Consider the following 101,650-nt stretch of genomic DNA (forward strand, 5'->3'; position numbering starts at 1 on the left):
CAAGGGAAATATAGCCAGGCCTCTGCCCTAATGACCAGACAGAGACTTCAGGCCCGTCTGTACCGCAGCATCTCCCCTGGGAATGGTTTTTCTTGCTGAAAACTCCACTGCTATCCAAAAAGGACCTCAGGGAGTCTGAGAGCAGAGGAGGGAGGTTCCACACCTTGTCCACTCCTATTGCTTCCTCAAATCTTTTGTTTTTTTTTTTTTTTTTTTGATGGTTAAAAAAATTTGGAAGACCGGGCACGGTGGCTCAAGCTTGTAATCCCAGCACTCTGGGAGGCCAAGGCGGGTGGATCACGAGGTCAAGAGATCGAGACCATCCTGGTCAACATGGTGAAACCCCGTCTCTACTAAAAATACGAAAAATTAGCTGGGCATGGTGGTGCGTGCCTGTAATCCCAGCTACTCAGGAGGCTGAGGCAGGAGAATTGCCTGAACCCAGGAGGCAGAGGTTGCGGTGAGCCGAGATCGCGCCATTGCACTCCAGCCTGGGTAACATGAGTGAAACTCCGTCTCAAAAAAAAAAAAAAAAAAAAATTTGGGTTTTATTGTTTTTGCTAAATAATACTTAAAAAAAAATTCATTTTGAAGGCAGGGTTTGAATTATTTAATTTTGATCCATTTATTTAATTTTAAAAAAAGGAAGGGAAAACAGATCATGGCCAAAAAAATAGTAGTTAACCCCCACCCCATCCCCAAAGCTCTAGCCAGTCATGTGAGCATCACCCATATCCCACTCAGTGCCTGATATCTGGATGGTAGCATACTCGGCCCCATGAGACTGCCTGAAGACACAGGGCAATGGATGCCAATTTTAGCTCTCAGCAGGTTAGTCAACAAATCTTTTGATTCTTTAACACTCCCTGCCCACACCAACAGCATCAGACCTGGATCCCCTCCTCACCTACCGCCTTGGCCTCCAGCGCTCTTTCTGTCAGGTCCTCCACCATGGCAGCCAAAGCCTTGCCACTCTCTGGGCCATGCTCCCGGATCCAAGCGTAGAACTCTCGGGGCAGGATGGTGAGGAACTGTTCCAGAACCAGCAGTTCCAGGATCTGCTCCTTGGTGTGCAGCTCGGGCCTCAGCCACCGACGACAGAGTTCTTGGAGCTCCCTAAGAGCTTCCTGGGGTCCAGCCGCCTCCTGGTAGCGGAACTGCCGAAACCTCAGCCGAAAAGTCTCTGGACTAGGGTCTTCCCTTCCTCTGCCCCATGGCAACTCTTTCTCCAGTTTCACCACAGGAACACCCAATTGCTGCTGAGGAGCTTCCGCCATCTCTGGATGCTCTTTAAGCATCTTCACACTCCCTCGCAGGAGACTGAGAATGACCACATCAATGACCCTTTTGATAACATGAGACACGTGAAAGGTCAGTCCACCCCAGTTCTGTCTCTACATCAATGAATATTCCACTGGAAAACATAGTAATTACCTTTTACAAGGCATTTTCAAAAGACTGAACACAGATCCCAAAAGTCAGGTCAATTGAACATAGCAATCATTTGCTAAGCACCTATTAGGTACAAAGACTAAACAGAAACGTCTAAGATTTTGCTTATAGCATAGGATCTCACTGCACTACAATCAGAGAATAACATATAATGGGTTATAATTGCATTAGTCACCGGGGCCTACTCTTCCAAGACTAAAGGAAACATACATGCAACACACAAATACACACATATACACACACACCAGGCAGGCAGAAACAACAAATAAAATAGAGAACAAGACACACAGGGAGCTTGCCTTCTTGAAACTCATATACTGGTACAGTAGACAGAAAAAGTCAAATGTAAGCAACTTCTTTAAAAATTGCAAGTGGGGACAAGTTCTAGAAAGCAAATAAGTACGGCGTTCTATTAACGAGGGACAACTGACTTGAAGAAGACTTTTCTAAAGACATGATACTTGGCTGACTCAAGGATGAGAATAAGTCAGTCATTCCAAGAGCATTCCAGGCAAAAGCCCTGAGGCTAAGAAATTACTCTGGGTGTCCAAGAACTAGCCACATTCCAGTGTGACTTCAGCAAAGTGAGGGGCAGAGCTGTACCAGAAGAGGTGGCAGAGGCAGGCAGAAACCAGATCACCCAGAGCCTGCACCACAGAAAGAATTATGAGCTTTATTCTTTTTTTTTTTTTTTTTTTTGACGGAGTCTCGCTCTGTCACCAGGCAGGAGTGCAGTGGGGCAAGCTCAGCTCACTGCAACCTATGCCTCCCAAGTTTAAGCGATTCTCCTGCCACAGCCTCCTAAATAGCTGGGACTACAGGCACATACCACCATGCCCAGCTAATTTTTGTAGTTTTAGTAAAGATGGGGTTTCACCATGTTGGCCATGATGGTCTCGATCTCCTGACCTCATGATCCACCTGCCTTGGCCTCCCAAAGTGCTGGGATTACAGGTGTGAGCCACTGTACCCAGCCATGAGCTTTATTCTTATTTCTTACTTTAGCAGGGAACCACGTTTTATAAAAGTCATTCTGCCTGTGTGTCAACAGGGAATAGATAAGAGGTGGCAAGATCGAAATGGCACTTACAGGGATTCGAGGAGATGATAGGGGCTTAGATCAGGGTGGTGGCAAAGAGTCAGACAAAATCAAGACGTATTTTGGACATTAAAACCAACAAACTTGCTGATGGCTTAGATGTGATGGTGTGCTCAACCTAAAAAAGATAACGGAGCAACATATATACCATTATTATAAATGACCAAAAGATTTCTAATTTGTACAGGCTTTACTATCTAAAAAGCATGTGAACACATTTCATTTACTACTTAATTATGTAGGGTGAGCCCTATTCCTCCTACTTTTCAGAAGGAAAAAAAAAAAGAGACTAGCTGATAACTGCCTCCCAAAATACATGGTTCAGATTTAAAAAAACACGAGAAGTCAAAGAGAGAGAAAATAAATCTAAGTATTCAAGGAAAAGAAGAGGCTTGAAGTAGACTGGATGATGAGTCCTATTTACCTCCAAGAGGATTAGGGGGGAGACCTAGGCTGGGAAAACAGACTTGGAAGTCCAAAGCAGTTGGGGAAGGGAGATCCTGCTTGTCAAAAAACCGATCACCTGACTGGAGGAGAGAACAGGCAACCAGCAGGAGGCACGCCCCCAAGCTTCTGCTAAATATTCTATTGTGTGTCTGTATATAGATCTACCCCCACTTAAACCAATTATATGTCTTCAGTCTATTCATTGACTCTGCAACACTGAGATTTCCCTTTCATGACTTTCTAGCTATTGCATTAGTTCACTCCACTAGTGTATTTAATGCACTATGGTGCAAATATTTACCCATGTGTCTCCCTCTAACAGACTCCCTAGAGGCAAGAAAGATCCTCATTCAGCTTTTATCTCTGCCATTTGACAAACAGAAGGTGCCCCACTGCTATTCTTTATCTCCCCGACCCACTGGTATTCTTCTGTTTTGTTTATTTTTGAGACAGAGTCTCGTTCTATCATCCCAACTGGAGTGCAGCGATGAGATCACAGCTCACTGCAGCCTTTGCCTCCTGGGCTCAAGCAATTCTCCCACCTCAGCCTCCCGACTAGCTGCGACTACTGGCGAATGCCACCGTGACCAGCTAATTTTTTATTTTTGGAGAGACAGGGTCTCCCTATGTTGCCCAGGCTGGAGTGTAGTGGCATGAATGTAAGTCACTGCAGCCTTGAACTCCTGGGCTCAGGTGATCCTCCTGCCTCAGCCTCTCAAGTAGCTGGGACCACAGGTGCGTGCCACCATGCCCGGCTACTTTTCTATATTTGTAGAGACAGGGTCTCGCTATGTTGACCAGGCTGGCCCAAGGCTATCTAAATAAGTGTCCTCCGTGATTACTTTCACTTTTCAGAGCGTTCTGCTTTGGTTCAAGATCTCCTCGGGTTCGTGACTAGCCCTGCACTAAGCCAAGCCTGGCCAAGAGGGATCAGCCTCGCTCGTACTTGAGCCTACAGCGCGGTGGCCCCTCCGAGTCCAACCGCAGTGCCTCAGGGCCGCGGAAGGCAGCTCCCGAGAGACTTGCCGCCCGCAGGAGGGGCTGGGCGGAAAGAGACGCGCTCTAAAGCAGCCCCGCCGCGGCCGAGCCCCGCAGCAAAGCCCTGCAGCAGTAGTAAAGCCCAGCCCGCTCCCGTTTATCGCCTCGCCCGCCCGCCCGCCTCTGTGGCCCCGAGCCGGCTCTCACCCGCCAGAGACGCCAGTTCCCTCCGCGGACCGGAAGTGAGCTCCGAACGCTGTCAGACAGGTGCGTAAGAAAAGACCCGCTTCCGTGTCCTCTCTAGGACGCTCGGAGGTCTCGGAGGGTGAGCCTCGGTGGTCGCTAATCCCAGCCCGTTGTTCCAAGCCCGGCGAGGCGAGCCCAGCAGGGCCTCCTTCCTCAAGACTGACTGCCTAGCTCGAGGCGCTCCGTCGGATGGCCCTTTTGCACCCGCTTTCCCTTCCGTGGAAAGGACTCGGTGCATCGCCAGATACACAACTGGACACAGCACCTGCTCCAAGGGGCTTTAGAGTCCAGTCGGTCAATGCGTGGTTATTGCGGCCGCTAGGGCCTTCCTTGCGTGAGGCGTATGGGCCGAGGAGATGGAGGGCGCACTGGGTCTTGTGGGCTGACTTAAGAGGCGCCTGACTCCCCTGGGTAGTGCGCGCGCGCGTGTGTGTGTGTCGTCAGGGTAGGCTTCCTGGAGGAGCCAGCATCGGAGCTGTTTTTTTGTGGGGTTTTTTCTTTTTGTTTTTTGAGAGATAGGAGGTCTCGTTCTGCCTCCCAGGCTGTCGTGCAGTAGTGAGATCATAGCTCACTACAACCTCGAACCCCTGGGTTCAAGCGATCCTCCCACCTCAGTCTTCTGGGTAGCTGGGACTTTTTTTCCATTTTTTGCAGAGAGCGAGGGTCTCTTTATGTTGTCCAGGCTGGCCTCCAACTTCTGGGCTCAAGCGATCTTCCCGTCTTGGCCTCCCAAAGTGCTGGGATTTACAGGCGTGAGCTACTGCGCCCAGCCTGAAGGCAGTGGGTCCCAACTGGGTGGCCCAGTGTTGCTCCAGAATCCACCCAGGAAATAGGAAACCCTGTTATCTTACTTTTCTCCAGCAATTTGCAAAGTGTCTGGTACAGTATTTGCTAAAATATGTACATATATAGAATAAATGAATTCCTTCTGGAATATAACATGATAGGTGTTAGATCATCTCACTCTATCCTCCATGTCTTTGTCCCACTTTTGTATTTTTCTTGTCTGCCCATATTTGACTTGGGTTCATGTCTTCGGCGTTTTTTTTATAACCTACTTTTCAGTTGTTTCTAATATGCTACAAAATCCATACTTTTTTTAAGAGACAAGGTCTTGCTCTGTCACCCAGGCTGCAGTACAGCGGTACAATCATAGCTCACTACAGCCTCCAACTCCTGGGCTCAAGCAGTCCTCCCACCCCAGCTTCCCAAATAGCTGGGACTACAGGCAGGAGCCACCACACCCAGCTAATTTTTTAAAAATGTTTCCTAGGGGCAGGGTCTCACTACATTGCCCAGGCTGGTCTTAAACTCCTGGCCTCAGGCAATCCTCCCCACTGGGCTGCCCATATTTTTGTTTTAATTAATATACTTTTCATTTCTAGAGTTTCTTTTTTTTTTTTTTTTCCAACAAGAAGCCATAACTTTATGATAGAAACAGTACAAATTTCAAACCAAGCTGCAGTTAACTCCTTTGAGACACCAAAAAAAGTTGCTTTCACATGGTTACATTGTTAATTCCATAATAGCATTTACAATATCATTACTGTTGTTCTTCAGGGCTCGGACTGCCTTTGCTCTCGACACATTTGCTTGTGACATGACCAATTCTGTGTCTTTAACTTCTACACCTGTTTCATCGACCTCTTCCTCTTCACTCTCCTCTTGTACAGTTGGAGTCTATGTGTTTTCTTGAATGTTTGAAACAGCTTCACCTTGAACTTTGAATTTCTCAGCTGCTGCTAGTTGTGCTTGCTGAGATAAATCTTCGATCTTGGCTTCCCCAAACACTATGTAGGTATCCGAGGCAGGGCTCTTGTAGACATCTGGTTTTGTGATGACAAAGAGGATATTCTTAGATTTCCGGATAGTGACTCTAGTAACTCCTGTAACCTGTCGAAGACCCAGTTTGGACATAGCCTTCCGTGCGTTCTTTTCACTTCGACTCTGTTTTGCTTTACTGACGGGTTCTTCATCTATCTCAGCTGCTGCCGCCAGCTGGGCTTGTTGTGTGGTTGCCTGGGTGGAGTCCTGTTCTTCAAGCTCTGGTACTGATTCATCACTGTCAGATTCTGTTCCAGATCCTGTCTCAGCCTGGGGCTGCGGCAACTCCTGCTCTGTAGCAGGGACGGTTTCTGTGGCTTCGCCGGGCATTTTGTGCAGGGAACGTGGAATCCCATTTCTAGAGTTTCTATTTGATTTTTTTCCAAATATTCTAGATTGATCTTTAAAAAAAAAAAAATTTACGATATAGTTAAGCTTTCTTTATACATAGTAAATATAGTTGAGCCTGATAATTCTGAGATCTGAAGTCCCCTCAGATCTGTTTCTGTTATCTGGTATTTCCACTGTTTTTGATGGTGCCATTTCCACCAGCAGTGCCCGACAGCATCCATTTCCCGTATCTCATCAGCTCTGCAGTTATCCAGCTTTAATCTTTGCCAGTTGACAGGTGAAGTAAATGTTACCTCATTTTTTATTTTTATTTTTATTTTTTTTTTTTTTTTGAGACGGAGTTTCGCTCTTGTTACCCAGGCTGGAGTGCAATGGTGCGATCTCGGCTCACTGCAACCTCCACCTCCTGGGTTCAAGCAATTCTCCTGCCTCAGCCTCCCGAGTAGCTGGGACTACAGGCGTGCGCCACCATGCCCAGCTAATTTTTGTATTTTTAGTAGAGACGGGGTTTCACCATGTTGACCAGGATGGTCTCGATCTCTTGACCTCGTGATCCACCCGTCTCGGCCTCCCAAAGTGCTGGGATTACAGGCGTGAGCCACCGCGCCCGGCTTACCTCATTTTTTAATTTGCATGTTCTTCATGATGAGTGAGGTCAGGCATTAGTCCTACTTTCATTAACTTCTTGCCTTCTCTTTTCTGTAAACTGGCTTTTCTTTGTGTTTCTATTAAGCTGTTTATCTCTTTCTTGTTGATTTATGAGTTCTGGAGACATTGTATAATGTCCCTAAAGCATTAAATAATGTCCCCAGAACATTAAATAGTGTCTCCAGAACATTAACTGGGGGAATTCCTCAAACATATCTTCCTCGAGCATACCATGGTACCTTGTTTTCTTGTGTGTCTGTTTTTCTTTCACTGTAGACTCCTCATTTACCTTGGAAACATTTTTGTGAAACTTCTTTGAGTTCCAGGATAAAGCGAATTGATCTAGAGAGGGTTAATTTTTTTTCTTCCATGTAAATTTTTTTCTTGCCAGCATCACCAGTCCAAGGTCATAGTAAACTAAATTTATAATTTGAGGATTTTTGGACCATGATAAAATAGTCATATGAATATTGGCTGAAATTTTTTTTTCTTTTTTGAGAAGGAGTCTCGCTCTGTTGCCCAAGCTGGAGTGCAGTGGTGCGATCTCGGCTCACTGGAACCTCTGCCTCCTGGGTTCAAGCTATTCTCTTGCCTCAGCCTCCCGAGTAGCTGGGACTACAAGCAAATGCCACCATGACTGGCTAATTTTTTGTATTTTTTTAGTAGAGACTGTGTTTCACCATGTTGCCCAGGCTGGTGGCAAACTCCTGAGCTCAGGCAATCCGCCCGCCTCAGCCTCCCAAAGTGCTGGGATTACAGGGGTGAGCCACCGCGCCTGGCCTGGGCTGCAAATATTGAGGGGTGATTTGTGGTTGTGACTTCTCAACAATGGCTTTGTGGTTGTTCAGTTCTGCACTAAGACAGATTTCCTTGCTGATGCCTGGTGGTAAGGGCATGGGATGGGTGACTTATCTCTTACCTTTACATGATAGCCCAGCCCTTGTCTATGGCCAGACCACCCTGAACACACCCAATCTCTTCGGATAGTTTTTTGCAGTCCTTGGTTTATCGAGAAAAGCTCTTCTATCAGATGTCCTTCCTTGAGTAAAGTCTAGGCATAGTTTAAAAAAATCAAATCTCAGGCCTGGCACAGTGGCTCACACCTGTAATCCCAGCACTTTGGGAGGACGAGTTGGGCAGATCAAGAGGTTAAGAGATTGAAACCATTCTGGCCAACATGGTAAAATCCCGTCTCTACTAAAAATGCAAAAATTAGCCAGGCTTGGTGGCGCAAGCCTGTAATCCCAGCTACTCCGGAGGCTGAGGCAGGAGAATTGCTTGAACCCGGGAGGTGGAGGTTGCAATGAGCTAAGATCACACCACTGCACTCCAGCCTGGCAACAGAGCGAGACTCCATCTCAAAAAAAAAAAAAAAATCAAATATCTGCAAGATGATTTCTCTAGGGATTATTCTTTACTTTGATGTTATAATTCATTACTATTCTGTTATTGCTCTGATACTTTTAGATTTTATTATTTCTTTATCATTTCTCTTGGTTTTGGCAGAAGAATCAACCCAACTATTTAGTCTGCCATATTATCAGATACAGGATTTCTCCAGCCTTCTTTATTTATATATTTTTACTTCTTTCAAATAGGACACTTACATTACATTTTTAATGCCTACATAATATTCTGTCCTATGAGTATACTGTACTTTTAAAATTTATTTCAATGTGGGCAAAAGAATTAAAATATACTCTTTTATTTTTGCTATTATAAATAACCTGGAACAAGCATTCTTATATATAAATACTTGACCTCATCCCTAGTTATTTCCTTAGAATAAATTCCTAAAATTCAACTCCTGGGCCACCAGGTATAAATATTTTTAAACCTATTAATGCATACTATTGTAAAATGCTTTCCAGAAAGTTTATGCCAATTTGTATTCCTATCAAATGTATATGAGAGTGCTCAACTCATCAAAATTGGCTAAGACTGGTTTCCAATCTTTGCAGATTTGATTTTCACTTAATTTTTTTATTTGACCAGTTTTATAGACCTTTAGTAAAAATTCTTCCCAAATTCTGGCAATAAATCTATCATCAATCCTAGCTTTCACTGGTGGCATGAATTTCCATTCTTCTCTGGTTATTTATAGGAATTTGGGTGAGAAGATGTGGGAGGTGAGTCATGGACTACTGGCCTATTCTAATTCTAAGCCAAAATAACTAAAATGGTCATACTGATTCTTAAATCTTTCCCTCTACAGGCCCCAATGTACTTTCCATGTCTTCTATCCCTCCCCAACACACATCCCACCATGTTTGTTATCTGTCACATTCACAGCCATTCCCTCTCAGGGTGAGTCCTTCTCAGGTACCTAAAGGTTGATATTTGCTAATAATTTGAAGTTTGCTACCACTGGAACCCCTATATGTTCTCTAATCTGCCTTACTGTGCCCACCAAGCCAGTCCCCCAGCTGTGGCTTCCCAAACCGGTTCTGCTGGATTGGGGTAGTTTGGGCCACAGATACGCAAGTTGGAGTTTGTAGATGTTCTCTAGTCCTAGTTTCACTGACAATTACAGTTCATATGGTTTCTTTTTTAAGAGGGAAATGTGAGACAATTTGGAACTAGGCTGTAATCATATCCCTATAAGAAACTCCCAGCCAGGCACGGTGGCCCACGCCTGTAATCGCAGCACTTTAGGAGGCCAAGGCAGGTGGATCACCTGAGGTCAGGTGTTCCAGACCAGTCTGACCAACATGGAGAAACCCCGTCTCTACTACGCATGGCGTGGTAGCGCGTGCCTGTAATCCCAGCTACTCGGAGGCTGAGGCAGGAGAATTGCTTGAACCTGGGAGGTGGAGGTTGTGGTGAGCCAAGATCATGCCATTGCACTCCAGCCTGGGCAACAAGAGTGAAACTCTGTCTCAGAAAAAAAAAAAAAAGAAAAAAGAAACTCCCAAGATACCTTTTGGAGAGAAATGTAATAAGAAACTTCAAAAAAATTCACTAAAACACCCATTGACTATCAGTTGTTCAAGTGTGTATGTCTTAGTTCCTCTGCTTAGGTGTTTGCCTCTAGAAACAGGGACAAATTCTGAAATCTCTTTGTACCCCAAGGTGCATCCCACAAGTTCACCTTCAATGATGCTATTTAATCATGATGGAGTCCATTTGATTCTAGCCATGTCCATTGCCTCTCCTCTCCCAAAAGACATCCACAGCTCCCTGCACCTGCTTTAGGAGTTGCACTGCTTAAATGCTAAGAGGTTTTTCTGCACATTTGTTCTTTGGAGAGAGAAGTGGGAAGCCATTGGTAGGTGGTATCTTTGAGATGAAGGATGGAGATTCAAATGGTTTGGCTTTGTCCCCACCCAAATCTCATCTTGATTTGTAGCTCCCATAATTCCCATGTGTTGTGGGAGGGACCCAATGGGAGATAATTCAATCATGGGGGCAGTTTCCCCCATATCGTTCTCGTGATAGAAGTCTCACAAGATCTAATGGTTTTATAAGGGGTTTCCCTTTTTGCTTGATTCTCATTATCTCTTGCCTGCTGCCGTGTAAGATGTGCCTCTGCCATGATTGTGAGGCCTCCCTAGCCACATGGTACTGTGAGTCCATTAAACCTCATTTTCTTTATAAATTACCCAGTCTCAGATATGTCTTCATCAGCAGCATGAAAACAGACCAATACAGAGATGAAGCCAGCAGAGGGTTTGGATTGCTGTTCTAGCTGCCCCAGTGCCCCAAGCATATGTTCTTCCCAACTACACCCATTCTTGCTGGGAGGCTGAGTGCTCCCCATGATATAAGCACCATAGGGCTGTGAATGGGGCACACTAGAGCAGCACTCAGGAGGCCTCCGGCTATAGGGAAATGATGGAATGCCAGATATATTGATTGGCTAATGTACAGTCCTAATTACAGGAAAGAAGTCAGGCTGGTGGGAGGAGGAGAAAGCAAAAAAAAAGAAGCAGATAAGCCACAAGCCTGCCTTTCTTCATGGTCCAGGACACGTAGCCCTTCTGTGTAATTAACACAATCTTCCTGCTTCCCAGCTATCACCAGACACCTGCGAATTAGCTCACGGCAACCTCTGCAATCAGTACTACACAAAGCCCTCCGGCATACAGCATAAACAGTACACCATGAAATCTATAGCAAGGGGAGAATCCAAGATGGCCAAATAGGAACAGCACTGGAGTGCAGTTCCCAGCGAGAACAGCACAGAGGGTGAGTATTCACCACATTTCCAAACAAGTTTTCACTGCCCACAGACCAGGAGATTCCCAGGCCAAAAAGCACCACAAGTTTTCAGCATGGCAGTTTCAGCTGGTGCCGGGTTGGTGCACAGAAACTCACACAAGTCTGGGCAGCCGTTTTTACTGGTGCCTGGAACACCTAGGAGACAGAGCCACCCATTCAACTGAAAGGGAGGGGGCTGAGACAGGGAGCCAGGCAATCTGGATCAATGGGTACCACCCCCCCCAACAAAATGAGCAATCTGAATCACTCTGGATTGAGTGTTTCACAGCAAGCACAGCTGGACCCAGGATGGTCCAGCTCAGTTGGGGGAAGGGTGTCTCCCACTACCGAGGTAGCCCCCACTACCAAGGCAGTCCCCACTACCCAGGCAGTTCACACAGCAGCTGGGCAGAGCTTGCAGCAGCTCAGCAATGCCTCCGCTGGCAGACTGTGACTAGCAGGGCATCTATGAAAAAAGGCAGCAGTACAACAGGAACTTATAAATAAAGCTGACCATCTTAGGACAGAGCACCTGGGGAAAGAGGCAGATATGAGTTCAGCTGCAGCAGACTTAAAGGTACCTGCCCAGCATCTCTGCACAGAAGAACACAGCTCCCAGCATAGCACTTGAGCTCCTATAAGGGACAGACTGTCTCCTCAAGTAACTCCCTGACCCCCGTATACCCAAAGGGACACCTCATAAAGGAGAGTTCAGGCTGACATCTGGTGAGTACCCTTCTGGGATGAAGATAGCAGTGGAAGGAACGAGCAGCAACCCTTGCTGTTCTGCAGCCCCCGAAGGTGATCCCTAGGTGAGTGGGGTCTGGAGTGGACCTCCAGCAGTCCTGCAGCAGAGGGGCCTGACTGTTAGAAGGAAAACTAAGAAACAGAAGGAAAACTAAGAAACAGAAGGAAATAGCTTCAACATCAACAAAAAGGACGTCCACTCAGAGACCACATCCAAAAGTCACCAACTACAAAGACCACAGGTAGATAAAGCCACAAAGATGGGAAGAAACAAGCACAAAAGGGATGAAAACACCCAAAACCAGAATGCCTCTCCTCCTTCGAGGGATCACAACTAGTCACCAGCTAGGGATAAAAGATGGGTGGAGAATGAATCTGATGAATTCAGAAGGTGGATAATAACAAATTTCTCAGCGCTAAAAGAACATGTGCTATCCCAATGCAAAGAAACTAAGAACCTAGAAAAAAAGGTTAGATGAGATGCTAAGTAGAATAAACAGCTTAAAGAATAATATAAACAACTTGATGGAGCTGAAAAACACAGCACAAGAACTTCATAAAGCATACACAAGTTTCAATAGCCAAATTGACCATGCAGAAGAAAGGATATCAAGGACTGAAGATCAACTCAATGAAATAAAATGAGAAGGCAAAAATGGAGAAAAAAGAGTGAAAAGAAATGAACAAAGTCTCCAAGAAATATGGGATTATGTGAAAAGACCTAATCTACATTTGATAGGTGTACCTGAATGTGAGGGAGAGAATGAATCCAAGCTGGAAAACACTCTTCAGGATATTATCCAGGAGAACTTCCCCAACCTAGCAAGGCAGGCCAACACTCAAGTCCAGGAAACACAGGGAACACCACAAAGACATTCCTCAAGAAGAGCAACCCCAAAGCACATAATCATCATATTCACCATGGTTGAAATGAAAGAAAAAATGCTAAGGGCAGCCAGAGAGAAAGGTCAAGTTACCCACAAAGGGAAGCCCATCAGACTCACAGTGGATCTCTTGGCAGAAACCCTACAAGCCAGAAGAGAGTGGGGGCCAATATTCAACACCCTTAAAGAAACGAACTTTCAACCTAGAATTTCATATCTAGCCAAACTAATCTTCTGACGCAAAGGAGAAAGAAAATTCTTTATGGACAAGCAATTGCTGAGAGATTTCATCACCACCAGGCCTGCCTTACAAGAGCTCCTGAAAGAAGCACTAAACAAGGAAAGGAACAACCAGTACCAGCCACTACAAAAACGTACCAAATGGTAAAGACCATCGACAAAATGAAGAAAATGTGTCAACTAATGGGCAAAACATCCAGCTAGTATCAAAATGGCAGGATGAAATGCACACATAACAATATTAACCATAAAGGTAAATGGACTAAATGCCACAATCAAAAGACAGAGACTGGCAAATTGGATAAAAAGTCAAAACAAATCAGTGTGCTGTATTCAAGAGACACAGCTCATGTGCAAGGACACACACAGGCTCAAAATAAAGGGATGGAGGAAGATTTATCAAGCAAATGGAGAGCAAAAAAAGAAAAAAGCAGGAGTTGCAATCCTAGTCTCTGATAAAATAGACTTTAAACCAACAAAGATCAAAAGAGACAAAGAAGGGCATTACATAATGGTAAAAGGATCAATGCATCAAGATGAAATAACGATCGTAAATATATACGCACCCAATATGGGAGAACCCAAGTACAGAAAGCAAGATCTTAATGACCTACAAAGAGACTTAGACTCCCACACAATAATAGTGGGAGACTTTAACACTCCAATATCAATATTAGACAGATCCACAAGACAGAAAATTAACAAGGATATCCAGGACTTGAACTCAGATCTGGACCAAGCAGACCTAATAGACATCTACAGAAATCTCCACCCCAAATCCACAGAATATACATTCTTCTCAGCACTGCATGGCACCTACTCTAAAACTGACCACATAATTGGAAGTAAATCACTCCTCAGCAAATGCAAAAGAACAGAAATCATAACAAACAGTCTCTCAGACCACAGTGCACTCAAATTAGAACTCAGGATTAAGAAACTAACTCAGAACCGCACAACTTCATGGAAACAAAACAATTGGCTCCTGAATGTCAACTGGATAAACAATAAAATGAAGGCAGAAATAAAGATGTGCTTTGAAACCAACGAGAATGAAGACACAATGTACCAGAATTTCTGGGACACATTTAAAGCAGTGTCTAAAGGGAAATTTATAGCAATAAATGCCCACCAGAGAAGCAAGGAAAGATCTAAAATAACACCCTGTTATCAAAATTGAAAGAGCTAGAGAAGCAAGATCAAAAACACTCAAAAGCTAGCAGAAGACAAGAAACAACTAAGTTCACAGCAGAACTGAAGGAGATAGACACAAAATGTCCTTCAATAAATCAATAAATCCAGGAGCTGGTTTTTTGAAAATATCAACAAAGTAGACAGACTGCTAGCCAGATTTTTTTAAAAAGGGAGAAGAATCAAATAGATGCAATAAAAAACGATAAAGGGGATATCACGACTGACTCCACAGAAATACAAACTACAATCAGCAATTACTACAAACAACTCTATGCACATAAACCAGTAAACCAGGAAGAAATGGATACATTCCTGGACACTTGCACTCTCCTAAGCCTAAATCAGGAAGAAGTTGAAACCTTGAACAGACCAATAACAAGGGCTGAAGTTGAGGCAGCAATTAATAGTCTACCAACCAAAAAAAGTCCAGGTCCAGATGGGCTCACAGCTGAATTCTACCAGACGTAGAAAAAGGAGCTGGTACCATTGCTTCTGAAACTATTACAAACAATACAAAAGAAGGAATCCTTACCAAATCATTTTATGAGACAACATCATCCTGATAACAAAACCTGGCAGAGACTCAACAAAAAAAACTTCAGGCCAATATCCATGATGAACATAGATACAAAAATCTTCAATAAAATGCTGGCAAACCAATTGCAACAGCACATCAGAAAGCTTATCCATCATGATCAAGTAGGCTTCATTCTGGGGATGCAAAGCTGGCTCAACATACGCAAGTCTATAAACATAGTTCACCACATAAACAGAACCAAAGACAAAAATCACATGATCATCTCAATAGATGCAGAGAAGGCCTTTGACAAAATTGAATAGCCCTAGGCCGGGCGCGGTGGCTCACGCCTTTAATCCCAGCACTTTGGGAGGCCGAGGCGGGTGGATCACAAGGTCAAGAGATCGAGACCATCCTGGTCAACATGATGAAACCCCGTCTCTACTAAAAATACAAAAATTCAGCTGGGCATGGTGGCGTGTGCCTGTAATTCCAGCTACTCAGGAGGCTGAGGCAGGAGAATTGCCTGAACCCAGGAGGCGGAGGTTGCGGTGAGCCGAGATCACGCCATTGCACTCCAGCCTGGGTAACAAGAGTGAAACTCTGTCTCAAAAAAAAAAAAAAAAATTGAATAGCTCTTTATGCTAAAAACGCTCAATAAACTAGGTATGGACGGAACGTATCTCAAAATAATAAAAGCTATTTATGACAAACCCACAGTCAATATCATACTGAATAGGCAAAAACTGGAAGCATTCCCTTTGAAATCTAACACTAGATGAGGATGCCTTCTGTCACCACTCCTATTCAATATAGTATTGGAATTTCTAGCCAGAGCAATTAGGCAAGAAAAAAAATAAAGTGTATTCAGTTAGGAAAAGATGAAGTCAAATTGTCTCTATTTGCAGATGACATGATTGTATATTTAGAAGACCCTATCATCTCAGCCCAAAATCTCCTTAAACTGATAAGCAACTTCAGGAAAGTCTCAGGATATAAAATATATGTCCAGAAATCACAAGCATTTCTATATGCCAATAACAGACTAACAGAGAGCTAAATCATGAATGAACGCCCATTCACAATTGCTACAAAGAGAATAAAATACCTAGGAATACAACTAACAAAGGATGTAAAGGACCTCTTCAAGGAGAACTACAAACCACTGCTCAAGGAAATAAGAGAGAACACAAGCAAATGGAGAAACAGTCCATGCTTATGGTTAGGAAGAATCAATATTGTGAAAATGGCCATACTGCCCAAACTAATTTATAGATTCAACATTATCCCCATCAAGCTACCAATGACCTTCTTCACAGAACTGGAAAAAAACACCTTAAACTTCATATGGAACCAAAAGAGAGCCCACATAGCCAAGACAATCCTAAGCAAAAAGAACAAAGCTGGAAGCATCATGCTACCCGATGTCAAACCGTACTACAAAGCTACAGTAATCAAAACAGCATGGTACTGGTAACAAAACAGAGATATAGACCAATGGAACAGAACAGAGGCCTTGGAGGCAACGCCACACATCTACAACCTTCTGATCTTTAACAAACCTGACAAAAACAAGCAATGGGGAAAGGATTCCCTCTTTAATAAATGGTGTTGGGAAAACTGGCTAGCCATGTGCAGAAAGCAGAAACTGGATCCCTTCCTGACACCTTACACTAAAATTAACTCCAGATGGATTAAAGACTTAAACATAAGACCTAACACCATAAAAACCCTAGAAGAAAACCTAGGCAAAACCATTCAGGACATAGGCATAGACAAAGACTTCATGACTAAAACACCAAAAGCATTGGCAACAAAAGCCAAAATAGGCAAATGGGACCTAATTAACTCCAGAGCTTCTGTACAGCAAAAGAAACAATCATTAGAGTGAACCAGCAACCAACAGAATGGGAAAAATTTTTGCAATCTATCCATCCTACAGAGGGCTAATATCCAGAATCTACAAAGAACTAAAACAGATTTACAAGGAAAAAAACAAACAAACCCATCCAAAAGTGGGAGAAGGATGTGAACAGACACTTTTCAAAAGAAGACATATATGAGGCCAACAAACATATGAAAAAATGCTCATCATAACTGAGTATTAGAGAAATGCAAATCAAAACCACATTGAGATACCACCTCATGCCAGTTAGAATGGCAATCATTAAAAAATCTGGAAACAACAGATGCTGGAGAGGATGTGGAGAAATAGGAACACATTTATACTGCTGGTGGGAGTGTAAATTAGTTCAACCATTGTGGAAGACAGTGTGGCGCTTCCTCAAGGACCTAGAAATAGAAATTCCATTTGACCCAGCAATCCCATTACTGGGTATATACCCAAAGAATTACAAATCATTCTATTATAAAGACACATGCACACGTATATTCATAGCGGCACTGTTTACAATAGCAAAGACCCAGAACCAACCCAAATGCCCATTGATGATAGACTGGACAAGGAAAATGTGGTTCATATACACCATGGAATACTGTGCAGCCATAAAAAAAAATTGATGAGTCGTGTCCTTTGTAGGGACATGGATGAATCTGGAAACCATCATTCTCAGCAAACTGACACGCTAACAGAAAATCAAACACCGCATGTTCTCACTCATAGGTGGGTATTGAACAATGAAAACACATGGACACAGGGAGGGGAGCATCACACACAAGGGTTGTTGGGGGGGAAAAGAAGGGACAGCAGAGGGGTGGGGAGGTCGGGGAGGGTAACATGGGGAGATATTCCAGATATAGGTGACAGGGGGATGGAGGCAGCAAACCACCTTGCCATGTGTGTACATACGCAACAATCCTGCATGATCTGCACATGTACCCCAGAACCTAAAGTACAATCAATCAATCAGTCAATAAAAGAAGGGGGAAAAAAAGAAATCTCCAGCAAGCCTCTATTTCCTTTCAGTCAGCTCCTCTTCTGCTGGTTCTGCCCATTGCTCCCTGGCAATGTACTTTTATACTTCCTTTAGTAAATCTGCCTTTCTTTATCTACAAGTGTCTTGGTAAATTCTTTCACCCCTATGCCACCAGCCCAAATACCCGTCATTCCCCCAAGTGTATTCTGTATTCTATACGGTTTTTGCTTTGCAAAATCCCATTTCTCTTGGCTATCTTGTAATATTCCTCCCTCCTCTCCTGCCCCGCAGGCTTGGCTTTTGAGGTATGGATGAACAAAGCAGCCCTTCTTTTTCTTGAAGATACCTGCAAAAATGTCACTCAGGAAGCTCAGAAGAGTTGAAAGGACTTTTAGCAAATTTCAAATACAATCAAGATAGAATTGCTGTGAATATGGGGAAGTGGAGGGTTGATCTGACATGCAAGAAGCTCCGCAAAGGCACAGACACTGGCAGAGAAGGGGGACCTGCAATCAGCTACATGTGTGCATTCACACGGCTTAAAGAAGGGTAGGGAGGCCATGTTCTGGGCTAGATAACTGTTTCTTCTGTCACCAGTGTCTCCTTTTGTACTGAGCTCAGTTCTCCTCCCAAACTCTCCAGATTGTCCAGGTGCAGGCACCCATGGCCTTCCTCCATCCTCTGGGAAATGGACAACAAGTCACAGGAAGGGCAGGCTATTTCTTGAGCAAGGCAGATGGTACCTAGGGAACAGCCAAGGTTTGAGTCAGGTCAGAGAGAGTGCAGAGCTCCACGCCCTGGAGGTCACATCCCTCTGGCTCCAGACCTGCCCTCCCTCATTCTACCCCCCAATCTAGGGTATAACCAAGATAGGATAAATCAAAGGAGAAGAAATACAAATACATGAATAAAATCACAGACCCATAGTCAGCACCTAGAAGACACCTCAGCAATCATCTAGCCCATTAATGGGTGACAAAAACAAGGGTTTAGAGAAATGAAGTTCCAATACAAAACCCAGGCCCAACTCAAGACCTTCAGTGAAGTAAAAGAAAGACAACTGACATTAATAAGAACAAATGAAGGATGGGTATGGTGGTTCATGTCTGTAATTCCAGTGCTTTGAGAAGCCGAGGCAGGAAGGTCTTTTGAGCCCAGGAGTTCAAGACTTATCATGGGCGACATAGCAAGACCTCAAGGGTGCAATAAGCTATGATCACACCACTGCTCTCCAGCCTGGGCGACAGAGCAAGACCTTGTCTCTTTTAAAAAAGAACAGTGGCCGGGCGCGGTGGCTCAAGCCTGTAATCCCAGCACTTTGGGAGGCCGAGGCGGGTGGATCACGAGGTCAAGAGATCGAGACCATCCTGGTCAACATGGTGAAACCCCGTCTCTACTAAAAATACAAAACATTAGCTGGGCATGGTGGCGCATGCCTGTAGTCCCAGCTACTGAGGAGGTTGAGGCAGGAGAATTACCTGAACCCAGGAGGCGGAGGTTGTGGTGAGCCGAGATCGCACCATTGCACTCCAGCCTGGGTAACATGGGTGAAACTCAATCCCAAATACATTGTCTCCGACTTAGAAGAACAAATGGAGATATCTTGAGTGAATGATCAATGCTGTGTTAAGGTGAAGACTAAGATAAAAGACAACTTCTATTTTCAGCATTATAGCAGACTACTCTCCCACTCAAAGCCACAAACATTCTAAATAAAATGTGAGGGAACTTCAAAAAGTTCATGGAAATCATGGAAAAATGGAATTAAAAGGTTAAAACATAAAATATTGTAACTGTATTTGGAGATAGGGAAATTAAGAAATAAAAAATAAAAATATATTAAAAATATAATGTTTTTATTTTGGTTTTATTTTTGGGTTTGAGACAGAGTCCTGCTCTATTGCCTAGGCTGGAGTGCAGTGGTGCGATCTCGGCTCACTGCAACCTCCGCCTCCTGGGTTCAAGCAATTCTCCTGCTTCAGCCTCCCAAGTAGCTGGAACTACAGGCATGAACCGCCATGCCTGGCTAATTTTTGTATGTTTAGTAGAGACAAGGTTTCGCCAGGTTAATCAGGCTGGTCTTGAACTCCTGACCTCAGGTGATCCACCCACCTCAGCCTCCCAAAGTGCTGGGATGACAGGCATGAGCCAGCGGCGCTTGGCTGTGTGTGTGTGTGTGTGTGTGCGTGTGCACGTGTGTATGTGTGTGTATGTGTGTGTGTCTGTGTGTGTGTGTGTCTGTGTGTCTGCTAAATATATATATATATATATATATTTAACTAGCTGGCCATGGTGGCGCATGCCTGTAGTTCCAGTAATTCAAGAGGCTGAGGCAGGAGGATCTCTCGAGCCCAGGAAGTGGAGGCTACAGTTGTACCACTGCAATCCAACCTGGGCAACAGAGCAAGACTCTGTCTCTTAAAAAAAAACAAACAAACAAAAAAAAAAAAAAAAAAAACAGAGACAGGAATAGACAGCCTTAGGAGAAAGGTTAGTGGAAGGGAGACTATACAAATTTGAAAGAGTTTGATTCTAAGCCAAGAAGGATAAGAACAGGAAAGCAAAGGATCGGGTTGAAGCTCCAAAGCAGTGCTTTCCGGTAGAACATTCTGCAGAGAAGGAAATTTCTCTGTCTGCACTGTCCAATATGACAGTTGTCCAATAGCCACTGGAAACATGTGGTTATTGAACACTGGTAATGTGGCTACTATGATTGAAGAACTGAATTCATAAGTTTTTATTTTATTTTAGAGACTGAGTCTTGCTCTGTCACCCAGGCTGGAGTGCAGTGATGTGATCTCAGCTAACTGCAACCTCTGCATCCTGGGTTCAAGCAATTCTCCTGCCTCAGCCTCCCAAGTAGCTGAGATTACAGGCATGTGCCACCATGCCTGGCTAATTTTTTTTAGATGGAGTCTCACTCTGTTGCCCAGGCTGGAGTGCAGTGGCACAATCTCAGCTCACTGCAATCTCTGCTTCCTGGGTTCAGGCAGTTCTCTGCCTCAGCCTCCTGAGTAGCTGGGATTACAGGCACACATCACCACGCCCGGCTAATTTTTGTATTTTTAGTAGAAAAGCAGTTTCACTATTTTGACCAAACTGGTCTTCAACTCCTGACCCCGTGATCCACCCGCCTCGGCCTCCCAAAGTGCTGGGATTACAGGTGTAAGCCACCACCCCCAGCCCTAAATTTTGTATTTTTAGTAGAGGTGGGGTTGGCCATGTTGGCAAGGCTGGTCTCAAACTCCTGGCCTCAAGTGATCCGCCCACCTCAAACTCCTGAAGTACTTTAATTGCAGCTGTGAGCCACCACGCCCGGCCAATAACTATTTTAATTAACTCAAGTTAAATAGCCATGTGTAGCTGGCAGCTGCAGTTTAGAACAAGTGCGACTCTAGAGAATCCAAAGGGAGGGCCTCCACAAGACAGGCTCCTAAATCCAGACCGAGGACGAGAAGCAGGGCACTGTTCCCTGGACACTCACCAGCCACTATGAACAGAAAGATGTTGAAGCCCAGCACGTAGTAAGGCCATAGCACGGAGAACTGCAGGTGGCTGAGCTTCATCCGCAGAGCCTGGATCTCCAGGGCATGCAGCACCAAGGCCAGGAGGGCGCAGGCCGCTGCAGGGTTATAGGGAGGCACCCTGGCTCTTCTCCCATGCTGCCTGCCTTCCCTCCAAACTTCACCCCCTGTAGCTCCTGCCTGGAAGTTCCTTCATCCTTGGCCCCTCTCTGGAAAAAAAAAAAATCTCCCACCCTACAGGCCTGTCCCTCCTTCCTTTCCGACTCATCTTGAAAGCCCATGTGCCTCACCTCCCAGGGAACTATCATCAGAACTCCCTTTCCTAGCACCCTCTGCATCTGCCCCTAGCTCACTTCAGGTTGCACCCTCTGGGTTTGACACTTTGGATTAAATGCAACTCAGTTTTCCTACTGCATTGTGCTCTACCTCCACCATTTGCCTGGGAGCCTCTCAGGATGGAGCCTGGGTCACCCTTTATAAATGTCAAAAGGGGCCAGGTGCAGCGGCTCATGCCTGTAATCTCAACAATTAGGAGGCTGAGGCAGGAAGATCGCTTGATACCAGCAGTTTGAGGCCAGCCTGGGCAACATAGCGAGATCCCCATCTCTACAAAAACAAAAAAATCGTTTAAGGTGGTGCATGCCTGCAGTCCCAGCCACTTGGAAGGCTGAGGTGGGAGGATCACTTGAGCCCAGGAGGTCGAGGCTGCAGTGAGCTATGAATGCACTACTGCACTCCAGCCTGGGTGACAGAGTGAGACTCTGTCTCTATAAAGAAAAATTATGCCTCTCTTGACATCACAGAGACTGAGCACCCCGCTTTCTCTGGACTCCTCCTCCCCAGGCCCTGGCAAAGGTCAGGGATCACCTGGCTGTTCCACACCTGTGAGGAAGCTGATGAAGGCTAACACAAAGTTTTGCTTCCAGGTCCTCGGGAAGAACTTGGCTGCGAAGGGAACCATGAAGAAGGTGGTGAGGAAAGCCAGGATAATTGCAGAGAGCAGGAAAAACCGGCCGAGGAGGATGTAAACTGCAGGGGAGGGAGAAGCAGGGCTGAAGCTGAGAACCCTGACCCAAAAAGGACAGAGTCCCACAAAGCCTGGACAGAGCTGGCCCCCGGACCCGCCACCACCCTCGGGTCCCAAAGCATGGCCTTGGGACCAAGGTTGTGACCATGCCACTTTGGCCCCAGGAATGCTCTGGCCCCACAATTTGATTCCCAATGACATAGAAATATATGAAAAAAATTAAATTGACAATGTCAGACACTGAAATCATCAGTTCTTAATAAATATTTTTTCTTTTTTTGAAACAGGGTCTCGCCTTATCACCCCAGCTGGAGTATGGTGGTGTGATCTCAGCTCACTGTAACTTCGACTTCACAGGCTCCAGCAATCCACCTGCCTCAGCCTCCAGAGTAGCTGGTACTATAGGCATGCACCACCACACCTGCCTAATTTTTTTTATTTTTATGTTTTGTAGAAAAAGGGTCTTGCTCTGCGGCCCAAGCTAGAGTGCAGTGGCACCATCATAGCTCACAGCAGCCTCAACCTCCTGGGCTCCAGCAATCCTCCCATCTTGGCCTCCCAAAGTGCTGGGATGACAGGTGTGACCCACCATGCCTGGCCTTAACAAATATTATTATGTGAATTTGGAAAACCATGTATCATCCACTAGGGGAAAATGGTGGTTTTAAAAAGTAACACAAAATCAATCTCTCATGATAAAATTTGTTGCACGTGCAAATGTGGAGAATCACACCTGTATTGATTACCCTGAAATAACTCACCTGTGGAAAATTAGAACTTCGTGAGGTCAAAATGTTCTGAACTCTGAGAGAGTCTCCACACCCTTATTTAATTTTCCTAGTTAACAGGAGTGAGACTGGGTGTGATGGCTCATGCCTGTAATCTCAACACTTTGGGAGGCTGACGTGGGAGGACTGCCTGAGGTCAGGCGTTGGAGACCAGCCTGGGCCACATAGTAAGGCCCCATCTCTACAAGAAAATTTAAAAAGTTGGGCGTGGTAGGGCACACCTGTAGTCCCAGCTACTTGGGGGGCTGAGGCAGGAGGATCACTTGAGCCGAGGAGGTAGAGGCTGCAGTGAGCTATGATCATGCCAGCCTGGACAACAGAGCAAGATCCTGTTTTTACAAAACATAAAATTTAAAAATTATCTGGGAGCTGTGGTGTGCACCTGTAGTCCCAACTACTCAGGAGGCTGAAGTGGGAAGATCGCTTGAACCCAGGAGTTAGAGACTACAGTGAGCCATGATCATGCCACTGCACTTCAGCCTGGGCAACAGAGGGAGACCCCATCTTTAAAAACAACAACAACAACAGGAGTAGTGAAACAAACCAAAATTAGCAGAGCCAGAGTCTGGTAACAGGGTGATTTGTTCTCCAACTGCTGGCATGATGCAGAGCCGTGTGAAAATGAGTTTGCACACCCTCCCAAGCTGGCAGAGTGGGCAGCTGGCAGTGGAACCAGGAGTCAAAGTTACTGTTGAAGTCCCAGATATCCCAGGGTCTACCCTGTGTTAAACAAGCCTGGTTAATTTTTTGTGTTTTTTGGAGACAGGGCCTCACTCCGTCCCCCAGGCTGGAGTGCAGTGGCCTGATCACAGCTCACTGTAGCCTTGAACTCCTGGGCTTAAGCGGGAGCCCTCCAACCTTGGCTTCTTGAGTAGCTGGGACTACAGGTACATACCACCATGCTCAGCTGTTTGTTTTGTTTTGTTTTTCATTTTTGTAGCAACAGGGTTTGGCTATGTTGCCCAGGCTGGTCTCAAATTCCTGGCCTCAGCAATCCTCTCACTTTGGCCTCCCAAAGTGCAAGCCACTATGTCCAGCCCTGAGCTAATCAGATTTTGTCCTCTCTGCCCAGATTCTGTTCTTTCACCCCCCACCTCTGTCCCCATACTGGCCCCATCTCCCTCTTCCCCATCCCTGCCTCCATCCCTCCTTACTGGATAAGGGCCGAGGCTTCCAGCATTTGACATGGAAGCAGTTCTCAAACGGACCACTGAAAAAGACTTCGTGGGACTCCTGGTTCACGAGCCGCACCCAGAAGGGAAAGATGGAGACCACCACTATGAGCAGGTAGCCTAGGGAGGTCAAGGCCGGGACTATGACCCAGGAGAATCCCTTCATGTCCTAGTCCTCCAACGTCAGCAACACCTGCGTAAGAGAAAAGTGATAGCACAGGTGGGACTGTCAGGCCAGCCTCTCCAGCCACCAGTGGCCAGCAGTTCAATTCAGTGATTCTCCAGTCTGAAATTCTGTGGATCCAGAGAATGCTTTTTCATACGCATGTAGATGTGTGAGAAAAGGAGAGAGAATGGGGGAATATAGGACTGCCAACTTTTGATTTTGCCAAGGGCATTTAAAACAATACAACTTATCTACTATCACTGGTTTGGTTTTTATTCAATTTTTTTGTTTGTTTTTAGCCCAGGCTGGAGTGCAATGGCGTGATTTCGGCTCACTGCAACCTCCACCTCCAGGGTTCAAGCAATTCTCCTGCCTCAGCCTCCTGAGTAGCTGGGATTACAGGCGTGCACCACTATGCCCAGTTAATTTTTGTATTTTTAGTAAAGATGGGGTTTCGCTATGTTGGCCAGGTTGGTCTCAAACTCCTGATCTCGTGATCCATCCGCCTCAGCCTCCCAAAGTGCTGGGATTACAGGTGTAAACAACCACGCTCGGCAAATTTTTTTTTTTTTTTTTTTTTTTTTTTTTTTGATATAGGCTCTTGTGACACCCAGGCTGGAGTGCAGTGGTGCAATCATGCCTTCTGGGCACAAGCGATCCTCCCACCTCAGCCTCCCAAGTAGCTAGAACTACAGGTGTATGCCATTACACCTGGCTGATATTTTGTTTTTTGTTTTTTGTTTTTAGTCAGAACTCTTGAGCCATGGTTTTTTTTTTTTTTTTTTTTTTTTTTTTTAGAGACGGGGTCTTGCTATGTTGCCCAGGCAACTCCTGGGCTCAAGTGATCCGCCTGCCTTGGCCTCTCAAAAAGCTGAAATTAAGGCCGGGCGCGGTGGCTCAAGCCTGTAATCCCAGCACTTTGGGAGGCCGAGGCGGGTGGATCACGAGGTCAAGAGATCGAGACCATCCTGGTCAACATGGTGAAACCCCGTCTCTACTACAAATACAAAAATTCAGCTGGGCATGGTGGCGTGTGCCTGTAATCCCAGCAACTCAGGAGGCTGAGGCAGGAGAATTGCCTGAACCCAGGAGGCGGAGGTTGCGGTGAGCCGAGATCGCCCCATCCCACACCGCCCTGGTGAACAACAGCATGAGTACCACGAGCAAAACTCCGTCTAAAAAAAAAGCTGAAATTACAGGTGTGAGCCCCCACACCTGACCAAATTATTATTTTTTAAAGGACCCATAACACCAGGAGGTAAGAAGAGCTGTGTACTCCGTGGTGGTGCCTGGACCAGCATCTGAGGACCACTGGCTTGGCAGGAGGTTCCTGGACCCCGAGCCCCCTCCAGCGCCTGAGCTGCAGCCCCGCACCTTCCAGGCCCTGGCACCTCCCAGGAAAGCCGGTAGCTGCCCTGGGGATAAAGGAAGCAGGCGACCTAAAGTGCATCCTGGGTTGGAATGGGAAAGAGACCTTCCATTCCCACTGTTTCCTCCAGTAATTTGTGGCAACTTGGGCTGCACATTGACCCAGAGTGGGGTCAGAGGTTCCTTCCTGCTGACGATCCTCTTAGACCCTTTCTCCTGAATGCCCAGGACTCCGCCCTTCCGTGGCCCCAAAGCCATAGGGACATTTTCAAGACCCGAAGCTGAGCCCTAACCTGGCCATCCGTCCCCAGCCCCTGCCCCGCGGGGGCCCACAGCCAGTTAGGTGACGCTCAGCCTTGGGTGGATAGGGGGACTTCCCCACATCCTCTCCCCTCCCAACCTGTGGGGCCACCTTGCTCGCACCGCTACTGGTCTCCCCCCTACCCCCGCCGCCACCTGCGGCACTGTTGTAGGGGTCTCGCGTCCCGGGGCTGGGCTGCCTTCCAGGCAGGTCATGGTGGGACCCTCGCCCGCCCCTCCAAGCTCTACCGCGCTCCTGGAGCTTCCGTTGGCCCCAGAGTCCCCAGCGCAGAGCCCGCTGAGTCTGGGCCTCCGGGCCGAGCTCCAGCTCTGCGGAGACGCGTGCTCAGCCCTCTCTACCTGCTGCCCCCTGGCGGGTGGAGGGGGGGAAAACCTGGGCCTGGCGTCTGCCCACAGCACCCGCCTCGCCTATGGGCGGGTGGGGGCGGAGGAATAGAGGGCGGAGGGATCGGAATTCAAACTCTAGCTCTACCGTTACCAGCGTGGGGACTTTGGATAAATTTCCTGTGTCTCCTGGGTCCTGGGCTTCTCAACTGTAAAATGGGAACAATAATAATATTAATAATATAGTGCTAACAGAATTAACACAAGTATATTAATAATATACTATTAACATTATTATATTATTAATATAATGTTAATAGTATTAATACTTACATTCATAATATAGTGTTAATAGCATTACCACTATTATATTAATAATATAGTGTGTTAGTATTAACATTATTATATTAATAATACATGATTAATATGATTCTCTTAATAATATAGTGTTATGGCCTTGCACAGTGGCTCACGCCTGTAATCCCAGCACTTTGTGAGGCTGAGGCGGGCAGATCACGAGGTCAAGAGATCAAGACCTTCCTGCCAACACGATGAAACCCCGTCTCTACCAAAAATAGGAAAAAATTAACTGGGCATGGCGCATGCGCCTGTGGTCCCAGCTACTCGGGGGGCTGAGGCGGAAGAATTGCCTGAACCCAGGAGGCGGAGGTTGCAGTGAGCGAAGATTGCGCCACTGCACTCCAGCCTGGTGACAGAGCAAGACTCTGTCTCAAAAAATAATAATAATAATAATATAGTGTTACTAGGATTAACACAATCCTATTAATATAGTATTAACACTATTCTATTAAAAATGTAGTATTCACACTATTATGTTAATAGTGTTAACAGTATTAATACTATTATATTAATCATACGGTGTTAACACTATTAATGTAGTGTTGATAGTATCGATACTATAATAATCATATAGTGTTTCATAATAAAGTATTAACACCATTATATTAGTAATGCAGTGTTAACACTATCATATTAAAAATATAGTGTTAGTAGTATTAACACTTATATTCATAATCTAGTGTTAACACTATTATTTTAATAATATATATAATATATAACATATAACACTATATTATTAACCTAACACTCCCATTATAGTAATAATACAGTGTTAATAGTATTAACACTATTAATAGTAGCACACTGTGATATTACTAATAGCTATATCAATAATATCCAGTGTTAGCATATTGTGTTAACACTGTGATATTACTTATATCTGTGACAATAATATCCAGAGTTAACACACTGTGTTAACAACTGTGACATTACTAATATCTATATTAGTAATAAACAGTGTTAGCACACTGTGATATTACTATCTGTGACAATAATATCCAGTGTTAGTACACTGAGATATTAATATCTATGATACTAAAAATATCAGTGTTAGCAGCCTGTGATGTGTTAATAGTATCTATGATATTAATAAAATCCAGTGTTGGCCGGGAACGGTGGCTCAAGCCTGTAATCCCAGCACTGTGGGAGGCCGAGGCGGGTGGATCACGAGGTCAAGAGATCAAGACCATCCTGGTCAACATGGTGAAACCCCGTCTCTACTAAAAATACAAAAAATTAGCTGGGCATGGTGGCGCGTGCCTGTGATCCCAGCGACTCAGGAGGCTGGGGCAGGAGAATTGCCTGAACCCGGGAGGCAGAGGTTGCGGTGAGCCGAGATCGCGCCATTGCACTCCAGCCTGGGTAACAAGAGCGAAACTCCGTCTCAAAAAAAAATAATAATAAAATAAATAAATAAAATCCAGTGTTAGCACCCTGTGACTTGATAATATCTACAATACTAATAATGTCCAGTGTTTGCATACTGTGATAATATCTATAATATTCAGTTAGCACCATGATATTAATATCTATAATATTAATAATATTCAGTGTTAGCACACTGTGTTAGCACATTGTGATAGTAATAATTTATATAATATCCAGTGTTAGCACATTGTGTAATGCACTGTAATATTAATAATATCTATGATATAAGATCCAATGTTATCACACTATGATATTAATATATATGATATTCATAATGTCCAGTGTTAGCACACTGTGGCAATATCGATGATATTAATAATATCCAGTGTTAGAACACTGTTATATTCACATTATCTATGATATTCATAATATCCAGTGTCTGTTAGCACACTGTGTTAACACACCATGATATTATTCATAATATCCATGATATTACTACTAATGTCCAGTGAAAGCATACTGTGATATTATTCCTTATATCCATGATACCACTACTAATATCCAGTGTTAACATACTGTGTTAACACACTGTGATATTATTCCTAATATCCATGATATTACCACTGATATCCACTGTTGTTAAAACACTGTGATATTTTCATAATATCCAATGTATTACTACTGATATCCAGGGTGTTAGCACACTGGGTTAACACCCTCTGATATTATTCATAATATCCAATATATTACTATTGATATACAGGGTGTTAATACACTGTGTTAACATTGCATTAACCCACTGTATTAACTCCCTGTGATAGTATTTGTGATAGTATTCACAATATCATCAATATTAGTGCTGATATCCAGCATTAGCCCACTGTATTAACACCCTGTGATAGTATTCATAGTATCATCAATATTACTGCTGATATCCAGTGTTAATCCACTGTGTTAACACACTGGGGTAGTATTCATAATATCATCGATATTACTGCTGATATCCAGTGTTAACATACTGGGATCGTATTCATAATATCATCAATATTACTGCTGATATCCAGTGTTAATATGCTGGGACAGTATTCATAATATCATCAATATTACTGCTGAAAATCCAGTGTTAACATACTGGGATAGTATTCATAATATTATTGATATTACTGCTGATATCCAGTGTTAACACACTGTGATAGTATTTATAAGATCATCAATATAGTGTTTCATAATAAAGTATTAACACCATTATATTATATTATATTAACACCATTATATTAGTAATGCAGTGTTAACACTGTCATATTAAAAATATAGTTAGTAGTATTAACACTATTATATTCATAATCTAGTGTTAACACTATTATTTTTTTTTTTTTTTTTTTTTTTTGAGACGGAGTTTCGCTGTTGTTACCCAGGCTGGAGTGCAATGGCGCGATCTCGGCTCACCGCAACCTCCGCCTCCTGGGTTCAGGCAATTCTCCTGCCTCAGCCTCCTGAGTAGCTGGGATTACAGGCACGCACCACCATGCCCAGCTAATTTTTTGTATTTTTAGTAGAGACGGGGTTTCACCATGTTGACCAGGATGGTCTTGATCTCTTGACCTCGTGATCCACCCGCCTCGGCCTCCCAAAGTGCTGGGATTACAGGCTTGAGCCACCGCGCCCGGCCAACACTATTATTTTAATAATATATATACTATATATATATTTATAAGATCATCAATATTAGAACTGATATCCCACATTAATATTCTGTGATAGTATTTATTATATAATCGATATTTCTACTGATATCCAGTGTTAATTGTGTTAACACACTGTGACAGTATTCATATCATCAGTATTACTACTGATATCCAGTGTTAACACACTGAGATACTAATCACAATATCATCAATATTACTACTGATATCCAGTGCTAACACACTGATGGTATTCATAATATTATCGCTATTACTACTGATATCCAGTGATAACACTGTGTGACAGTATTCATAAGAACATCGATATTTTACTGATATCCAGTGTTAACACACTGTGATGGTATTAATATCATTGATATTACTACTGATATCCAGTGTTAACACACTGTTTTACTATTTGTAATATCATTGATATATCTACTGATATATCCAGTGTTAACACACTGTGACAGTATTCATAATACCATCATTACCACACTGTGATAGTATTCACAGTATCATCAATAATACTACTGATACTCACTGTTAACACTTTGTGACAGTATTCATAATAACATCGATATTTTACTGATATCCAGTGTTAACACCCTGTGATAGTATTCATATCATCGATATTACTGATATAGTGTTAACACAGTTTTAGTATTCATAATATTATCGATATAACTACTGATATACAGTGTTAACACACCGTGACAGTATTCATAATGTCATCATTACTAGTGATGTTCAATGTTAAAACAGTGTGCTAATACACTGCAATAATATTGATAATAGCAATATTACTACGGATATCCAGTGTTAACACAGTGTTGTCATATTGTCACATTGTTCATAACATCACCGATATAACTCCTAATATCCAGCATTAACACACAGTGTTAACACACTGTGATATATACTGCTAACAGCCAGTATTTCACACTGATATTAATGAAATATTGCTGTTATATTTATAATATCCAGCATTTACACACTGTGATATTATTCATAATATCATTGATATCACTAATATCCAATGTTTACACACTATGATATTTAATGAAATAGCGCTGTGATGTTTATAATAACTAGGATTTACATGCTGTGATGTTATTCACGATAACATTGATATCACTAGTAATATCCAGTGTAAATGGATCAAGCCAATGAACTTACACTCCCATCATCAGTGTTTCTGCGTTCCAAGTCAGATGGAGAAAACAGATTTGCTTCACAATCACTTGCTGACCACACATTGTCTGCAATCATGAATCTTGGAAATAAATCATTTCCAATCCTCTTTTTTTAAAAAAGTTTTAATTAAATATTAACACATTAAAAATTAGCTAATCATAGTGGTTCGTACCTGTCGTCCCAACTACATAGGAGGCTGAGGCAGGAGGATCACTTAAACCCAGGAGATCAAGGCTGCAGTGTGTTGTGATCAGGCCACTGTACTGCAGCTTGGGCAATAGAGTAAGACCCTCTCTCAAAAGGAAATAAAATTTAAAAAATAAAATAACACCCGATTCCCTTCTCCTTGTACATAATTTCAAGGCCTAACCCAGACCTTCTAAGGCATTCTGGGTCAATATCAAGTTCACAATGATCTCTTCTTATGAATTTCAACATTGCTACTGTCCCAACAGCCTTCATAGTTCACTATTCCAACACAACTCTAAACTCTAGGTTCATGGTGTGTAGGGCGTAGGTTTTCTTTCAACTTAGTCTCAGCATCTCCTAAATATTACTTAATAAGTATTTACATTAAAAATTAGCCTGATCACATAATTCAGAGACTAAATAAAAGAAAATCCCCTAAACATAAGCCATTTCAAAGTCCATGCTGTGGATTATCTAAATCTTTGCTCCCCAAATAAAGAATCCAACTTCATTTTCTTTCTTTTTTCTTTTTTTTTTTGAAGGGGGGTGCAGAGGATGAAGTCACACTGTGTCGCTCAGGCTGAAATTCTGTGACGCAATCTCAGCTCACCGCAATCTCCACCTAACGGGTTCAAGCAATTGTCCCACCTCAGCCTCTCCAAGTAGCTGGGACCACTGGTGTGCGCCATCAGACCCAGCTAATTTTTTTATTTGTAGTAGAGACAGGGTTTCACCATATTGGCCAAGCTGGTCTCGAGCTCCTGACCTCAAGTGATCCGAATGCCTCAACCTCCCAAAGTGCTGGGATCACAGGCATGAGCCACCATGCCTGGACCCAACTTCATTTTCTTTAAATGGCCATACACCTGATAATGGTGGGACAGCAGATTGAAATCCCAATGTTATGAATCATTTAACTTCCATTTCTCTTAACAGATGGGATGACCTGCTCATTGTACCCGCTCTTGGAGTTTATGACTTGGGTAGAAAAATGCACGTTTCCTAACAAGGAAGAGTGTGAGTAAGACAAGAGTCCACTTTTCTCCTTGTACTTGGTTCATGGAACATACTTGGCTGGGTTCATTCATTTATTCATTCATACAACATTTACCTAGCTTCTCCAAATGCCAGGCAAGTTAACAGGTGCTGGTAGAACAGATCCTCACAATAGAGCTATGACAGCACTCCTGCAGATTTGCTCCACACGGTGAGAGAGGAACATTAGCTGCAGGCTTTACTGACATGAGATAGAGCTTCAGGTTAAACAAGAAGAAAAAAAAAGTCATGGCCGGGCACAGTGACTCACACCTGTAATCCTAGCATTTTGGGAGGCCAAGGAGAGAGAATAGCTCAGTATCAGGAGTTTGAGACCAGCCTGGGCAACATAGTGAGACCCTGTCTCTTAAAAAAAAAAAAAAAAAAAAAAAAAAAAATTATTGGCTGGGGATGGTTTTGTAGGCCTGTAGTCCCAGCTACTTAGGAGGCTGAGGTCGAGGCTGCAGTGAGTTATGACCGTGCCATTGCACGCCAACCTGAGCAACAGAGTAAGCCACTGTCTAAAAAAAAAAGACAGAGAGAGAGAGAAAGGGAAGGAAGAAAAGGAGGGAGGGAAAAAAGTCACTAGTCTTGCACCAGAACGCTTTTAAGTGTGAGACTAATCTTGACCCTCTGATATGAGAGCATGGTTGGAAGGACGAATTAACTCTAAATTTTGTCTAAGCCACGAAGATCAGCCGGCTAGGTCAGCTCCTCCCCGACTGCTCTCCGAAGCCCCTGCCCTGGGAACAGACAAATGGACTCTGGGGACCTCTCCATGGGCTGGATCCAATCTCCGATGCTGCTGCAGCGCCAAAATCTCGACACACTCGCAGTACCACGCAAGAGACGGGCAGTCACTTCAGGAAAGGAAGAGAGGAGAGGGTAGGTACAAGGGTAATGGTAGGCAGAGCTTTCCAAGAAAGGTGCCCAGCCGAGGAGAAGGCGTTAGAAGCTGCGTTCTTTCTCCAGGAGGGGATGGACGAAAGCAAAGATCCCTGATTGTGACCTCAGGAACACAGCCAGGCCCTTAGAAATCGGCAGCGGGCCCCGCCCCTGAGACCTGGACGTGGGTCCAGGAGCCCCACAAGCTGGGCCCCGCCGCCAACCTCGTTTCCAACGGCTACCGCGCGGACCCCTCCTCCGTTCTCCGCACGGGGGCGCCCAGCTCCTCCACCCACCCTAGGGGATGCTTGGGAACCGCGGGGTCCGCTGCGCGCACTTCAGAGTCACTTCTGGGAGGCTCAGAGGCCTCATCTTGATCGCGGGCCCACCAGGAACCGCCCGGTACAGAGCAGGATAGGATGGGGGCGCCCCAAGGGAGAACTGCAGGAAGATGGAACGGGGGATTTCTTCACCTGCCCTTCATCGCCTAAGTGGGCCTAGACTTTAACTGGCTGTCCATTCTATGTCATCGCCACGGTCCCCATGTGCACCCCATTTGTCCTCCCCTCTTCCTGCCCTGTGTGGCCTCCCCCTACTCCAACTCCCTTCATGACCGTTGGCTGTGATGACCCTGCGGGGCCGGCGGCCAGCCTATCCTACTCTCCCTGTGTGCACCCCAACGCCTCCCAGCTCAGCCTGGAGCATATATTAGGGTTGGCGCAAAAGTAATTGCGGTTTTGCAATTTGTTTTAATGGCAAAAACCGAAATTACTTTTGCACCGCCCATAAATAAGCACATGGAACCTGCAAGAAAAGCCTTAGAGAAGGGGCCAAGATCCAACCGCCTAGCCCACCAGGAGTATGCGTTTGTCAGAAGCATATTGAAGCAGGAAAGGAAAAAAAAAAAGATTAAGGAGACAAATTGTTCGTGATAAGAGATTTCCTGATAAACTCAGAAACAGCAACGTCCAATTATGGAGCACTTAACCTGACACTATCTCATTAATCCTCACAACAGTCCTGTGCAAGTGGTGGTTTTTTGTTTCTTTTTACCATCTTACATGCCAGAGCTACAGTTGGTATGCAACAAAGGCAGCATCCGCACCCTGGCCTGCCCATACCAGAATGGGGACATCTAACTGCACCCCCAAAGGACAATGGAAGAAGACTGTGTCGTTTGTAATATGAGCAAATGATGAAAAGAAAACAAATGCTTGTATTATAGCCAAGCTGTAATTTTATAAACATGAATGAAATACACATACAAGAGGCTAGTCGCTTTTTTTTTTTTTTTTTGTGACAGTCTCACTCTGTACCCCAGACTGGAGTGCAATGGTGCAATCTCAACTCACTGCAACTTCCTGCAACCTCTGCCTCTCGGGTTCTAGGCAATTCTCTTGCCTCAGCCTCTGGAATAGCTGGGATTGCAGTTGCACACCAGCACACCCGGCTAATTTTGTATTTTTAGTAGAGACAGGGTTTCACCACATTGGCTAGGCTGGTCTTGAACTGACATCAGGTGATCCACCCGCCTTGGCCTCCCAAAGTGCTGGGATTACAGGCATGGGCCACCACGCCTGGCCATGACTAACCATTTTCTAAAATCAGAGAGTAAATGGGAAGTGTCCACAAAATAAATTTTTTAATTTATGTAGTTTCTTGTTGATTTGTAAAGGGTGTCATTTGTTTGAAATCATCCTTACACTCTTGGATTAAAACAATGGGTCCTTCACACACTTGTACTTTGAAGGGAGTATAAAATGTGATTCTCTCACACCTGTAATCCCAGCACTTTGGGAGGCCAAGATGGGTGGATCACCTGAGGTCAGGAGTTTGAGACCAGCCTGGCCAACATGGTAAAACTCTGTCTCTACAAAAAAATACACAAATTAGTCAGGTGTGATGGCAGAGGCCTGTAGTCCCAGCTACTCAAGAGGCTGAGGCAGGAGAATCACTTGAACCTGGGAGGCAGAGGTTGCACAGGGCCAAGATCGCATCACTGCACTCCACCCTGGGTGACAGGGCAAGAATCTGTCTTTAAAAAAACAAACAAAAAAGTGGTTGGGTGCGGTGGCTCAGGCCTATAATCCTAGCACTTTGGGAGGCCCAGGTGGGTGGATTACCTGAGGTCAGGAGTTCAAGACCAGCCTGGCCATCATGGTGAAACCCCATCTTCAAAAAAAAAAAAAAAAAAAAAAAAGTTATTCCATATGATATGAATGTTACAAAAAAAGATGTCAGTTTGCAGACTCTGGCAGGGAGTTACCTGTTGGGAGTAGTTCCCACCACACAACCCAGGATGCCAATGTTTTCTCTAGTTACATTTAGATCTCCAAATCCAGGCCATCCCTCTTCAAACAATGCTAGTCCTACACTGCTAAATGTTTACTGAAATGGATGAATGAAGGCAACATTTTGAGATGTGGGAATCCCATAGGGCTTTGTTCTCTAGATGAATCTCTGGGGGCCTCCTGTGGTGGCCCTTGGTTCTTAAACCTCCTCAGTTGCCCACATACTATGTCCTAAGGTAAGGCATTTCTCCAGAGCTCACTTATTACCTTAAAAGTGCCATACTCCCAAATGTAGACCTTGACATGCTAGCTCTTTTGCCTAAAACTCTCCCTGCTCCTCTCCCACCTGTCATCTACCTTTATCCACCCTTCTCCCCACCTGTCATCTGCCTTTACCCATCCTTTTGCTCAGGCCAAAAACCTAGGAATTTTCATATTACCACTTTGCTCCATTGCTAGAACCAGAGGTGACAGTGACTTGTAGCAAGGATACATGCCCACTAGCAAGTTCTGGTTAACAGAAAAAAAAAAGAGTAAACTTGGTCACCATGTAATAGAAATGCAAATCTAGTGATGGCAGCAGGGGTATCTTGACATGAGATATCAATTTGGGAGCTTTGACCTGTGATCTGCCATTGTCAAAACTATCCAACACTGTTTCAGAGCCAGAGTTTGACTAGCTCCCTTAAAAAAAAAAAAATCTTTTAAGAATAGGCCGGGCACAGTGGTTCACACTTGTAATTCCGGCACTTTGAATTAGCGAGGCGGGCAGATCACGAGGTCAGGAGTCCAAGACCAGCCAGTCCAATATGGTGAAACCCCGTTTCTATCAAAAAATACAAAAATTAGCTGGCCGTGGTGGTACAGGCCTGTAGTTCCAGCTACTTGAGAGGCTGAGACGAGAATCACTTGAACCCAGGAGGCAGAGGTTGCAGTGAGCCAATATCGTGGTGCCACTGCACTCCAGCCTGGGTGACAGAGCGAGACTCTGTCTTAAAAAAAAAAAAAAAAATGGCCGGGCGCAGTGGCTCAAGCCTGTAATCCCAGTACTTTGGGAGGCCGAGGCGGGTGGATCACGAGGTCAAGAGATCAAGACCATCCTGGTCAACATGGTGAAACCCCGTCTCTACTAAAAATACAAAAAATTAGCTGGGCATGGTGGCGCGTGCCTGTGATCCCAGTGACTCAGGAGGCTGGGGCAGGAGAATTGCCTGAACCCAGGAGGCGGAGGTTGCGGTGAGCCGAGATCGCGCCATTGAACTCCAGCCTGGGTAATGAGAGGGAAACTCCGTCTCCAAAAAAACAAAAACAAAAACAAAAACAAAAACAAACTTAGGATATTCTCTCCTAGTATCCCAGAGAGCTCTGTGAGCATTTGAGATCAGCTGCAAACTGGTAACAATGAGTCATCAGCGATGTACTAGGGAATGAAGAGCTATCAAACTTCTCTGGGTTTTGAGATCTGTGTAATACCAGCATTGCTTTGGGGTATGTTTCTGTTTTTGTTTTAGTCTCACTGTGTCACTCAGGCTGGAGTCCAGTGGCACAATCTCAGCTCACTGAAACCTCTGCCTCCTGGACCCAAGCCATTCTTATGCCTGTCTCCCAGGCTGCTGGAATTATAGGCGTGCACCACAACGCCCAGCTAATTTTGTATTTTTAGTAGAGACAGGGTTTCGTCATGTTGACCAGGCTGGTCTCAAACTCCTGACCTCAAGGGATCTGCCAACCTCACCCTCCCAAAGTGTTGGGATTACAGGCATGAGCCACTGCACCCGGCCTGGGGTATATTTATTAAAATATTCTTCTGTAAAATGGAGTTAGCTGCTTTGCAGAATAAAGTTTGGATACGTACAAACATACGTTGTGTATAAGTAAAAATAAGATAAAGGGGCCCGCTACTATTGTATTTCTCTTCTATCCCACTTCATGACCAAAATGACTCAGAACACAAACTTATGTATCAGGCCAATTAAATATCCGCTTTAAAATATTGCCCTGAAGGATGGTTTTGATTTCACTTTTTTTTTTTTTTTTTTTTTTTTGGAGACAGTTTCACTCATGTTACCCAGGCTGGAGTGCAATGGCGCGATCTCGGCTCACCGCAACCTCCGCCTCCTGGGTTCAGGCAATTCTCCTGCCTCAGCCTCCTGAGTAGCTGGGATTACAGGCACGCACCACCATGCCCAGCTAATGTTTTGTATTTTTAGTAGAGACGGGGTTTCACCATGTTGACCAGGATGGTCTCGATCTCTTGACCTCGTGATCCACCCGCCTTGGCCTCCCAAAGTGCTGGGATTACAGGCTTGAGCCACCGCGCCCGGCCTGATTTCACATTTTTTAAAGTGTGTTTTACTTATTTAAAAAATATGGCCAGGCCCAGCAGCTCACCCCATAATCCCAGCACTTTGGGAGGCCAAGGCAGGTGGATCGCCTGAGGTCAGGAGTTCGAGACCAGATTGGCCAACACACTAAAAACCTGTCTCTACTAACACAAAAATTAGCCAGGTGAGGTGGCGGGTGCCTGTAGTCTTAGCTACTTGGGAGGTTGGCGCAGGAAAATCGCTTGAACCCAGGAGGCGGAGGGTGCAGCAAGCCAAGGTTGTGCCACTGCACTCCAGCCTGGGTGACAAAGCAAAACTCCATCTCAAAAAAAAAAAAGTATTCCTAGTTCTACAGAAACCTCAAACTATTTACTTTTATTTTATATACAAACAACTTCCCAATCAAATAGCCCTTTAAGTCCCAAACATTCAGCTTTTCTTACAGAGGTCTATGGAAAAGTTAGCTTTTTATCAATGCAAAGGAAAGTGATCCACTCTTGCTGTGAAGCAAGTTTCAGGCAGGAAAGGAGGTGCATCCAGAAAGGTGATTCCAACATTCCCAAATGCTTCTGGCTGAGAACTTCAGATTTTGTTTGAAACAAATTCTCGGAATAACAAACACACCTTTATTCAAGTGGAAGTACAAAAGCACATTCCTAAACCAAATGCATACATGTGATTTTTTACATATTTTGCTTTTTAGAGATTACATAATCCTGTTTCAGTCACCACAGGTGACTACTGGTCTCTATACATAAGGGTATCCATGTTTGATGGGAAAAAACACATGCATTTTTCATTTGCTTTTACATTTAGATCAACTCATTTATATATCAATTTCATTTAGATTCCTACCTTGCCTTGATGATATCCTATTCTTGCTGATGGCAAAGAAGTAAAATATAGTGGCAGAACTATCCTAGAGGTTAGCCATAGGATTATAGAGCAATATATTTTTATACATTTGTTGAGGGTCCCTAGCGAATATTATAACATCTGAACTATGAAAGCCTCAATTGCAAGTTGACAACTAGAATTTTAAATAACACTTGTCTTATTCACAAAATGTTATAAAGCTTAAGATGGAAAAATATAAAATGCTCTGACATTACCTAAAGAATCATGAACTCTTATTAGGTATATGATGGTGGCCCTGAACTTGAGCCAACATCTGTAATCACTTTTATCAATCAAAAAAGCCATGTTCTTTTATATAGCCTATAGACTATTAAAATACAAAAATGTGATAATGAATAAACAACTATACACAAAGCCCCCAGACTTCAAATACTGTCCTGATGAGGAAAGACTACTGGGGCGGGGGCGGGGGGGTTGGGGCAGCACAAAATTCAAACATTTATCTGCAATCCTAACGGTTAAAATTTTACCAGGAACAGACCTGCCACTCTCTTAAAATATTGTCTCTGAGATTAACATAAGAACAGCATCATCTGTAGGAAGGCTACATCCCCTTATGATGCTTTGTGTGTGTGTGTGTTGTGGTTTTTTTTTTTTTTTTTTTTTTTGAGACAGTCTCGCTCTGTCACCCAGGCTGAAGTGCAGTTGCGCAATCTCGGCTCACTGCAACCTCCACCTCCTGGATTCAAGCGATTCTCCTGCCTCAGCCTCCTGAGGAGCTGGGACTACAGGCGCGTGCCACCACACCCGGCTAATTTTTGTATTTTTAGTAGAGACAGGGTTTCACCATGTTGGCCAGGACGGCCTTGATCTCCTGACCTCGTCATCCACCGGCCTCCGCCTCCCAAAGTGCTGGGATTACAGGCGTGAGCCACCACGCCCAGCCTGTGTATGTTCTTTATGTTTACTCTACCAAAAGCAGACCTGAGCATTTTGCTGGCCTTAGAGGTATATAAAAGAACTCTAGGCTTAGGCATGCAGAATAGGCACTGAATGAATGTAGTGAGGCTACCAGGAGTCTTGCTGACTCCCTGATGTCATCATCTCTCTTCGCAGGCTGTGGATGCACACAAGGCAGCTAAAACCTTGGGCATCATTTGAAAATGTCTGGCCGCCTGCTACAATTTCGGGAGAGAGAATCTTTCATATTTATATTGGACTGGATATATTTTAAATCTAATTCTTTTTTTGAAAAGATGCTTCACTTTAGGAAATAAGACACCAGACCAGCAACATCAAGCAGGTAAGGAATACTTGCTGGTGAAACACTTAAAACTAGGAAACTTCTAAATCTTCTAAAGGTGCTTAAGAAAATGTAGAAATCAATCAATAGGAATCCAAGTGTTGTGGCTGTAAAGCAATACGACATAGGGTCCCTAGTAAAGAGTGGGCATAAGAATCGGTTTTGGAGAGAACTTGGGCCAAGGACAACAGAAAAAGCTAAATGAGCTACTTACATGGATTTGTTTTAATACTGGTGCATTAGCAATATCTTACCGAAGTTGTGAACATTAAGAACCAATTTCAAGAAAAATAAAAATGTTTATAGGACATATTAAAATAAAAAGTTTAAATGAGTTCTATAAATAAAATAGGATGGGCACAGTGACTCATGCCTGTAACCCCAGCACTTTGGGAGGACAAGGTGGGAGGATCACTTGAGGCCAGGAGTTCGAGATAAGCCTGGGCAATAAAGCGAGACCCCATCTCTGTTCTTTTTAGTATCAAAATTATTATAATAAAAAAAGTAAAAATAAACGTACCTACTTAGAACACATTAAATAAAGGAATGCCATGAGAAAATGGCACTGCATTTACCAAGTCATCCCTAGATTCTTGTGCAAAGAAAAAGATTAAGACTATGTATTAACAATTTCACTCCATTATTTTGATGTTGGGTAAAGCCTGAAATGTGGTGTCAAGTTTTTCCATTTGCATTACATCAAATTGTCTACTATGGATATTCTGATATGACAAAGACTAAATTCCTATTGAAACATCTGCCATTTACTACACTCACATAACTTCTCTTAGGTATAGATTCTTTGATGTTGGGTGATGAATGAATCTCCTCACACACATACACATTTATTACATTTATAATATTTTTGCATGGCATAAATGATATAAAACAAGGTAGTTTCTTTGACTGATGGCTCTTTCACACTCATTGCAGTAATGGAATTTTATTCCTGTATGAATTTTCCAAATGTGACTAAGTTATGAAAATAGTAATAGCATGAAAAATTTACCACATTCAATATTTATAGATTTCTCACTGGTATGGATTTGCAGGAGTTGATTAAGAGTTTAATACCTTTTCTACATTCATCACATTTAGAGGGTTTCTCTCTGGTGTGAATTCTCTGATGCTGAGTAACGGCTGAACTACGACTGAAGGCTTTACCACATGCAGTACATACATGATTTCTCCCTGGTGTGTACTCTCAGATGTTGAATGAAGCCTGAATTTGACTACATGTCTTCCCACCTTCGTTACATTCATGAGTTCTCTTTGGTATGAATGCTCTGATGTTGAACCAGGTGTGCCCTCTGACTGGAGTTATTTTCCCATACATCACAATCAAAGGCTTTCTGTCTGGTGAGGACGTCTTGTTGCAGGATAAGATCTGAGCTATGACTGAAACCGCCCTCATACTCATTACATTCATATGATTTCTCTTTCCTATGCATTTTGTGATGCTGAATAAGGCATGAGGTTTGACTGAAAGCTTTTCCACATTCATTACATTCATGCGGTTTCTCTCCTGTGTGAATTCTTTGATGCTGAATAAGATGTGAATTCAGTCTGAAGTCTTTTCCACATTCATTACACGTATAGGGCTTTTCTCTGAAATGAATTCCTTGTTGTTTAATATAGGCCAACCCATATTCATCATACTCATAGGATTTCTCTTCATGGTGGACCCTCTGATGTTCAAGTAGGTATGAAGGATGGCAGAAGTCACTGCCACATATAGTACACTTACAGGACATCTCTTTGTGAATTTTCTGATGTTGAGTAAGGTGGACGCTACGACTGAAGACTCTTTCACAGCTGCTACATTTGTAAGATCTGGCTCTGGTGTGAATTTTCTTGTGCTGAATTATGCCGGAGCTTGGACTACAGGATTTATCAGATGCTTCACAGGATTTATCAGATGCTTCACATTTGTAAGGCTTTTCTCTAGTGTGTATTCTTTTATGTCGACTAAGACTTGAGCTCTGACTGAAAGACTTTTCACATTCTTTACATTTATAGGGCTTCTCTCTAGTATGGATTCTCTGATGTCTAGTAAGAGCTGAGCTCTGATGGAAAATTTTCCCACATACATCACATTTATAGGATTTCTCAGTGTTAGGAATGCTCTCCCATTTGTTAACGTGGGAAAGCTCCATTAAGCTTTCTTTACATTCACTGCTCTGAAAGTCCTGTGTTAGATGTATGTGTTCATGTTTACCAGAAGCTGAATTCTGGTTGAAGCTCATGTCATACTTATCATTATCATCAGTATTCTGTATTCTAAGAACTCTCTGATCTGCATCAATAGTAGAGTCCAGACTGAAGCTTTTTTCAGGTTCATTACATTCACTGTTCTTCTCATTGGTGAAGGTTTCCTTGCTGATTGTTATTTGCCTAAACTCTCTCTCCAGGTACAGAAATTTCCTTAGAATTTCCTGAAGCCTTTCTAATCTGTCCTCAGACTTATACACTTCTCTAGTCTCAGGAACTTGGGTAATATCGTGTTTGAGTCTTCCTACTCTCACTTTATATGAATGTACTTCTTCCGAAATTTTCTGCTTAGGAATCAACAGCTTGTTCTCTTCTCTGGTCTCTCCATCTGATACAATATATAAATAGAAAATGCAAATGTAATCTGTACCCTGTGCTTAGGAAAAGAAAACTCAGATGAGAAAACTAAATAATGTAGTATCTACAAGGACAAGACAAGATTATTTACTCTGAAAAACAGGCACAAAATCTCAACAGCAGAAGTAAGGGCATAAACAGGAGCAGTGAGGTAAAACAGCCAACATGTTCAGCAGAGTAAGAAGACAACACTTAAGGAGATAACAGGGAAACAGTCTGGAAGAATTTTAGATAAGCAACTTGATTAGGGGTCTAGTAAAACATGTGCACGGGTACTAAACAAATGGAAAGGGGAAAAGGAAGGAACTCTCCACGCTAGGACATACACCGAGCTCTTCATTCTGAGTGCCAGAGCAGCTACAACTTGACTCAACAATTGAACTTTACTCCCTACTAATTCCATCTGATTGATTCTGCCTTACTCACCTGAGCAGTCATCTCTTAAAACTTCTTTAGTCTTAGTTTCCAGATCAAAGACCTGTAGATCCTGTTCCAGCTGGGAGATCCCATCAGGCTTGGAAATTGGAAATCCTGCTCATAGAGAAGGAAATGGGATGTGGCAATGTATCCTCAGATGCTACACAAGCCACATTTTCTTTTAACTAATGATTAAGAGAGAGAGAAGGTAAATTCTGAGAAGACATTAATTAAGAAGGCCTGGAGAGTGAAGAGGGAAAAGATCTTCTACAAGGATTTGTGCTCTAGAAAGATATGAGTTAGGGGCAAGTTGATGACTTGGGAGCAGAGGATTCATTTAAACATTATTCAGACAACAGAATACGTGCATGGGTTTGTCTTCACAGAAGTGATCATTATCACACTCCACCTGTTACCTAAAGGTCAATCTTTGAATTAGATCTGGTCTACAATTATCAAAATGGAGGTCATCAAAATGTAATTCTGCTTCACTGGAGAAATGTGAAACTCAAGGACCTGCTGCATGGTTAGCTAATCTGTAGCAAGAGAATCAATGAAAACTGAATAAATATTCTAAGGACCAATATCAAGAAACAATTTGTTTCAGTGTACACAAGAAAACAAAGAACAATATGACACATTCTTACCCATTAGGAGTGCAGCATTTATTCAACAAATATTTATAGAGTGCCTCCCCTAAGCAAAGTACGCAGAGGATAAAGAGGCCAAGCAAGGTCCCTTCCTCAAGGACCTCAAGAACCTCACACTCTACACAGAGACAGATTTAAACAACTAACTACAATAAAATAGAGAGAGGAAAGTACAAAGTGCATCTTCACATAAAATGGTCTTTCTATGGCTTGCATAATGGAATGCTTGGATTTAAATCTCTCTTAAAGCTAAAGCAATAGACAGTCTGCTTCCAAGGAGATAGAATTTTAATACTATTAGTATCAAAGGACAATTTTTATGTGTCCAGCCCAGAAAGCTTCTAACAGCACACATACAAGGTCTAAGCTCAAGCCCCTCATCTCCAAAAGCCTTTCTCTCGATTTACTGAATGTCTAAAAAATTTATTAGTTGTTCCTCTTATTCTGACATGTCACATATAATGGTGTTTAAATAGATTTTGTTTAGGTAAGTAGTTTCAGGTATTATCATTCATACTTGATTTATTTATTTATTTATTTATTTTTGAGACGGAGTTTCACTCATGTTACCCAGGCTAGAGTGCAATGGCGCGATCTCGGCTCACCGCAACCTCCGCCTCCTGGGTTCAGGCAATTCTCCTGCCTCAGCCTCCTGAGTAGCTGGGATTACAGGCACGCACCACCAGCTAATTTTTTGTATTTTTAGTAGAGATGGGGTTTCACCATGTTGACCAGGATGGTCTCGATCTCTTGACCTCGTGATCCACCTGCCTCAGCCTCCCAAAGTGCTGGGATTACAGGCTTGAGCCACCGCGCCCGGCCCATACTTGATTTATAAACTCTTTGATAGAAGGGACCATGTATCTTGTATCTTGTATCTTGCACTGCTTTTGATTCATTTACTTAACAGCTACTTATTGAGCGCCAACTCTGTGCCCAAGTATCATTGTATTAACAGCTACACAATTTTATAAAAAGGGCATTGGGGCTGGAAAATATGAAGAACTGACAGCTGCCCCAAAGATTCCATGTGAGAGCCTATGAGCAAGGAGATCAGAACAGATAGAAGAAAGGTATGTACTATGTTTCAGAATTCCTGCTGAGCATTTGGAGTCAATTCTCCTTATGGACATTTATTTAATTAGGGTCTGCCATGTCAAACCATTAGAGTTAGTGCTCCACCCATCCCTTCCCCAATCCCCACAAAAAATAAATAAATAGCCGGGCGCGGTGGCTCAAGCCTGTAATCCCAGCACTTTGGGAGGCCGAGGCGGGTGGATCACGAGGTCAAGAGATCAAGACCATCCTGGTCAACATGGTGAAACCCCGTCTCTACTAAAAACACAAAAAATTAGCTGGGCATGGTGGCGCGTGCCTGTAGTCCCAGCTACTCAGGAGGCTGAGGCAGGAGAATTGCCTGAACCCAGGAGGCGGAGGTTGCAGTGAGCCGAGATCAGGCCATTGCACTCCAGCCTGGGTAACAAGAGCGAAAGTCCGTCTCAAAAAAATTAAATAAATAAATAAATAAATAAATAAATAAATAAATAAATATAAAGTTAGTGTAACATGAAGCAGCAATCAGTATTGTTCTCATAATTTCAATAGCATAATTTGCAACTTTTAACTTTGAGATATTTAAGATGTCTGTCGATATTTGATAACTGAAACAAAATTTTGGCAATTTACTCCATATCTAAGCACAAAAAAAAGGTGGTCTTCATGTGGGATGAGGGATTTGATTTTAGAGATGTGTTTAAGGTAACATAGGAAGGTAAAAGAAAAAATGCATACAGACTGATATAATAGACTTTAGAGACTAAGAAGGGAGAGGGCGGAAGAAGGGACGAGGGATTAAAAAAACAACATATTAGGTACAATGTACACTATTCCAGTGACAGGTGCACTAAAATCTCAGAATTCACCACTATGTATTATAATTCATCCATGTAACAAAAAAAAAAAAAAAAAAAAAAAAAAACTTTTACCCCAAAAACAAAAAAAAAAAAAAAAAAAAAAAAGAGAGAGAAAGGCCAGGTGCAGTGACTCACGCCTGTAATCCCACCACTTTGGGAGGCCAAGGCAAGTGGATCACAAGGTTTGGAGTTCAAGACCAGCCTGGCCAACATGGTGAAACTCCATCTCTACTAAAAACACAAAACTTAGCCAGGTGTGGTGGCACACACCTATAGTCCCAACTACTTGGGAGGCTGAGGAGGAAGAATCACTTGAACCCGGGAAGCGGAGGTTGCTGTGAACCAAGATCCAGCCACTGCAGCCTGGGTGACACAGAGAGGCTCCATCAAAAAAAAAAAAAGGCCAGGCGCGGTGGCTCAAGCCTGTAATCCCAGCACTTTGGGAGGCCGAGGCGGGTGGATCACGAGGTCAAGAGATCGAGACCATCTTGGTCAACATGGTGAAACCCCGTCTCTACTAAAACTACAAAAAAAATTAGCTGGGCATGGTGGCGCGTGCCTGTAGTCCCAGCTACTCAGGAGGCTGGGACAGGAGAATTGCTTGAACCCAGGGGGTGGAGGTTGCGGTGAGCCGAGATCGCGCCATTGCACTCCAGCCTGGGTAACAAGAGCGAAACTCCGTCTCAAAAAAAAAAAAAAAAAAAGAGAAAATGCCTAGCAGGTAGTTAAAGATACAATATCACAGTTTAGAAGAGAGAACAGGGTATCATCAGTATCATCAAAACATTAATAAGTTTTACTATGTACAGGTATTGATCGACTTACGACCTATGCAACTTACGACCATTCGACTTTACGACCACAATCGCTAGCCACGGCTGCTCCGCGTCTGGCAGCGCAAACGTTGCCCAGCTGGGCGTACGACAGTGCAGACCAGCTTCCAGCAGCACTACCATCTCCACATGCACCATTTCAACTGTTATCCCAGACTCAGTGCAGCAATTTGTGTTTTGTGTCTTGGATATTTTTCATCAAACCCGTCCCAAGATGTCTACCAAGAGGAAATTGTCTTTGTCTACGCCTCAGCCTGCCAAGAAGGAAAGAAAGGCCTCGATCTCGACACGAAAAGGTAATTAAGCAGTACGAAGGAGGAAAGAAAGTGAATGTGATCGCACATGATATGAAGTTATCACACTCGACTATGTCGACGATTTTGAAACATAAAGAAAGAATTTGTGAAGCTGTGAAAGGTTCTGCACCCATGCGATCAACAGTGATAACAAAGCAACGAAGCAGGCCCATCCATGAAATGGAGAAATTGCTATATATTTGGATGGAAGATCAAATTCAAAAACGGCCAATAAAATGTTTTGTACATGTTTATATATTTTGATATGTTTTGCAATTAGGAAAATGTTTCCTGTGGTATTTTTTACACCTGTATTTTGTATTTTTGTATGCACCTGTATTTTGTAATTTTGTATGTTTTGCAAATATTAAACCAGTTGTACTGGTAATGCAGTGTTTTACTTAAACCTGACGAATGTAAAAATAAACAAAATGGTGTAGAGATGATACAAATGGCATAAAATGAACAAAGAAAATTATGATATATAACAATAATGAAAGAAAATTATGATAAAATATGACTTAAAGATTTCTATAACATCATTTCACAGTACTGTACATATGGCCTACTCAACTTACGACCAAATCTTGTTACAACCGGTCTGTCGGAACCAATCATGGTCGTAAGTCAAGCACCAGCTGTATTTGGTAGGTGCAAAGTACCATGCACCAAGAGCTCTCCAGGTTTTCACTCATTTAACACCATAAATTTACAAGGTAGGAACTATTTTTGTAGTTATTTTATAAACGAGAATACTAAGATTCAGAGAGATTAAGTAGCTTGCCCAAGGTTACAATAACTGATCATGCCTAGTTTTCAAACCTTATTTCAGAACCTGGCCTTTAAACAATCTGCTAGTAAAAAAAATGATTTTGCTTCCTAACAATCCCTGAAAAAAAGATAATAAATGACTGTGAACAAAACCCATCCCTTCCTCCAAATTACACACAGAAAGAGAAGAACATGTAAGTTTTCTTGCCACTAGCCTAAATGCCATTTTCCTAAATTTAACTCAAAACCTTGCTTTCAAAATATGCACTTGCTTCACATTTTTCCTGTTTAAAATTAATGTATTAAAATCTTTTTATTTTATTTAAATCTTGAAAGTTTTCTAATATGATTTATAAAATATTGACAGTGGCCGGGCGCAGTGGCTCACACCTGTAATCCCAGCACTTTGGAAGGCCGAGGCGGGTGGATCACGAGGTCAAGAGATCGAGACCATCCTGGTCAACATGGTGAAACCCCGTCTCTACTAAAACTACAAAAAAAGTAGCTGGGCATGGTGGTGTGTGCCTGTAATCCCAGCTACTCAGGAGGCTGAGGCAGGAGAATTGCCTGAACCCAGGAGGCCGAGGTTGCGGTGAGCCGAGATCGTGCCATTGCACTCCAGCCTGGGCAACAAGAGTGAAACTCTGTCTCAAAAAAAAAAAAAAAAAAATACTGACAGTGAAGTAAAAGGTAAAAATACAAACAACAAATAAAAAGTAATTAGAATAATATACAGTGAGCCAGGATCCTAAGGATTTGGAGTTGCAGAAGTGTTAATTAAAAGGAATCTATAGCCAGGCACAGTGGCTCACGCCTGTAATCCCCACAATTTGGGAAGCCAAGGCAGGCGGATCACTTGAGGTTGGGAGTTCTAGACCAGCCTGACCAACATGGAGAAACCCCGTCTCTACTAAAAATACAAAATTAGGGGGGCGTGGTGCACATGCCGATAATCCCAGCTACTCAGGAGGCTTAGGCAGGAGAATCACCTGAACCCGGGAGGTGGAGGTTGCTGTGAGCTGGGATTGCACCGCTGCACTTCAGCTTGGGCAACAAGAGTGAAAAACCATCTCAAAAAAAAAAAAAAAAAAAAAAAAAAGGGGATCTATGGCAGGGCACAGCAGCTCACACCTGTAATCCCAGTACTTCGAGAGGCCAAGGTAGGCAGATTGCTTCAGCCCAAGAGCCTGAGACCAGTCTGGGCAACATAGTGAGACCCCATCTCTACAAAAAATACAAAAATTAGCCAGGCATGGTGGTATACACCTGTAGTCCCAGCTACTTGGGAGGCAGGGACAGATGGATCACTTGACCTCAGAATGTCGAGGCTGCAGTGAGCCAAGATCACACCACTGTACTCCAGACTGGGTGACAAGAGTGAGATCCTGTCAATCAGCCAATCAACCAATCACTGGGATCTACAAGCCAGGCATGGTGGCTCACACCTGTAATCCCAGCACTTCAGAGAGGCCAAGGCAGGAGAATCTCTTGAGCTCAGGAGTTTGAGACCAGCCTGGGGAACATAGTGAGACTCCATCTCTACAAAAAATTAAAAATTAAAAGGGATCTAAAAGATGATTTATTATCAAGGAAATGCAAATCCCGTTACAATAAAAATCCCAAACCCCTACGCAATAAACAACAATCAATTTGAGGAAAATTCACTATAAATAATTTGAATGCACACCTGAAATTTTTATTTGTATTAAAAAATCTGGTCTACAGCTCACATCACTTGCTGTTCTTTCCAAAATATTAAAGTAACTAGCACAAGCCGGGTACTTATAATCCATAATCTAATTCAATCTTGTACAACCTAGAAGGTAGACATTATTTTCCTGTTTTATAGATGAAGAAAATGTCAGATTAAATAATTTGTTCAACATACTACAGCTGGTAAGTGGAACCTACGTTTGATTCCACAGTTTATATTCTTTCCAACTTACCATACTGCCTATCAAAGAAAGCATTAGTAGCAGGTTCTCTTGACACTGATGTGAATGTCTTTTTTCTAAATTTAACACAAGACTCTATGCTTTTTTCTTGTTTTTTTTTTAAGACAGAGGTTCACTCTTGTTGCCCAGGCTAGAGTGCAATAGTGTGACTTCAGCTCACCCCAACCTCTGCCTCCTGTTCAAGTGATTCTCCTGCCTCAGCCTCCCAAGTAACTGGGATTATAAGCATGTGCTACCACGCCTGGCTAATTTTGTATTTTTAGTAGAGACGGGGTTTCTCCATGTTGGTCAGGCTGGTCTTGAACTTCTGACCTCAGGTGATCCACCTGCCTCAGCCTCCCAAAGTGCTAGGATTACAGCTGTGAGCCACCGTGCCCTGACGAGTCTATGCTTTCAAAACATGCACTTGCTTTACATTTTTCCTGTTTAAAATTTGTTTTTTTTGGCTCCCCGTCGGGGAATTGAACCCCGGTCTCCCGCATGATCTGTTTAAAATTAACTTATTAAAACCTTTATTTTAAGGCTAGATGTGGTGGCTCACATCTGTAATCCAGACACTTTGGGAGGCCCATGGGAGTGATCACTTGACACCAGGAGTTCAAAAACAGCCTGGCCAACATGGTGAAACCCTGTCTCTACTAAAAATACAATTAGCTGGGTGTGGTAGTGCATGCCTGTAGTCCCAGCTATTGAGGCACAAGAATGGCTTGAACCTGGGAGGCAGAGGTTGCAGTAAGCCAAGATTGCACCACTGCACTCCAGCCTGAGTGACAGAGCAAGACACTGTCTCACAAAAAAAAAAAAAAAAAAAGGCGGGGCACACACCTGTAATCCCAGCACTTTGGGAGGCTGAGGCGGGCAGATCACAAGGTTAGGAGACTGAGACCATCCTGGCCAAGGTGGTGAAACCCCATCTTTACTAAAAATACAAAAAAATTAGCTGGGTGTGGTGGCACACACCTGGAGTCCCAGCTACATGGGAGGCTGAGGCAGGAGACTGCTTGAACCCAGGAGGCCGAGACTGCAGTGAGCCGTGATCACACCACTGCACTACAGCCTGGGTGACAGTGCAAGACTCTGTCTTAAAAAAAAAAAAAAAAATTTAGGCCAGGCGCAGTGGCTCACGCCTGTAATCCTAGCATTTTGGGAGGCTGAGGTGGGTGGATCACCTGAGGTCAGGAGTTCAAGACCAGCCTGGCCATCATGGTGAAACCCCATCTTAAAAATATAATAATTAAAAAAAAGAAGAAAAAAAATGTATTTAAATCCTGAGAGTTTTCTAGTAAGATTTATTTTAATGTGGTCTTCAAAAATAATAGTTAAAGCTGAGCATGGTAGTGGCTCATGCGTGTAATCCCAGGACTCTGGGAAGCCGAGGCAGGCAGATCACTTGAGCCCAGGAGTTCAAGAACAGCCTGGGTAACATACTGAAACTCTGTTTCTTATCAAAAACAGAAAAAATTAGCATGGTGGTGCAGGCCTATAGTCCCAGCTACCCAAAAGGCTGAGGTAGTAGGATCACCTGAGCCTGGCGGGAGGTCCAGGCTGCAGTCAACTCTTACCATGCCACTGCATTCCAGCCTGGGCAACACAGACCATCTCAAAAATAAGGATAGTAATATTTAAAATCTGCCTTATTATATGGTTTCTTGCTTTTATCAGAGCTATGCTTTTAGCCATCCGAAAGCTTTGTACTTTTCTTCCTGGTCCTTAATACACAAATAATAACTCGCCTTAGCAATATCATTCTTTTGTCGATAACTGTTGGACTAGAGTGGATCCCTAGAGTTCAATATCATTCTTTTATCAGTACTTGTTGGACTGGAATGTGTCCCCAGAGAGTTTTCCGTTTTGAATGCATACCCTTTCTGGTCCCATACTATAAACTGGCCTGCCTCTCCAATTTGTCATGGCATTTTGAATTTTTCTTGTCATCAGAGTACATACAACTCACTAAAAATATTAAAAACTCCATGTGTAGTAGACTTACTGTCCTAAAGGCACAAAGTAGTGAAAAAGAGCATGGGCTTTGGAGGAAAATCTGGGTCCCAAGCCTCTTACTGATCCTGCGAAGATCACTTAACTTTTCTGAGCCTCAGTTTCCTCAGGTATAAAATAGAAGCAATATCATCTGCTCACAGGATTATGGTAAGGATTAAATGAGATACATATATCTCATTTATATAGATAGTACCCAATAACAAAGTGGCTGCTCAACAAATATTAAATAGCTGTGACAATGGAAAACATTCTGTGCAAAATCACTGTAGTCCTCCATGACATCAAGTTAAAAAAAGCAGGGTATGTGCCAAACACTGCCAATCTATTGACCTACTTAATATCAACTAGAATTTTAACACGCATGTTTCTGATGCCATCATCTAACAGGGCACCAGCCACACTCACCCATGTGAAAAGCAACCCAGTCCCTTTTCTGGGTCTCAATCTCCCACTTAGTAACAGGTAACTTCCCTATGGATAGTGACCCAGAAGCAAATTGTTCATTCATCATCAATGAAATATGTTACTTTTTAAATGTGGTAATGAAAATTACTTATTACCAACTTCTTTACTCAGTTATTTGTACTCTGTATATTTACTGCTACATAGTGGAAGTACTTAAGCAAAACGCCAATGTTCTGATGTCTGTGAGAAATACAATCTGGAGCTCCTGCCATGGGAAAATTATGTGAAGTGGAAAGTAGGACTGAATTATAAAATCTTACAACCCCAAACAGTAAGTTAAATTAATAAATGTATAAACAACCCAGTTATGCAGGAGGCTGCAAATTTTTTTGTGAAAAATCAGACCTTGGTGATGACCTTGAGCAGCAGGATATAAATAACTCTTGCAAGCTTAGTGTTCCAATAATGGAACACTAGGCATAAATGGGTTAAATTTCAGGTGGAGTTTGCCGAACCCACAAATATGAAAATGACTTTCCAAGAATTGTAAAAGTAACTGCTAAGGAGATGCTGCTAACTTGATCACAAAAGCAAGATGAGGGCTGGGTGTGGTGGCTCACGCCTGTAATCCCAGCACTTTGGGAGGCTGAAGCAAGTGGATCACAAGGTCAGGAGTTCAAGACCAGCCTAGCCAATATGGTGAAACCCATCTCTACTAAAATTACAAAAATTAGCCAGGCATGGTGGCGCTCGCCTGTAGTCCTAGCTACACAGGAGGCTGAGAAAGAAGAATTGCTTGAACCCAGGAGGTGGAGGTTGCAGAGGGCTGAGATCGTGCCACTGCACTACAGCCTGGTCAACAGAGCAAGACTCTGTCTCAAAAAAAAAAAAAAAAAAGGCAAGATGAGTAGGAGAGGAGAGTTTCATGCATGCATGCGTGTGTGTCTCTTGTATAAGTGTGCATGTGTGTTAAGTGTATGTGCAGACATGAGAGGAAATGGGATAAAGTTCAGTCTATAGCATAAAATGCTATTAGACTGCATTAAACTGCTACAAAGTTTCTTTACTCCAAAAAGTAGACAGGTTAACTGTTGGAAACTCTGTAATTATTAGATAAAATTAACAGTACTTAACAATTATATATATATATATGTCACTTTACAGTTTACAAAGTTATTAAGTAGACATTCATTTGGATGCCCTGAAATAATTTTAACTTCTTTGCCCTCCCTTTTCCCCTCCACCAAGGACAGGGTAAGGAACACTTAATCAGGAAAGGCAACTTAAGTGCATCAATCTGTACAGAACCACAAAGAATAAAGGGGAGGAAGGTACGACCTTGAAGAGTTCCACAGAGACTTCAAGGAAGGAGAAACCAGAATGTCAAGCATGAGGAAAGCCCAGGGTTCACTGGAGAGTTAGGCGCCATACAGGGCAGGTTGTATCTGCTACACAGAAGATGGGGCACACAGCATAAATTTCACATTCTAAAATCCTATGAAAAAACCGTAACTGAAGAGCTGAAGTTGGACTTTCTGGTTTCTCAGAACACAAGCAGATAACGACCACCAACCATGGTTTCTGAATGAACTGGATTCAAAATGCATCTGGTTGCAACAAAGGGCTTCCTTGGACCCTAATATTAGAAATTCAGCAGAGGTAATTTGAGGAGCTGTGATTTTACGTAGTGGTGGCATCCTGGGGAGCTTCTATTCCATCAGTCATGTTTAGTATCTCACAATCGTGGAAAAGTAGTTTCCGAGCAGGGATGAGCAATATCGATGGGAAGCCGATACTTGGGCCATCTCTTGGAGATTCCTGCTGTAAGGACTGCAAGTGTTTCTCCAGAGAAAGCACTTGCCTGGGTATGACTCAGGGCCGGACAGGAATTCACACTATGAATCCGGGTGGTGGGAAGGCGGAGAAGTATGCCTACAAAGATCAAAGAGCCGGGAATGGAAAACACACTAAAAACCATCCCAGTGGGCAGGCTACCTCCCCACAGATAAGAAGACCGTGAATCCTGAGCATAATCAGGGAGACAAAGCAATGCCCTGGATGCCACCAGCATAGACAAAGCCAAAGGAAAATGTGTGATTCAGTATTTACACACACAAAAAGAAGAGCGCAGAAGCATGCAAGAAACTAAAGAAAAAGGAGGATGGTTATGGTAGCTCATGCCTGTAATCCCAGCATTTTGGGAGGCCGAGGAGGGTGGATCATTTGAGGTCAGGAGTTTCGGACTAGCCTGACCAATATGGTAAACCCTGTCTTTACTAAAAATACAGAATCAGCCAGGTGGTGGCATGCACCTGTAAACCCAGCTACTCAGGAGACTGAGGCAGGAGAATTACTTGAATCCGGGAGGCAGAGGTTGCAGTGAGCTGAGATCACGCCATTGCACTTCAGCCTGAGCAACAAAACTGAAACTCCTTCTAAAAATAAAACTATTAACTAAACTGAACTAAACTAAGCTAAAACTAAATTAAATAAAATACAAAAAAAAAAAAAAAAAAAAAAACTAAAGAGCAAGAACAATGCTCACACCAAGGGAGCTGCCGACAAACCCCACTGATGCTTCCCGGCAGCACTACAGCTTGCCTAATCCCAGCTTCCTACTGTACCTTTCAAAATGACAAGGGAGAGACATGAGTTAAAGCACTGAACCCACCTCAGTGTGGCGTAAAGGTCTGAGACTTCTGCTGCCCTGGGTGTGGTTACATGGGATTACCATCTGGGTGACTCACTGAAACGTACTCACAGTGAGTCATGCCTTCAAATGACGTCTCAAGTTCTGCCTGCCTGGAGATACATCTGGGGATCTTAAGGGGTGAGGGACTACTCAACAAGAAGGAATTTAGCCTATCTTTTTAAACAGCATTTCTTTTTCCTGGCAAAATGGGAAATTCTCCAATACAGAGACACAGTGATACTAAAAAGGAAAGTGTCCAGCTGGTGGTTGGGAGGCCGCCCTAGGGTCTCTCCTCCAAAAAATGGAAAAGATAAGAAGGATGAGAACTCAAGCAAAGCACAAGAAAGTTTCCCTTTGCTAAAAGGGAACAGATGCCCCACAATAGCCAGAAACATGAACTAGGAATAAGGAGGAGAACGCCTCCTCTTGGCACCCCCAAACGAACCTTAATTACCCCTCCCAGAGAAGATGACATGAAAGATAGGGATTCGGAGGTTCTAAGACCTAGAATCTAAGCCACATTCTACAGACCTTCTCAGGGACCTTATACTTATGCAGAAACAAGAAAGTAAAGAAATCCAAATAGATAAACTGAATAATAAGGAAGTCCTTACCCAGTGAGACCACGTTCCCATAATTCTCTAACATCACTTCTCTGTAGAGGTCCCTCTGAACAGGGTCCAGGTATCCCCATTCCTCTCGAGTAAGGTGCACAGCCACATCCTCGAATGTCACAAACTCCTGAAATAACACATCCTGGCTGCTCTGGGGAATGAGACCACTGTAGCACCATGGCCAGAGAGTGAAGATGATAGAGAGGGTATCCAGTGTGTACTTACGTTGAGGAGGAGGGAGAACAGATTAGAACCTATGGAATAAAGCCCATACCCTTAAACATCTAATAAGCACCCGCCACACAACCATGGACAAAGAGAAAACAGAGTTTGCTCCTGGCACTGGGGAGATGGAAGGTGGTTTATGTGAAGTCCAGGTCTCCAAAGAAGATCAGTTCCCAAACTGGAGACTGCTATTGAAAAAAATTCCAGGCAAGGTCTACAGATGGAATGAGTGAGAGGCCACACTCCATCAGTAGCAATAGTCCCTGATTTCCTCAAGGAAAAGCAGAGGGTTCCTCAGCTCACCTGGTACCTGGCTGTCAGGAGCGCAGCTGCCTGGTCTCCTGGGCTTCCCTCATGGGGAAGAGCAGGCACCTGGGGAACAGGTGGAGCTGAGGGAGGAGAAAGGAGTGAAGAGTGAGAGCAGCCCTTTCCCAGGGCTCCCTTTCAGAAGAGGCCTCTCCAGCCCAAGTGGTGTCAGCAGGACCCTCCTCAATACTCTAGTAAAACCAATGAACATTTATCAGGTATTGGGTGTGTCTACTCTGCTCTGTCTTAGTACTTGCGTGCCTTATGCATGTTTAGACTTGTGATACAGGATTTTCTTATGAAAGTTTCTATTTCACTTTATCTTCACCACATGACAGTCCTCTTATAGAAGAGTAAGACTATACCTGTTTTGCAGATGGGCAAAGCATAGACTTGTGGGGACTTGTCCTGGGCTAGGGTTATTTAGCAGACTTCTGACCATTTCCAGGCACTGTCCTATACACTTGATAAGCCTTTCTCTTGTGAATGGGCACTGTCTTAACCAGTGTGTAAGACCCCCAAGAACAAGAAAGGGTCATCTGTTTCCTCGCCATCTTTTCCACAGTTCCACAATGCCTCACAGCCCTCTACATACTGTGGCACTCAATCTGTGTAAGTGACACACAAGTTATTTGGCCACAGGCAATCTAGGACACAGCTCTTACAAAACAAAAAAAGACCAACCTACCTATATGATACAGAAAAGTGTGACTGTGTAGTCAAAATATAGTATGTATACATCGACACAGGCACTGTGCTCAACCAAGGAATTAAACAGTTGCTTCCTTTGACCAAATTTAGACTAGTCAGGAAACACTGCAGTTGCAACAGAATGGCAGGTGACAAAGCAAAGAGAAACTAAGTGAAGGGAACAGGGGGAAGGAAAGGTCCTGAATCTAAGAGGAAGTGAGAGCCAGGAAAGGACTGTGAGATGTGGCAAAAGAAACTATTCTGGATGTGAGAACTGGGATGAAGTGAAGGTTGCCTGAAGGAAAAACCACCACACAAGTAAGTAGCCATCACTCTGCTTACTTAAGAAAGATGAGCTGTCCTTAATAGAGGGGCTCAGACTAGGACTGAACTGAGTCACAGCTGCCCCCACTTTCATCCCTCCCTCTAGGGGCCATGTTCTCATTCCAGTTCCTGGCCTCTCTCACACCAGGCCCAGGAGCCCCCTCAGAAGCCCCTCCACACACACTCATTGCCTAGATAGATGGGTTGTCTCTGCCTTACCCCCAGTGAGTCCCTGTTCCATGTCGGTGTCCTGCACAAACTGAGGCTCTGGGGAGAGACCCTCAGACTGGGTCTCCAAAGACTGAAAGTGGACCCTTGGTGATCCTGCTGCTTCCTGGGCTGGTATTTCCTCCATCACTGCTCTGGAGGACAATGACCATCACTGCAAGGTAAGATTAAGAGAAATCACTGTAATAAGTTAAAACAACTTATCATTTTATATCCTCAGGACTTTGCAAAGTATTTTGCACACTGTAGATATTCAATAAAAATTAGTTGATAATGATTAACCACCCTAAATAAGTAACAGAGAGAAAAATGGGGCCAGGCACAGTGGCTCACACCTGTAATCCCAGCACTTAGGGAGGCAGAGATGGGCGGATCACTTAAGGTCAGGAGTTCAAGACCAGCCTGGCCAACATAATGAAATCCCACCTCTACTAAAAATACAAAAAGTAGCTGGGTGTGGTGGTACAGGTCTGTAATACCAGCTATTCGGGAGGCTGAGGCAGGAGAATTGCTTGAACACAGAAAGTATATGTTGCAGTGAGCCAAGATCGCACCACTGCACTCCAGTCTGGACAACAAAGCGAGAAGCCATCTCAAAAAAAAAAAAGAAAAGAAAAGAAAAAAGTGGTTATGCTTCAGCTTTAAATACTTAAGAACCAAATCTTATGATCCGAATGTGCAGGTTTCTTTTTTTTTTTTTTTTTTGAGACGGAGTTTCACTCATGTTACCCAGGCTGGAGTGCAATGGCGCGATCTCGGCTCACCGCAACCTCCGCCTCCCAGGTTCAGGTAATTCTCCTGCCTCAGCCTCCTGAGTAGCTGGGATTACAGGCACGCACCACCATGCCCAGCTAATTTTTTGTAGTTTTAGTAGAGACGGGGTTTCACTGTGTTGACCAGGATGGTCTCGATCTCTTGACCTCGTGATCCACCCGCCTCGGCCTCCCAAAGTGCTGGGATTACAGGCTTGAGCCACCGCGCCCGGCCCCCGAATGTGCAGGTTATTTGAACTCCTCTAATTTGGAATTCGTGGCATTAAAAAAATCAACACAGTACACTTTAATAGTGTAAAGCTTTCTGTGGGAAGTTTAAACTATTTATAAAACTCGTAGGGTGCGGTGGCTCAAGCATGTAATCCCAACACTTTGGGAGGCTGAGATGGGCAGATCCCTTAGGCTCAGGAGTTCCAGACCACCCTGGACAGCATGGTGAAACTCTGTTTCTATCAATAAATAAATAAATAAATAAAATTAGCCAAGTGTGGTAGTCCATGCCTGTAGTTCCAGCTACTCCAGAGGCCAAGGCAGGAGAATCGCTTCAGCCTGGGAGATAGAGGCTGCAGTGGGCTATGACTGCACCTCTGCACTCCAGCCTGTATGACAATAACAGCCTGTCTCAAATAAACAAAATATTTAAAATTTACAAACTTCTTAGGAGACTTAAGTTTGTCCCCAGAGAAAAATGCAAGTTATGATTACTCATTTTAATTTTTGGTAGAGATGGGAGTCTCGCTATGTTGCCCAGGCTGGACTCGAACTCCTCGCCTCCAGGGATCCTCCTGCCTTGGCCTCCCCAAGTGCGAGGATTACAGGCGTGATCTACCGAGCCCGGCCCGCGATTACCAGTTTAAATAAATAAATAAACTCATTTAAATAAGTAAATAAAACGGCAGGCCCCTTAGGGATGTCTTGTTAACACCGTCAGCCCACTCTGATTTATTAAACGGGCTTGGCGAATAATAAAATTTTCATTTTTAAATTTTGGGGTCAGGCCCTTCGCTAACTAGGACTGGCTGGGACGGCCTTTTCCTGCAATCCTGAGAGCAACGCAGGGAAGAGCTGCGGTTCGAACAGGTTTGAGCGGCGTCCTTCAGGCCCAAGGACGCATCAGGGTGCCGTCCCCCTCCCACCACCCTCGCCTAGCTCCAGCTCGGTCCTCATTAGGCCTCGGCCGGCGCTGCCCTCCTCCCACTTCCCTTTTAGGCCAAAGCACAGTCCCAAAAAGGCCAGGGGGGCCATACAGACCAGCTCGCACCAAGGCACGGTCGCCGGCTCCTGACTGCGGGGCCCTCAGCCCGCGAGGTGAACCAGAGCTGAAAAGAAATAGGCCCTCCTCGCATTCGGGCCTCCGCGCACCCTCGGGGAAGGAAACCACTGTCTCTCCCTGCCGGACGCCGCCTCTTTCTCCCGGGAAGGCGAAACAAGCGGCCGCCCCGCTGCGACCCCAGAACGGCTTCCGGGTACTCACCGAGGGGAGGGGCGGGCCTGGCCGCGGTCCTGTCACCGACACACTCGCGCTCGGGTACACCACAGCCTTTCCCGGGTCGCTCTAGACAGCCAGGAGGCCGGCGCTCTCGGTGGCACTTCCGGCGACCGAGTGCCCGGCCCCGAATGAGGGCCCGCCCCCCGCATGAGGGCCCCGGATGAGGGTCCCGGATGTTGGTGAGGGCCCCAGATGAGAGTCCCGGATGTTGGTGAGGGCCACGGGTGAGGAACTGGACCTGCGGATACAGGTGTCGAAGGCTCGTTTTCGCGGCTTTCCACGTCTTTTTCCGGTCCTACGGCCCTCCGTGCTAATTCACTGGGCGTCTCTAGTCGTTATAACAGCAATTACTGCGACCAAAGTTGCGAACGCGCCCCCGGGGCCCATCCCTGATCCCCGCCGACCCTTAAGACTCCCCGCAAGGCGGCGGCCCGACCCAGTGGGTGCGTGTCGGTGGCGAGGAGGAAAGGGCGAGCTAATGGTCCCGCTTCCGTGAGTAGCACGGGGGTGCCTGCGCAGAGTGTAGTACAGCTCTGACTCGTAGAAGGCGAGGATTGCGGGAGCCTGGGTGAGATGGGACCCACTAAGTCGTGGGATTGAAATAATGCTAAGTAGGTCTTGGGGCAAGCGGAGATGGGAGGGGGCATGAGCGGATTGGAATGGAACCGAAAGACACTGAGGAGATTGATAGTGGCGTCCCTGGTGAGAAGACTAAAAACTGCAGAAACAGGGATAGGCAAAAGCATGGTGCACGGGCGGGACAGGCAGAGCACCGGGACCGAAACCCTTGGGACATTGTGACCCCTTGCTGATCCTGGATCCTTAGAGAATGTAATGTCATATGGGTGGAGCTAGATCTGCAAGGCATAGGCAAGCCTCTTAGAGGATCAAAAAAGTGATTTGGAAGGAACGTCAACTATTACTACTTTGTTTAAGCAAATCAAAGGCTATCCTTTAATGTTATTTGACGTTTCAAATTAAACACAAGAAAACCTGAAGTGTGACATTTATATATTTTTTTCAAACTATATCAGCTTCTTGGAGATTCTGATATTCCTTCCCTGCCTTTTCCCCTGAATATAATTGATCTAACCTAAATTCATACTACGACACAATCTGTCTAGTCTACAGTACCTGTCACAGTGGAGTCAGGATCAGAGAAAGAAAATGCACTCCTTAGTCCATTTTCGTGCTGGACAGCTCCAATTAGAAACTTTTTCTTGTGTTGAATAGAAATACACCCGTGGTGATGTCTGTCTGTTGTTCCTATTGAAGGTTCCCCGAAACAATAGATGACAAAAGTACTTTCTCCTCTTCCTAACGGTTATTTTAATATACTAGGAGAGCTAAAGATTTGGAGTTCTTTCCCGAGTTGCCGTTTCCCCGCCTCAAACCCCTTCACAGGTTGTACCTATTAGCAAAGTGATGGGAAACCATTTCAGCAGCAGAGGTGAGTGTGCTATGACAGTGAGGCACATTGTTTCCAAGTTTTAGCTGCCTCAGGCAATTGGCTCCAGTGAGAGGACCACAAAAAGCACCCACTTAAAGAGGCCACTTTCCACCAATACTCCTTGAACCCTAATAAAGAGTGCTAAGAAGCAGCAGCTGCTGTTCTGCTTTTGAGCAAAATTTTCTTTCAACAGTTTACCAGATGACACAGATGGAAACAACTCATAAAAGTTGTTTGGTTTTTTTTGGTTTTTTTTTTTTTGGTTGAGTCGGAGTCTTGCCCTGTTGCCCAGGCTGGAGTGCAATGTGCAATCTCAGCTCACTGCAACCTCCACCTCCTGGGTTCAAGTGAATACCCTGCCTCAGCCTCTGGAGTAGCTGGGATTACAGGCGGGCACCACCACGCCCGGCTAATTTTTGTATTTTTTTTTTCTATTTCTTTTTTTATTTTATTGCATTTTAGGTTTTGGGGTACATGTGAAGAACATGCAAGATTGTTGCATAGGTACACACATGGCAGTGTGATTTGCTGCCTTCCTCCCCATCACCATTTTTGTATTTTTAGTAAAGACCAAGTTTCACCATGTTGGCCAGGCTGGTCTCCAACTCTTACCCTCAGGTGATCCACCCTCCTCCACCTCTCAAAGTGCTGGGATTACAGGGGTGAGCCACCATGCCTGGCCTATTTTGTTTTTTTAGTACAAATTAACAAACTGATTCTAAAGTTTATATAGAAATGCTAGGGATTTAGAATTGCCAAAACAATTTTGAAAAAATAAAATTGGAATACTTGTATAATTTTAAGATTTTTTTCTTTTTTTACTGGTTTTAAGGAGTGGAGAGTTTAATTGGCAAGCAAGAAAAGAGAACTCAGAGGGAAGAGGCTCACCCGTACAGACGGAGGGGGGCTCCAAGGCAGAAGGAGGAGACCCCCAATTTTTTTCTAAAGCTATGGTAATCAAGATGATATGATATCAGCATATAGACAAATAGATCAATAGAGCACAATAGAAACTCCAGAAATATGAGGATGAATTTCTAAGGGAAAAAAAAGTCCAGAAATAGACCTAGATACATATAATAACTGATTTTTAATAAATTATGAAGGTGATTCTGCATCTAGCTAAGCTGAAAATTAGGCCAAGGATCTGTTTATAACAGTGACAGTAATGCAAAGGAGACCAATAGTGCAGACTCAAAAAGTCCCCTGAGTCAAAGTCGTGGCTCATACAGGGAGAGAGTGGGATCCTGAGGCCTATCTCTGTCACAGTGTAGTCCACAGGAACTTTACCCAACCATCATGATGGGCCACCAGATTGATGACAAATGCTAATAGTACCCAGTGAGGAGCAAGTGACAAGGGCCATAGATATCCTACTAAGACTTCTTACTAAGGCAGTACAGAAACCTGAAGATATGGGCATTAATCAAATGGATGAAGGGGTCCAGTGGTTTGGGGACATCACCCAAAGGTAAAAGAAAGTTGTTCCCCCTTGCACCCACTAATCCCAAAGAAATTGGAACAGGTCCTGGTGGGCCTCTTTGGATTTGGAGGTAACATATTCTGCACCTGGGAATACTGTTCCAACACATGTATTAGGTGACCTGAAAGGCTTCCACTTTTTATTTATTTATTTTAATTGACGTGGAGTTTTGCTCTGTATCCCAGGCCGGAGTACAGTGCCATGATCTTGGCTCACTGCAACCTCTGCCTCCTGGGTTCAAGCAAGTCTCCTGCCTCAGCCTCCCTAGTAGCTAGAATTACAGGCACCTGCCACCACACCCAGCATTTTTGTATTTTAGTAGAGACAGAGATTCACCATGTTTGTTGGCCAGGCTGGTCTTGAACCCCTGACCTCAAGTGATCCCCCTACCTCAGCATCAGATCCCTTTTACCTTGGAATGGGCTTCAATTTGTTCTTACCAGAATTGATATATGCTGTAAATGAGCTTGTCTTCCCCAACTACTTTGCCTCCAGCAGCACCACCATCTGAGAGCTTGCAGAGTGCCTTATCCATTGACATACCTGAAACTAAGGAACCCACTGATAGCCAAGGAGGTGTGACAGTGAACTTGAAGCTACAAAATTCATGGTGCATACTCATCATCCAGAAGCAGCTAGCCAGATAGGATTTTGGAATGGCCTGTTGAAGACTAGGCTAAATTGCCAACTAAGATGTAATGCCTTGCAAAGTTTGGAGCAGTACTTCAGGATAGAGTATATGCATTGATATGTATTGGGCCAAAACGGATATATAGTATTGTGTCTCCAGTAGGACTTTATGCATACAGGAGTAGCCTATTACTATCATACCCAGTCACTCACCTGTAGAATTTGTGCCTCTTAGCTCCAAAAACTAGAGCCAGCTGGGTTACGATCCTTATTTCCAGGAAGAACATTTCCTTTAGGAGACATTAAATATTCCATTGAACTGGAAATAGACTACCACCAGGACACTTTGAGTTTCTTGTGCCAGTAGGTCAGTAGGCAAAGAAAGGAGGAGTCGTTATAGAGATGCCCACCATTCCTGCCACACACACAACACAAATACAAAAACATATACCCAGTCAGCTGCATTCAGTAATCTGCCTCCCTGGACCCTTTAGGCACTTAAGTGTAGGAATGGAGACAGGGTGGAGAGACTGGTTCAGACAAAGAAGAAAAATACAGTGCATAGCAATGTAATGGCTCTTAGCAATGACTTGGAACACTGGAAGGAAATATGAGAATGTATCTGGAGGAATAAGTTCTGAGACTATGACATCATCAAGGAGGACTATAGATCAGAGAGCCAGACAGTGATAAAGGAGCAAAGATTGGACTTGAAGGTGCTCTGCGGGAAAATATATATGTATGGAGCAAAGACACACTCAAGTGGATTATCGAGAAGACTCATGGGGAAGTAGAAAAAGGCAACCACAGCAAGATCAAACCCCATAGGTTGAGAACCTCTATCCCTGTAAAAAAAAAACAAAACCATAACGTATGAAACATTAGTCAGGGCCTAGAAGGTAATTCGGATTACCATGCAATCATAGGCTCTGTAACACATAGCTGTTCCTTTCGTGGGCTTTTCTCTTGTTGCGCTGTACCACAGACTTGCCCGGACTTAGAGTCATGTCACAGCCATTCAAGGTCTCAGTTACTGTTTTATAAAAGGTGAAGTCGTCCGAGCGCGACGCCTGTAATCTCAGCACTTTAGGAGGCCGAGGCAGGCAGATCACAAGTTCAGGCATTTAAGACCAGCCTGGCCAACATGGTGAAACCCTGTCTCTACTAAAAATACAAAAATTAGCCGGGCGTAGTGGCATGTGCCTGTAATCTCAGGTACTCAGGAGGCTGAGGCAGGAGAATCGCTTGAACCTGGGAGGCAGTGGTTGCAGTGACCCAAGATCGCACCACTGAACCCCAGCCTGGGCGACAGAGCAAGACTCCATCTCAAAAAAAAAAAAAAAAAAAAAAAAAAACGGTGAAGTTATTCTTTACCAAACGTAGAAGCCCTAATTATTGTGATAACACTTGGACAGCAAAAACGCCTCAAATTCAACTTATGGTTTCACCATTGCTAATCTGAAAACTCCCAGGAAACATAAGACAAGCTCAGAATTTTATAACTATCTAGTGTTGGAAAGAACGTCTGTTGCCTACAGACAATATTTGAAAATACTGCCCATTCAACTGGCAATACATACATAATCAGCATCTCAAGAGAGACAGCCTCTTCGTTTTGTGAAACCATTTATTCTTGATCTTTCTGCCTCCACCCTTGTTTCATTCATCTCCTCTGCCACAGACACACAATCACTATTTTTATTGTGTGATAATAATTATAACTATTACAATTATTGCCATCATTAAGAAAAATAGAAGGAACATATAAGTATCTGAGCAGGGCAGTATAAAGGAAAATTCATCCCCTTTTCCCCGCCCCGTGCACCTCCTCGGAGCGGACAAGCTGAGGAGCAAGATCCCCAAACCCTAGTTTAGAGCCCTACACAGGGATGCAAAGTCCTCCCGCGATCCTAGAGAGGACCCCGAAGCGGAGCGCAGCCCCGGAAAGCGGGTATGACGCACTTCTGGCTTTTGGGACGCTTTCCCTGGGCTCTGACGTCCAGAGGGCCTGTGTCTGAGTCCAGTGCCCGAGTCCAGTGCCCCTGGTCCCCGAAGTCACAACTCCTCCTATCCCAGGACCCCAGACTTCTCCGGGGGGGGACAGAGTTGGACGTGCACTGCTGTGTCCTGCAATCCCCTCGCCACAACCGCCCTGGACGGAGTGAAAGCGGGTCGCGCCAGCCTCGGCAGTGGCAAGCGCTGTCTTCCAGCAGAGGCGTCGCTGGGTACAGGTGGGAAGGGAACAAAGTTTTGGTTTCCGGACTGGAATGGGACACTCCTGGGATTGGGGAGAGGCGGTCTGCGTGTCCCTTCTGGCCTCCGAGTCCTGGGTTTTCACCCCAAAGACGCGCGGACAAAATGATCCCAGTCAGATTATCTGTGCTCCCCAGTTGTCCCCACTGGTTTTCCTTCTGGTGAGGGCTTTTCTGGTTTCCTAGGTACCCCGAGTTGTAAAATTCGGGCAGTCTTACACGATACCAAGTGTCATTAGCCTTACAGTTTTTTTTATTAGGATGGGCTTGTTAAGCCCGTGTCTGCAGATAATGTTCACCCTCAAACCCACCATCATTATGGTAGCGATTAGCGTGAAGGCCGGTCACGGTGGCTCACGCCTGTAATCCCAGCACCTTGGGAAGCCTAGGCGGGCAGATCACTTGAGGTCGGGAGTTCCAAGATCAGCCTGGACAACACAGTGAAACCCTGTCTCTACTAGAAATACGGAAATTAAGCCGGGCGCGGTGGCTCAAGCCTGTAATCCCAGCACTTTGGGAGGCCGAGGCGGGTGGATCACGAGGTCAAGAGATCGAGACCATCCTGGTCAACACGGTGAAACCCCGTCTCTACTAAAAATACAAAAAATTAGCTGGGCATGGTGGTGCGTGCCTGTAATCCCAGCTACTCAGGAGGCTGAGGCAGGAGAATTGCCTGAACCCAGGAGGCGGAGGTTGCGGTGAGCCGAGATCACGCCATTGCACTCCAGCCTGGGTAACAAGAGCGAAACTCCGTCTCAAAAAAAAAAAAAAAAAAAAAAAGAAATACGGAAATTAGGTATGGTGGCACACGCCTGTAATATTAGTTACTTGGGAGACTGAGGCACGAGAATCACTTAAACCCGGGAGGTGGAGGCTGCAGTGAGTGGAGATTGCGTCACTGCACTCCAGCCTGGGCGACAGAGCGAGACTCTGTCTCAAAAACAAACCAAAAAAAAAAGTGTTTGAAGCCTACTGAATAAAGAAGTGATTGGGATGCAATAGGAAAAGATTATTGCCGGGCATGGTGGCTCAACGCCTGTAATCCCAACACTTTGGAAGGCCAAGGCGGGTGGATCACCTGAGGTCAGGAATTGAAGATCAGCCTGGACTATATGGTGAAGCCCCGTCTCTAAAAATTAAAAAAAGAAAGAAAGAAAAGATTATTTACACTGGACCCTTTTCCTTTCAGTTTCAAGGCTTTAGGGTTTTTGGTTTGTTTGTTTGTTTTGTTTTGCTTTGTGACAGAGTCGGCCAGGCTGGGGTGCAGTGGTGAGATCTCGGCTCACTGCAACTTCCGCTGCCCGGGTTCAAGCTTTTCCTGCTTCAGGCTCCTGAGCAGCTGGGATTACAGGCGCCCACTACCACTCCTGACTAATTTTGTACTTTTAGTAGAGATGGCGTTTTGCCATGTTGGCCAGGCTGGTGTTGAACTCCTGACCTCCGGTGATCCGCCCGCCTCCACCTGCCAACGTTTTGGGATTATAGGCATGAGCCACTGCACCCTGCCAGGAAGGGTTTTAAATGAGCAGTTTCGGACATGGGGGGTTTTCAGTTGTAGAAAGTATCTACGCTTGACATGGAGGGGTAGAGAAGGGAATTTGTGGACAATGTAATGGACCATTAGACTGGTACCAGTTCTCCCATTGATATTCTTGGATGAAAACACATAGACCTACCAAGTCTCAAACATGTCATAACTAAAGTAAAATAGATTATCTCAGGGGCCCTTCCAATTTTGGAATTCACTGATAAACTGAATTTAACATTCATCTAAGCAAAACCTGCTGCCCTTCGTTCATTTCCAGTTGTGCCACCAACATACAGAAAGTTGTTTACATTACTGAGAAAGGCTAAGTAACAGAGTACCAAAGAAAACATGGGGTTCATTTAGTAAAGTCAGGTAATACCTCTAAATCCACTAAGCTCACATGAATTTAGGTAATATCTCCAAATCTACTAAGCTCACATGAATGGGGAAATATTGCAGTGTATTAGCAAACAAGCAAGTGAAGGTGCTTTGTCCATCCCATGTGTTGTAGAAATCTCATTCTCCCTCCAGAATAATTCATGGATCTATGTAACATGAAATGTTTCAGTATTCATAATACTGAATAATTATACCACTTAACTTTTTTTTCTTTTTTTTAAGATGGGGTTTCGGCCAGGCAAGGTGGCTCACGCCTGTAATCCAAGCACTTTGGAGGCCAAGACGGGTGGATCACCTGAGGTCAGGAGTTCAAGACCAGCCTCACCAACACGGTGAGACCCCCCATCTTAAAAAAAAAAAAAAAAAAAGGCCGGGCGCAGTGGCTAAGGCCGTGCGTGCCTGTAATCCCAGCTACTCAGGAGGCTGAGGCAGGAGAATTGCCTGAACCCAGGAGGTGGAGGTTGCGGTGAGCCGAGATCGCGCCATTGCACTCCAGCCTGGGTAACAAGAGCGAAACTCCGTCCAAAAAAAAAAAAAAAAAAAAAAAAGATGGGATTTCATCATGTTGGTCAGGCTGGTCTTGAACTCCCGACCTCAGGTGATCCGCCTGCCTTGGCCTCCAAAGTGCTTGGTTTACAGGCGTGAGCCACCGGCCTTAACTTCTTATTTTTTTTTTTTTTTGAGACGGAATTTCACTCTTGTTACCCAGGCTGGAGTGCAATGGCACGATCTCGGCTCACCGCAACCTCTGCGTCCTGAGTTCAGGCAATTCTCCTGCCTCAGCCTCCTGAGTAGCTGGGATTACAGGCACGCACCACCATGCCCAGCTAATTTTTTGTATTTTTAGTAGAGACGGGGTTTCACCATGTTGACCAGGATGGTCTCGATCTCTTGACCTCGTGATCCACCCGCCTCGGCCTCCCAAAGTGCTGGGATTACAGGCGTGAGCCACCGCGCCCGGCCCTATAACTTCTTATTTTTAAGAAAAAAATACAAGTTCTAATTTTTTTCCCTGTGCCTCAGTGGATCATCTTGTATATCCTACTTTGGTGATTTTTTTTTTTTTTTTTTTTTTAGACGGAGTTTGATGCTTGTTGCCTAGGCTGGAGACGATCTCAACTCACCCCAACCAACACCTCCCAGGTTCAAGCGATTCTCCTGCCTCAGCCTCCCAAGTAGCTGGGATTACAGGCATTTGCCACCATGCGCAGTTAATTTTTTGTATTTTTAGTAGAGACAGGGTTTCTCCATGTTGGCCAGGCTGGTCTCAAACTCCCAACCTCAGGTGATCTACCCACCGCAGCCTCCCAATGTGCTGGGATTACAGGCGTGAGCCACTGTGCCCAGCCCTTGGTGATCATTTTTAAGAGGGACTAGATCAGTTTTTAGAGTTGGCAGTGCAGCAACATATTTAGGACATCAGTTTCAGAATTGGATTTGAGTGCTGGTTCTATACTTACTGACTTACTGTGGGTTGTTGGGCACATTTAATCTTTTTGAGCTTCTATTTTTTCACCTGTAATATAAGAATAGTAATCATGTGAACCTCATAACATTTCCCTGGGTATTAAATTAGTTGTGTATATAATACATCAAATCTCCCTGACACACAGGCAACATGAATGACAGTTACTCATCAGTTACCATGTCACACCACTAGATTTAGTGAATTGTTTTGTATGCATTGTTAGCAGCCCAGCAATACCATGTTGCTTTTTAATACTGTTGTTACATTTTTCTACCCTGCAGGATAGTAAAACCTGATCTTATAAAACCTAGGTCACAAAGCACAGCCCTGCAAAACAGATCCTATTTGCATCAAGTGAGCCAGTTCCTGGAACCTGAATAATGACTCCTGAATCAAGGGATACTATACATTTGTCTCCATGGGGTACCCAGGAGATGAAAGGCATTGTGATAGTGAAGGTGGAGGAGGAAGAGGAAGAAGACCATTTTCAAAAGGAAAAAAACAAAGTAGAGTCATCACCACAAGTTCTCAGTCGCTCTACAACTATGAATGAGAGAGCCTTATTATCATCATATTTAGTTGCATATAGAGTGGCAAAAGAGAAAATGGCTCACACTGCAGCTGAAAAAATTATCCTTCCAGCATGTATGGATATGGTACGTACAATTTTTGATCATAAATCAGCTGATAAACTAAAAACTATACCTCTTAGTGATAATACAATCTCTCGTCGAATCTGTACGATTGCAAAACATTTGGAAGCAATGCTTATTACACGGCTGCAGTCTGGTGTAGACTTTGCCATCCAACTTGATGAGAGCACTGATATTGCAAGTGGTCCAACACTCTTGCTTTATGTCAGATATGTGTGGCAAGATGATTTTGTAGAGGACCTCTTATGTTGTTTAAACTTAAATTCACACATAACTGGATTGGATTTATTTACTGAATTAGAAAACTGCATTGTTGGTCAGCATAAATTAAACTGGAAACACTGTAAAGGAATTTCAAGTGATGGAGCAGCAAATATGACTGGAAAACATAGCAGACTTATTGAAAAATTGTTAGAAGCAACCCACAACAATGCTCTTTGGAATCACTGTTTTATTCATCGAGAAGCTTTGGTATCCAAAGAAATTTCACCAAGTCTAATGGACGTATTGAGAAATGCAGTGAAAATTGTTAATTTTGTTAAAGGAAGTTCACTGAATAACCGACTTCTTGAAGTATTTTGTTCAGAGATTGGAGTTAACCATACCCACTTATTGTTTCATACCGAAGTTCGTTGGCTTTCTCAAGGAAAAGTATTGAGCCGAGTATATGAACTCAGGAATGAGATTTACATTTTTCTCATTGAAAAGCAATCTCATTTGGCAAGTATTTTTGAAGATAATATCTGGGTAACAAAATTGGCATATTTAAGTGATATTTTTAGCATTCTTAATGAATTAAACCTGAAAATACAGGGGAAAAACAATGATATATTTCAGTATCTTGAACATATTCTAGGATTCCAAAAAACATTATTGCTGTGGCAAGCAAGACTTAAAAGTAATTGCCCCAGCTACTATATGTTCCCAACATTATTGCAACACACTGAAGAGAACATTATTAATGAAGACTGCTTAAAAGAAATAAAGTTAGAGATATTGTTGCATCTCACTTCTTTGTCTCAAACTTTTAATTATTACTTTCCAGAAGAGAAATTTGAATCATTAAAGGAAAATATTTGGATGAAAGATCCATTTGCTTTTCAAAACCCAGAATCAATAATTCAGTTAAACTTGGAGCCTGAAGAAGAGAATGAATTATTGCAGCTCAGTTCATCATTCACACTAAAGAATTATTATAAGACATTAAGTTTATCAGCATTTTGGATTAAGATTAAAGATAAATTTCCACTGCTAAGTAGGAAGAGTATATTGCTGTTACTACCATTCACAACTACTTGTTTGTGTGAATTAGGATTTTCAATCTTGACACGATTAAAAACGAAGAAAAGAAATAGGCTCAATAGTGCACCAGACATGCGGGTAGCATTATCTTCATGTGTTCCTGACTGGAAGGAACTTATGAACAGACAAGCACACCCATCACATTAAATAAAATCTTTACAAAATTTTGTGTTTAGCAGAGCATGGGGTCTCACACCTGTAATCCCAGCACTTTGGGAGGCCGAGGTGGGCAGATCATTTGAGATCAGGAGTTCGAGAGCAGCCTGGCCAACATGGTGAAACCGCATCTCTACTGAAAATACAAAACTTAGCCAGGCATGGTGGCGCATGCCTGCAGTCACAGTTACTAGGGTGGCTGCGGCACGAGAATCTCTTACACCAGGAAGGCAGAGATTGCAGTGAGCTGAGATGATGCTACTGCATTCCAGCCTGGGCAACAGTGAGATTCCATCTCAAAAAAAAAAAAAGAAAATTGTGTCTGTACTTTTTAAGGGATTTTGCAGTATGTTGTATTAAAATGTTAATAAAATTACATTTGCAATTAACTAGGTTTTTATTTTCCTACATAGTATATTTCATGAAACTCGTTTCAGTTACATGAATGTGTGTATGTGTACAAGATGATATAAAATATATGTCCTTCTGTGAATTACTGTCAAGAATTTTGAAAAGAGGACAGCACAGTGGCTCACACCTGTAATCCCAGCACTTTGGGAGGCCAAGGTGGGTGGATTGCTTGTGACCAGGAGTTTGAGACCAGCCTGGGCAACACATTGAAATCCCCTCTCTACAAAAAATACAAAAATTTATCCAGGTTTGGTGATGCGCACTTGTATTTCCAGCTACTCAGGAGGCTGAGGTGGGAGGATCATTTGAGCCCAGCAAGTCGAGTAATGATCATGCCACTGCAGTCTAGCCTGAGCGACAGAGAGAGACCCTGTCTCAAAAATAATTGTTTAAATAGTTCTCTTAACACTTATTTTTATACTCAAATCTGTTTCCCTGTCCACCGCCATCACCTTGCTTTCTCTTTTCCATCAGAGCCTTATTGACATTCATTTACTCACTGTCTCTGTGCTTTTCCTTTTTTTTTGTTCTAATTCCAGGAAGTAAGTCTTTTTTTGTTTTTACTTTTTTTTTCTTTTTTTTTTCAATCTACATAGTATTCCTTTTTTTTTTTTTTTTTTTTTTTTTGTTTTTTTTTCTCTTTGCCCAGGCTGGAGTGAAATGGTGTAACAACCACCTCCTGGGTTCAAGGGATTCTCCTGCCTCAGCCTCCCAAGTAGCTGGAATTACAGATGCCTGCCACCACGTCCCACTAAATTTTTGTATTTTTAGTAGAGATGGGGCTTCACCATTTTGGTCAAGCTGGTCTCAAACTCCTGACCTCAGCCTCCCAAAGTGCTGAGATTACAGGTGTAAACCACCATGCCCAGCCAGAAGTGAGTCTTAATACCAGTCTCAGTTTAACACTATGCTGGGTTTTTTTTAGATATGGGCATGTGTGATAATTCAGCTAATGAGACATTGAGGCCTTCTATTGGAAGATTTCTGTGACTTCCCCTGTTTTCAAAAAGGACACAAGTGGCCCGGCACGGTGGCACATACCTGTTAACCCAGCACTTTGGGAGGCCGAGGTGAGTGAATCACTTGAGGTCAGGAGTTCAAGACCAGCCTGGCCAACATGGTCAAATCCCATCTCTACTAAAAAAAAGTACAAAATTAGCCAGGTGTGGTGGTGGGTGCCTGTTGTCTCAGCTACTTGGGAGGTTAAGGCAGAAGAATTGCTTGAACCCACAGGCGAAGGCTGCAGTAAGCTGAGATTGTGCCACTGCATTCCAGCCTGCGCAACAGAATAAGACTCCATCTAAAAAAAAAAAAAAAAAAAAAAAAGCCGGGCTCGGTTTCTCATGCCTGTAATCCCAGCACTTTGGGAGGCTGAGGCAGGCAGATCGTGAGGTCAAGAGATCAAGACCAACTTGGCCAACGTGGTGAAACCCTGTCTCTATAAAAATACAAAAATTAGGCCGGGCGCGGTGGCTCACGCCTGTAACCCAAGCACTTTGGAGGCCAAGGTGGGCGGATAACCTGAGGTCAGGAGTTCAAGACCAACCTGGCCATCATGGTGAAACCCCATCTTTAAAAAAAAAAAATACAAAAATTAGCCAGGTGTGGTGGCGGGTGCCTGTAGTCCCAGCTACTCAGGAGGCTGAGGCAGGAGAATCACTTGAACCTGGGAGGCAGAGGTTGCAGTGAACCGACATCACACCACTGTACTCTAGCCTGGCAAGAGAGCAAGACTCCATCTCAAAAATAAAAAAGGGACACAAGAAAGAAGATAGCAATGATGGTGTTCCTTTTTTTTTTTGAGACAGGTCTTATTCCATCATCCAGCTGGAATGCACTGTGCAATCATGGCTCACTACAGCCTCTTCTTCCAGGCTCAAGCAGTCTTCCTATCTCATCGTTTTTATTTACCCCTATTTACACAGGGGTGTCACTGTGTTGCCCAGGCTGGCCTTGAACTTCTGGCCTCAGGCGGTCCTCCTGCCTCAGCCTCCCGAAGTGTTGGAATTACAGCCGTTAGCCACTGAACCTGGCTTGAAATCTAATTTTTAATGTTGCCTCAAAGATACCTAAAACATGGTGAGGGACAAACAGCATGTCTGTTGGACACATCAGACAATGGCCATCAGTTTGCTAGTTTAGCCATTCACTGGGGTACAAGGTGAAGCCTGTAGTTTTCTAAACTTCAAACTTAAAGTGCTTCTATCCACTTTCAGGGGTTGGTGCTCCTGTACCAGAGAGAGCCAGGGGTAGCTGTTCATTGACCCTTTCTCCTTTTCCTTGGCCCTCTGCAGCCCCACACTGCAGTCCCCACACTGACCAGCTAAGGGTGGGTTAGGCCTGCCTGAGGCCCAAGCCTTTCTTCTGCCCAGAGCTGGGGACCCCTTGTCACAGGCACTCCAGCTCACAGACCCCTAGTATTAGGTGGCTCCTTCGTAGACTGCAGACAGAGTCTGGGCCGCAGAATGGAACCCACACCTGGGTGCAAACCACGACTCAGGTCTGCTTCCTGGATTGGGGAAGAAAGGCTTTGGGAGTGGGCGCACCAACGGTGCAGGGTGCTTCTCCTCCAGGTCCTTGGTCCCAACCAGCCCAGTATGGCAGTGTCCAGTCTACCCTTCACTGGACACTGTTGGGAGCTCATGCCCCTGGCTTGGCCACAGTCACGATCGCAGAAAATCCAGAGCCAAACTGTAGTTTTGCAAAAGACTCCAGTGCCCCATACCCACTCTGTGTGGCTAGGCCTGCAGGCGAGCATTGAGCACATGCAGTTGGCGCAGTGAACATGTGTGTCACCTGCTCTGGATGCCCCACGTGCCCATACTGCCCAATGGCCTTGCCCGGGCAAGCACGGAGTCTGGAGCATGGGGCATAAGCAAAAGGGGTGGTGAGGTGCCTAGACCCCAACCTGAAGATGCTGAAATTGGGGTTTTTGACATGAGACAAGTGAAACTGGAGTTAGAAAGTGAGCATTAGCAGAAAGTCCCATGGGTGGGAGTCAGGAGACCCAAGTTAGTCACAGGATTGTCACTCCCTAACTAAAGAGGCCCAAGATTTATGTAAGGCTGTACTTTTTTTTTTTTTTTTTTTTTTTTTTTGACGCAGGCTCCAGGGGTTGGGGTGTGTGTGTGGATAGACCCTTTCTGTGGTGCCCAGGTTGGCATGATCACAACTCACTACAGTCTCAATCTCCTGGACTAAGCAATCCTCCCACCACAGCCTCCTGGAACTATACGCATGTGCCACCACAGCCCACTAATTTTGTTATTTTTTGTAGAAGTGGGGTTTCACTCTGTTGCCCAGGCTGGTCTTGAACTCCTAGGCTCAAGAGATCCTCCCACCTTGGAGGTGGAGGTTGCATTGAGCCAAGATCGAGCCACTGCACTCTAGCCTCGGTAACAGATGGAGACTCCATCTCAAAAAAAAAAAATTAGCTGAGTGTGGTGGTGGGCGCCTGTAATCCCAGCTACTCAGGAGGCCGAGGTGGGAGAATCGCTTGAACCTAGAAGGCAGAGGTTGCAGTGAGCTGAGATCATGCCACTACACTCCAGCCTGGGTGACAAAGACTCCAACTCAAAAAAAAAAAAAAAAAAAAAAAGCAGTCCATATGAGCCTATGAAAAAGACCTTGCTAGGGGTCGTCGTTTCAACAGTCACCCAAAGCTACCCTCCTTCTAGCTTTGCCTTTGAGCTCTGTAAATTACTTCATTCAAAGAAACTTAATCTAATTGTTCCAGTTATTTTTTTTCCGAGTTCCACACCCTATTTCAAGACTAGCACCTTCACTTTTTACTTTTGCCTTTGGATTCTAATGTGAAGAAGGAAAAGGCCTTCAAGGCAGAAAGCAGTGAAAAAATACCTGCTAGAAAATTATGAGGAGAAATCAAACAATAAACTGGCCATGGTTTGCAAGGTGGGCAAGGCCAGGAAGAGGTGATGAGGAGAGAGAGGTCCGATGTGAAGATGTGCTAACATCGTACACCAGAGAGAAGCCCTACTAGCGTAAAGAATGTGGGAAAAGTTGCAGCCACAGCAGAGCTGGGAGTGCACACCCAGGAGAGGCTTCAAACATGTGGCAAGTACAAGAAAAGCTTTAGTTCTAGCTCAGGCATCACCATGAACCACACCAGGGAGAGGTACTATCATTGCCTTGAGTGTGAGAGCACTTTACCTGCACCACTTGGATGGTGCATGGAAGAATCCACACTGAAACAAAAGTGTAATATGTAGTGAGAGTGGCAGAAGGTTCAGGCCAAGCTCAGCCCTCATCACCACCAGGTGGCCCCACTGAAGAGCAATTCCACCCTTACAGCAAGTGGGGGAAAAGCTTCAGGTCAAGCTCATGCTTCACTGTGCACCAGAGAATCCACCTGAGGAGAGACCCTACAGTGCAATGGGTGTGAAAAGACTTCCAGTCTCAGCATGGCATTTGTGGTAGACAGAACAGAAGACCTGTAAATCCCAGAGGTGGGAAAGTTTGGGCCACAGCATTAGCTTAATTTTACATTATAGAATCTACCTGAGAGAGAAACCTTATGAGTGTCATGCATGGGAGAAGAGATTTGGTGGAGCCCTCATCTTTTAAGGTGCCAGAAAACCCACATCTCAAGAATGATGTGACAGAGAATTCTAAAAAAAAAAAAAAAAAAAAAAAAAAAAAAAAAAAAAAAAAGATTTCTGCTGGGGGCAGTGGCTCTCACATGTAATTCCAGTACTTTATTAGGCCAAAATGGGAGGATCACTTAAGGCCAAGAGTTCAAGACCAGCCTGGACAACACATCAAGACATCAACTCTACAAAAAAAATTTTTTAATTAGCCAGGCTTGGTGATGCACCCATAGTCCCAGCTACTCAGGAGGCTGAGACAAGAGGATTGCTTGAGCCCAGAGGTTCAATGCTGCAATGACCTGTAATTGTGCCACTGCACTCCAGCCTGGGCAACAGAGAAAGACCTTGTTTCAAAAAAAACAAAAACAAAAAAAACTAGATTTCCTTGATCATAAGCAACTCTACCCAGCAAAGGAGAGAAACCACCACTCCAAAGGTGTGTGTTTGAGACCAGCCTGGCCAACATGGTGAAAGCCCATCTCTACTAAAAATACAAAATTTAGCTGGGCACTGTGATGGGCATCTGTAATCCAAGCTATTCGGCAGGCTGAGGCAACAATATTGCTTGAACTCGGGAGGCGGAGATTGCAGTGAGCGAGATAGCATCAACTGCACTCCAGCCTGGGCAACAAAAGGGAGACTCTGTCTCAAAAACAAAAAATATTTAATATGCTAATATTCAGAAAAGAGAATATATTTGTGCATTCATTTTCCAGGTCCGCTGTAACAAAGTACCACAAACTGGTGGTTTAAAACAATAAAAATGTGGCCAGGCGCGGTGGCTCACGCCTTTAATCCCAGCACTTTGAGAAGCCGAGGTGAGCAGATCACCTGAGGTTGGGAGCTCGAGACCAGCCTGACCAACATGGAGAAACCCCATCTCTACTAAAGATACAAAATTAGCCAGACATAGTGACACATGCCTATAATCCCAGCTACTTGGGAGGCTGAGGCAGGAGAATTGCTTGAACCCAGGAGGCAGAGGTTGTGGTGAGCCGAGATCATGCCATTGCACTCCAACCTGGGCAACAAGAACAAAACTCTGTCTCAAAAAATAAAATATATTGTCTCTCAAGACTGGAGTTTAGAAGTCAGAAACTTAGGTGTCAGCAGGTCTGTGATCCTCCGAAACTTGCAAGGGAAACCTTGGCTCTTCAAGCTTCTGGTGGTTTGCTGGCAATCTTTGGCATTCCTTGGCTTGCAGCCGCATAACCCGTCTCTGCCCTTGCCATCACGTGGCCTTCTCTCCTGTATGCCTGTGTCCACACATTCAGCTTCTCATAAAGACATAAGTAACTCTGAATTAGGGGCCCATCCCATTCCAGTAAGACCTTGTCTTAGGGCCAGTTGCGGTGGCTCATGTCTATAATCCCAGCACTTTGGGAGGCTGAGGCGGGCAGATCATGAGGTCAGGAGATTGAGACCATCCTGGCCAACATGGTGAAACCCTGTCTCTACTAAAATATAAAAAAACTTAGCCAAGCATGGTGGCGCATGCCTGTAGTCCCAGCTACTCAGGAGGTTGAGGCAGGGGAATCGCTTGAACTCCAAAGGCGGAGGTTGCAGTGAACCGAGATCGTACCACTGCACTCCAGCCTGGTGACAGAAGGAGACTCTGTCCCAAACAAATAAACAAACGACCTCATCTTAAGTAATTATATCTGCTATGCTTCTATCTCCAATAAGGGCACATTCTGAGATACTAGGGGTTGGGACTTAATTCCTTTTGGAGGGTAGAGGAGAACACAGCTTATGACCACTTATAATTTGCATCTGTCTAATCGCACCAAACAGATCTGAAAGAATTGTCAAAAAGAGGCTAGTATCCTGATAAGGGATGGTCAATATGAATTTATACAAAACGAATTTATACGTAAGGAGAAGCATAGTTTGGCTTCAAGCCAAAGTTGAAGCAGGACTTCATTTTTAAGGAGACAAAAATTATTGTTGAAAGTCTTTGCTTTCAGCTTCACCCCAATGTTTTCCATTTTTTTGTTTAAGATGGCGTCTTGTCGCCCAGGCTGGAGTGCAGTGGTATGATCTCAACTCACTGCAACCTCTGCCTGCCAGTTTCAAGCGATCCTCCCACCTCACCCTCCTGATTACCTGGGATTACAGGCACCCACCACCACACTCAGCTATTTTTTTGTATTTTTAGTTGGGATGGAGTGTCACCATGTTGGTCAGGCTGGTCTTGAACTCCTGACCTCGTGATTTGCCCACCTCAGCCTCCCAAAGTGCTGGGATTACAGGCATGAGCCACTCTGCCTGGCCCACCCCAATGTTTTAAGGAGACTAGCACAATGCTGCAGAAGAATTCTGAAACACCATCCCATTACTTCATTTACTTATTTTCTGACACAGGATCTTGCTCTGTTGCCCAGGCTGGAGTGCAGTGGTGCGATCATAGCTCACTACACCCTTGAATTCCTGAGCTCAAGTGATCCTCCCACCTCAGCTTCCCAAGTAACTGGGACCAGATGTGTTACATCACACCCAACTAATTTATTTTTTGTAGATGGTGGGGCACTGGCAGATTAGGGAGGATCTCACTATGTTGCCCAGGCTGATTTTGAACTCCTGGGCTCAAACAATCCTGCTTTGGCCTCTCAAGATGCTGGGATTATAGGCATGAGTCACAGTGGCCAGCCTTATTCTGCCTATTAAAGACAGCACCTTTTAATGGCTGTTGGTTTAAAGAGTGTATGAACCTAGCGTGACGGCTCATGCCTGTAATCCCAGCATTTTTAGGAGGCAGAGACAGAAGTATTCCTTGATCCCATGAGTTCAAGACCAGCCTGGGCAACATAGTGAGACCCCATCTCTGCCAAAACTAGAAAATAAATAGCCTGGTCCAGTGGCCCATTTCTATAATCCCAGCACTTTGGCTCAGACGGGTGGATTGCTTGAGCTAAGGAGTTCAAGACCAGTCTGGGAAACATGGAGAAACCCAGTCTCTAGCAAAAATACAAAAACGAACCAGGCATGCTGGCACATGCCTGGTCCCAGCTACTTGGGAGGCTGAGGTGGGAGGATCGCTGGCACCCAGGAAGTTGAGGCTGCAGTGAGCTGTAACAATGCTACTGCACTCCAGCCTGGGTGAGAGAGCAAGACCCTGTCTCAAAACAACTCTTCTCTCTCTCTCTCTATACATACATACATACACACACACACACACACACACACACACACACAGACATCTTAGGACCAATGGTCCCCATGGTCACATGCCCATGGCTGCACATCTGGCTGCAATGTGAATGATCTGGGGTGACTGTTAATGTAATAACCAGCCCCTACAAATGAGGATAGCCACTACCAAGCTTCTCAGTGATTCTCATGGCCCCCCAGTGAGGGCATTCGTTGTAACCTTGGTAAACAGAATACTCTCCAGACCCTCCTGAGGAACATAACTGAAGGTGGGTTGTTTGGTCTCATCTTCTAGTTCCATCCTAGTTTGTTTATGTATGAATCTTTGGATCCTTCTGTTAAGTCCACCATGGTTTTGTCATCTCTACTTCATTTAATACTGACTCTTCTAAGCTTTCAAGAATCACTCCAAGGCCAGAAGCCATAGCTCATGCCTGTAATCCCAACACTTTGGGAGACTGAGGCTGGAGAATCACTTGAGCCCAGGAGTTTGAAGCCATTTTGGGCAGCATAAGGAGATACCCTCTCTCCAAAAATGTTTAAAAAAAAAAAAAATTAGCCACATGTGGTGACATGTGCATGTAGTCCCAACTACTCAGGAGGCTGAGGTGGGTAGGTCACTTAAGCCTGGGAGGTCAAGGCTACAGTCAACTCTGACTGCACCACTGCACTCCAGCCTGGGCAGCAGAACAAGACCCTGTCTATAAAAAATTTAAAAAGCTACCAAGAAGGTCCTCTGACACACATCTGGCATTAAATTGGTTATTTGCCCTGTCATTTCTCTTCAAGGAGTCAGTGACTTTCAGCAGGAGCCACCTAATTCCATAATCCTATTTTCCTGTTTGTCCCAAACCTCTATAAGTCAATACATCCCTTTCCACCTGTATTCCATCCCAGTTCCCCACAAGTGAATGACTTAGTGACTGGACAGGTACTACATGCCAGGGACTATTAACAGTGATGGGGGTCCTCACTCCCTCCTGGTGAGTGACCAACTCTACAATACCCTCTCACAGCAGCTTCCTAGGACCACTTGTGGCAACAAATGTCTTAGATCAGGTTCTCTAAAGTAGAACCTGAGACAGGGATTCAGAGCCATGTGATTGACAGCGTATTTATTCGGAAATGCCATTGAGGGAAGGAATGAAACAGGATAGAGAAGGGATAGAGCTGAGCATGGATGTAGGCTCAGATAAAGTCTAGCTTGGCCTGATCCATGGGTGCCAGGGCAGTCATAGCACCCTGGAGTTTTCCATGCTTCAGTCAAATGAACTAGACGTTGGGGTGTGGAGACGTGACTCTTGGGTGAGATGGCTCCCACCACCCGAGGTTGATTCTTCAGTTTCTGGAGAAGCACAGCTATGAGCACTTGAGGCCCAAACTCAGGGCAGCTGGGGGTGGGGTCCCAGCTTGGCAAAGGGGTCTGGACAGGGCACCACAGTGTATGACACATATATATGGTCAAGGAATATTTACTGGGCATTTATTATAAGCCAGGCAAGTCAGCAGAAGCAGGGCCTGAGTAGTGTCCAACAGCACTCACTCCCTCTCCCTAGCAAACAGGCTCAGGGGAACTTTCTCATGCATGTCATTCTCTTTCTCACTCAAAACTCCCACCCAGACCTTCCTGCAAGGCAGGGCTATAGGGACCTGATGCCTGCCTGCTCATGACTGATTACTTTCAATCCCAACTGCAATGGAAATTGAAACTCATACTGTATCACCACTCTATAGGAGAGGCCTATTTCTGGGGTACACAGGAGTCAGCCAGCACACATACTGCTAGGACCAGGATTTTTTTTTTTTTTTGAGACAGTCTTGCTTTGGAATGCAATGGTGTGATCTCAGCTCACCGCACCCTCTGCCACCTGGGTTCAAGCAATTCTCCTCCCTCAGCCTCCCAAGTAGCTAGGATTACAGGTGCATGCCACCACACCCAGCTAATTTTTATTTATTTTTTAGTAAAGATGGAGATTCACCATGTTTGCCAGGCAAGTCTTGAACTCCTGACTTCGTGATCCGCCCACCTCAGCTTTCCAAAGTGCTGGGATTACAGGCATGAGCCACCATCCCTGGCCGGGACCACTCTTCATTCACTTTGGTCCATTTCCTTCTATGGATGTAGTTGTCCTGTGGGTGATACAAGATAAAACAGTCCACAGTTTTGCCTGACTTCTCTGTTCCCCTAAGGTCCCTCTCCCTTCACCTTAAGATGTGACTGACCAGCACAGTTTCTCCTGAACTGACAAGTTGAACTCCTCCTTCTACTGGCTAAACCTTGATGCCAGTAGAATCAAACCAAAAACAAGGTAGAGCATTTCACAGATAAGTTATAGATTGAATAAGGCAGCAGAAACACATACCATCCAGCCCCTGAACCCCAATTTTGCCAAGATAGAGATACTTTAAATCTGTTTCTTTTGCAAGGGGCTAATGCTCAAAGTGGGAATAGTGACTGGGATATTCTAGTGGTTGGAATAATAATTTCTAGAAAAGGTTCATTGATGAGGTACCAAAACGGACATCATGCTGAAGAATTCTTTCACTGTGTGCTTCCCTGAATAGATAGGCCATCAAACAAGGCAGAAGCTACAATAAAGCTTATTTCTACTGAACTCATGAGGATGTTCCTAGTGTCAGTTTTGAGTTCAAGTGAAGACTGAATGTCATCCGAAGGCTTTCCTTTCTCGACCACGTCCATGGATTCTCTTCTTGTCTAGATTCCCAAGCATGAAGATGCTACCTAAGCATTTCTCTGTGGGGAACGTGAACAGGTATCTATTATTGTAGGTTCTCCGACATTCCTAAAGACTGAGTTCTAACTAAAGGGTTTCAATCTGTAGGTCTGATGGTCACACTGGAAAAATGCTTGAAACTGTTACTTCGTTCATTATAGAGTATGGTTTCCCTCCAGGAAGGCTTCTCTAAAATTGAGTAAGAGCTATTCTACAACAGAGACCCCTGTACACTTAAGGTATTTAAGGGATCTGTCCTCTCATGGCTTCTCAGGTGTTTAAAGAGACTACAACTCCAGCTGAAATTCATTCCACATTCTTTACATTGAAAAGGTTTCTCACCAGTATGGATTCTCTGATGTTGATTAAGATGTGACTTCAGAGTGAAGCCTCTGCCACATTCATTACATTGATGGGACTTTGTGCTGGAGTAGATTTTTTGATGTTGTTTGGTGTGGGAACACTGGCCAACATTTTCTCTACATATATCACATTTATAGGGCTTCTCTGCAGTATGAGTTCTATAATGCTGAATGAGGTCTGAACTGTAACCAAAGGCTTTTCCACAGATATCACACTTATAAGGCTGCTCTTGCAACTCAATCTTCTTGTCTTCAATCACTGTCAAGTTCCAACTATATGCTTCCTCACAGATGCCACTTTTTTCATTTTTCTGGCCCATGTGGAGCACCTGATGTTCAATCAGGCTAACATACTGAAAAAAGATTTCTCCACATTCACGACACTGATGGGATTTCTCTCGGGAGTGGAGTCGCAGATGTCCAGACAGGTGGGAACGCCTGCCAAAGCCTTTCCCACATTCATTACACTTGAAGGGTCTCTCCCCACTGTGCACACTCTGATGCTGAACAAGGTGGGACCTCACTCTGAAGGCTTTCCCACACAAAGGACAGGTGTAGGGCTTCTCACCTGTGTGGACGCGCTGATGCTGAGTTAGGTGCACGCGTTGGTTGTAGCTTTTCCCACATTCCTCACACCTGAATGGTTTCTCCCCAGTGTGTATTCTTTGATGTTGAATAAGATGTGCGCTCTGAATGAAGCTTTTCCCACACTCATTACATTTATGTGGTCTCTCTCCAGTGGAGGATTTTTTGTGGACATATGAGACTTCACTGCAGTTTGTCCTCTTTGAAGAGGGCTGTCCTAGTATCTCTTTCATGGGAATTCCCTGCTTTCTATCCAGCTTGCCTTGGAGCTCACAGCCTTCCCCAAAATCTTGACCTTGAGAAATGTTTCTTTGGGTTTTTCCCGACAGATCCATGTCTGCTTCTGAAAATTCTGAAATTTTCTTCTTAACACTTAATTTTGCATTCTTACTTCTTTTGTCACTGCCTAAAAAAAAATAAAGAGCAAATGCAAGTGTCATCAGTTCTTTTTAGGTTCTTTTTTGACATTGTGTCTTGCTCAGTCGCCCAGGCTGGAGTGCAGTGGCACGATCTCGGCCCACTGCAGCTACTGCCTCCTGGGTTCAAGTGATTCTCCTGCCTCAGCCCCCCTAGCAGCTGGGACTACAGGTATGCATGACCATATCCAGCTAATTTTTGTATGTTTAGCAGAGATGGGGTTTCACCATATTGGCCAGGCTAGTCTCTAACTCCTGACCTTGGGTGATCCGGCCGCCCTGGCCTCCCAAAGTGCTGGAATTACAGGTAGAAGCCACTGTGCCTGGCCCATTCGTTCTTTTATAGGGGAAAAATAAATTCAGAAAAAATGATCATCAGATGAAACTATGGTGTAACAGGAGTAACAGAGGTGGGTGCGTGTGTGTACTTGATGCCAACAGGATATAAACAACAAACTTTTGGAAATTTCCAATGAAAAGAGCAAGACACATCTACAAGATGGCAGAATATATCTGCAAACTATGCATCAGACAAAGGACTAATATCCAGAATCTACAAGTAACTCAAACAAATCAACGAGAAAAAACAAATCCCATCAAAAAGTAGACAAATGAGATGAAGAGACATTTCTCAAAAGAATATATACAAATGACCAACAAGCTATGAAAAAAAATGTTCAACATCACTAATCATCAGGGAGGCACAAATTAAAGCCACTATGAGATACTGCCTTACTCCTGGAAGAATGGCCATTATTAAGAAATCAAAAAGCAGTAGATGTTGGCATGGATGTGGTGAAAAGGATGCTTACACACTGCTGATGGGAAGTAAATTAGTACAACTTCAATGGATAACAGTATGGAGATTTAAGAACCAGAAGTAGATCTGCCATTTGATCCAGCAATTCCACTACCGAGTATATCTACACAAAGGAAAAGAAGTCAATATACCAAAAAGACTGCAAGCATATGTCTTTTGCAGCACAATTCACAACTGCAAAGATATGGAATCAATCTAAGAGCCCACTGACTAATCAGTTGATAAAGAAAATGTAGCAGGCTGGGCGTACTGACTCACACCTGTAATCCCAGCACTTTGGGAGGCCAAGGCAGGTGGATCACCTGAGGTCAGGAGTTTGAGACCAGCCTGACCAACGTGGTGAAACCTCGTCTCTGCTAAAAATAAAAAATTAGGCCGGGCGCGGTGGCTCAAGCCTGTAATCCCAGCACTTTGGGAGGCCGAGGCGGGTGGATCACGAGGTCAAGAGATCGAGACCATCCTGGTCAACATGGTGAAACCCCGTCTCTACTAAAACTACAAAAAATTAGCTGGGCATGGTGGCGCGTGCCTGTAATCCCAGCTACTCAGGAGGCTGAGGCAGGAGAATTGCCCGAACCCAGGAGGCGGAGGTTGCGGTGAGCCGAGATCGCGCCATTGCACTCTAGCCTGGGTATCAAGAGCGAAACTCCGTCTCAAAAAAAAAAAAATAAATTAAAAAAAAAATAAAAAATTAGACAGGCATGGTGGTAGGCGCCTGTAATCCCAGCTACTTGAGAGGGTGAGGCAAGAGAATCACGTGAAGTCAGGAGGTGGGGGTTACAGTTAGCTGAGATCATACCCCTGCACTCCAGCCTGGGCAACAGAGTAAGACTTTGTCTAAAAAAAAAAAAAGATGTGGTATATATGCCATGGAATACTACTCAGCCACAAAAAAAAAATTAAATAATGTCTTCTGTTGCAACTTGGATGAAGCTGGAAGCCATTATTCTAAGTGAAGTAACTCAGAAACAGAAAACCAAATACCACATGTTCTCACTTATAACTGGAAGCTAGGCTATGGGTACACAAAGGCATAGAGTGGTATAATGGACAATAGAGACTCAGAAAGGGAGACAGCAGGAGGGGGTGATGAACAAAAAAACTATATATTGAGCACAATGTACACTACTTGGGTGATGAGTGCAGTAAAATCTCAGACTTCACCACTATACAATTCATCCATGTAACCAAAAGCACTTGTATCCCAAAAGCTATTGAAATTTTAAAAATAACATTTTTTTAAAAAAGGACAAGGCAAAAAAGAGGCTTACGACCTGGGTACAGTGGCTAATACCTGTAATCCCAGCACTTTGGGAGGTCAAGGTGGGCAGATCATGAGGTCAGGAGATCAAGACCAGCCTGGCCAACATGGTGAAATCCCGACTCTACTAAACTACAAAAAATTAGCTGCGTGTAGTGACATAAGCATGTAGTCCTAGCTACTTGGGAGGCTGATGCAGGAGAATTGCCTGAATCCGTCCGGGAGGCAGAGGTTGCAGTGAGCTAAGATCGCGCCACGGCACGCCCAGCCTGGCAGGTGACAGAATAAGACTCTATCTCAAAAAAAAAAAAAAAAAAAGGGGGGGGGGGGAGGCTTACCTAGATGGGTGGTGAGAATGATTGAGGTTAGGCAATAATAGAGGTAAGTTTAACATTTTCATTATGTAGGAGGGAAACAAAGGAATTCTGAAAAGGAAGGGAAGATAGGAAATGTGAGGGGGCTCATGATTATACCAACATGAGTTAGGCCAACAGAACAAAGCAGAACAAATACACAACAGGCCTGAGTGTGGTTGCTCACCCCTGTAATCCCAGCACTTCAGGAGGCTGATCAGGGTGGGCGGATCACCTGATGTCCAGAGTTCAAGACCAGCCTGGCCAACACAGTAACAACCTATCTCTACTAAAAATACAAAAATATTAGCTGGGCATGGTGTCAGGCGCCTGTAATCCCAGCTACTTGGGAGGCTAAGGTAGAAGAATCACCTGAACCCAGGAAGTGGAGGCTACAGTGAGCTGAGATTGGTGCCACTGCACTCCAGCCTACATGACAGAATGAGACTCCATCTCAAAAAAAAAAAAAAAAAAAAAATACATAACAACTGGATGGTAAGAACTGACAAAAATTGAAAGAATGGGAGCAAAGGATGATGAAGAGGGCATAGAGTCAGGGGATGTCTGACTAGGAGCCAGGAAAAAAGGCAAAATGAGCCGAAAAGAAGCACTGTCAAGAGGGTGGGTGATATGGCAATCACTGCCCTCTTCACCCTTAGCCAAGACTCTAGCCTCAGTTTTCCTCCCCCCGCACGTCATGCTTCTCCTTCAGGACTGCTCATCACCTTTATTATCTGCTACCCACAACAGACCATCAGCTCCATGAGGGCATGGACTGTATCTCTGTTCTGTTCACTACGGATCCTGCGCAACTAGCAACAGAGACTCTCAATAATATGGCTGGATGTGCAAAGCAAGTATTCCCCTTTTAATCCAGAAAAATGAGGAAGGGCTGGGCATGATGGCTCACACCTGTAACCCTAGCACTTGGGGAGGCCCAAGCAAGAGGATCCCTTAAGCACAGATGTTCAAGACCAGCCTAGGCAACATAGCCAGACCCCATCTCTACAAAAAATACAAAAATTAGCTGGCTGTGGTGGTGTGCGCTTGTAGGCCCAGCTATGCAGGAAGCTGAGATGGGAGGATTAGTTCAGCCCAGGAAATGGAGGCTACAGCGAGCTGAGATCCCACTACTTCACCTCAGTCTTTGTGACAGAGAGAGATCCTGTCTCAAAACAACCCCAAAAAACAAAAAAACAGAAAATGGGGGAGGCAGTTGAGTATTCACTGGGAAACTAGCTATAGAAACAATTGCAGGGAAGGTATAAAAGAAGATAACCATTTTAAAGCAATTGCTTTTCAAATCCAAAGCACTACTGGTAGATTTCCCAAATGAGGCAGTCATCGAGCAGAATGGGAAAACACTAGCTGAGAGGATAGCTCAGCTCAACCCAGAACTTTAAAGACACTTTAGTGATTTCTTGAACTCCCTACCTCAGGTGATCCACCTGCCTTGGCCTCCAAAGTGCTTGGATTACAGGCATGAGTCACTGAGCCTGGCCATAAGACACTTTAGTGATTTCTATGCCATGATGGATGATGCAGCACGGCTGTTAATAATCAAAGCAGATTTTTTAAAAAAGCACCAGGCGCAGTGGCTCACGCTTGTAATCTTAGCACTTTGGGAGGCTGAGGCAGGCAGATCACAAGGTCAGAAGATCGAGACCATCCTGGCTAACATGGTGAAACTCCATCTCTAACAAAAATACCAAAAAAATTAGCCAGGCATGGTGGCAGGCACCTGTAATCCCAGCTACTAGGGAGGCTGAGGCAGGAGAATCACTTGAACCTGGGAGGCAGAGGTTGCAGTGAGCCAAGATCATGCCACTGTGCTCCAGCATGGGAGACAGAGGCTCCATTTAAAAAAAAAAAAAAAAAAAAAAAAAGGCCAGGCGCAGTGGCTCACGCCTGTAATCCAAGCACTTTGGAGGCCAAGGCGGGCAGATCACCTGAGGTCAGGAGTTCAAGGCCAGCCTGACCAACATGGTGAAACCCTGTCTTTATTTATTTATTTATTTATTTTTGAGACGGAGTTTCGCTCTTGTAACCCAGGCTGGAGTGCAATGGCACGATCTTGGCTCACCACAACCTCCGCCTCCTGGGTTCGGGCAATTCTCCTGCCTCAGCCTCCTGAGTAGCTGGGATTACAGGCACGCACCACCATGCCCAGCTAATTTTTGTATTTTTGGTAGAGACGGGGTTTCACCATGTTGACCAGGATGGTCTCGATCTCTTGACCTCGTGATCCACTTGCCTCTGCCTCCCAAAGTGCTGGGATTACAGGCTTGAGCCACCGCGCCCGGCGAAACCCTGTCTTTAAAAAATAAAAATAAAAATAAAATAAAATTTAAAAATGGGCCAGGCACAGTGGCTCATACCTGTAATCCCAGCACTTTGGGAGGCCAAGGTAGGCGAAACACAAGGTCAGGAGTCATAGACCAGTGTGGCTAAGATGGTGAAACCCCATCTCTACTAAAAATACAAAAATTAGCCAGGCATGGTGGTGGGCACCTGTAATCCTGGCTACTCAGGAGGCAGAGGTTGCGGTGAACTGAGATCACGCCACTGCCCTCCAGCCTGGGCAACAGAGTGAGACTCCGTCTCAAAAATAACAAAGAAAGAACCAAATCATCTAAAGCCTTTGCCTCTTCCTACCCCTCCCAGTATCATCTGTCCTGTTGTGCTTTTCTAATAAAACCTTTTGCTTTTTGCCTCCATTTGTCCCCCAGATATAAACTCCTCACACATACATCTCTGGGATTTCTCCCTGAAGTGGCGTTTCAGGTGTTCAATCAGATGCGAATGGCGACCGAAGTTCTTCCCGCACTCGTTGCAGCCATAGGGCCTCTCTCCGCTGTGGACACTGTGGTGCTGAACCAGGTGGGAACTCACCCGGAAAGCCTTTCCGCACACCTGACATTTGTAGGGTTTCTCCCCCGTGTGGACACGCTGGTGCTGGGTGAGGTGCACACGCTGATTGTAGCTCTTCCCACACTCTCCACACTTAAACGGTTTTTCTCCGGTGTGGATGCGCCGATGCTGAATAAAGTTTGAGGCTTGGAGGAAGAATTTGCCACAATCGCTGCATCTGTGGCCTCTCTCGCCATGTGTGCTTTGCTTACGGCTGACATCTGTGATTGCGCCCAGATCCTTTTGGGAAGAATTCTGCCTTGATTTCCCCATGGTGGGGTTGACCTGCCACCTTTGTACCATGCCCTTAAGGTCACTGACTTCTGCCAAGTCTGGACCCTGGGGAACACTCCTTTCCGTGTGTTCCGGGGCCACCCAGTGTGATTCGGTGTCATCAGAAACCTGCTTCACCATGAGCTCCATATTGTCCCTGGACTCATAATCTGAAATAACAGAGGGAGAATTAAAAAAATGAGCTCTTCCCTGAATTTGAAGAAATAAAATAAGAGGATAATGAAGTGAAACTGACATGTGCTAGGGATGCATGATTTTGTAAAGTTATCTTTACAGTACTGGGATAGGATGAAAAATATTTAAGCAGAAAAGTAAGGGAGGTTAGGGAAAGAAGAGCTCGCAAAAAAGGTTCACAGGAAGGAGACTGGAAAGAAGTCATTCCACCGAGAGAAGAGGGTCTCCTTTTGGTATGGCACTTAAATACCTGTATCACATTCAGTGTTTCTCTCTCTCTCTCTCTCTCTCTCTCTCTGTGTGTGTGTGTGTGTGTGTGTGTTTGAGACAGGGTCTCACTCTGTCACCCAGGCTGGAGTGCAGTAGAGAAATCATGGCTCACTGCATCCTCAACCTCTTGTGCTCAAGCAATCCTCCCACCTCAGCCTCCCAAGTAGCTAGGGCTACAGGTCCACACCACCATGCCCAGCTAATTTTTGTGTTTTTTTTATAGAGATGAGGGTCTCACTATGTTGCCCATGATGGTCTCAAACTCCAGAGCTCAAGTGATCCTCCCACCTCAGCCTCCCAAAGTGCTGGGATTACAGACATGAGCCACTGCAATTGGGTGACATTCTTTTTTTTTTTTTTTTTTTTTTTTTTTGAGACAGAGTTTCACTCACGTTACCCAGGCTGGAGTGCAATGGCGCAATCTCGGCTCACCGCAACCTCCGCCTCCTGGGTTCAGACAATTCTCCTGCCTCAGCCTCCTGAGTAGCTGGGATTATAGGCACGCACCACCATGCCCAGCTAATATTTTGTATTTTTAGTAGAGACGGGGTTTCACCATGTTGACCAGGATGGTCTCGATCTCTTGACCTCGTGATCCACCCACCTCGGCCTCCCAAAGTGCTGGGATTACAGGCTTGAGCCACCGCGCCCGGCCTGGGTGACATTCTTAATAAAATTTGATAGCAGGTTATACAGCTAACCCCATCTTCACCTTCCTCTTCATCTGAATTCATAGCCTAGAGAAGAAAGGTAATCTTTCTAGGTTTCTCAATGGCCAAAGGATTTGGTTTGAATTAATCTAAAGGAAAACAGACATTCTTTCTATAACCAGAGAAGATCCTACTACTTCCAAGAGCTAGATTAATGTTCAGCAGTCACTGAGAAACATGGATGTTTAAGTGGCTATGATTAGTTCCCTCGTGTAATTGTATCAGCAAGATACTCAAAACACTGATGTTTAATATGGTTTGCAGAGACAAATCTTCAGTATTTAACAAAAAATAGAGTATTGGCCAGGGAGGTGGCTCACGCATGTAATCCCAGCAGTTTGGGAAGCCAAGGTGGGCAGTTGACTTGAGGCCAGGAGTTCAAGACCAGCCTTGCCAACACAGCGAAACCCTATCTCTACTAAAAATACAAAAACTGGTATTCTAGTTTTTGTGCTAAAAAAAAAAAAAAAAGAAAAAAATACAAAAATTATCAGCTAGGTGAGGCAGCTCATGCCTGTAATCCCAGTACTGTGGGAGGCCAAGGCTGGCAGATCACTTGAGCCCAGGAGTCTGAAACTAGCCTGGCCAACATGGTGAAAACCTGTCTCTAATAAAAATACAAAAAAAGTTAGTCGGGAGTTGTGGCACATGCCTGTAATCTCAGCTAGTCAGGAGGCTGAGGCAGGAGAATCACCTGAACCCAGGAGGCAGAGGTTGCAGTGAGCCAAGATTGCGCCACTACACTCAAATCTGGGCGACAGAGAGAGACTCTGTCTCAAAAAAAAAAACAGGGAGTAACATGGTCTATTAATAATTTCCTAAGATGTTTTTGTGAGAAGAGTTTTCAGTATTACACAATAATATTAAGAGCTAAACATTTGCCGGGCGCGGTGGCTCAAGCCTGTAATCCCAGCACTTTGGGAGGCCGAGGCGGGTGGATCACGAGGTCAAGAGATCGAGACCATCCTGGTCAACATGGTGAAACCCCGTCTCTACTAAAAATACAAAACATTAGCTGGGCATGGTGGCGCATGCCTGTAATCCCAGCTACTGAGGAGGTTGGGGCAGGAGAATTGCCTGAACCCAGGAGGCGGAGGTTGTGGTGAGCCGAGATCGCACCATTGCACTCGAGCCTGGGTAACAAGAGTGAAACTCCATCTCAAAAAAAAGAGCTAATATGGCATATTTAATCCTTACAATGACCCTTTAAGAGAGCTACCATTATCCTTTTTTGATATAGCCAGAAGTTATAATTCCTAAACCATGAAGACAATTTTAATGTTAATTTGCCATATAGCTCCTTTTACTTACCTTCCTAAAAAGGCACTTAAATAGTAAAAACAAGCATATAAAAAAAAAGACCTATCACAAAACTAGACTTATGTTTTTTCTTCCCTCATTTAACTATGCAGCTAATCCCAGCTACCACAGTATTTTTTCCTCTCTCTCTTTTATTCACATCTACTGTTCTCATACATTTATTCTTTTTTTTTTTTTTTTTGAGACTGGGTCTTACTCTGTCACCGAGGCTGTAGCATAGCAGCACAATCATAGCTCACTGCTACCTCTAACTCCCCGGCTGAAGCAATCCCTCACCTCAGCCTCCCGAGTAGCCAGGACTACAGGCGCACACCACCACGCCTGGCTAATTTTTGTATATTTTGTAGTGACAGGGTTTGTCTCTGTTGCCCAAGCTGGTCTCGAACTCCTGGCCTCAAGTGATCCTCCCTCCTTGGCCTCCCAAAGTGCTGAGAATACAGGAATGCGTTCCTGCGCTCAGCCTGACAGCCTACTCATTTCATTCTTCCCTTGTCTTTCAATGGAGAGATGTCTCCCAAGCCAAGGTCACTCCTTCCTCCTTCCTGTACCCTGGATCTCACCATACCTTCCTGCTTTCCAGGGATCTCCCCACATTACCCATCTGCTCCTCCTTTTTCCTTTTTTTTTTAGATAGGGTCTCACACTGTTGCCCAGGCTGGAGTGCAGTAACGTGATCTTGGCTCACTGCAACCTCCACCTCCTGGATTCAAGCAATTCTCCTGCCTCAGCTGCTAAGTAGCTGGGAGTACACACCATGCCTGGAGGATTTTTGTATTTTTAGTAGAAACAGGGTTTTCCCATGTTGGCCAGGCTGGTCTTGAACTCCTGACCTCAAGTGATCTGCCCACCTCAGCCTCCCAAAGGGCTAGGATTACAGGCATGAGATATCATGCCCAGCCTATTATCTGCTCCTCTTTTCTCTTTTTTTTTTTTCTCCTCCTTGCCTTCATATTCTACTCTACTAGTTCTTAATGCAGAAAATTTCTCCCATTAAAAAAAACATATGGGCCGGGCATGGTGGCTCATGCCTGTAATCTCAGTACTTTGGAAGATTAAGACAGTTGGATCACCTGAGATCAGGAGTTTGAGACCAGCCCCTGGCCTATGAGGTGAAACCTCATGTTGAGTAAAAATACAAAAATTAGGCCAAGTATCATGGCTCACGCCTGTAATCCCAGCACTTTGGGAGGCCAAGGTGAGCGGATCACCTGAGGTTAGGAGTTCAAGACCAGCCTCACCAACACAGAGAAACCCCATCTCTACTAAAAATACAAAACTAGCTGGGCACAGGCACAGTAGCACATGCCTATCCCAGCTACTAGGGAGGCTGAGGCAGAAGAATCACTTGAACCCAGGAGGTTGAGGTAAGCTGAGATCTTGTCATTGCACTTCAGCCTGGGCAACAAGAAGGAAATTCCGTCTCAAAAAAAAAAAAATACAAAAATTAGCCGGACTTGTTGGGGGGCACCTGTAATCCCAGCTACTTGGGAGGCTGAGGCATGAGAATAGCTTGAACCTGGGAGGCAGATGCTGCAGTGAGCCGAGATCGCACCACTGCACTCTAGCCTGGGCAACAGAGCAAGACTGCATCTAAAAGAAAAAACACAAAAAAAGGAACCGAAAAACAATCCATTTACCCAACCCATTATTCTTTCAGTGACCAGGCCTCTCTTCCCCTTTAGAGACAAAGTCCTTACATTCACCAGAGGAGTTACGTTTCAAATTCCTCTCCTTTGCAATCTTCAAAGAAACTGTCTCTTGTTCCCCAATACCCCACCACTCCACAGAAACTGCTGCCTCCAAGACTCATTTATTTATGTTGTAAAAATCTCACTTCCAGATCTGATGGGTACTTTCTTTAATTCTGACCTTCGCTGATGCTGTTATTAATAGAAATCTGCAGATGTGAAAATAATCTAACATGGCTTTCCAAGAGAAGTGAAGGAAGCAGAAACCACAGGGCACGATCTTAATGTAGAAGAGTGTACTGATGGGATAAATACAGATGTTGTAATAAAGAGACAGAGAATGAGAAAAACATTGAAAGTACACATTTCACACTGCTTAGGAAAAGCTATAGAAAGGAACTATGCCAAGAATCTCAAACTCCGAAATCCATTAGGTACCTGTAAGGTAACTGAAAAAGACAAAGCAAGAGTAGCAGGCTCAAATTAAGCAAACAAGCTGTTGGAAATTAATTTAAAAATAAGAGAGTTTTTAAAATTTGCATTAAATGTAATATTTATACTATATGAATAATTCACTGAGATAAAAGGCTCTATGAAAAATCAATAATTATTGATCTGATCAATAATTTTAAAGCATACATTTGATTTTTTTCCACAAAAATCAAAAAATCAAAATAAAAAAAGACTACCACTAAGATCCCAATAGATTAATGAACAGAAGCATGCACAAATAAATTTTAAAAAGGAAATAAATATCAATAGTAATTAGAAATGAAAAATTTAAAAGAGCAGGAGTCAGCTCTATACCTGTTAAATAAAAGCCTGTGAGTGAACTAAAATGCTTAAACAATGTAAACTAACATAATGCTTTTCAAAAGAAATTTTGCATTGTGTACATTTGCATATGAAGACTTCCAGTATGACTGATAAAGTGTTTCTTCTAAAAGAATTTACCAAAAACAGGCTAATAGCTACAATCCAAAATGTTTACAGGAGTCCTGAGAAATTTATAACTGCTCCAGGGAGCACAATGAAATATTAGCTTCCAGGATTATAACTTAGTTAGAAATAGGGCCACAAAATTCAAGAAGCAAAAAGACTTGTGAAAGGTAGGTGCCAAGGCGAACCTCATAAAATAGGGTATCAGTGACTTAAGAATGGTAATGAAGGCCCCCCAAGTAGCTGGGATTACAGGTGCCCCAAAACGCCCAGGTGATTTCTGTATTTTTAGTAGAGACAGCTAGGCTGGTTTTGAACTCCAGACCTCAAGTGATCCGCCCACCTCAGCCTCCCAAAGTGCTGGGATTACAGGTATGAGCTGCCACACCTGGCAAAATTACCCCATTTATTAAACAGTATAGTAACTACCAAAAATTTGTTAAAGTCCAAAGGCCTCAAGTGATTCTCCCATCTCAGCCTCCCAAAGTGCGGGGATTACAGGTGTGAGCTACCTCACCTGGCAAAATTATCCAATCCATTAAATAGTACAGTAACTACCAAAAATTTGTTAAAGTCCAAACCTGTTAGTTTTAAGCTCACTCTTTTTATTTTATTCTTAAATATTTTAAAAAGAGACAGGATCTTGCTATGTTGCCTAGGCTGGTCTTAAACTCCAGAGTTCAAACAGTCCTCCTACCTCAGCCTCCCAAAGTGCTAGGATTACAGGCATGAGCCACCACACCTAGCCAACTCTTCTTGTAAAGCAGTAAAAAGTCAGCATTTGCTGGATTGCAAAAACAATCCCCAAGTACTATCAGTGTTTAATCATACTCTTATTAAGATAAAAATAATGAGAATAAGCTGAATAAAGAAAAAAAAGTGAAGGTTGATTTATTCTTTTATATAAAAAAAGCAAAGTCATAGCACATAAAACATAAATGCTTTCATAGGATGTGCTAGAAATACTCTTTACAAGATAACAAAATAAAGATGTCCTAATCCATGCAGATGAAATAATTCTTACCCATGGAAGTAATACTCCCATAGTTCTCCTTCCTGTCATCCCTATAAAGGGACTTCTGGGACTGGTCCAAATGTCCCCATTCCTCCAGGATGAAGGATACAGCCACATCAGCGACCTCTTCAATTTTCACCAACTTCTGAAACAGGAGATCTCTACTAAATTCCCACTCCCTATGTCCAAATTTGGAGTGAGGGGAAGAACTGGGCTCATGAAGAAAAGAAATGGGGAGGAACTGTGCCTCAAAGAGGGCAGGAAAGGACTGGGCAGAAAGGAAAAAGGTCAAAAGAATGAAGGCACCAACCCAAGATGGGCCTGGTCACTGGTTAAAGAAACAGAACTCCTGGTGAAGGTTCAGGATGGGTCCTCTCTGAGGGCAAAGGGGTGCCAGCTCACCTGGGACCCAGTTGAGAGAAGTGAAGTTGTCAGCTCCTGGCTGTCCTTCAGGGGAAGGGAAGGAACTTGGAGAACAGGAAGGGCTGAGGGAGGAGAAAAAGAGGTTTAAGTGAGAATGTCTTTGTGCCTGGTTCTCACTGCTATCATGGTCCTCTTTTGCTCAGGAATCTGTAACAGCCCCTACTGCATCAAGGCCAAATTCTTCTGCCTAGCTGTCAAGACCCTCTAATTTCGGGATCCTCTCACACTCTGTTACTCCTCCTTTCCTCCAGACTTTCTACTTTGGTCAGGCTAATATCTGCTTGCCATTCTCCTATAAAGGATGCATTCTATGGCCAGGCATGTTGGCTCATGACTGTAATACCAACACTTTGGGAGGTGGAGGCAGGCAGATTACTTGAGGATAGGAGTTCAAGACCAGCCTGCCCAACATGGTGAAACCCCATCTCTACTAAAAATGCAAAACTTAGCCGGGCATGGTGGCAGGGGCCTGTAGACCCAGCTACTCAGGGGGCTGAGGGAGGAGAACTGCTTGAACCTGGGAGGCAGAAGTTGCAGTGAGCCGAGACCACACCACTGCACCCCAGCCTGGGTAACGAAGTAAGACTCTGTCTCAAAAAAAAAAAAAAAAAAGGCGGGGGGATGCATTCTGCTTTGCCAAGATCAAACGTTATTATCTCAAAGAACCACCAAAGTCCCACATCTTCCATGAAACTGAAGCATTCCTAACAGCACAGGGATGCTCGAGCTTTAATGTACAAATAAATCACCTACATCACCCAGGGGATCTTGGTACTTGCAGATTCTGACTCAAAAGGCCTGGGGTGAGGACTGATAGTTTGCAAATCTTTATTTTTTTATTTTATTTTTATTTTGAGACAGAGTCTTGCTCTGTTGCCCAGGCTGGAATGCAGTGGCGCTATCTTGGCTCACTGCAACCTTTGCCTCCAGGTTCAAGCAATTCTCCTACCTACGCCTCCTGAATAGCTGGGATTACACCACCATACCCTGCTAATTGTAGTTTTAGTAGAGATGGGTTTCACCATGTTAGCCAGGCTGTTCTCAAACCTCAGTGATCCGCCTGCCTCAGCCTCCCAAAGTGCTGGGATTACAGGCATGAGCCACTGCACCAGACCCTAGTTTGCATTTCTTTTTTTTTTTTTTTTTTGAGACGGAGTTTCGCTCTTGTTGCCCAGGCTGGAGTGCAATGGCGTGATCTTGGCTCACCGCAACCTCCGCCTCCTGGGTTCAGGCAATTCTCCTGCCTCAGCCTCCTGAGTAGCTGGGATTACAGGCACACGCCACCATGCCCAGCTAATTTTTTGTATTTTTAGTAGAGACGGGGTTTCACCATGTTGACCAGGATGGTCTCGATCTCTTGACCTCGTGATCCACCCGCCTCGGCCTCCCAAAGTGCTGGGATTACAGGCGTGAGCCACTGCGCCCGGCCCTAGTTTGCATTTCTAATAAGCTCCCAGGTGATGCTGATGCTACTGCTCCCTGGACCACTCTTGGATTACCATGGCCTCAGAAATCCCTTCCAAAATTTCCATGGTTACTTTCTATTCAGTCAGGAAGTGTGTGTTAAATCTAGTTGCTATCTAAACAAACAGAACAATTCTTACCTTGGGAAATTACTGTCTAATTCAAGCTTGTCCAACCTGAGGCCAGGACAGCTTTGAATGCAGCCCAATACAAATCTGTAAACTAACTTTTTTTTTGTTTTTTTTGTGAGACAAGGTCTCACTCTGTCACCCAGGCCGGAGTGCAGTAGTGCGATCTCAGCTCACTACAATCTCCACCTCCCAGGTTCAAGTGATTCTCCTGCTTCAGCCTCCAAAGTAGCTAGGATTACAGGCGCCCACCACGACACCCAGCCAGTTTTGTTTTGTTTTGTGTTTTTAAGATGGAGTCTCAGGCCGGGCGCGGTGGCTCAAGCCTGTAATCCCAGCACTTTGGGAGGCGGAGGCGGGTGGATCACGAGGTCAAGAGATCGAGACCATCCTGGTCAACATGGTGAAACCCCGTCTCTACTAAAAATACAAAACATTAGCTGGGCATGGTGGCACATGCCTGTAATCCCAGCTACTCAGGAGGTTGAGGCAGGAGAATTGCCTGAACCCAGGAGGCGGAGGTTGTGGTGAGCCGAGATTGTTCCACTGCACTCCAGCCTGGGTAACAAGAGTGAAACTCCGTCTCAAAAAAAAAAAAAAAAAAAAAAGATGGAGTCTCGCTCTGTCTCCTAGGCTGGTGTACAGTGGTGCAATCTTGGCTCACTGCAACTTCCACCTCCTGGTTCAAGCCATTCTCTGGCCTCAGTCTCCTGGGTAACTGGGACTACAGAGGAGCACCACCATGCCCGGCTAATTTTTTTTTTTTTTAGATAAAGTCATGCTCTTTCTCCCAGGCTGGAGTGCAGTGATGCAATCTTGACCCACTTCAACCTCCACCTCCCAGGTTTAAGCAATTCTCCTGCCTCCACCTCCTGAGTAGCTGGGATTACAGGCACGTGCCACCATGCCTGGCTAATTTTTGGATTTTTAGTAGAGATAGGTTTTCGCCACGTTGGCCAGGCTGGTCTTGAACTCCCAGACTTAAGTGATCCACCTGGTTCAGCTTCCCAAAGTGCTAGGATTACACACGTGAGCCACCACGCCCAGGTCACAAATCTGTAAACTTTCTTAAAACATTATGAGATTTTTTTTGCAATTTTTTTTAAGCTCATTAGCTATGGTTAGCATTAGTGTATTTTATGTGTGGCCCAAGACAATTCTTCTTCCAAGGTGCCCAAGGAAGCCAAAAGATTGGACACCCCTGGCCTAATGGGAAGGGCAGACAGGTAAGCCTTACAGCACAGCATGGAGAGTGCCATGATGAAAGTTCACCCAGTCGGGTGCAGTGGCTCATACTTGTAATCCCAGCAATTTGGGAGGCTGAGGTGAGTGGATCACGAGGTCAAAAGATCGAGACCATCCTGGTCAACATAGTGAAACCCTGTCTTTACTAAAAATACAAAAATTAGCTGGGCATGGTGGCGCGCCTATAGTCCCAGCTACTCAGGAGGCTGAGGCAGGAGAACTGCTTGAACCTGGGAGGCGGGGGTTGCAGTGAGCTGAGATCACCCCACTGACTCCAGCCTGGCAACGGAGCGAGACTCTGTCTCAAAACAAAAAAAACAAGTTCGCATGGGACCACAGAGGCAGGAGCACTTACAGAGTAGAGGGGGGAGGCCACAGCAGCAGCAAAGCCTTTCCCCAGAAGTGACTCTGGGCAGTAGGAATAGAGATCAGGGAGATGGGGTGCTTTCCCTACAGCAGGAATAGCACGCACAACATCCGGACAGTCTCACTCGGAAGCTAGGGACCATATGACCCCATGAGGTCACCTCTGCTTGCTCTTTGTCTAAGATCCATGGCACGTCTGGATCTCACCGTCCATGTGTGTGCCCTGACTTGCACAGACCTGCCTGGGATTAAGCTGTAACCCGACAGTTGAGATCCTGTTAGGATTTAGATCTGGAGTCCTGGAGATCTCGGGGCATCTGTGGCTTGCTGATTTCCAATGACTAGGAAATAAGGAGCAATCACACAAAAAGGACAGAACAATGGTTAGAGATGAAAGCGAAAGCAGAGAAAGGAGTTGAAACTGGGAGTGGCTAAAGACTGAAAACAGACATGGATGAAAATGGTGAATAAGGTCTATGTCTGAAAAGAAAAAAAAATAAAAGAGAACAAGAAAAAGAAAAATACAGGTCCGGGTGTGCAAAAAAAAAAAATAAATAAATAAAAAAGAGAACAAGAAAAAGGTCTATGTCTGAATGAAGACCAATTTTGCTAAAATAAACCGGCTAGGATCTGGTGAACAGGGCAGAGAGGATGAGAAGCACCTAGAAACAGAGGACAAATGAAGCCTGGTGGAGAGAAACCCTGAAAGTAGACGGAACCCAGGTGACTCAAGGAGGGAGCGGTCTGTGCCTGAAAGAAGCTGGTGCTAAAGTAAAGACAAGGTATGGCCAAGTGTAGTGGAGCACGCCTGTAATCCCAGCTATTCGGGAGGCTGAGGCAGGAGAATCGCCTGAACCTGGGAGGCAAAGGTTGCAGTGAGCCAAGATCACACCATTGCTCTAGAGCCTGGGCAACAGAGTGAGACCCTGTCTCAAAAATAAAGCAATGACAACATGGCCCAGAAGAGGGAAGGAGGCTAGATTTAGCCAGGCTGCTTGGGTTCAAATCCCAGCTCTGTTATTCCATAACTTTGTGACTTTGGACAAATCAACTTAACCTCTTGATGCCTCAGCTTAATTTCTTTTTTTTGAGACAGAGTCTCGCTCTGTCACCCAGACTGGAGTGCAGTAGCGCAATCTCCACTCATTGCAACCTCCATCTCCTGCCTCAGTCTCCCGAGGAGCTGGGACTACAGGTACCCACCACCACGTCCAGCTAATTTTTTTCTATTTTTAGTAGAGACGGGGTTTCACCATGTTGGCCATGCTGGTCTCGAACTCTTGAACTCAGGTGATCTACCCACCTTGGCTTCCCAAAGTGCTGGGACTATAGGCGTGAGCCACCGTACCCAGCCCTGAGCTTAATTTCTTACGGAAGAATAACAGAAACAGCTATTCCACTGAGTTACTGTAAGAATCGCCTGTTGGTATACCCAGGTGTGTTGCACACAATCCTAGTTGTTTCCGTTTCTTTTCTCAGCAGTTTTAAATTTCATTTTTAATATATTTTTTTAATAGAGACAGGATCTCGCTCTGTCACCCAGGCTGGACTGCAGTGGCACAATCACAGCTCATTGCAGCCTTGAGCTCCTGGGCTCAAGCAATCTCCTACCTCAGCCTCTGCTATAGCTGGGATCACAGGCGTGCGCCACCATGCCTGGCTAATTTTTGTTTTGTTTGTTTGTTTGTTTTTGGAGACGGAGTTTCGCTGTTGTGGCCCAGGCTGGAGTGCTGTGGTGTGATCTCAGCTCACTACAACCTCCACCTCCCAGGTTCAAGTGATTCTCCTGCCTCAGCCTCCCTAGTAGCTGGGATTACAAGCATCTGCCACCATGCCTGGCTAATTGTATTTTTAGCAGAGACGGGGTTTTGCCATGTTGGTCAGGCTGGCCTCAAACTCCTGACCTCAGGTGATCCGCCCACCTCAGCTTCCCAAAGTCCTGGGATTACAGGCGTAAGCCACCGCACCCGGCCAATTTTTGTATTTTTTGTAGAGGCAAGTTTTTGCCATGTTGCCCAGGCTGGTCTCAAACTCCTGGGATCTAGAGATCCACCTGCTTTGGTCTCCCAAAGTGCCAGGATTATAGGCATAAAGCTCCTTTTTTTCCTACCAAAAAGATCACTAACACATGTGTTTAGCTTTCACTGAACACAGTTGAGAATTCCGAATTTTTCATTTGCTGCCCCTATTTTTTTTTTTTTTTTTTTTTTGAGACGGAGTTTCGCTCTTGTTACCCAGGCTGGAGTGCAATGGCGCGATCTCGGCTCACCGCAACCTCCGCCTCCTGGGCTCAGGCAATTCTCCTGCCTCAGCCTCCTGAGCAGCTGGGACTACAGGCACGTGCCACCATGCCCAGCTAATTTTCTGTATTTTTAGTAGAGACGGGGTTTCACCATGTTGACCAGGATGGTCTCGATCTCTTGACCTTGTGATCCACCCGCCTCGGCCTCCCACAGTGCTGGGATTACAGGCTTGAGCCACCGCGCCCGGCCTGCTGCCCCTATTGACAAAGAGAGGAAAATTTGCAGAGGATGACTATTATCAGGCAATTCAGGAGATGACAAAGAAACACAGCAGCCCTCTCTAATGAGAACGATGAAATTGAAAGTATAGAGATTCTAGAATAAATTTCAAATAACATCCTACATACATTTTCTTAAACTCTCTTGAGTTTAAGATGATGAACAGTATATTTCTAATTTCAAAAAAGGAAAATGGCATTCTCATGAGTCATTCAACAAGGACTTCATCACACAGTATTTTACAATAAGATCCTGGACCATCGCATTTTGTTAGAAAGACTAAATTTGCTAAAAGCATTGTGTGACCATATTCATCTATTTTTTTCTTTGAGTTAAGGTCTCACTCTATCACCCAAGCTGGAGTGCAGTGGCACAATCTCAGCTTACTGCAATCTCCACTTCCTGGGTTCAAGCGATTCTCATGGCTAAGCCTCCCAAGTAACTAGGATTATAGGCACGTGCTACCACACCCAGCTAATTTTTGTATTTTTAGCAGAGACAGCATTTCACCTTATGGCCAGGCTGGTCTCAAACTCATGACCTCAAGTGATCAACCCGCCCTGACCTCCCAAAATGCTGGTATTACAGGCATGAGCCACTGCACCTGGCCTCTTTCATCTTTTATGATGTTCGTACATAAAAATGTACTTGATATATTAAAGTTTCTAAAAAGCTGTTTTTCACTATCCCTTGATTCATCTATAAATTATTCATAAAATGACTCTTAAAATAGAAAAAAATGAGAAAGATCTACTGGCCTCACAGGGTCAATAGTGAGATCTATTATTCCTGGTACACAGAGGGTTAAATAGTTCATTCAAGGAAAATGCTTAGAACAGTTCCAGCACAGAGTACTTGCTATGGAAGCCATATTGCTGCTGTTGCTGCTGTTATTTTTATCACAGTGAAAGGAAAGCTGGAAATGATTAGGGCAGGGACACATGTCAAGGGAAAGACCTGACCAACAAAGAGAGCCTAGAAGTCTAGAATTAAATCAAGAAAATACAGTCCCGTGGCCGGGCGCGGTGGCTCAAGCCTGTAATCCCAGCACTTTGGGAGGCCGAGG

General features: G+C 44.4%; 5 protein-coding genes, 1 long non-coding RNA gene and 1 pseudogene across 21 annotated transcripts in view; 2 read left to right on the top strand and 5 right to left on the bottom strand.

Moving 5' to 3' along the window:
• Window positions 1-4,647, bottom strand: part of ZSCAN25 (zinc finger and SCAN domain containing 25) — a 17,014-nt gene extending 12,367 nt beyond the window's left edge. The window contains exons 1-3 of one of the 5 annotated variants that reach the window (XM_032266587.1): window positions 4,184-4,647; window positions 2,543-2,669; window positions 912-1,320 (exon numbers count right to left, since the gene is read on the bottom strand). In XM_032266587.1, coding sequence (XP_032122478.1) covers window positions 912-1,298 — 387 coding nt within the window. In that variant the 5' untranslated portion in view covers window positions 1,299-1,320; window positions 2,543-2,669; window positions 4,184-4,647. Of the gene's footprint in view, window positions 1-907; window positions 1,345-2,542; window positions 2,670-4,183 lie in introns of those variants that run through there. The other 4 variants (XM_032266586.1, XM_032266589.1, XM_032266588.1 and 1 more) reach the window with 4 other exon arrangements.
• Window positions 4,648-5,647: 1,000 nt separating this feature from the next.
• LOC116541968 lies at window positions 5,648-6,397 on the bottom strand (annotated as a pseudogene). The gene has a single exon (XR_004265020.1). The product of XR_004265020.1 is annotated as a nascent polypeptide-associated complex subunit alpha pseudogene (transcript).
• Window positions 6,398-18,015: 11,618 nt separating this feature from the next.
• On the bottom strand, window positions 18,016-56,896 carry TMEM225B (transmembrane protein 225B). Its single transcript, XM_032266533.1, has 5 exons — window positions 56,825-56,896; window positions 24,197-24,407; window positions 22,110-22,256; window positions 21,188-21,325; window positions 18,016-18,446 (listed from the first exon to the last, which is right to left on the bottom strand). The coding sequence occupies exons 2-5, from the start codon at window positions 24,378-24,380 to the stop codon at window positions 18,274-18,276; spliced, it is 642 nt and encodes a 213-aa protein (XP_032122424.1). The 5' UTR covers window positions 24,381-24,407; window positions 56,825-56,896; the 3' UTR covers window positions 18,016-18,273.
• ZNF655 (zinc finger protein 655) lies at window positions 38,328-60,087 on the bottom strand. 8 transcript variants are annotated; one of them, XM_032266529.1, is made up of 5 exons: window positions 59,081-60,087; window positions 56,825-56,987; window positions 55,589-55,674; window positions 55,061-55,187; window positions 52,839-53,686 (listed from the first exon to the last, which is right to left on the bottom strand). In XM_032266529.1, the coding sequence occupies exons 2-5, from the start codon at window positions 56,958-56,960 to the stop codon at window positions 53,490-53,492; spliced, it is 546 nt and encodes a 181-aa protein (XP_032122420.1). In that variant the 5' UTR covers window positions 56,961-56,987; window positions 59,081-60,087; the 3' UTR covers window positions 52,839-53,489. The 8 variants fall into 8 exon arrangements, with proteins under 8 accessions (XP_032122416.1, XP_032122417.1, XP_032122418.1 ...); XM_032266530.1 differs by having other exon boundaries at window positions 58,858-60,087; XM_032266525.1 differs by lacking the exons at window positions 52,839-53,686; window positions 55,061-55,187; window positions 55,589-55,674 and adding exons at window positions 38,328-42,484; window positions 42,940-43,044.
• Window positions 57,375-57,870, top strand: LOC116541980. The gene is made up of 2 exons (XR_004265023.1): window positions 57,375-57,515; window positions 57,834-57,870. It is a non-coding gene; the product is annotated as an uncharacterized LOC116541980 (long non-coding RNA).
• A 4,527-nt stretch (window positions 60,088-64,614) lies between the features above and the next one.
• FAM200A (family with sequence similarity 200 member A) lies at window positions 64,615-70,805 on the top strand. Of its 2 annotated transcripts, none has more exons than XM_032266535.1 (2): window positions 64,615-64,889; window positions 68,587-70,805. In XM_032266535.1, the coding sequence occupies exon 2, from the start codon at window positions 68,686-68,688 to the stop codon at window positions 70,405-70,407; it is 1,722 nt and encodes a 573-aa protein (XP_032122426.1). In that variant the 5' UTR covers window positions 64,615-64,889; window positions 68,587-68,685; the 3' UTR covers window positions 70,408-70,805. The 2 variants fall into 2 exon arrangements, with proteins under 2 accessions (XP_032122426.1, XP_032122427.1); XM_032266536.1 differs by having other exon boundaries at window positions 68,617-70,805.
• Window positions 70,806-80,895: 10,090 nt separating this feature from the next.
• Window positions 80,896-95,245, bottom strand: ZKSCAN5 (zinc finger with KRAB and SCAN domains 5). 3 transcript variants are annotated; one of them, XM_032266467.1, is made up of 4 exons: window positions 94,839-95,245; window positions 94,446-94,578; window positions 87,867-88,469; window positions 80,896-82,672 (listed from the first exon to the last, which is right to left on the bottom strand). In XM_032266467.1, the coding sequence occupies exons 2-4, from the start codon at window positions 94,447-94,449 to the stop codon at window positions 81,531-81,533; spliced, it is 1,749 nt and encodes a 582-aa protein (XP_032122358.1). In that variant the 5' UTR covers window positions 94,450-94,578; window positions 94,839-95,245; the 3' UTR covers window positions 80,896-81,530. The 3 variants fall into 3 exon arrangements, with proteins under 3 accessions (XP_032122358.1, XP_032122359.1, XP_032122361.1); XM_032266468.1 differs by having other exon boundaries at window positions 94,446-94,581; XM_032266470.1 differs by lacking the exon at window positions 94,446-94,578.
• Window positions 95,246-101,650: the final 6,405 nt, after the last annotated feature.

This window comes from Sapajus apella, unplaced genomic scaffold, assembly GCF_009761245.1.
Source record: "Sapajus apella isolate SASKATOON/1434 unplaced genomic scaffold, GSC_monkey_1.0 scaffold159, whole genome shotgun sequence".
NCBI lineage: Eukaryota > Metazoa > Chordata > Mammalia > Primates > Cebidae > Sapajus > Sapajus apella.

Bases quoted from the DNA above. Each gene is read 5' to 3' on its own strand.
- TMEM225B (XM_032266533.1), bottom strand. From the start codon at position 24,380: ATGAAGGGATTCTCCTGGGTCATAGTCCCGGCCTTGACCTCCCTAGGC. The intron at 21,326-22,109 runs GTGTGGAACAGC...ATAACCCTGCAG, and splicing joins CTTCATCAGCTTCCTCACAG to CGGCCTGCGCCCTCCTGGCC. The intron at 18,447-21,187 runs GTGAGTGTCCAG...GCTGTTCCCTAG, and splicing joins CTTTCTGTTCATAGTGGCTG to GTACCATCTGCCTTGCTCAA.
- ZNF655 (XM_032266525.1), bottom strand. From the start codon at position 56,960: ATGGAGGAAATACCAGCCCAGGAAGCAGCAGGATCACCAAGGGTCCAC. The intron at 43,045-56,824 runs GTAAGGCAGAGA...CTCTATGAGCAG, and splicing joins GGAACAGGGACTCACTGGGG to GATTTCCAATTTCCAAGCCT. The intron at 42,485-42,939 runs GTGAGTAAGGCA...ATATTGTATCAG, and splicing joins TTTAAGAGATGACTGCTCAG to ATGGAGAGACCAGAGAAGAG.
- FAM200A (XM_032266535.1), top strand. From the start codon at position 68,686: ATGACTCCTGAATCAAGGGATACTATACATTTGTCTCCATGGGGTACC.
- ZKSCAN5 (XM_032266467.1), bottom strand. The intron at 82,673-87,866 runs GTATGTGTGAGG...ATTTTTTTTTAG, and splicing joins CAGGGAGAAATCCCAGAGAT to GCAGTGACAAAAGAAGTAAG.